Source organism: Herpailurus yagouaroundi, unplaced genomic scaffold (assembly GCF_014898765.1).
Source record: "Herpailurus yagouaroundi ecotype Mexico unplaced genomic scaffold, PumYag 100, whole genome shotgun sequence".
NCBI lineage: Eukaryota > Metazoa > Chordata > Mammalia > Carnivora > Felidae > Herpailurus > Herpailurus yagouaroundi.
This window is the reverse complement of record NW_024412391.1, coordinates 5,610,556-5,745,059: the sequence shown is the minus strand read 5'-3', so window position 1 is coordinate 5,745,059 and position 134,504 is coordinate 5,610,556. Positions and strand designations below refer to the sequence as shown.

At 45.9% G+C, this 134,504-nt stretch overlaps 5 protein-coding genes across 17 annotated transcripts in view; 2 read left to right on the top strand and 3 right to left on the bottom strand.

The window, feature by feature from the left end:
* EPHB6 (EPH receptor B6) overlaps positions 1–2,633 on the top strand; it is a 10,022-nt gene extending 7,389 nt beyond the window's left edge. Inside the window, 7 exon segments of the mRNA XM_040471739.1 lie at positions 126–291; positions 407–654; positions 920–1,093; positions 1,323–1,472; positions 1,731–1,924; positions 2,045–2,200; positions 2,309–2,633. Of these exon segments, the coding sequence (XP_040327673.1) occupies positions 126–291; positions 407–654; positions 920–1,093; positions 1,323–1,472; positions 1,731–1,924; positions 2,045–2,200; positions 2,309–2,417 (1,197 nt within the window). The 3' untranslated portion in view covers positions 2,418–2,633.
* A 178-nt stretch (positions 2,634–2,811) lies between these two features.
* Positions 2,812–17,432, bottom strand: TRPV6 (transient receptor potential cation channel subfamily V member 6). The gene is made up of 15 exons (XM_040471738.1): positions 16,872–17,432; positions 9,199–9,296; positions 8,927–9,049; positions 8,474–8,611; positions 8,078–8,176; positions 7,800–7,975; positions 7,282–7,428; positions 6,987–7,199; positions 6,586–6,672; positions 6,406–6,482; positions 6,028–6,193; positions 5,587–5,653; positions 4,946–5,214; positions 3,830–3,936; positions 2,812–3,536 (listed from the first exon to the last, which is right to left on the bottom strand). The coding sequence occupies exons 1-15, from the start codon at positions 16,997–16,999 to the stop codon at positions 3,257–3,259; spliced, it is 2,175 nt and encodes a 724-aa protein (XP_040327672.1). The 5' UTR covers positions 17,000–17,432; the 3' UTR covers positions 2,812–3,256.
* Positions 17,433–31,225: 13,793 nt separating this feature from the next.
* Positions 31,226–61,259, bottom strand: TRPV5 (transient receptor potential cation channel subfamily V member 5). The gene is made up of 15 exons (XM_040471737.1): positions 59,334–61,259; positions 56,972–57,069; positions 56,695–56,817; positions 54,024–54,161; positions 53,645–53,743; positions 53,367–53,542; positions 52,848–52,994; positions 50,797–51,009; positions 39,830–39,916; positions 39,655–39,731; positions 39,244–39,409; positions 39,018–39,084; positions 36,664–36,932; positions 33,080–33,186; positions 31,226–32,394 (listed from the first exon to the last, which is right to left on the bottom strand). The coding sequence occupies exons 1-15, from the start codon at positions 59,459–59,461 to the stop codon at positions 32,088–32,090; spliced, it is 2,202 nt and encodes a 733-aa protein (XP_040327671.1). The 5' UTR covers positions 59,462–61,259; the 3' UTR covers positions 31,226–32,087.
* Positions 61,260–63,995: 2,736 nt separating this feature from the next.
* LLCFC1 (LLLL and CFNLAS motif containing 1) lies at positions 63,996–65,794 on the top strand. Its single transcript, XM_040471736.1, has 3 exons — positions 63,996–64,376; positions 64,492–64,612; positions 65,200–65,794. The coding sequence occupies exons 1-3, from the start codon at positions 64,341–64,343 to the stop codon at positions 65,376–65,378; spliced, it is 336 nt and encodes a 111-aa protein (XP_040327670.1). The 5' UTR covers positions 63,996–64,340; the 3' UTR covers positions 65,379–65,794.
* A 169-nt stretch (positions 65,795–65,963) lies between these two features.
* Positions 65,964–87,549, bottom strand: KEL (Kell metallo-endopeptidase (Kell blood group)). 13 transcript variants are annotated; one of them, XM_040471726.1, is made up of 19 exons: positions 85,026–85,246; positions 84,590–84,752; positions 84,133–84,309; positions 82,548–82,672; positions 82,182–82,203; positions 82,057–82,105; positions 78,975–79,053; positions 78,687–78,875; positions 78,296–78,444; positions 77,066–77,195; positions 71,039–71,149; positions 69,770–69,868; positions 69,456–69,533; positions 68,917–69,017; positions 68,620–68,730; positions 68,410–68,477; positions 68,028–68,197; positions 67,582–67,677; positions 65,964–66,251 (listed from the first exon to the last, which is right to left on the bottom strand). In XM_040471726.1, the coding sequence occupies exons 1-19, from the start codon at positions 85,158–85,160 to the stop codon at positions 66,090–66,092; spliced, it is 2,214 nt and encodes a 737-aa protein (XP_040327660.1). In that variant the 5' UTR covers positions 85,161–85,246; the 3' UTR covers positions 65,964–66,089. The 13 variants fall into 13 exon arrangements, with proteins under 13 accessions (XP_040327660.1, XP_040327655.1, XP_040327658.1 ...); XM_040471721.1 differs by having other exon boundaries at positions 78,975–79,127; positions 82,057–82,203; positions 85,026–85,249; XM_040471724.1 differs by having other exon boundaries at positions 78,687–78,767; positions 78,975–79,127; positions 82,057–82,203; positions 85,026–85,245.
* Between the last annotated feature and the right edge of the window lie 46,955 nt (positions 87,550–134,504).

Sequence of the window (134,504 nt, the reverse complement as noted above, 5' to 3'; positions counted from 1 at the left end):
GGGGGGGGGGGGGGGGGTCTGAGCACAGCACGCAAGGCTAGCTTCCCCCGAGGCTGAGGGGAAGCCCTTGACCCTGCCTTTGTAGGTAAGAGGGCACGCCCCCCCCCAACACCGTGTGCGGGCAGCCTGGCCTTGCACCGCGCCCTCATGACATGCCCCATTTGCCCACAGGACTTGGGGTGAAGTATTACATCGACCCCTCCACGTACGAGGACCCCTGCCAGGCCATCCGGGAGTTTACCAGGGAGGTGGATCCCGCGTATATCAAGATCGAGGAGGTCATTGGGGCAGGTGTGCAGTGGCAGAGGAAGGGGATGGAAGGGACGGGATCCCTTCAAACTGGGGCAGGACACCGTGAGCCTGCAGTCCTTCCTCCATACTCCCCGACCTGCCCCTGTCCTCCCAGGCTCCTTTGGTGAAGTACGCAGGGGCCGCCTGCAGCCCCGGGGACGGCGGGAACAGGCTGTGGCCATCCAGGCCCTGTGGGCTGGAGGCACCGAGAGCCTCCAGATGACCTTTCTGGGCCAGGCTGCAGTCCTGGGCCAGTTCCAGCACCCCAACATCCTGCGGCTGGAGGGCGTGGTCACCAAGAGCCGGCCCCTCATGGTGCTGACGGAACTCATGGAGCTGGGTCCCCTGGACAGCTTCCTCAGGGTCAGTCCAGCCTGGGGGCCGGGAGGCGCGGCTGGGGAAGCCTGGGGTCCGGGGAGGTTTACAATTCTCAGCTGTCTCGGAGACAGGAGACAGAGCCCTGTATCTTTGCTCCCCACCCCCGCTGGTCTTCATCCTTCCTTCCCAGGCCATTTTCTGATTCCTTAATCCCCGCTCCCTCTCATGCTGATACCTGCTGGGCTGTGCAGCAGGTCAAGGCTTCCCACCCCGCTGCTGGAGGCTGAGCTCTGCCCACCCTGCCCCTCAGCAGCGGGAGGGCCAGTTCAGCAGCCTGCAGCTGGTGGCCATGCAGCGAGGAGTGGCCGCAGCCATGCAGTACCTGTCCAGCTTCGCCTTCGTGCACCGTGCCCTCTCTGCCCACAGCGTGCTGGTGAATAGCCACCTGGTGTGCAAAGTGGCTCGTCTTGGCCACAGTCCTCAGGTGAGAGCACTGCCTGGGGGGCTCAGCCTTTTCCAGAGGGTGCTGGAGACCCAGCTGGGACCCAGGGTTGAACCACCCGTGGCATATCACAGTGTCTGAAGGGATGGGGCTCACCAGGGCTCCATCCAGGAGAGAACGCCGGGCAGACATGTGAGCACATAGCAGTCGCTCAATAAATGTGGCCACTGAGATCATTATTGCTGCTGTTATTTCTAACCCCACCCCTCAGGGCCCAAGTTGTATGCTTCGGTGGGCAGCCCCAGAGGTCATCGCTCACGGAAAACATACAACGTCCAGTGACGTCTGGAGCTTTGGGATAGTGATGTGGGAAGTGATGAGTTATGGAGAGCGACCCTACTGGGATATGAGTGACCAGGAGGTGAGCTCTTGACCTAGACACTGCTGATCCCCCGCCCCCATCCTTCCAATCCACCAGCCTCACAGACTCATAGGTTCTTAGCCTCTAGTCTCTAATCCGCTCACACCGGAAGTTCTCTTGGCTTCCGTATCGTTAAGTCCCTTCCCCGCTCCAGCTTCATGCTCCGCCTGATCCCAGCCCACCCACTGACCTAACCAACAAGATACTCTTTCCACTAGCAGTAGCTTCTCCTCACCACGGTCTTCCTCCAACCCCCAGGTGCTAAATGCAATAGAACAGGAGTTCCGGCTTCCCCCACCTCCAGGCTGTCCTCCTGGACTACATCTGCTCATGCTAGACACTTGGCAGAAGGACCGTACCCAGCGGCCCCATTTTGACCAGCTGGTGACTGCGTTTGACAAGATGATCCGAAAGCCAGACACTCTACAGGCTGACGGTGGCCCTGGGGACAGGTCTGCAGATTGGGGCTGGAGCCTGGGACAACCAGGGAGGGTAGATACAAACTGAAAACAAACTGAGGCGAGGGGGCTAAGATGAAGGGGAGACTTTGACACCCACCTCCCCTCACTTAGACCTTCCCAGGCCCTTCTGAACCCTGTGGCCCTGGACTTTCCTTCTCTGGACTCACCCCAGGCCTGGCTTTTGGCCATTGGACTGGAGTGCTACCAAGAAAACTTCTCCAAGTTTGGCCTCTGCACCTTCAGTGATGTGGTCCAGCTCGGCCTGGAGTAAGCAGGGAGAGAGGTGGGGTGGGGATTCCTCTGGGCCCAGGCCAGGGGTCATGCCTGGGATCTTAGAGAAGCGGGCCCAGACTTGATCCACTCCTTCCCCACCAGAGACCTGCCTGCCCTGGGCATCACCCTGGCTGGCCACCAGAAGAAACTGCTGCACAACATCCAACTCCTTCAGCAGCACCTGACGCAGCCGGGCTCAGTGGAGGTCTGAGGCCTGGGCTCCAGCTGTGCGTGGGCGATGCCCTGGACAGCCCCGGCCGTAGGTCCCAGGAGCGATATGCGAGACCAGAGCCAGTCTCCGTCCTGGCCTCCTCGAGAGGCGCCTGCCTCACTACACCCAACCCCCTGGACGCTTCGCTCCCCAGTCCTCCTCTGCCCTCCTCCGCCCTCCCCCGCATTAAAGGGAAAGAAGAGACTTTGCAAGTTGGAAGTGTGGTGAGAGCTGAGTCTGCGAGGAAGGGCTGGGAAGGCCTCGGAGAAGGAGCGCAGGGCCATTGCCGGAAGGGGACACGGCAGAGCCGAATGCGCAAGGAAGCAGAGCAGGGAACGGCTTTATTGGCAGGTAGAAGGTGGCAAGACTCAAGCAGCTTTACCCCACCCCCGAAGCGGTTCCTGTCCCCCTCACTCCTGCTCTCCACGTGCCTCCCCCCACCCAGCTGTCTGGAGCACCCTGGGAAGGGCTGTCCCCTTCCCACCATGACCCTGGGGCAGAGGTGGCAAGCCTGTCCTTAAAGTGCTTTGCTCTGACAGTGCAGACTACTCCAGTAAGGCCGAAGAGCCCGCAGCCTCGTCCTCACTGGCACCAGCCCTGTGCTCGGGGTGAGGCGAGGGCCACCTCCCCCCTTGCTTTCTATTCGCCCCCTGAGCCCAACGAGTAGTGGGGACCTGGGGCAGCGATTCCTCAGCCGCATTCCTCAAGGGGGCGGGGCGGGGGGGGGGTGCCTTCCTCCTTCCCCCCCCACGGGGGAGGGGTGTTTGGTTTTTGTTTTTTGACCCCCCCCCCCCCACGGGGAAGTGAGAGCAGCTGCTGGGGCCAGAGGCAGAGTGGGCTCAGATCTGATACTCCCAGCCTTCCCCGTCTTCCAGACCCCTGTTGACCAAGCCCCTCAGTTCCCTCCTCAGGGTGCCTTGCCGAAGCCTCTCCCAGTTGGCGCTGCTGCGGGAGGTACTTCGGGACACCGAGGGGGTGGACGGACACAGGTGGGGGCCCGAGGGGTGGTCCAGCCGCAGTTTCTCCGAGGCTTTGTCCGAGTCCTCGGAGCCCGGGATGTGGAAGGCATGTGCATAGCGCCGCATCCGCTGCCGGTTGAGATCCTGTCTGTCTTCCACCCTGTGGAGCGCGAGGCCGTGAGAGGCAGCCGAGGACAGATGGGCTGGCCCGGACCCGCGCCCGCGTCGTGTCCTCCGCTCACCCCATCCCACCGTGACCGGCCTTTTCCCACCACTGCGGCTAGTGCGCACACGGGAGCTGCCGGCATCTCAGCGGCGGCTTTCGGGGGGCCCGAGCATCTAGCGGGGCCCGTCCCTTAACAGCGGGGATCCCTTGGGGGACCTCCGGGCAACGCGGGTCAACGGGCGCAGGGCCCCGGGAGCAGGAGGCCGTCCAGCCCGGCAGGAACTCACCGCAGGAACCAGCGGTCCCCCAGCCCATACTCGCGCCCGCAGATCCCCGAGCGAGGCCACAGGCAGCGAGGCAGCTTCCGCTCCAGCATCACCGTGGTGGCCACCACCTGCGTGTGGGGGCCGAAGGGGCCATCAGAGGTGGGGTGCTGACCGAGAAATCGACTGAGGAGGGCGGGAAGAGGAGAGGGCGTCGGGCGGAGGAAGGACAGTGTAGCAGTAGCTAGGAAACACGGGAGCTCATGGCCTCCAAGAGGGGACAACACCCCCAAGCTGGGGGGGTGCGGGGTGTCAGCTGGGCTGACCCTCTTCTGTGGGACAGAGTCCATGGGACATGAGCCCACAGCTCTTTACCCCAGGACCCGACATCCGCGCAGCTCCTGCAGGAGGTTGAGGGACCCTGCCCCAAGGAGACAGGAAAGAGGGCAAAGCAGACAGAAAGGGATCCTCAGGGCCACAGGATATTTTGACCCTACAGACATAAAGGCCACTTATAAATGCTACCACCCTACTGAGAAATCGAGTATCAGGACATGTGCATGGAAACCTATTTTCCTGAGCAAACCCCATTTAGCCAACCTAGGGCCTTTTAACTCTGTTTTCTACACAGCACAGCAAAGTGCCATTCAGTTTGGGGGGTTTGCATTTTTATTTTTGTGGAGAGAAATTATTTTCTAAGTATATTTTTAAACGGTGCTTTGACTCATTTAATGGTCTTCTGTCTCCATCGTGATGATCTGACCGAAGATAACTTCCGCTCCTCTGGGAAGTTTTTGTAGCATTTTTTTTTTTAACCTGTCCAAATTTTCTGCGTCAGGTTTTACAGACTGATTTCCTAAATGCACTTCCATCCACCATTAGTTGTATTTCTTGTTGATTCTTCTAGAAAAGCCTGAGGTTTTACTTTTTGGGAAAATGATGAATTCTTTTCAGCTGTTCAGGTATTAGTCCGTTGTATTGCAAATACTCTGCGTTATTTTGTGTCCTGCGCAGTAAAACCGTCTAAACCTACGTGGGGTCAAAATATCCTGCTTCTGTCTAAGTTCAGCTTGGTCCTTGGCTGGGGCGCGGGGGCGGGGAATGGCCTGCACTAGCCCTCCCGGCCACCAGGGGGCTCACCTGCGCCCTCCAGAGCTCATCCCGCTCGTGGGCCACCCGCCAGTGAGTGTCACCCATCATGGCGATAAGGAGGTTGAGCATGAGCAGCGTGGCGATGATGGCGAAGGCAGCGTAGGTGATGCTGTACATGAAGGGCAAATCCACGTCATAGTTGGCAGGCCCGTCGATGACGGTGAGGAACAGCTCGAAGGTGCTGAACAGCGCCATGGGGTAGTCGTAGAAATGGCCCAGCTCGTCGGGGTCCTCTGTCTGGAAGATGATATAGAAGGCTGCTCCACCCAAGGGGGTGAGAGTTACCATGGCAACCACATACCAGACTGGACCACGGCCAGCTCTTTGCTGCCCATTCCAGCCCTGTTTCCCTCTTCTCCATCCAGTGTCCCCATCCAGCCTTCCACACTCCATGCTTTGGGTTCTTATATTCCCTTATTTTCAGTATGGCTTATCCTGATCCCAAGAGGCACGTCTGGAAGCACTCCCAGTTTTGTCTCACCTCCAGGCATGTTCCGTCCTCAGACCTGACAGCCTCCTATCCCTGTCTTCCCTCCCAGCTTCCCCCACATTTATCCACAGGCATTCTGGGCTCTCCAGCCTCCTCCAGCCTCCCCTTCCCACAGCCCCTTCCCGGCCAGATGATTTACCTGAGGCAAAGCCCAGGATGACCACAGCCATCAGCCAGCAGAATCGCATCAGGTCGCCAAAAATCATCTAAAGGGAGGAGAGGAAGGAAAATACCTCCACATGGGTCCCCTGAGCAACTGCCCCTTGCGGCCTCTCACTGGACTCGCCCCGGGAAGTCCCACAGTTCTGCCCTCCAGGGGTTAGCAAGCTGTGGCTGCATGGCAAATCTCCTTGGACTGTTTGGGTATGGCCCTTGAGCTAAGAATGCTTTTCACATTTTTCAAGGATTGAGAAAACAAAAAGAAGGAGGAGGAAAAGGAATGAAAATGCAATAGAGACCCACATGTGGCTGCAAAATCTTCCATCTATTATCTGGTCTTTCAGAAAAATGTTTGCTGCAGCCCCCACTCCAGGACCTTTCTCTAGAAAGCTCGGGGCGGAGGGGGGGGGGGGGCACGGACCTTCTGGATCATGATGGTGAAAGGGCCCAACATCTGGAATCCTCGGGCGAAGTACATGACATTGCACCAGCCCAGCACCAGGGCGAAGGACATGGGCACCACCTCCCCATCGGCGTTCGTGAGCCGCATCACCATGGTCACCAGCACCATGCAGGCGTAGGTGATGCTGGGGGTGGGGAGCAGAGGGGGAATGAGAAGAGACCAGGATTGTCCTGGGGACTGCACCCACACACTCACATTTGGCCTCCCCAAGTTCAGTACACAAGGGCACACAATCATTGGAGAAGGATCTCTGGAGTTAATTTTCTCCAGTGATTGTCCAGGGGTTGGGAATCCAGGGAGTGAGTGGGGGCATTGGTGGAGAGCAAGGAGACTCACATGAGGACGTGGAATGGCCCCCCGAGGATGGTCTGTCCAAAGAAGCGAGTGACCCCCACCCTGAAGAGGTCTGGAATCTGGAGAGAGGCCAGGAAGACACAAAGGCACTTGTAGACTGGGGCTCGGGCTGGGTCCCTGGGGCCAACAGCCTCACCCTAGATAGATCCTGACCATCCTCACCTCTGCAAGCAGAATGAGCACAGCTCCGATGACGGTCACCAGCTCCCCCACCAGGCGGAGGTCATCCTGGGGGCTCACATAGGCCTCCTGAAGGGAAAACAGGGTCAGAACACTCAGGGACCCCATGCATCCTGCCCGTCTGTCCCTGGGCACGAGTCCGTGTCTCCTGTATAAAGTCACCAGCCCTGTAGGATTGTTTTTAACCTGGTAGGCTGGGCTCTCTGAAACTGCTCTTTGAGCATATGTGCGTTTCTGTGTGCCTGTACTTGGAGTTTGTGCCTACGTAATTGAGAGCTGGGTGAGGGGAGAAACGGGGGCTGGAGAGCAGGTAAGCGATGCAGGGCTGAGGAAGGACAGGGAGCTGAATCCTGCCCTGAGCTCAGCCGCCCCTAGGGCATCACCTGAAGTAGCTTCTGCTGTAGGAGCGTGTTGTCCCGGGGACCAGTGTGGTTATTGGTCCTGGGCTTGAGGGGGCGGTAGACGCAGCACACGGTGAAACAGATGATGTACAGCAGGTATATGGTGCCCAGCACGCAGAAGTACGGCCGCCCGTATTTCTTCCACTTGAGGCTCACCAGCTCTTTCACCGGGGTCTGGTCCAGGATCTGGCGAGCCTGCGGCAGAAAGTCAATAGAGCGGGCACCTCGGAGACCCTGACTTCCCTCGCCAGCTGCTTTCTGACCCTACGACCCGTACCTCCCGCTTCTTGGTGGTAACAATAAGTTCCAGGAGAGACTGCTCATCCCCTGAAGAGTCGATCTCGGTGAGGTCATAGAGAGTGGAGGTCAGCGGCCCGTAGGTCCACTGGATGTGCTTCCGCTTCTGCATCAGGTGCTGAAACATCTGAGAAGACACGGTGGTGAGTCGGAGGGTCAGTGTGAGAAGCAGGGCCGGGGGGTCTCCACCGCTGACGAGGGCTACAGCCCGCTCCTTGCGACTGATGGACAGTTAGTTGTGTGAGCCTCCTTTTTTCTGGTTGTCTTTCTTTCCCACACACCCTATAAGGATCTGAAAGAGGAGGACGGGCAAAGGGAACAGAACGCCGGGCTCCCAGAGCAGATGTCCTAAAGCGACATTCTCAAAGCCTCCCGCCCAGGGGTCCCTGAGGCTGAGCATTTAGCGACAGAGTATGGAGGAAGGGGCCCCACCCTCCGGGCAGTTGGGCACCAAGGGTCTTTGAAAGGCTGCCACGGGGCCAGGGGTGTGTCCCTCACCACGGTGTTGCCCTCCACTCCGGCCAGCTTGAAGGGGGTGAGACCCTGGTGATTGGGCATGAGGTCCAGGGACTGCAGGTGGTCCCTGCGCCCATCATAGGACAGCAGCAGGTTGTACATCTGGCAGGCAAAGGTCTTGTTGGGCTGCAGGACGAGGATGTGCAACACGGTGTTTCCTGGGGGAGGACGCGGGCGTCACGTGGCCGTTGTGCTGAAGTCCCCGCTGATGCCCTGCCCGACCTGGGGTGGCCCCTGCCCTCCCGGCCCCCAGCTCTTACCCAGGGAGTCCTGGGCCCGGATGTCAGCTCCATGCTCAATGAGCAGCCTCACCATCTCCTCACTGCCCACGCAGGCAGCAAAGGACAAGGGGTGCTCCCCTGTGGACACAGAAGGCTCGCTGCCGTGAGGGTCCGATGGGCTGGGGGATGGGCAGCGTCCCCGAGTGACTGCCTCCTTGCCCTCGCGTGGCAGCTCTGGGCTCGGGGACGCTCGTCAGCAGAAGCAGAGGCAGGGGTGGAGCACGCGTCCGGGGAGGCTTGGCTCTGGCCTGAAACCCTGGAAGGCCCTGCCGCTTCCGGCTTTTCCGGGGGCCAGAGCCCTCCTCGGCCCGCCCTCCCTTTGCTCTTGCCCACCTCCATGATGTCCCTTCCTCCCAGCCCTGGCCCCGCTCTCACCAAAGTAGATGAGGTTGCGGGGGCTGCGGCGGAATGCCGTGCCTGTGGCTCTCGCAGACACGCTGGCCCCGTGGGCAAGCAGGGCTCTCACCAAATTCACGTTCTGGTTCACGATGGCTATGTGCAGGGCGGTCTGACCTGGCCCAGAGAGAGCCTCAGTCATGGGGTGTGTCCCCAGGATCCTGCAAGGGTCCCTCCCATATCTACACCCAGTCCTCCTCACTCCCGCAGCCTGAGGTGGCAGGGGGGTGTGACGGAGCCCCCGGTCTGGCAGGGTACCCAGGGAAACCAGCTGCTGCCTCTTCTCCCCTTGCATTTTGGGGGGTTGGTGTTCTAACGGTGCGCGGTGAGGATGACAAGAACAAAAGGAGATGGGGGGAGGAACGAAGCCCTCTTTGGTCGCCCCGAGTTAATCCACTTCAGAGACTGGCTTAAAACACCCAGCACCCTCACCCTCGTACAGCTCCGATGTCATGGGCTCAAAGACCAGCTCCGGGGCAGCCTCCATCAGCACCACAGCGGCCTCCAGGTTGTCATAGAGGGCCGCTATGTGCAGTGCTGTCTCCCCCATGGCTCCTGGTGTTGACAGAAAGAAGAGTCATATGGCTTCCATGGGGCAGGGGCGTGGTGACCATAGGCATTTAGGGGCCCACCACAGAAGGTCCTGGGCTACACTGGGAGCCACATGTGTAGCTCTGACGGGTGCTGAGGGCTCTGCCCCTTACCTCTCTGGTGCACCTCACAGGCCTCATACTTGAGTAGCTTGTTGAGAGCCTGGACGTTGTTCTCCTTGGCAGCTAGAAGGAGAGGAGACTCCCAGATCCTAGAAGGGAATGGGATCAGAAAGGTGGCGATGGTGAGCGTGCCCAGTGGTGCAGTGAGGGCTGATGGCTTGGCTCCTTCATATACAGACATGTGCACCTCATGACCCTGAACTTGATCCAGGGAATTGAGGTCAGCAGCATCCCGAGGGTTGCAGGATTTTTTCTTGACCGGTTAGCTACCCCAAACCAACTCTTCCCCCTTTCAGCTTGTGTGGGAGAAGCATCAGTGACTGGTTTCCCATCCCCTGAGTGCTGGGACCAGAATATATGTGTGTGTGTGTTATCTGTGCATATCGGGTATGGAGGGGAGGAGTTTAAGTACTCATTCACCTTCTGACCTACTGACCTCTGGGGCAACCCTGTTTAGCTTCACTAAGTGCCCCGTGATTACCCCTGAGATAAGCCTTGTTTTCATGGACTAAGGGTACAAGGAATTCCTCCCTCATATTTGTGAAGAAAGTCAACATGTAGAGGCTCGATTTCCCCAGCGGCATGATGCTCGCCTTTCCAGACCTTCTCAGCAAAGCCCGTTGATCCTGGCACTTCCTTTCCAACAACAGCATCCTCAGAGCTCAATCAGAGAGCAACAGTGGATCCTTTTTGTTCTGACCCCTAAGCAGAGTATAGTTTCTTTCTACTTCCTGTCTGCTTTCCACTTGTTTTAGGCACACACACACACACACATACACACACACACAAATCATCTTCTCTGATTCACCAAACCCTTTTGAGTGTTATTCCTACAATGAACTAAAAACCTGTATTACTATAAAAACTTAGCCCAACTAAGACCCATGGGGCCCCCTTTGTTCAATTTCTCTCTTGGCCCAGAGCCATTTGGTCTTTCTATGGGATCTAAATGAAATAACGCCACTTACCCATAGATGGCCAACTATGTGAATGGAAGATCACACACTGGTGCTGGCAGGAAATCAACTCCAAGAGCCGGGACGGGAGGGTGATCGGGAGAGGAGGGAGGAGCACAAGACTCATATCCCCCAGAGTGTTGGCCCCAGCTTCCCTGCCCCCGCTTCCATGCCACCTGGATGGCCATCAGGCTTTGTCAATTCAACATTCAATCCCTACGTCCTCGTGCCTATCGACCCTCATCGTTCATGTCTTCATTCTCTATTCTGTCCCTCATTAGCAAAATATTCTAGCTAGTTTCCCGTGCCCTATTTACCCCCAATCCGCCCTTCTCCATGCTGCCAAGGTACACCCTCTAAATGGCATTGCCATCACCGTTTAGAAAAGTCTGATGGGAGCGGCGCCTGGGTGGCTCAGTCGGTTGAGCGTCCAACTTTGGCTCGGGTCATGATCTCACGGTTCATGGGTTCGAGCCTCGCGTCGGGCTCTGTGCTGACAGCTCAGAGCCTGGAGCCTGCTTCGGATTCTGTGTCTCCTTCTCTCTCTGCCCCTCCCCTACTTGTGCCCCGTCTCTCAAAAATAAATAAATGTAAAAAGAAAAGAAAAGAAAAGTCTGATGGGTCCGTAAATGCCCATGGAGAAGGAATACAGAGATCCTTTCTAGCTTCAGTGACCTTATTTTCCCCTCTTTCCTCCTCCCATTCGCTCCTTATCCCAGCTATTCTGGCCCCACCACTGCCATCCCCCGCCCCCGAACACCCCATTCTCCCGAGGCTTGTGCCATATGTAACTTCCGCCTGGAATCCAGAGCGTCTGCCTCACTCTGTTCATTTCTGTTCTGTAACCCCGATGCCTAGGGATGTGCTCTGCATACGGTAGACACTCCACCACCATCTGCAGAATGAATGAATTTGTAGCAGTAGCAGAAGGTAGTGTGGCCTCACTGCCCCTGCTTATTATCTCCATTGGCCACCCTTTAAGCCAACCTTAGGCGAACATGTAATCTAAGTAAAAAACAGTATGCTTAATATACAAACACAGCTGCAAAGCAAATTTTCCACACCCCCTTCACCACCACCACTGCCTTTCCAACAATTTGCCCAAACCCCTCCTCTATAAATATTCTAGAGCCTGCCCTATTCCCCAACACACACACACACACCCTCCCAGGAAGTTTTCCACAGTATATAGTCTGGCCCTTTATTTTTGCATCTTTCACTGTGTGTTGTGATTAGTACTGTCTTTCCTCTACACAAGGGACACTTAAGGGCGGAGGTCAGCCGCTTTCTCCTGTCTGTTTCCTTTCCCTGCTCTCTTTCAATTAGCTGCTGGCTCTATGGCCTATTTTGACTAAAGTTAATGGCAAAGTTACAAATGGACCCAAGGGAGCTTCTTGCCCAAGTGCGGGGTTCTGCTCCCTACTTCCTAAAATATGAGTGGGGAGGCTAGTTGGTGGAAGGCCCACAGACACCCCTTTGGGTCCCTACGTGTCTCTGAAGGCCACAAATGTCCCCGACAAGCCTCCATTCCTATGCACTCTTTTTCTTGCCTTGCCCACTGCCCTAGCGGGCCGGGAAACAACAAGGAGTTACTGTCCATTGGGGTTTGCCAGATTTACCACATAAAAATGCAGGATGCTCCTTTAGATTTTAATTTTAGATTTCCAACCAATACTTTTTTTAATATAACTATGTCCTATGTGACATTTGGGACATACTAACAACTTGTTAATCATTTATATGAAATTCGAATTTAACTCCATGTCCCGTATCTTATCTGGCAAAGTTTGTAGAGACCTGGTCTCTTTTGGGTGGCAAACTCCAGAATTCAGCGAAAAAGGGGGCAGTGTATGAATGGTTCGGAGGGGATCAGATAAGGCAATTACTTGCAGTGGCACCATAGGGCCACAAGGGGGCAGCAGAGAAAGCCCTCAGTCAGGATCTTGGCAGTCAGTCGGAACCCCAAAACCTGACTACCTTTGGGACCCAGAAAAAAGGCACAAGAGCAGACCCATTCAACAATTTTTGTGCCTGAGACACGAGTGGTTTCTACCAGAGCAACCCAGCACAGACGTTTAGATCTGGAGCAAAATCTACACGTCTTTACTAGGTCTCTACCAGGCACCTCCCCAAGGCAGGAAGAGGAGATACTGATAACGTACCTTCTGGTTTGAATGGTTACATTATACTCGGTCCCTTCCAGGGGGAAATTTTACTTCATTTAGTAGATTAGTTAACATCGCTACCAGAATCTCTTGTTTACAAATGGTGGTTGAGAGCTGTAGCTCTCAACCAGGGGTGAACCCCCCTCCGCCCCCCCCCCGCCCCCACCAAGGAATCTGGCAACACCTGGAGACATTTTTGGTTGTCACAACTGGGGTAGGGTGGAGAGGTGCCACTGGCATCTCGCGGGTAGAAGGCAGGGATGCTGTTCAGGAGGATCTTATGCAGGCCAGTCTCCTACAACGAAGAATTATTCTGTCCAAAATGTCCATCTGCAAGGTAGGGAATTCCTGACCTATAGCTTGAATTGTTCATAAACGATTTTTTTTTTTTAAAAAGAGGACTCTTCACATTAAAAAGAATGAGAAACTCCCTATACGTGCTTTCTTACAGATTGTTAAATATTTAAGAGAGAAACAAAAAGGTAAAGCCTTTGGAGCACTTGCTGATTAAGTAGCAAAAAGAAATTACAGACAAAATCTGAAATTATTGCAGTATGAAAGCTGTATGAAAGCTGTTTTCAGAATTTAGCATGCTTTATTTTGCTGAACAATAATTATAAAATTGAATGGTTTTGCTCAATATTAGACTGGTAAAAACCATATTACAAAACCTAGCCCATTTTTTACGTAGTAAACAAATCACTGATTTCTTCCTTAAGATTCCCTCTGGGCCAGCAGAAAGTATCTCTCACTCCCTTTCTCCCTGTTTCCTGCACTCTGTCCTCCCCTCCTCCTCCTTCTTTGTTTTTGTTTTTGTTTTACTTATTTTTGAGAGAGTGACAGAGTGAAAGTGGGGGAGGGGCAGAGAAAGAGGGAGGCACAGAATCTGAAGCAGGCTCTGAGCTGTCAGCACAGAGCCCCATGTGGGGACACGGGGCTCGAACCCATGAAATGTGAGATCGTGACCTGAGCTGAAGTCCCACACTCAACCTCTTCCTTCTTGAGAATGTGTCCATGCCTACGTGCACATGAGCAAAGTTCTGCATTTGGTTGCTGGAAACGAGACAAGATCCAGAGCGCCTTTGGAGGAGAATTCAAACCAAAATTTTAGAGCTAGAAAGTTGCTAGAAATCTAACCTATCTGTCCATGTCACAGATGGAGAAAGAAGCCTGGAGTCCCGAGGTGACTTGTCCAAACAAGTCAGAGGCAGAGCTGGGACTAGGACCTCACTGGCCATTTCCCCATCCCTCTTCTCTGTGGCTCAGGCTTTGGAGAGGGATTAGAGGCACAGGAGCCATGTCCACAGACATGGGTCCCACTGGTCTCTCTCCAAGCACCCTGTCAGACGAGCACACCATTTGGGAAAGGGAGGGCACACGCGACATGGAGCTCAGTGTAGAGGTTCCCAGGAGGATACAGCCCTGAAAGAAAGGAGGTGCCCAGCCCCTCAAACTCCTGCCAATGTTGGGTGTTGCCTTTGACTGTTGTATTTTTGGTTTTTTTCATCACAGTAATCCCATTTGTTAAATGTGCTTTTCAGCTTCCAAAAGGGTATAGAGGTCGTAAGGATATGATCATGTTTGCTCCTTACAACCCTGTGACATGGGCTGAATGAGTCTTTCATTTGTCAGAAAAGGAAACTGAGGCAGCACAACCAGATTGTTGCTAGATCACACAGAGTTAAAAGCAGAACGCTTGGCCAAGAACCTAGCCCCAGGCTCTCACCGCTAAATTATGTGGTTCTTCTAGTTTTATGGTTCTTCCTGATTTCTCTCAGGGGGAGGGGGTCAGCCCAGAGCAGTGACCACAGATGAAGGCAGTCGTGTGTGGGGAGGAAGCATGCGTGCATACGTTGGCCACTTGTGGGCTGTCTCCCTCCCGCTCAGGTTCTTGGCGAGTGGATGAGGAAGCCAAAGCTGGGAGAAAAGTGGTTATTTGCAGACTTGGAATCGGTCCGCCCTTCCAAGTCCTGCAGCTCTAGCACAAGTGCCTGCAACATGCATGTCTGCTGTGCCTCGTGAGGCAGGGAGTCCCAACACACTGGAGAGGCCCAGTTTACTTTTCACAGACCCATGGCTACACGTGTTTATACAGCTATCTAAGCAGAGGAGAACCTTCCGTGTTCACTGCCTTCCCACCATCTAGTGGGAGGGAGAAAGTGCCAACAACGGGGTCATGTGAGAGCCTCTGGGAGCTGCCCAGCATACCGACACCAGGCAGAATCAGATACCGCAGTGTCGTCCTCTCTGCTCCCATGACACGTGCTTATGCCCTTCTTAGGACGCTCACCAAGCTCACTTGTCACCCAAGTAGATGCATGCTGAGGCATTTTGACCATGAGAACGTGAGCTCCTAGAGGGCAGGGAGGTCATGTTCATTTTCTACAAGTCTGGCAGAGTGCTTTATGCTCCATAAGTGTTTAGTATGTTGAATCTCAGGAAACAAGACAAGTCAAGGTCCAGGGAGAGATGACGAAGAAGAAACGGGAAAAAGGTAATGGTTCAGCTTGGGTCCAGCATTGTGGATTTAAGCAGAGGGGGCAGTGGACCAAGACCCAAGACACATCTGCTAGAGAGAGAGGAATGCTGGGTTCCTGGTCATCCTGGGGAGACCACGGAGCCTTTCCCTCTCACTGAACTATGCTCCACTCCCTGGAATCCGCCAGCCCCACCCAGAGGCCCCTCTGAGCTGTTGGCACCAAGCTGACTTCACCACTTGCTCGCTTTGGGCCAGCCTCACTCCCAAGGGGATACCGGCACTGCCCCCCACAGGTTTGGGGTTATAGAAGACAAGATAGGTGCTCATTACATGGTCTGCTGCTTTCTGCCATCAGCCCACCTCCTCACCTGTCATATTGTCCCCACTTACATGGTCATCTCCTAGTTGCCCACTTATGGGCAAGTCTCCCCTACGGCCGGTTGACTGCAAAGCCTAGGACACTTCCCTTTCCGGTGATTTCAGTGTCCTTCCTGGAAGTGCCCACCCAGAGGGGAATCAATACTCCAGGCTCTGGGTGGGAAGGAGAGGGCTGAGAAGCTATGGAACCAGGCAGGGAGATCAGGAAAGGAGGGGATCCCTCAAAGTGACATCAGGCCCTCCTGGCCCAAGGCTGCAAGAGGAGCCCCACCGATGGTCTTCAGAAGAAATAGAGGCCGAAAAGATGAGTGGAAGCAGCCAGACTGTGGTCCCTGTCTCTGCTTTGCCCTGTTGGCACACAGAACGACTCTGCCACCCCTTCCAAGCCCCAGGCCTTTCTGTGCTCTGTGTCTGGCTCCCCCAGCCCCGGGGTCCTGAGTGGGTAGGGAAGAGTGGAACCAGTGACGGCCTATTCTCCAACAACAATGCCATTCTGTGCCTCAAGATGTCATCAGTCAAACATGCGCTCAGCCCCTACTCTCCCAGGCCTGGGGGGAGAGAAGTGGGCGGCTGGTGTGAGAGAGGGGAAGCCAAAGCTCAAAAAGGAACACACCCCCAGCCCAGAATCCTGGGGCACAGGAAGAAAAACCACAGGCGCTCCCTGGCAGGCTCAGGCAGGCCTCTGCTCTTGGAGATGGAGAAAGACCCTCAGATACAAAACCTTTGGGCTTTCCTCTGTGAAGAGACATGTGCTAACTGCCTTCTCAGGGACGCTGAGAAGGTGCTCCTTCTGGTGGGGTGCTCCACCCCACCGGAAGGACTCCCTTCTAGGGCATCAGCACCTGGGTAGGGAGACCCACAGACACTTTGGAGAGGACATCTCACGCAGGGATGTCTCCTCTCCTCTCCTCTCCCTCCTAGGGCGTGGGGACATCAGAGTTTAGGGAAGTTTTCAGGGGCTCAAACTTTAGAGCCTCTCAGGTGAGCATGGGTCCTACGCACATCTGGTATGTGGCCAAGCATCCACACCCCTCTCCCCCATAGAGGGTAAGGAAGTCCAGGGCTGGGTCCCAGCTCTGGTTCAAAATCGTCCCCGTGTCTGGCATTCAGCCTTGGTCAATGCCTGCTGGTGGCGATAATGCGTAGGAACAGCAGCCGTGATCACCTCTGGTCTTCTGTGGTCACTGATGCCTGCAGTTCCTTGTCTGCCTCATTCATTCAATCATTCATTCATCCACTCCCCGCATGTGTATGTGCCTGCGTTACGTGTTTCTGCAGGACACACTGCTCTGGGGCCAGGGAATACAGCCATCCGGCACTGCCCCGACCTACCAGCACCTCTGTGCTGGCGGTTCCATGATGCCACATCTTCCCAGGGCCCAGCAAGGTGGCCCGGGCCTTTAGGGAAGTGCGAAGGGCTTGCATAATTAGATTGGATCTTAAAGCCGGTGGTACCTGTGCCCATGCCAGCTCCCTCCCCTTCCACCTGGCCTCCAGGGGAGCTAGCCCCACTGGCTAAGACCTTTGAGACAAAATGCTCCCCAGGAGCCAGGCCTGGAAGCACAGTTTGTACAAATAGAGGTGCCAAACAAAGACTGAGAGGGGAAGGGGGAGAGGGAGAGGAAGGCGGGGCGGGGGGGGGGGCAGGGAGGGCTGGGAGGGGCGAGGGAGCAGACTGAGGCTTACCTCTTCTGTTGCTGCAGGTTCTGCTCATCTCGGCTCTGGGCCCATGACTCCCGTCTCTGGAACCAACTACAGAATTTTCTCCACAGGCAGAGAATGAACCCCTTGTCCTTGGGTATCAGCAACCCCATGGAGTGTAGGGCCGGCTCCTTGGGGGGCCGAGGCCGTGGCCAGACCCCCAGAGGACTCAGCCTTGGGGCCACATCAGCACCCCCAAGGGCCGGCCTGCCCTCGCCCTGTAGAGGTCCCGTCTCCTACCTCCCTGGTCCCTACCTCCCTGAGGAGTCTCCCCGAGGCGCCAGAGCCCGACTCCAGAGGGCTCTGAGGTTCTTACACCTGGCAGAGCTGGGACTCCCTCGGCTGGGTTCCTCCCCTGGAGCTCCTCCTGGGAGCGAGCGAGCCTGCAGACACTCCCACCCTCCTCCCAAATTACCTGAGATTTAAAGAGACAGGCCAGCCGACCTGCCTTCCATCTGCGGCCTTGGCCTTGCGTAAACTCCCTCCCTGCCCGCCTGGGTCTCTCTCCCTGCCCCCAGGCCAGTCCAGGAAGGGGAGGCCTTCAAAGAATGGAGAGGCCTCCCTTGGACTTTGGGACACCTGGTGACCTTTTATAGAAAGGCCTGGACAGGTCAGACTAGCCTGAGAGACTAGGCCTGAGGGAGGAGGGGAGGAGTCGCCGGCCTTGGCAGGGAATGAGTAGCGCCCACCTCTCTCCCAGGGTCTTTTCTGTGTCTTTCCCTCCTGGAGACTCAGCTTTTTCTCACTCTTCCACTTTAATCTCTAGCCTGGCCCCAAATAGGTATGTAAACATGAAAACCAAGTGTGGGCCGGCAAACTTTTCCCGGAAAGGGCCAGATAGTACATGTAAGCATTTTTTAAGGGTGGCAAAACCACATACAAACATGTAGCCTCCGACACCCATGTTTTGTTTTGTTCCGATAGCCCCTCAGAGATGGATAATCCATCCTGAGCTCCCAGGCCAGGGCAAAAAAGTGGGCAGCCGTGGGCAGGATTTGGCCCCCCCTGGACTGCATAGATTCCTACTCTGGAGTCCTAGAACCCATCCCCAACATACGTATTGGGTTACCAAATAAATACAGGACGCCCCATTAAATTGGAATTTCAGGTAAACAATGAAGTTTTGTTGTTGTTGTTGTTGTTGTTGTTGTTGTTTAGCGTAAACATGTCCCCAGTATTGCAAGCCTGTTCTCTGGCCACCTCTGGTAGAGGCAGCCTCTATCCACCGTGACTGCCTTCTGGGCCCACAGAAACTCACATCAAACCTGTGGGGCAGGTATTCTTGTCCACATCTTACAGATTAAAAAACAAAAACAAAGATAAGCCTCAAGGTGGCAAAGTAAATCACCCAAGATCCCATAGCCAATTGGTGGCAGTGGCCAGATTGAGACCCACTCCCACACCCCCATGGGCGGATGGAGGCCCAGGGCAGTGAGGTGGCTTGCAGCAGGGAGGATAGATGACAGAGAGCGCAGCCCATCCCTGTCGCACTGCCCAGGAGCAAGCCGGGAGCCACCGCGGGCATTTAGTTCAACCCTCTGCTGGAAAGAGACCAGAGTCCCAGCTTATGCAGAGTCCAGGGGCAAAGCAGGGACCTGATGGCCTGGGGCATGGGTGTCTGGGCACTTAGAGCCACTGGTATGTGTGGGTCACTCCCTAGCTTCAGAGTCTGTTTTTTCCTACGTGTCTCTGATTCAGCGAGGAGTGTGTGTGTGTGTGTGTGTGTGTGTGAGGTATGTGCCTGTGTGCGCGTGTGTGCATGGGTTTGTATGTGTGGGGGGGGGGGGGGGGGAAGCGTAGGCGCATGGGTGGGGTGTCTCTGTGGGCAGGGGGTAGGAGGGCCACCCTCAAATCTGAAGGGAAAGCTGCACTCCTGTCCCTACTGTCGGGCGCAAGGCCAGGCCATAGAGCCCTGAGCAAACAGCACAGTCTGATTAGCCGCCTTCCCCACCCACGCAGGGGTCAGTGGGTTCGGGTTGGGTCGGGGGGAGGCGCTAGGACCCAAACCTTCAACCAGGACCTTTGTGCCCATTAAGCCAGTGCGTCTGCCGGCGGACCCACCCACCTTCTCTTTACTGCTGGGCTCCAGGCAAAGACCCCAGTCCAGCCGCTGGTGGGAAACGGAATAAGGCAGAGGGGTGGAGGCTGCAGGAGGACACCGTCATTCCCGACTTTCTTTGCCTTCCGCCGCTTCCTCCACCTGCTACTGCCTTTCCGCATTGGGTCACCACGACTCAGGGAGAACAGACTCACAAGGGCACGCAGGGCAGGGAGACGAGGGGGCAGATGGCCGAGTGCAAGCTTCTGCCAACAGTGTTCTCTCGGTTCTTGGATGCAGCACCGTGGGCTTGGACAGTGGGGACGGTGGGCCGAGGGTTGAGTGCCGCTGCCCACGTGGGCCCACTCACATCTTGAAGCCACGCTGCCTGTTCCTCCCAAGGATTGCGGCTCTGAGGGGGCAGTGAGGTCGCGCTGGAACTCCTCCATGAGGACGTGGTTGGTTCCACAACCCAGAATCCCTGACTCAAGTGTCTGAATACCGGAGGCTATAGATGCAGGGGCTGAGGGGGTGAGAGAGAGAGAGACTAGAGCTCACAGGAGAGTGGTCACAGCCGCTGGCCTCATTTGGTGAGATTTGCCATCACATCTTCTCAAATCCTTTTGCCTAGACTCCAAATTTAGGAAGACTTTTATGACCGCAGCAAGTCATTGTCCCTTTCAATGGTCCCGTGTGAGGATGAGCATATGGACTTCCAGTCTGCCCTCAGCCTCACGGCAGTTGGTCTGCAACCTCGCCAGGGCGTTGGGGGTGGTGGCGTGGGGGGGGGGGGGGGGGTACTGAAGAGGCCAAGGCCCATGGTGGGGGGATGGGGTGGGAGAGATGAGGACAGACAGGAAGGAGGCTCCACTTGGTTTGTGACAACATGCTAAGGGTTTCCAGCCAGTTCTCCTGCTTCAGGCTGAGCTTGAACTCGAAGCCGTTAGGTCCTCAGGATTCAACAGAGGGACGGTGGTGAAGCAGGGGGACCAGCCCCCTCCGAGGGCCACACTGGCAGGGCTGGAGGTGGCCAGGGAGATGACGTGTGCTTCAGTACATGCAGGACGGGAGCAGAGCCCTGACTGGGACCGTAGCCACCGCATGCCACCGATGTGTGCATTTCAGGCATGCTTTCTCAACCTGCAAATACTGATGTGTTGGAACAAATAATTCTTTAGTGTGGGTCTGTCCCACACGTTGCAGGATGTTTAGCTGCCACTTATTGGGTGACCGTAGCATCCCCTTCCCTCAGCTGTGACAGCCAAAGTCTCTGGACATTGCTGGAATTTCCTTGGGCGGGGGGGGGGGGGGAAGAGCACTCTCCATCAAGAACCACTAATTTAGGGCCAAAAATATACATTTAATTTTTTCCGGTTTTGTCCCTCTTTTTGTTTGTTCTGCCTTCCTGTGTTTCCCTCTGCTTTTCCTCTCCTGTTGCCTCTCTTTGCAGTTGTATCTGCTCCCTTGGTCTTAGACTGTGTGCTAACATGTGTGGCATTTGTGTGCATGTGTATGTAAGGTGTCCGTGTGTGTGTGCATGTGTGTGTGGTGTATGGTGTGGGGTGTGTGTGTGTGTGACCATCTCTCTGTGGAACCATGGGTTTCTTTTCCTTCTGTCTCTTGATCTCTGCTCTTTGTTTCCTGGCCCAGCTGACTGCGTCAACCCATCCCTGCTCCCGGCGCCCTTTGGGAGGGTGTCTCCCGGGCTCTGCTGCCGTGTGCAGGGCTGGCCACAAGGGACAAACAGGCGAGAGGCTGGGGATAGAGCCAGCACAGGGCAGCGGGGTCAAAGCCGCTGCTCACTCAGCTTGGAGTTTGTTCCAGTCACTGGGTTCACAAGCCCTGTGTGCCAGCTCATAAAGCCTGCACAGAGCGACGGCAGGTCAGCAGGTGCACACGCGCGCTCGCACACACACACACACATGCGCACACACACACGCACACACAGAGGCATGCACCACAGAGCACCTCCCAGGGACTTGGGAGGGTGTGGAGGACGGGCTGTCGAGCCGCCTGCCCCGCTGGGGGCACTGGTTCTGGTGCTGGATGGGGGGCTGCCTGGGCAGCGATTTGGGCTTGAAACCCTCCAAGGTCCTTTTCAACTCAAACGTCCTGTGATTCTGCGCGAAGTGGAGTCACGTGTGGTTCTGTGGGTGCGCAGTCCCTTCAGCTTTCATAGGTCAGGAGGTCATACTTTTGCCCAAAGTGTGGCCTTCGTCCCCGGCCCCCTTCCCCCACCCCCATTGCTAAGTGGGGCCCCAACCCTTTGCCCTCGTTTCCTACACCCTCCAGCCTCGGCTGGCCTAAACGCTCACACCACGGGGGACCCTGCACAGGACCCCCAGCCTCTGTCTGCTGCTCCGAGACATCTGGTTGGAGCCCAGAGGAACACGGTCGAGGACGACAGAGCTGGCGGTAGAAAGGGGGCCCCGGGGAGAGGGCAGAGGCCAGGACCAACGGGATGGCGCCACCAGCCCCACCCCCTCAGACAGGCATTTGCACGGTATTGCACATGTAGTTCTGCACGGAATATTTATGTCACGTGAACCAATATGTCATAGCAAGATTCTAGAGCAGTCATGGTGTGTGCATATATGTTCTGACCCTCTCCTACAAGTCTGCAGGTTTTCAAATTCAAAGGCATTGATTCTCCTGGATGCTAACCCCTTTGCAGAAAGTGCCCAAAGGGCAAAGGTGGGCATATGGGCTGTGGGCTGTGGGGAAGCAGCCTCCTCACCCCCCGAGCCTGTGCCTCCATGGCCAGCCATTCTCCCCTCCCCTCCCACCCTGCCTCGAATGGAAGATTTTCTGAGCCAGCCCCGAGAGGTCTCCCTGGTTGACAGCCCCTCCCCACCCATCAGAGCATCTGGTTTCCTAACCTCCCATCTGGAAGATGAAGCTTTAAAAGGAGCCCCACCAAGCTCTGACCTGTCTCTAACTTTTTCTTGAGGCCTCTACAGGCTGGAGTCCTTTGGCCATGACCTGGGCCAGATGCTCCGGAGATAGGGCTCTGTGAAGGAGGATGTCAAAGTCCACAGCCCTCCCGCTGGCCACACTGCCCCAGCCTCCTGCTCCTTCTTCCCCAGATCCCGAGGCCTCTCCCTCCCAAGCCGGACCCCTCCGCTCAGCTACCTGCCCCGCCCTCTGTCACCCCACCTTACCTGGCCCCGGGCTCCTCCCTAGCAGGCACTAAAGACAACCATGAAAGAGGCTGAAGGGTATACAGCCCTCAAAGACCTTTCCAAATATGATGAATGTGCCATGAGGCTAGTTTCTGGAAAAGGTGAAAGAGAGCAAGACGGGTAACCAGGATGGCTGCGTTCCAACCCCACTTGGACCAGAAATCACTGTGAGACCTTGGCCAAGTCACTTACCTTTGCGTTTCCCGATGTGCAAAAAGGACTCTTAAGTTCTCAGGTTTTCCTGTTGCCTTCGACATTCTGCTCCCCCAGACAGCTCCCCTTCAGCTTCCAGGTGCAGAAAGCGTGGCGCTCAGAGCAACCTCCTATCTCTCAGGAGGAACGTGTCTGTCTTTGAATCACTAGGACAGACGCTCCACCAGGCAGAGAAGAGAGAGGAGGTCAGCAGGCAGAATGTGGGGCCACATGGCTTCTAATCACCCTCTAGCCTTACAAATGGCAGGATCCTGGGATCCCCAACGTTCTAGGTGGGGAGAGGGCCAAGCTCCCTCACCACGAGCGCTGAGAGCCAGAGAGGAGGCTGAGGTCCTCTGCCAAGGTGGGACGGGGCTGGCTCTCTCCACCACTTTGTTGCATTCTGGGTGATGTTCCCCACACTGGGCTCGGGGCGTGCTGGGGGTGGGAGAGCTGTGGGGCCACTAGGCCCAGAGTAAACAGCATCAGTTTAGGGCTCAGGAGAAAGGGTCTAGCCATTATCCCAAATCGGATCACTGTTACGAAAAGCCCAAACCCAAAGCCTGGGTTCAACCTGGAAGCCATAGCCGGTTTCTCCAGCAGCAGCCCTCAGGGGTAGCCCTTTATCAGCAATCTTCCCCCGATTTGTCCCCACCTGCACCTCTTATTCTTCTGTCCCCACCCCAACACACTCAGTGAAAAGGCAACAGGCCGTGATAAGAGCTCTTTCAAATTCTATTTATTTAGCTCCAGCGCTCACGCAGACGCCCCAGCGCCTCCGTCATAAAAACCAAGCAAAATGCCAGACTTGTTCTAAAAGTCGGGACGATTGTTGAATGCATACAGGCACATGCACACCGGGAGGGGAGCAAGCTGGCTGCTTCCTGCCTCCCGAGGGCCGAGGGCCGGTCTGAGAGCCCAGGACAGAGGACTCAAGGGGCAGCTGGGAAGGAGCAGAAATGTGCTGAGGTTTGGGGACAGGACACTGGGAGGCACACCTGGGCAGGAACTGGGGCTTCTCTTCCCAAAGCTGGGCTTGGATGGACGGCAACGGGGACAGGCGCAGGGGGAGGCCTCCCCACATGGCAAGGCAGATTCTGGGGCAGATACCTGGACAGGGTGCGGTGGGAGGCTGGGAGCAAGGTGGGGACGTGGGGGCCAGGGGCCAGCAGGTACAAGGGAGGGACTGAAGCCAAACAGAACATTCTCCAGAAGGCTGTTGGGCAATACTGGACCTGCCAGGGCACCAAGAGCCTGAGGTCACTGGCCAGCCAGCCACTACAATAAGAGAGACTGGCAAATAAAATGATCTTAGCTGTTGTGTACTCCCCCAGCCCCCACCGGGGCCCACAAGGCACAGGCTTCCCCCCACATGGTGCCCTCTGTGTGTAGGACCCTGTGCACGTGGGAGTGTGGGAGTTATTTACACGCGAGTGCGCTGGTAACTGGCACGTGTATGGGGGCACTTGGTGGAATCTCCTGATAGGGAGCTGCTCACTGGCCCAGGGGAATCAGCAAGGGATCCAGCCTCACACTGTGCCTGGGGGCCCTTCTCAGATCACTGGCTCCCCTCCCTCACCCCTCCCTCTTCTCAGGCCTGGCTGAGGTTCCCAACTCCCAAGAGCGGACTCCGATGTGTCCCCAAGCTACAGGGAAGTCCAGGAGCTATCACCCAGACAGGGCTGGGCCCCAAATCCTTACACACAGACCAGAGTGCAGGAGACGGCAGAGCACAGGGCTGCCTGTCGAGTCTATGACGAAGGTGCTGGCGTGTTCTTCAAGGTTGTGCGCACATGGTCAAGGGGGGCTAATGGAGGTACTAAAACGTTTACTGTCATAGGTATGCAAGTGCCATGAGCTAGCATCACACCCGGGTAACTCTGAGTTCTACCCTCTGAGTCAGCCCTTGCTGCAGACCGGGTGTAGAGGGTGGTGCCCCGGCCCGGCCCCCCCCCCCCCGCCCCGGGTCTGGATTTGCCCATCTCTCCATACAGGTGAGCCAGGGAGCTATCGTGAGGACAGCTCTCTCCAAAAGCCCAGAAGCCCAAGTTATTGTCCTGTTCTGCATTGGTGAGATCTGTGACCTCAATCATACAATCTCTCTGAGAATCGGCTTCCTTATCTGTAAAATGAGGATAGTAATTCTGCCCTATTTACTCTACAGGGATTGTTATTTGGGTTAGAGAAGATAATGGGCGCAAAGGACTTTATGTGCCCTACGGTGTCGCATGAATGCAAGTCATTTGCTTTATCATCTCGGCTTGGGTGGGAGCATTTGATATCAAAACTTCCAGGAAATAACTTTCCAGTAGAAAACGGTCGACTCTCTCGTTTCAGGGGCTCTGGATCTCCTAGCAGAAGGAGCATGGGACTTGAGATCAGATACGTCTGGACTCGAAGTCAGACTGCTAATTACCAGTCGGTCTTGGGTAAATTAGTCCACCCCTCTGAGCTTCGGTCTCCCGTCCACAAAGTGAGCACAGTCATACTCACGTGATCTTAGGTGAGGAGCTCACCCTCTCTGGGCCCCAGCTGCCTGTCAGTAACAAGCTGACAAGAGCTGGCATGCAGGCTCCCTGTGAGCACGGGGTGAGCCCGGTGGGGCTCCCGGCCACGGTGAATGCATGGTGATAGCCTCCGTTCCTGATCCTTCGTCCCTCTCTTCTGCTGTTTTTGTGTCAGGGAGCCCTTTCAGTCGCCAGCCTATCCTCTCGTGGGCAAATCCCCCCCCCTCCACCTGGGGCACCGGAGCAGATCCAATCTCGGGCTGTTGCCATCTGCACAGGGTGGGTTTCTGTGCTGTTCATCCCATGGGCCTCACCCCACACCCCCCCGGCCCTCCCAAAGAGATGGTTCCATGGAACTCCTTTGCTCACCGTTGAACTGAGTAGGGAGGAAACAGGGTCTGTGGCATCTCCCTTATACTAGGCCTTGTCACCGCATCAGTCCTGCCCCAGCTGGGGAAGACGCTTCCCATTAATTATCCGGCTCATAGGTTCCCGCGCATCCCTTGAAGCTCAACTCAAAATCACATTCTCTTGTCCTCTCTCTGCGCCCGTCCCCACTCTCCCAGGGCCGGTCCCACCTCCACTCCATCTCTGGTCTTCATGCCCTTGTGAAAGCATGGTGCTGCATCCACGCGGCCCCTCACCTGCCCGTCTCCCCTGTGGGAAGAGCCCACAGGAAGAGGTTAAAGCACAACGTGTCTTCTTTCTCCCCATCGGAGTACCTGGGGTAGAATATATACTGAATTGTGTCTTATGGAGAATGATCTGTGCCAAGGAAATTGCAAGCTATTTAGTGGGTACACTTCCTATCTTAGGTCCCCAAGGCAGAGGTGGGTCCGTGTGCAGAAAGGGGCCGGGGAGGTGACCAGGGAACAAGGAGAGGTGGTAGGGAACCCTGTGTGTGTATGTGTGTGTCCCGGGAGGAGGGAGGGTGTTTGTTAAACCCCAGCCCCCCCCCCACACACACACACACAAAGAGAAAATGACTTCCGCCCTTGGAAGATTCATTAGCCTGCAAAAGGTGGGGAGTCAGCAGCTGAGGTGAAGGGGAGGGTGTGGTGTGTATTGGGAAGCCCTTCCCTCCGACCCTGAGTGCCCCCTCCCGGCTGGCCTAGGACTCAGGGGGAGCCGGTGACCCCTGACCTAAGGTCTAGAGGGTGCTGGGACAGAGGCCACTGGGACCCCGGGGGGCTGTCTTCTTGCCCACCAAGCTCACACTTGGAGGGAGGGAGAAGGTGAGGAGGCAGACACTTCCTCGTCCTGCCCGCAAGGGAAGAACAATTTGCCACTGTCCTCCCTGCACCTGGTTGATGCGGAAAGAGCAGGTGCTGGAGTCTGGGAGTCCCTGGGAGGAGAGGCCCAGCCACCCATCTGGGGGTGATGCCCTCTAACCCAGGGTGGAGAGAACCTCTAAGGACCCGGCCACGGGTCACCCCATGGAGCCACAGTCACTGATTTATCTGCCTCTTTCCCTGACCTTATTTCTTAATCGGAAGGAGGTGCTCAGTTAAGGTGGAGGAACAGCAGAGGGAGCGAGAGCCTAGGAGAAGCGAACTAGGGGAAGGCAGGGATACTGCCGTGACAACCCGCGACAGCAGTAAGATCTTGGTGAGCCACGCGCTCTCCTGTGTGTGCTGATATTCCTGTCAGGGACGTGGCAGGTGGACATGGCAGAAGCCATCAGCTAATACTCCAGCAGCGGGGCGGGGAGCGGGAACTGAAATCAGGTTTCAGCTGCCCATGTCATCCCTAAAGGGCTCCACAGCCTGGTCGTGAAGCAGTTAGGGGAGCATGTCCGGCAGAAGGGCTGGAAGGGACGAAAAACTCCTGGTAGAGTGGTGCTTTGAGAGCCATCCCCACGCATGTGCACGCCCACAGACGCACGGATCCCCCCTCCAAGGAGCCCAGCAGGGCACTGACCCCAGCGGGGACCCACAGTCACTCCCTCCAGCTGCAGCCTGGCCTTGCACAAGCCTCATTCCCTGGGGCCTCATGGCCATAACTGCCGCCTCCCCAGTGCCAGGGTTAACAAAGAGGTGGCACAGACAAAGGCGGGTGTGTCCAGTCCTGCCCCAGGTGGCTCCTGTCTGGCTGCACCCCCCTGCCCCCAGCAGAGAGGGGCCACGTTACCCAGCCTCTCCTGTCGGTGTGACAGCACTCAGTGTACTGGTCAAAGTATTCCTTTCCTTGCACGTTTCTCATTTTTCCTTCATTAGCCTCTGACAATGACCGTTGACACCCCGTCCACTGAGAGGTCTCGGATGTGCCAGGGCCCATAGTGTGCCCTTCGTCCAGCTCCGTCTCTCTGCACGTCTCTGCCCAGACACCTACAGAGCCAGCGCTAACTACCCTCATCTCTCCGTTCTGCTGTCCCCTCTCCTGGGTCTCTGTCCCAGACCTTATCTTGCATTTCCCCAGCGCGGCGCGAGGGAGGGACACCGACCTCTGCCCTTCCTTCCCAAGGCTGCAGGCAGGCCAACCCTCAGGGGCTACACCACCATTCTTTACCAGAACCCAGAAACTTGTCAGAAAAACACCTTGCCAACGGCTGGGCGGGAACATAGTTTTGAAGTCCAGTGGTCCCTGGGAGCACAAAACCTCCCGTGCCTCCCTGCCTCTGGTCTGTGAGGCGCACACAGGAGCAAGAATTTTCTGCTTTCTGTCTTTTAAAGTAGCCAGCGGGGAGGAGACGGGAAGGAGAACGGTCACGGTTCGGGGGGACCCGAAGAACTCCTGAGGCAGGAACATCAGCGTTCCTTTCGCCCCGTTCCCCGTCCCTGTCTCTGGATCCCCGTAAATAAAGCTGGCATCTGCCTGGCGGCACAAAACATCCGCCAACGATTTTAACCCTTCAGCACACAGTTCTCGTGCTGCATCTGCTGGTATGGCGATGTCTGTGTGTGTTTCTTTTCCTTGCTCATCTGGACTCCGGAGGGCCGGTGTGGGATCTTGTCTGTTACCTCGAATGCTCCTTTACAGGGTACCACACACGAAAGGTTCAGGAAGATCTGTTCCAGAGCTTTGCTGCTGGGGATCTTCCCTCCTTTCTCTCTTCCTTATGATATTCCGCATCTCTTCTTCCTCCTCCTCCTCCTCCAGCCTTCTCCTCCTTCCCTCTCTCTTCTCTGTCTCTCACGCTGTCTCTCTCCCTCTCTCCCTCTCTCTCTCTCTCACGCACACACACATACACGCAAAGTATATTTAACCTGAAAAAATTTCCCAATGATCACTTACATTTGCATTGTTTTCTTTTTCCTTTTCAAAGCATTTCCATCCATATTATGTGCTTATCGTTAATTATTACAACCCCACTGAAAGGCAAGTATTTTTGTGCCACCTTTGACAGGTGAAAAAAGACTCCAGTGTGGCCAGTGAGAGAGCTTAGAATAAAAACAGGTCAATCATTCATAGATCTAGTTAATGAATATTTATTGCATACTACATTGTACTAGGAATTACACCAGACACTGGGAACACAATGATGAATAAAATAGACACCATCTTTGTCTTCGTGGCACTTACAGTCTACTAAAGAAGACAGACATTGAACAAATAAGTACAATAATGTGCAGGGTGTGTAATTAAAAAGAAAACATAGGTAGTCTGGAAACATGGAGTAGATGGACTTTAACCTTGCCCACGGATCAGCATCCCCACAATTACACACACAACCAATGTATGACCGTTAGGCTGAGACCAGCAAATGAATAGAAGTTACAAAGATGGAAGGGAGAGTGCAAGGAGGTAGAAAGCTCTAGAGACTGTGAAGGCCAAGAAGAAGAAGAACTCAGCCTTATCCAGGAACTGATAGAAATCCAGCTTGGTGAAACAGAGCCTGAGAGAAGAGAGGTGTGAGGAGGCTGGAGGGTTGCCCAAGGTTGGCTTATGGAAGGCTTCCAGAAGGACCATACTTAGGGGTAGGACTTGCATCTTACAAAGATCATTCTGGGCATAGTGTGGGTGATGGATTGAAGAAGACCGAGACTACATACAAACAGAGCCGTTAGGAACCTCCTTCTGTGCAGTAGGGTCCCGAGAGGCAGGGACAACTGGAAGGTTTTATATTGGTATGGAATAATCTTCAAATTGTATTAAGTGAAAAAAGCAAAAACTTTTTTCTAATAAACTGTGCCATTATATGTCTTTTTAAGAGGAATATGTACATACATACGCTTGGATATACAGAGTATTCTTGGAAAGATAAATACACTTTTATTAGTGAATGTCCCTGGAAAGAACAACAAAGGGGCCAGCGCAGAAGTAGGAAAGCTTTTTGTCTCTGTATTTCTTGCGTGCTCTTTGAATTTTGTGCTATGTGTTACATTATCTAACCAAAATTAATTCTTTTCGAAGCAGATGTTTTAGGGAACAGAATCCACAAGATTTGAGATTTACTGGATTTAAGAGTCAACAGAAAGGTGTTGAAGACGACACCCAGGTTCTGGCTTAGGCAACTTTGCCTATTATTTGGTCAGGAACTCTGGTGGAGGAGCAGGTTTGGTGAGGAAAAAAAGCTGTTCAGTTTTCAGTTTGGGACATGTTGAGTTTGAGGTGTCTGTAAAATATCCAGGTTCAGCTGTCTGATAGATAGGCATCCAAGCTGTTCATGCCTGGAGCTCAGGAGACAGATGTGAACCGAAGATAGGGAATGGGGAGTCATGAACATGTGCATGTTAATACAATCTACAGAAGCAGGTGAGACTGCCCAGGTGGTGAGGAAAACAGAGAGGCTTGTGGACCGAAAATATTTAAGAGATTTGTAGAAGAGAAGCAGCCAGCGTGACAAGAGTGTATGGCACTGACATGCTGAGAGATAGCGAGTGGTCGACTGTAGCCTGAAGGCTACCGACAGTTCAAGCAAGTCTGAGACTGTTCAGTGGGCTTAGCCAAAGGTAGATAACCTCCCTCATAGATGTCAGTAGCATGGAGAGGCAAGGTCAAATCACAATGGGTTGAGGACTCAGCATGAGATCAATAGACAATAAAGTCTTCTCTAAGAAGTTTGGCCCTGAATAGGGAGTAGAAAAGATAGGGCAGTAGCTGAAAGGAGGAAGGGTTGAGGGAGGGTGTTTTCCATTTCTTTGGAGATGGGAAAGAATAGAGCATCGTTATTTGCTGATCCCCGGAACTAGTGGAGAGGGAGGAGAAGAGATATACAAATGAGAAGTATAGAGAGAACAGTGATGGATATGGCTGTCTGAAGAGACAGAAAGGAAACGGAATCTGGGACTCAGATGGGAGTTTAGCTTTACACAAGAGAGGAAGTGCTTCCATTATAAGGAAAATAAGAGGAGTCATGATGACTAAGCACTTTTAGAAATCATGCCACTGGTGGTCAAGTGTGTAGGACCCTGTGCCTCAACCTTCGTGTGATTCCTCCCCGTTCCACACTCATCTATGCTTTGTATGAGTATCTGGATGAACCTGCCTGTGGTTTCACAAATCCGACTTACCTCTTTGCTATTCCAGACCACAGTCCTCTTAAAAGTTATTGTGGCTTTTGGGTGAGGGTGATATTAGGGTTGAGGTGAGGCGTAAAAGACTGGAGACAAGAGGGAGGTTGTCAAGAGCCTGGTACTGGGTGCCCTGGACACCTAGCTCCCACTTTCCTCCCTGGAGAGGGATGGCCCATCCTGCTTTGTTGCTGTCCATCCCAAAACTCAGCACAGGGGAAGAGGGAGGTGGGAGCAAAAGATGGCTGCTGCAGGAGACACAGCCACAAATCTGCTACCCCCAGGCACAAGGGTGATTAGCTGCTAATGAGCCACCTGAGGGACAGACCGGGAAGAGTCCCATAAAGAAATGATTGAGCTGTTCAAGCACAAAAGGCATAATTTACCACTTATTTAAACATACATGTAGACACAAATGAGATACAAACCTTTTAGACTCTGAGTCTCAAAAAGCAAGGATAAGACAATTCAAAAACAACAAAAAACAAACAGAATCCAAAATATAGATGAAGGATTTGATAGATATTTCTCCAAATACAAATGGCCAATAAGCATATGAAAAGATGTTCATTGTCATTAGTCATTGGGGAAATACGAATCAAAACCACAATGAGGTATCACTTCATATCCATTAGGATGGCTATTATCAAAAAGAAGGAGAAGGAGAAAACAAGAAAGAAAGAAAGAAAGAAAGAAAGAAAGAAAGAAAGAAAGAAAGAAAGACAACAAAGTGTGGCAGTTCCTCAAAAAATTAAATAATAATTGCCATAAGTCCAAGCCATTCCACAGCTAAGGATATACCCGAAGAAATCGAAAGCAAGAACTTGAAGAGAATTATATGCCAATGTTCATAGCAGTATTACTCATAATAGCCAAAAGGTGGAAACAATCCTAATACCCATCAGTGGATGAATGGATAAATAAAATGTGATATATCCATACAATGAAATATTATTTGACCCTTAAAAGGAATAAAATTCTGATGCCTGCTACAACACAGATGAATCTTGAAACTATTATGCTGAGTGAAATAAGCCAGACACAATAGGATTAATATTGAATGATTCCACCTGTATGAGGTACCTAGAGTAGTCAAATTCATAGACGTGGAGTGGAATATTGGTTATGAGGGACTGTGTGGAGGGGACAGTGGGGAGTTAATGTTTAATGAGTACCAGAGTTTTGGTTTGAGATGATGAGAGCATCCTGTGGATGAATAGTAGTTATCATTATGCAACAGTGTAAATGTACCTAATGCCACTGAATTGTATACCTACATATGGTTAAGACAGTAAATTTATGTGATGTGTATCTTCCCACAATAAAATTTCTGAAAAATAAAGCAAGGATAAAGAACCTTTATTATTGCAGTTTTCTAGTTGGGGGTTGGTTGTGGGGTGAGAGAGAGTCCTACAGGGGAAAAGGGAAGGGCCATAAACTCAGTGCCATGCCTGGATCTTCCCACATTAAGCCTTGTGGAACCAAGCAGGCTTCACAGCTCACTACTTTTTAGTGCCTGCATGAGGCAGAAAGAAAGATGATCCAGATGTTAGTCTAGCATCCCTAGTTCATGTCTTTGATGGCTAAATCCAACTTTGCTCTAAGAGACACCTTCTTTTCTCAAGATGTGGGACTTTCAGGAAACCGGAAGATATGTGGGACAACAGACGTCCATTGCCCATCTCCAGAAATGCTGATGTGAAGGATGAGACATGACCTTTGAGAATTATTCTGCCTATCCCCTCTCATGATTAACAGGCAAAACAATCAGATACTTCCCTCCATTTAGGCCCACCTGTTTTTCAGGCCTATAGAAACAGGGGTCCTCATCATAAATGATAGATATTTTCCTCTCCATCTCCCTCGCCAAGGTCCAGCCCAAGATTCACGTGTCCTAATGTGTTGCGACGCAGGATCTCCCAGCCCCGGTGGCTGCTGCTGCTGTGAGATGTGGTCCGGGATAGGGAAGGCGTTGGAGGGGCCAGAGAGGCTCTGGCTGGGGTCCCACTTTCGATCACAGAAACAGAGGGCTGTTTCTCAGAAAGCTGCTCTTGTCCATCCTCCTTGTCTGAGCCCTTGAAAGCTTCCACGTAGCGAAGCACTCGCAAAGGATTTTGATCATGGTGGTTCTCAACTCTGAGGAGGGCAAAGGGGAAGGAACTCAGGTGAGGTGAAGGACCAAGGGCCATGAGGAGAAGGAGAGGGGCAAAGAGCACTTGTAGGAAACAGGACCAAGAGGACAGGGCAAGGAAGGGACCAGAGTCCTAGGATGAAATGAAGGGAAGAGCAGTGGAATGGAGGGTAAAGTGGGATAGAGACCAAAGAGGTAAGCAATCAAGATTTGGAGGGTAGTGGTGTGTGTATGTGTGTGTGTGTGTGTGTGTGTGTGGTTGTGAATATGAAAGAGAAAACCAAGAGAGAAGAAAAGCCAAGTCAGGAGCCGAAGGTAGAGTATGGAGAAGGTTAGGTTCAAGGCAAGAATTTACTAGAAATGGGGGTCAGATAGGAACAAGACTAGAACAAGTTGGGTAGCCCATGCCCACATCTGAGCATGGACACGTATATAACCTCACACACATTACTACCCTGATGTACTCACAGCCTGGCATCAGTTATCAGCCATCTTGTCGCTCTCCCTGTTGGCTCCACCCCCCTCCCCTAAACAGGCTAATGCAGTCTTACTTTATGGAGTGATGATGTCTCCTTTGGGTCCAGTTGGAGATCTCAGGAATGGAAATATGTGTGATAAATGTGAAACTGGGCACCCTACTCCCATGGCTTCATGCTTGTTAGCAGTTTATACATATGCACAGTCACTCACCGCAGGAACCAGCGGTCCCCCAGCCCATACTGGCACCCGCAGATCCCAGAGCGAGGCCACAGGAAGCGAGGCAGCTTCCGCTCCAGCATCACTGTGGTGGCCACCACCTGGGAGGAGTGAGAGGTAGAGGAAACTCAGGAAGAGTGATGAGGTCTCAGGGAACACTAGAAGCCACCAACATAGGGAACAAAGAGGAATCTGTCAGATGGGGACACCAGAAATTGGGGAGATGACAGCCATTGGGCCATGCCCTAGCTTGTGCCAGGCATCATGCTACCTGCTTTACTCACTCATCATAAAAGGAGAGAGAATATTTTATGAGTATTTTGAATAAAACTGTGACCCCTACATTACTATTGACATTCATAGAAAATGAGTCAGTCCAAACTAATCTCATTTGCTTTTTCATAGGAAAGCCAGACTAGTTATCTTGATTTAAATAAAATGATTAAATAGAATCTCTATGATTGTGGTATGAAATGATGCTGCTAGTGTTCAGGGAATTTGCAGCACATTAAATACCCATATCCTCCAAAGAAAAAGAGTGGGTTAATGACTGCAAACTTGGCAAGGAAAATTCTAGTGGCATGTCACATGTTCTGTCCTTTGCCCAGCCCTCATTAATTACTTAAATGAAACATAGAAGACAAGCTTATCAAATATGACTGTGACACAAAACTGGGAGGGATATGTAATAATGTGAGGTGACAAAGCAGTATAAAAATGATCTCACCAGACTGGAATGCTAGTCAAATACCAATAATGTGAAATTTAAGAGAACCAAATGTAAGGTACTACATTTATGTTTAAGAACAAAGTATCTGGGTAAGTACAGGAAGTGGTAAAGGGGCTTTACTAATTAAGTTGAATAACAAAGATGCATGGGTTCTAGTAGATCATGACCTTCATAAGGGCCAGATGTAAATTTCTTTAAAGACCTGGCTCAATTTTTTTTAAGTTAGTTTCTTTCTTTCTTTCTTTCTTTCTTTCTTTCTTTCTTTCTTCCTTTCTTTCAAGAGTGGGGGAGGGGTAGGGAGGGGGTGGAGAGAATCCCAAACAGGTTCTTTACTCTCAGTGCAGAACCCAATGTGGGGCTTGAACCCACAAACCATGAGATCATGACCTGAGCTGAAGTCAAGAGTTGGACACTTATATGACTGAGCCACCCAGGTGCCCCAAGACCTGGCTCAATTTGAGGTGCTATTTCTACTACAGTGTCCAAAGCAAGGGAAGGCATGACCCCTCTTTATTTTGTATTCCTCCAATCCTATCAGGAACACTCTACTTTTGAAAGGACCATGATCTCTTAGGCATGAACAAGTGCAGAAAGCTTGGTTAGTTGAAGAAACTAGCAATTCTTAAAGTAGTCTAATTCCCCATATTTTATTTTTCTACTTGATTTCTTAGTTGGACCAAGTTCCCTCCAACATCAGGACTTTTTTTTTTTTTTTGAAAGTTTATCTTTTTTGAGAGAGAGAGAAAGAGAGCACATGAGCAGGGGAGGGACAGAGAGAGAGGAGAGAGAATCCCAAGCAGGCTTTGCACTGTCAGTGCAGAGCCCAATGCGGGGCTTGAACCCACAAACTGTGAGATTATGACCTGAGCCGAAATCAAGAGTCCAGCACTTTACCGACTGAGCCACCCAGGTGCCCCTAACCTCAGGACTTTTAATCATGTGTTCCCTTTCCCTATATAGAAGCTCTCCTTTATCTTGAAAAGGACATTTATGTGTCCTGTTGTGCCATCAGTAGGCCCCCACCTTGTTCTGGTAATAGACCCCTTTTGCTTGGACCATTGTCACTTCACCACTCTGTCCATCAGTTAGGGTAGACTGGACTGCACCCCAGCTGATTAGCTGATTCTCCCCTAAATTCCACTACCACCATCACCACTCCTTGGTCTTAACCTCAAATTCAAGGATGCACCTATAGCTCAAACCTGTTGCAGTGAGATGGAACTTAGACTGGCTTCTTGGGGGGAAAGATGCTCTTTGAGGGGTTACACCTCGCACAGTATCAGAAGGCACAGCAAATACAACAGATAGGGCCCTTGGAATTGTGCAATACAGTACAACTGCTCATTCCTTTGGGAATTTGGAGCTTCTAGAAGACATTTCACCAACGTGATGGGAGAGACTGACTTAGGAGAGCAGACTGGATAGGAGAGCAGAACAGAGAAACTGATGTAGTTACTGAAATGGAAATACACACTTTGGCCAGATATGCTTAAAGATAGTTTAGTTCTTTAAACTTTCCAGTTACAAGGACCAACACATCTTGCTTCCAATGCCATTTATTTCTTTTTCTTTTTCTTTTCTTTTCTTTTCTTTTTCTTTTCTTTCTTTCTTTCTTTCTTTTTTTTTTTTTTTTAAGTATGTTTGCATTTGGTTCTCTGTCCCTATAGCCAAGAGTCCTGTCTGATATAAATCCTAACCTCTATCCTTTTCTGTCATTCTCCTTAACTGGATAATTCTTACCCATGTTTAGGAGTTCATCTTAAATGTCACTCCATCAGGAAAGCATTCCCTAAGTTTGCAATCAGACTCCTCTGTTGTGTCCTGTTCTTAGCATCTTCTACTTCTGTGTGATAGTTTTACTACTATAGTTTTACAGACTTCCATGAAGTCCTTTATTTAATGGCAGTCTTCCCAACCAGACTGTGGGCTCCATGATATGCAGATGGCATCTGTTGCGTTCATGCTGGTGTCCCCAGCTCACAGGCATTTCCCAACACATAACAGGCTCTACATAATTATTGTTAAGTGAATGGAAAGTCTGAGTGGATAAATTATAGCTGTATTCAAATTTTTGGATGGTGTTCATACAGAAGAGTGTGTTCTGTGTATATTAAAAGACAAGACTGGGGCCAAAGAATGGAATTGTAGAAAGATAGATTTCAGCTCCATGCAACATGGACATTTCTAATAACAAAAAGTTTTGAAATATGAAAAAGCTCTCTTCTTCCCAACCACTACCCAAATCCATATGATAATAAGAAGGTCCTAATCAGCATTAAAGAAGATATTAAATGACCCTTTGACCAATTAATAACTAATCACTGAGTAAGAACTCAACTACAGGACCACTAAAGATACTTCCAACTCTAAAATTATATTATCTTCACTGATATATAGAAAAAATCATAGAGAAACAGGGAGAAGCAAATAGAAGATAAGATTAAAAATTAAAATTTAAAACTAGAATATATAGCTGATGTCTGGCTTGCTTAGTCAGTAAAGCACCCATACTGGGTACAGAGATTACTTGAAATTAAGGATCTTAAAAAAAAAAGTAAAATTACAAAAATAAAAAAAAAACCCACTAGAATATATAAGACAGTCTCTAGTTCTCACTGGGCTCGAGGTTGACGGTTGTATCTACTTTTCCCCTGTGATCAACACCTCAGCTCTTGGGTGTTAAACCACCCCTCCTTTTATCTCCTCCTCTGTCCAAATGTACCTTTGTTGAGGTGACAACACTGGATTGTTCTGTGACTCTCTTAAGAGTCGTATAGCATAACATTTTCCACTTTGATTTTTCTCTCCATTCTCTTCCCCTTAGTAAGACTAACACTAGTAAACTCACCTGGGCCCTCCAGAGCTCATCCCGCTCATGGGCCACCCGCCAGTGTGTATCACCCATCATGGCGATGAACAGGTTGAGCATGAGCAGCGTGGCAATGATGGTGAAGGCAAAGTAGACAATGCCAAACATGAAGGGCAAGTTCACTTCATAGTTGGCAGGCCCATCAATGACGGTGAGGAAAAGCTCAAAGGTGCTGAACAGTGCCATGGGATAGTCATAGAATTCCCCCAGGTTGGATGGGTCCTCTGTCTGGAAAATGACATAGAACGCTGCTCCGCCCAGGAAGGGGGCATGGAGATGGGAAAATAGGGAATTATCACAATAAGCATGGGCCCGGTTATATCTCCATACATTTACACACTTGCAGACACACATACACGCCCATAAATGTACATATATGACTGTGTACATGTAAGTCACACTTTATGTGTGGACCTGGCTAGCCTTAAGATGTCTTATGACCAAGTTCATTACTCTGGACAATGGTAACACCCAGCCATTTAGCAAAATGTGTACATAAAATGTGTGTATGTGTATTATATATATGATAGATATACACAAAATAAGTCACCTAACTGCTTTTCACATCTTAAAAAATCGAATATTTAAAAGATAATTTGTACATAAGAGACTCAAATATAGAGAACAGAGGGTTGCTGGAGGGGTTGTGGGAGGGGGGATAGGCTAAATGAGTAATGGGCATTAAGGAATCTACTCCTGAAATCATTGTTGCACTATATGCTAACTAACTTGGATGTAAATTTAAAAGTTAATTAATTAATTAATTAATTAATTAATTAAAAATAAATAAAAGGTAATTTGTTACAAGAATGCATGGAATCTCCAACAATTTTAAAGAACTGACCATATGAAATGGCCAAAAGAAAAGCACCTTTAAAAAAAAATCTCAGTGGCCCCTAGATGACCATCCATCGTTCTGAGGTTCCTGGGTGAGCTTGGATCGTCATGGAAAAGGTCTGTTCAGTGTGTAGCCTACTGGATGATACTAGGCATCCTAGAACATTAGTACAGCATTAGAACCTTTAAAAGACTTCTCTCTGTGTGGGGAACTGAAATATAAACTAAATGATCTCAAGAATGGAAATAGTATCTATGACAAAACATCACTTTTTTATATACTGATGGAAAAGGTAAGCACAACAACAAAGAAGAGACAATTTAGGAGATCCTGGGTATAGGACATCTACAGAAAACTACTCTGTCATTATGACTTCGATTGGCAGGTCATGATACTATGTACTGTATAACATACATATACTATATATAACATATGCTTACTGAGTAACTATATGCACACATGTTGTGAGCAGTAATTCATGATGTGTGCAGATGGGGTAGAGGGTGAGGAGAAAGAATATGTAAGGAATACTCCAAACAGGCAAAACTACCACAGTTTTACCCTTTCATAGCTCAGATCTTGGGGTATTTTTTTTTTTTTGGTCTGTTTGGTGGGAATTCCTGTTAAGTGGGAATTCCTAGGACAAGAATAGTGCCTTTTGTTCTAAAAGGCCATTGTCTTTTAGAGTTGAGAGGTCTTCAAATAGCGCCTAGGGCATCCCCTTGTCTTACGGATGTTTGGTTGCAGACACAGGAGACTAGATTTGAGTTGCCATATCTCACTGTTCTTCCTTCCTCTTAGTGCCTTTCCATATGAACTTTCTCCTACTTTCTCACTGCCTTCACCCTCTATCCTGGCTGTTATTTTCTCACTGTGTTCCTCTGTCTACCCTGACATTCCACGTGTGCCTTGGGCTGCGACTAAGTCCCTGCTCCCTCTTTCCCCAATCTCTCTTTACAGCTCTTTTTCTTCTGTTTTCCTCTCTCATCCTCAAACTCTCCAAAATCATTTTCTGTACTTCCTCTTTGATTTCTTTCTTTTTCTCCCAACTTTAAATGCACATAGAAAAAAAAAAGTATGCTATGTGTTATTGAATTCTCTGTGTTTCTTCTTTTGAAGTGTAGAGACAGAAGAGTTAAATATTGCACTGACTCTGTTTGCCCACATAGTTTTCTGAGATCCACAACTGGCCAGTCTTTCCTGTTTAATGGCACTGTCTCTCCAAAGCCCTTTATCTATCTCTTCTTTAAAAATCTTCCTGGGCTGTTAGTCAACATGAATGTTACTAGCCCATAAATTCAGAGCATATCATCTACCTTCTAGGTCATCTTAAGTGACCCCGATCCTATGGATATGAGTGTGCTTTTTGACTCAATATCCACTAGGGGGGAAATAAGCAAAAGAGAGTATAAATGAGAACGGAGAGCAAGAGTGAGTGAACTTTCTGGAGAACTAGATCCCATGACCTAGTAGTGTGGAGGGACAGTGCTCTTACCTGAGGCAAATCCCAGAATAACCACAGCCATCAGCCAGCAGAACCGCATTAAGTCTCCAAAAATCATCTACAGGAAAGGGAAGGGGAGGGAGGTTGGAATGACCCTTCTCTACCTGCTTCTCTGCAGCTATCCTGCTAAACTGGAGGCCACCTAGCTCCATCTCCTCCCTTTGTCTGGAAAGGACTTATTGCTGAAGCCAGAGGAATCTTTGGGGAAGGCACTGACCTTCTGTATCATGATGGTGAAGGGACCAAGCATCTGGAATCCTCGAGCGAAGTACATAACACTGCACCAACCCAGCACCAGGGCAATGGACATGGGCACCATCTCCCCGTTCATGTTGGAGAGCCGCATCACCATGGTCACCAGCACCATGCAGGCATAGGTGATGCTTGGGGGAGGGGGCAGGGAACAAGGAGTGAGAGAGGAAATATTCCAAGTCTCCTCTAGCATGGTGATGAGTTGGGTGGTACCCACTCAGGCTTAGTCCTTACACCCAAAACACACATATAAGCCCACTGGGCAAAAAATCCCTAGAAGTGAGAGTCAGCTGAAGTCTAGGTCCCAGAGAGTGAATGGGGACCTGGAACAATTCTGGCAAGGGAAGACATGGGACTGAAAGGAAGAGACACTCACATGATGACATGGAACGGTCCCCCGAGGATAGTCTGTCCAAAATAGCGAGAAGCACCAACCCTGAAGATGTCCGGGATCTGGGAAAAGGCCAGTAAAACAAAAAGACAATGTGGACTGCAGTTCAGTCTGGGGCCCCAGGTGGATGGCCTCAGCTTGGACCCTGGTTGTACTTCACCTCCAGGAGCAGGATGATCACAGCCCCCGTGATGGTCACCAGTTCCCCCACCAGACGGATCTTATCCTGCTGAGTCACATAGGCCTCCTGTGGGAGTAAATTCGGAGTAAGAAGTATTTTTTGATGGATTGAGAATCAAGTCTTTTGGGGCAGGTGGTCTAAAGCAACTAAAGTCCATCCCAGATGAAGCAAAGTTCCCCTTACCACCACCATTACCCTCCTCCCCTGCCATTGTATTTGTCAATTGTGCTTAATTCTATGACCAGGCCATTAACCTATGTATTCAAGGCTTAATATACATTCTAAATAACTTGAGCAAATCACTATAATATATATTATGAGTGGTAATTTATGATGTGTGTACCAAGGGGCTGAGATCACATTTCACAGCATCAAGTTAAGAAGACTAAACCAACAGGAAGAGGCATTATTGGCTTGGGATGGTTTTGGCTATGCTGAAAGTCCAACTTTTCCAATCTTATGTGGTCTTTGGAAGGTAGACTACTCTATAAACACCTCACAGAATTCAGATTCCAGAATAGGCCCAGAATCTGCCAGTTTTAGCAGAACCTTGAATAAGGCACTAAACCTCTCTGAGTTTGAGGTTTCTCATCTGTAAAAATGGAGACTCTAATGCTTATTCCTAGTGTTATTGTAGATATTAAATTAGAGGATGTATCTGGATGTACTTTATGAGCCATAAATCACTATAGATATATTTATGATTATATTATGATGTGGTAATATAGAAAAGGTCAGAAAAGAGGGTTAGAGACATTGAATGGATTTTAGTTTTGAGGAAGGGTCCCCATCTTATCCTGAGCAGTAGGTGTAGAAGGTACAGCCCTAAGGTCAAGACAAAAGAAGACCATCCTTCTTCTGGGCCTGTTGTTTCACAGTAAAAGGCTTACAACATTACACACATGTAGTGAAAGAATGCTGCAATACTGATCCTCAACTTTTGGAGGGTTATGGAGAATATCATTAAGACTGTGGACCCTCTTACCAGAAAACTGTGTTCATATATATGTCATCCCCACATGAAATGTACAAATAATTTCAACACATTCAGGTACACTTCAAAATTTTAGGAAATCTCTTCTCTAAGGTCACCTCTCTGAGTAGTGCACCCAAGCAAGAATGGAGTTGAGAATCCCTGAGGCCAGTGGGAAAGTTGATGATCTAAGCTAGGAAGGATGTGATCCCTCATTAGGCATAAGGAATGCTAATCATCTCTGCTCTTCTGATAAACTGGAACCTCTGAGCATCCCTCAGCAGGCTACTTGGAGTGTGTATTCACTGGTCCAGTGAGAGGCATAGTTTTGAAATAGGAAGAGATGCTATGTAGTAGGAGGTGATCTATGATATAAAGAAGGTACCCACCAGGAGCCCCACAGATATTCAGAAACTGACAGCTCAGTAGAAGACAAGGATATAACCTTTATGGAAGAGTAGAACCAGACTTACCAACAGAGGGTGAAAATGTTTCAGGTAAATCATATGGGACCAGGAGAGATCAAAAAAATAGCTGATGTCTATGTGGTTGGTGAGCAATGTGATCTAACAAACTTGGCTAGACTTCAGTTACTTTATTGTTGATGTTGCTGCTGTTGTTGCTGTTATTGTTGTTTAGAGAATTGATGTTCTCTTGACAAACTGGTCAATTTTATTTTATCATCTAATGGGAAATTTCCCTTTTGCCTTGCTTCCAAGGAAGTTCAGAGCTTGGTTTTATTTTGTTTTGTTTTGTGTTTTGTTTAAATCCTCAGCTCTAACTGAATACCCCCTCTTCTGTCCTGAAATTCACTTCACGGGCCTCCTTCTTTTTCTTTATCTTAATGTTCCTATAGCATCTCTCTTTAATTGTAAAACATTCCAACTCCTCTTGGAGAATCAGGTAGTGAGTAGTGGAATAACTGGTAAGTATATTAAATAGAGAAATAAAATAATATTAAATGTAGAAATAAAATAACCGCATATGTGTTTGTACAAAAAGTTTGAATTCTTTTTAAAACTTTGTATCTTGGTTTAGTATGTCTGAAGAACTGCCACCGACCTTTTTTTCCTTGGCTCATCTATGTAAAGGAACTGTCCGTCAATAGATGAGTGGATAAAGAAGATATGGGGGATATATATATATATACAATAAAATATTATTCAACCACAAAAAAGAAGGAAATGCTGCCATTTGTAACAACATGGATGGGCCTTGAGGGCATTATGTTAAGTAAAATAAGCCCAACAGAGAAGAGAGACACTGCATGGTACCACTTATATGTGGAATATTAAAAAAAAAAAAGAAAGAAAGAAAGAAAAGAAAGAAAGAGAAAAAAAGTCAAAATCCCAGAAACAGAATGTAGAAAAGGGACGGTGGGGTGAAAGAAATAGGGAGAAGTTGGTAAAAAGGCACAAACTCTCAGCTATAACATGAATAGGCTCCAAGAATCTAATGTAAAACATGACTGTAGTTAATTACACTGCATTATATAATTGAAATTTGCTAAGAGAATGGAACTTAATTGTTCTCATCAAAAGCAAAGAAAGAAGATAAATATGTGAGGTGATGAGTGTGTTAATGAACTAGATGGTGGGGATCCTTTCATCGTGTGTACGTATTCCAAATAACCGCAATGTATACTTTAGGAAACTTGCAATTTTCTTTGTCAATTATACATCAATAAAGATGAAAAAATAAAGGAACTAGTGGGCTTTTAAAACACTTTGTTTTTCTTTTGATTTTAAAGGAATTCTAGTGTTTCACACCATGTGTTTAACGTAGGCTCTCGGTTCGGAATAGATACTCTTTTGTTTGTAAAATCTTTCAGAAAGATTTTAGTGGTTTAAAAATGGACAGGAGTGGGGCACCTGGGTGGCTCAGTTGGTTAAGCGTCCAACTCTTGATTTCAGATCAGGTCATGATCTCATGGTTTGTGAGGTCAGGCTCTGCGCTGACAGTGTAGCGCCTGCTTGGGTTTCTCTGTTTCTCTCTCTCTCTCTCTCTCTCTCTCTCTCTCTCTCTCTCTCTCTCTCAAAATAAATAAACATTTAAAAAACAGACAGGAACATTGAATTTTATAAATGACTTACTGGTGTCTATTGAACTGATAATAAGAATTTCCTCTTAATTAACTACCTTTGTGAATTGAACCCTAAACTTAAACTGGTAAATGAGTTTTCCCTTAAATTTTGAGAATTTTACTCTCTGGAGATTGTATTCGAGATTTTCTGTCTCTGTTGAAAGGCTGATCCACAGCTTTTGGGATGTGTGGTCTTTCTGAAAGAATTTTGGAATCAAGGTCATGTTTGACAAAATAAAGTAGAAGAGGCACTCATTCTCAAGGTCCTATACATTCAGTCTCTCAATTCTCTCTCAAAGTCTTCCCCCGTCCATTCTCAAGTCACAGCACTACTCCCTTAATGCAAACCTGCAGCATCTGTCATCTGGTTTACCATGAAATCATTTCCCCTCATTCAACCCACCATCCACCATGCTTCTGGACTGGTCTTTCTAAAATGCAAATAGCATCACATGGCTGAGCTGCTCACTACCATTCCTAGTTCCCTGAAGTCTTCAGAATAGAAATGAAGGGGAGATAAGATTGGAGGGCACTCTCTAGATCTTTACCATAGCAGAAATTCCAAATATTCCAACAATAATCCCATTATATTCCAATAATGTATAGATTTAATTAATGAATAAAGATGGAAGCATATTATTCAGTAGCATGGAGACAGCAACAGGAATGAAAACTTGAAGAGGTAAAACCTGGGTTACCTCCAGGGAATAAGACATTGGGTCAGGAGAGGCCCCCACACTGCTGCTCTTCATTATACCTGCCATGTGATTTTCAAGTCATGTGCATGTGTTCTTCTAATTCTTTTGATTAGATGAGAATAAAGAACAATAAGACCCAGACTAGCAAACGTGATGTACAGAAGCCTTGCTGGTCTGGCTTCTCCTCTGTGTCCCCATATTCTGTGTGATGCTCCGGGCACATTGAACTATTGGGGTTCTCAGTTGTTAAGTCAGGTCTTTGCATGGACTGTGCCCTTTTCTTAGAATGTCTTCCTCCATGAGTTTACTGGCTCACATCTGCTTAAGCCTTAAGACTCAGGTCACAGCATTCCTCCTGGGCCTCCTTTCCTGCCCCTCCACACCCCGCTCAGGGGCTCTCCCATTGGCACATGGCACCACTCTGCTTACATACCTCACCCAGCACACTGCAATCTTTTCATAAAGACCACAAATGCCTCTCCGGTAATCTCAGAGTCCCCCGAGAGCAGGGACATACTACTGCTTTTTACCCACAATGCACCATGTAGTGGATGTTCCATTGATTGGAAAGAAAGAAGGAAGGAAAAGAGGGGATAAGAAGGCAGGTGCAAGCTGACCATGATCAGAAAGTTGCAAAGAGGAGATAAAGACAGAATCGGGAAGTGGGACTGGGAAACCTCTCTGGAGGCATATGGGGAAAAGGTCACAATGAATTAGGCCTTTTCAGGATTTCCATATTCGTAGCTCAAGGTCACCTAAGCAAGCCTGGCTAATAATGCACTGAGAAAATACTCCACCCCACTCTAAAAATAAATGTCTTTCAATAATGACTGGAATTCTTTACATCATCATATGGCTTGGAATTTTCAGAGTTGTCAACAGCCAAATCCCCTGAGGAGGCTGATCATTCATACTTCATTGTGAGCCTAATGGCCTTGCTCTGATTTACCAGCTGACTGAGCTCATTGCCTTGAAGGAAATGCCCAGAGCGGGTGGGCATAGCAGAGTCAAAGTCACCTGAACCACTCAGAGACAGGCATGGAGCATGGGCCACCCAGAGGAGGTGGGAAGACAGCAGAAACAGTGGTCAAATTCCAGTCCTAGACCTTCTCTACCTCCCCAAGACCCCAGCTTGCAAAGGAATGAAGTGCCCAGAAAGAGTCCTGCTGGCTAATAATGAGGAGTTTCAGGGATTTCTAACCAGGCTGCCCCTCACACTCCATGTCCCTTGTCTTGCAGGGACAGATCAATTGTAGCTGGACACAGGTGAGTGTGGGTAGCCCTCAAAGCCTGGGGACACGAGTTTCTCACGCAGTGGGTCCACTAAGAAAGAACACTGGTGTTCGGCACATCACTCTGGACAGAGAAATGACCTCAGTTGGTATTTAAAGGTGAAGTTCTGAGATAAAGCTGACCAAAATCCCAATTCCAGTGATGCTCTTACTAGCTGAGTGTCTTTGCCAAAGTACTTAAGCTCTCTGGCTTCAGATTCACTGTCTTTAAAGTGGTGATGATTTCTTTAATTATTAGGATATCTATATGGATTAAATGATCTAATGCTTTGTCATCCAAAATGTGGTTCATAGAATTACAACATCAGCATTCCCCCAAAGCTAGTTAGGAATCTCAGGTCTCACTGGAGCTTTATTGTCAGAATCTGCGGAAATAAAATTTATTTATAAAAAATAAATCTATTTTTTTTTACTTATTTTAATATTTATTTATTTATTTATTTATTTATTTATTTATTTATTTTTGAGAGAGAGAGAGAGAGAGAGAGAGAGACAGAGAGAGCAGGGAGGGGAAGAGAGAGGAGACAGAATCACAAGCAGGCTCCGTGCTGTCAGCCCAGATCCCAAGACAGAGCTCAAACTCACAATCTGTGAGATCACGACATGAGGTGAAATCAAGAGAGAAAGGGAGCACTCACACAAGCAGAAGAGAGGGGCAGAGGGTGAGAGAGAGAGTGCAAGTAGGGGAGAGGGGCAGAGGGAGACATGAGAGAGCATCTTAAGCAGGCTCCATGCTCGCATGGAGCCCGACACGGGGCTCCATCCCACGACCCTGAAATAATGATCTGAGCCAAATCAAGAGTTGGACACTCAACTGACTAAGCAGCCCAGGAACCTCCTAGAATCTGCATTTTAACCAGCTCCCCCAAGCACTGATAAATGCATGTAAAGTGCACAAAGCAAGCACTAAGTTTGATGCTCAGTTAGATGCTATTTTCACCTACCAGGCTCCCTACTTCTCCTCGCCTCTTTTCTTCTTTAATTTGCTGTGCTTGTCTCACAGTAAGTTGGTTAGGAACGCTGAACAAAGTTGTGTACAGCTGGAGGTCAGTTGGGTTTTTCAAATAGCTGTGGTGCTTTGGGTTTTTCAGAGCTTGTGAGGAGTAACGATGTGAAAAGATCACTCCCACTGACCATGACAAGTAGAGGACAATTTCTTTTTTTTTCACACAAAGCAAATATTTAATAAATTATTTCTGAATTATTCAATTTGTTTGCTGTCTTCTTAGTTATTCTTTCTTATAGCAGGGTTACTTTCTATTCTTCTTTTAAAACATTTTAATTCTAGTTTAGTTAATATATAGTGTTAAATCAGTTGCAGAAGTACAATATGGTGATTCAACAATTCTATACATCACCCAGGGCTCATCAAGATAGATGAACTCTTATTCCTCCATTTTACCCATCCCATCTGCTAACTATCTGTTTGTCTTCTGTAGTTAAGAGTGGTTTTTTTTCTTTTCTTTTTGGTTTATCTCTTTTTTTCTTTTGTTTTGTTTCTTAAATTCCACTTTTGGGTGACATCACAAGGTATTTGTCTTTCTCTGACTGGCTTATTTCTCTTGGCATGATACGCTCAAGCTCCATCCACGTCATTGCAAATGGCAAGATTTCATGCTTTTAAATGAACGGAAACCTATGAGTCGTTCCTGCCACAGTCTTCTCCTTTCTTCCCTGCACCAAATCCATTGTACAGTAGTGATGCCAACCCCCAGCACATCCCCAGGCCTACCCACCATTATCTCTCACTTGCCGAACTAGAACAGCCTCTTTACTAGTCTCCCCACATCCACCGGGCCCCTTCAAATCTGTTCTCCATCCTACGCAGACATTTTTCTAAACCATAAGTCCTGTCAAGTCCCTCCCCTAGTTAAAGTCCTTCTGAGGGCACCTAGGTGGCTCAGTTGGTTGGGTGACTGACTGCAGCTCGGTCATGATCTCACAGTTTGTGAGTTTGAGCCCTACATCAGGCTCTGTGCTGACAGCTCAGAGCCTGGAGCCTGCTTTGGGTTCTGTGTCTTCCTCTCTCTTCTCCTTTCCCTGCCTCTATCAAAAATAAATAAACACCAAAAAAAATTTTTAAATCCTTCTCAGCTTCCCATTACCTTTGAGATAGAGAGTAAAATCTTCAATATGGCCTACAAGGCACTTCACGATTTGAGAAGGATCCACGTGGACAATCTCATCCGGAGGCCCTCACCGCGGCTCCTGTGTTCTAGCTCTTCTTTCAGTCCTCAGATGTTGGCAAAGTTCTTCCTGCCTCAGGGCTTTTGTGTGTCCATTCTTTCTGCCTAGAACTAACTTTTCACCTCTAACTGGTATCCAGCTCTCTCAGCTTAGGTGTCTTCCTCAGGGAAACCTTCTCTGGCTTTTCAGCATGCCCAGGCGCCTGCTGTAAGCTCTCTTAGCATCCTGTCCTTTTCCTTACCAGAGGAAAAAATATTGTGAATTGTAACAATGATGGATTGTAATGAAATATCTATTCCTTTAATTAATGTACACCAGTCTGTAGACTGCAAAAGGGCAGAGAGATAGTGTGTATTCTGCTCAGACCATGTTGAATTTCTAACACCTATAACAATGTCTAGGTTCGGTAGGCAGAGGAGAGATGGAGGAAATCTTCAGGAGACAAAAAGGAAATTTGATGAGAGAGCAATGCCCTTTTGCTAAACAGCACATCAGGAATCTAAAGGACCAGAGTGATTGACTTAAGACTGGAAAGTTAGAGACGAATAGATACCCGAAATGGAAGCCAGTAGTTCTCAGCCCTGGCTGAATATTACGATCACTCAGAGAGTTCTTAAAAATACCATCAATGGACATTCTGATTTATTAGGTGTGGTGTAGCTTAGGAACCAGTGTTTTCACCAGCTTCCCTTCTTGGTGAAAAGTCACTAATCTAGTAAGAGGTAGGATCTGTGCAGGGTCAAATAACTATTTGGTTTCAAAGCCAGGACTAAAACCCAAGCCACCTGACTCCCACACTTTGAACTTTCTGCTCCCCTGGAAACCCAAGAGAACTAGGACTGCAATGCATGTCATTCTGCTAAACCAACTAGACATTGAATGGAGGTAGGAGATCAATCCAGTTAATTAATAGCATGCTTAGGAAACTCTGGAAGCACAGCTTTAATGACTGAACAATGAGGCATCTTAGAGTGAAGTAACCCCTTAAGATAGCCCCAAAACTGGACAGAGACACACTAACTCCATCCTCGTGGATGTCTGCTTTTGTGTAGTTTGTTTTGTTGCATATAAATAGATGAGTTTTTCCATTCATTTCAACTGTCCTGAGAAGGTGAGGCTGGGCAGCTCTCATGGAGCACAGTGACTTCTCTGGATCCCATGAGATCCACAGAGAAAATTCTTCTGTGACTGAGAGCCCTGTGCGTCCAATTTATTAGTATAATTGGATATTAAAGTATTCATTTGTCTAAGATAAATCCCCATGGGCCAACTAACAGTCAACAATTGCATGAATCAAGTTAAGGGGTGTCTGGGTGGCTCAGTCAGTTAAGCACAACCTTGGCTCACTCAGGTCATGATCTCATGGTTTGTGAGTTTGAGCCCCACATCAGGCTCTGCGCTGACAGTGTGGAGCCTGCTTGGGATTTTCTGTCTCCTCTCTCTCTGCCCCTCCCCCAGCTCACATACTCTCTCTCTCTCTCTCAAAATAAATAAACAAACATTTTTTTTTAATCTTGCTTGGGATTCTCTCTTTCCCTTTCTCTCCCTGCCCCTCCCCCACTCATGCTCCCATGCTCTTTCTCTCTCAAAACAAATAAATAAACTTTAAAAAATCAAACCAAGGCACACTTGGTGCATTTTCATTGCTCTAAGACTCTCAAGTAATATAAAGTAGGAAAAAAAGAGAATTTCCTATTATTTAATAAGCCCAGTACATCATGAAATCAGGATCTTTCAGATCATGGTGATCAGCTGAGAAGCCCCTGATATTATCCAGATTGATTTATTTACTGAATAAGAGGACCCAGATATTCCATAAATTCAGGACAAGGCTCAAGGGGTAACACCAAACAACAGGGACCTTCCATTGGTGGTCTTTGCTACCCGATCCTCTTATAAGACCATTTGTAACCCTTAGCCTCTCTCCCCTGACCAAGAAAAGAATATTTGAAAGTCAATAGTCTTCTATTTGGGTTAAAGTAGCTATTATCTAAGTGAAAGACAAAAGGGTAAAAGTGGTACCAGGGAAGAACGGAAGGAAAGAGGAAAGAAAAGAGAAGGATGAGGAGGTTGTCTTAGCTAAAACTATGCTTCACCTAGTCCTGAGGCAAGGGGAGGGGATCTTCCTAATATAGACTATCTGGGTCAAAAAACATGTTAGTCATGTCCTAAACAGAAAGGGGCACATAGGGAGGAGACTTAGAGTACTCAATTGCTCAGTTATCACCCAATTCTCAGGCCAGAACGTTATCTACAATCTAAATCCAGAAAATCCCTAGGTAAGCTTGAGACAAAGGGGGACTGGGAGAACAACACATCTGGGAAATAGGGCCTAGAATGTTGGAAAAGCCCAGTCACCCTCAGCTCATTCATGGGTGTGCATTTTCCCCATTTCTAGTTTCCCACCCATCTCACTTGGCCATCTTCTCAGTGTCCTTACTTCCCCCTGTGTGGGTTCCACACCAGGGCCAGCCTTTGTGCCCAATTTGAGATGCATGGAATACAACCTCCCCCCAGCACACTGGTGCCCGCTGTAACAGGGCAGCCACTCCACACTCAGGATCATTCTCTCTGGGCAGCAAACCCTCCTTTGTCAGAGACAAGCTCTGGATACACGAGCACGCTGAATATATACTGAGAGGCAGTTACAGGAGCAAGCGAGGTGGAGTGTTGTGACCAACTCTGCGGTTTAATGAGGCTCTGCCCTGTTGTTTCTCTGTGTATCCCACTCTCTCTGGCCTAACTTGACTCGGGGTTTTTGTTCCTAGACGAAGCAAGCAACTTATGTTCTCTTTCTGACCCGAACTACCCCTCTTCCTAGCTGAGGCTGCCATACCTGTGGCTGGCCCATCCTCCATGGAACATAAATCTCCAGTCACCTAGCTCTTACTCGCCTGGCAAAATCCTTCTTTTGCCTTCTGCCCACATACCTGCACCCACCTTTGGCTATTTCAGGTTCCCGGGACAAAAATTGTGGTTAGCCACGAACTGTAAACCAACCCAAAGTAGCCACACTCGTTGACTGTAGATGCTCAGGGGCTCCCATTAGAGCCTACTAATGTCGTCACCCGAGAGGAAGAGTTTGCTCCCATCAACAGCAGACTCTTACAGCTACTCTACACCTCTGCCCAGCCATCCTTACCACCCTGGGTCTCTGAACAACACTACAGAATGGCAAGCCCACAGGCATAAAAGGAGCCTCAGAAATTATTTACTTCAACCTGCTACTTAATCCAGGGACCTTGTGCAGGGGACCTGACAGGTGGTCTGACAGCTGACACAGGATTGCCAATGCCCTCATGTTGACGGTACACAGAAGAGAGGGCAGGCCAGGAGGGACGTCCATGTTGCCCTAACAGACCAGAAATGGACTCAGAAATGTACTTGGAGTATGATTTTCCTCCCTTTTGAACAATAGGGCTTGCGAATTATAAGGAAGTTCACAAATGTATGGTGTTCGTAACAGCAAGTATTCTTTCAGGGTTAGCGAGGAAAACCACAGGTCCCTGGGTAAGTGTGTTTTTTACTCATTAAGCTCCCTTTTTGGTCGGCTATCTCATGCCGAATTTCTGTCTGCGTGACCAGGAGCCTGTAGCCGCTGGAGCCCAGTGAGTAGTGCCTTTCAGGGTAGGGACTGGGTAGGTATCCTTCAGGCGCCCAGCACCAGCACCCCACGCTCCCACTCCCTTCCATCCCCTTCCAGGAAGAGTCACCTGCAGCAGTTTCTGCTGGAGGACTGTGTTGTCCCGGGGATCTGTGCGGTTGCCCAAGCGGAACTTGAGGGGGCGGTAGATGCAGCAGGCGGTGAAACAGATCATATAGAGCATGTACAAGGCACCCAGAATGTGAAAGTACCGCTGTCCGTATCTCTTCCACTTGAGGCTCACCAGCTCTTTCACTGGGGTCTGGTCCAGGATCTGGCGAGCCTACCATGGAAGCAGTGCATAGGTTGGGGGGCAGGGGGTGACTGGCACGGTGAGGAGTGCTGGATTTCCCGCCAGGTCCCAGAGGGCAGTGCAACAACAGCATCATCACCATTCATTCTGTTAAAGAAGTAAGCACGAGACGCCAGAACCCCAATGAGGCTTTGAGGGATAAGCAGTAGTTAGTAGAAAGAAGGGGGAGTTAGAGATAAGTCCACGAGCAGCAGCAGTCGCCAAGGCAGCCAGGCGAGAGAGGTGGTCATCTGCAAACAAGGTGCATCTGGGGACGTGAGAAGACCCATGGGGAGTGGCGGGCAGGAGTTGTAAGGGGTGACGTAAATAAGAGTCAGACCATCAGGTATTGGGAGCACAGTGGGGAGTTTGAATTATCTTTCCGAATGCAATAGGGAGCACAGGGGGTTCAAGCAAGGAAGTGGTCCTATTTTCTCTGCAAGTCTTAGGCACTGGAGGGGAGCAGTAGAGGCACGGAAAGTTGGATGAGGCAACCATCTAAGCCTCCGCGGCGGGCTGGAGTCTGATGGAAGTACACAGCAAGGGGTTAAGCACAAATGAGAGTGGGGGGTGGAGGGGATGAGGCATCTGAGAAAGTAAGAAAAGGCAAAAGTCAAACCATAGCTGTAGGAATGAACCATTAGCCAACAGAATACCTTTTCTGCTGATCCCAGAGGGAAGGAGATGGTGGGCAGTTTCTGATATATTTGGCAGCTCAAGGCAGGAAGTAGGAGGAACCCGATTTTTGCAGAGAGCCTCAATTTTTGCCATAATGTAGGAATCTGGGCTTCGAGGGAACTAAGGGGGGAAGGCTATGAGAGTTGTAAAAAGGGCTAGGAATTTTGAAGGAAAGGAAAAGTAGCTGACTAAGACAAGAATAAAACCTGGTGAACACCGAGAGCTCACTGAAACCGGACATCAAGGATTTATGTAGGCACAATTCACACAGCGGGATTGGCGTTCTATTTCCTAAGAAATCCTGATAGAAGTTTATCTGTTTCCAGGAATATTCTCTGAGTAAGATCACACAAAGTGACCTTTCAAGTTCTCTCTTACTAACGATTGCCTGCATTTTATGGCAGATAGGTTCTTAGGAAATTGTCAGGTTGCAGATAAACAACAGAAATTCTATCTTGCCACTATTTTGGAAGTTTCCGAGGACCCGAAGCATTTGCTCCTTGCTCCTAGAGTCTTCGACAAATTTTCCCTTCCTACCGTTCACTCAATTCAGTACTATCAGAATGTCGCACGTGTTTCCCGCTCTCTGGGGAGCTCTCTTTCCCCTCCTCTTCCTGGTGAATTTCAGCTCCCCTAGAAGACCCAGCTCAAGCCCTTCCTCTGTGACATCTTTCCTGGCCCATCCAGGACAAGTCACTTGACCTCAGTGTTGCTGCCACTGTGCATGGTGCAGACTCCTATGGTGGCATACATTGTACTCCATTGCACTTCCTGAAGACAGGGAGTGGGGTGTGAGGAAGCAGACAGGAACTATGATTGATTTATTTCTGTACTCTCAGTTCCTTATACAGCAGCTGGGACTCAGAAGGTCCTCAGTGTGCTGAATGAATGAATGAATGAATGCTACAAAGCAGCTTCCATTTGGAGAGTCCCTCAGCTAAAAGGTTAGTATGAGAAAGGTAAGCAGAAAGGGCTGGAGCTGGGCAGAGGGAGAACGCAGTCAGACTGGACTTATCTCCCAAAGGCTCCATGGTTCGGTTCTCATCTCCATTTATTATAAATCAGGGAAGTGTCTGGAGCCCAGGATGTAAGCAAATGGACAGGCTTTGCTCAGACACTTGACAGCCCCTGGTCATCTGTGGCACCCATACCTCTCGCTTCTTGGAGGAAATCACCAGCTCTAGAAAGGACATGTCCTCCCCCCAGGAGTCGATCTCGGTGAGGTCGTAGAGAGTGGAGGTCAGCGGCCCGTAGGTCCACTGGATGTGCTTCCGCTTCTGCATCAGGTGCTGAAACATCTGAGAAGACACGGTGGTAAGTCAGAGGGTCAGTGTGAGAAGCTGGGCCGGGGGGGTCTCCACCGCTGACAAAGGCTGCAGCCCGCTCTTTGCGACTGATGGACAGTTAGTTGCGTGAGCCTCCTTTTTTCTGGTTGTCTTTCTTTCCCACACACCCTATAAGGATCTGAAAGAGGAGGACGGGCAAAGGGAACAGAACGCCAGGCTCCCAGAGCAGATGTCCTAAAGCGACATTCTCAAAGCCTCCCGCCCAGGGGTCCCTGAGGCTGAGCATTTAGCGATGGAGTAGGGAGGAAGGGGCCCCACCCTCCGGGCAGTTGGGCACCAAGGGTCTTTGAAAGGCCACCATGGGGCCAGGGGAGTGTCCCTCACCACGGTGTTGCCCTCCACTCCGGCCAGCTTGAAGGGGGTGAGACCCTGGTGATTGGGCACGAGGTCCAGGGACTGCAGGTGGTCCCTGCGCCCATCATAGGACAGCAGCAGGTTGTACATCTGGCAGGCAAAGGTCTTGTTGGGCTGCAGGACGAGGATGTGCAACACGGTGTTTCCTGGGGGAGGATGCGGGCGTCACGTGGCCGTTGTGCTGAAGTCCCCGCTGATGCCCTGCCCGACCTGGGGTGGCCCCTGCCCTCCCGGCCCCCAGCTCTTACCCAGGGAGTCCTGGGCCCGGATGTCAGCTCCATGCTCAATGAGCAGCCTCACCATCTCCTCACTGCCCACGCAGGCAGCAAAGGACAAGGGGTGCTCCCCTGTGGACACAGAAGGCTCGCTGCCGTGAGGGTCCGATGGGCTGGGGGATGGGCAGTGTCCCCGAGTGACTGCCTCCTTGCCCTCGCGTGGCAGCTCTGGGCTCGGGGACACTCGTCAGCAGAAGCAGAGGCAGGGGTGGAGCACGCGGCGCGGGGAGGCTTGGCTCTGGCCTGAAACCCTGGAAGGCCCAGCTGCTTCCGGCCCTCCTCGGCCCACCCTCCCTTTGCTCTTGCCCACCTCCATGATGTCCCTTCCTCCCAGCCCCGGCCCCGCTCTCACCAAAGTAGATGAGGTTGCGGGGGCTGTGGCGGAACGCCGTGCCTGTGGCTCTCGCAGACACGCTGGCCCCGTGGGCAAGCAGGGCTCTCACCAAGTTCACGTTCTGGTTCACAATGGCTATGTGCAGGGCGGTCTGACCTGGCCCAGAGAGAGAGAGACGTCTCAGTGATGGGGCTGTCCCCAATTCTTCCAAGGACACAACATCTCACTGGCAGGCAGGAGGTCCCTGACAGGTCCTGGCATAGATTTCTGCCCTTGGCTTAGCACAGTGGCCTGAGACTCAGGGCAATTTGTCTCACAGGCTGTCCACCTCACTGTCCCCACCTCTTGACTGTTGTGGGTAGGGTGTACATGGAATCACTGTAATGTTGCTATAAGAGAAAGAAACAGAGTTTTGTCCTACAGGGAACATGAGAGGAGTTGAAAGGAAAGGAAACAGTGAATGGCTAAATAAAGTCACATATGCTTGCAATCCCAGTCTTCAAGCTGTATTACAAAGTTATAATCATTAAGACAGTATGGTACTGGTACATGAACAGACACATAGATCAATGGAACAGAATAGAGAACCCGGAAATGAACCCACAAATGTATGGCCAACTAATCTCTGACAAAGCAGGAAAGAATATCCAATGGTAAAAAGACAGTGTCTTCAGCAAATGGTGCTGGGAAAACTGGACAGCAACATGCAGAAGAATGAACCTTGACCACTTTCTTACACCATACACAAAAATAAACTCAAAACAGATGAAAGACCTAAAGATAAGACAGGAAGCCATCCAAATCCTCGTGGCGAAAACAGGCGACAACCTCTTTGACCTCAGCTGCAGCAACTTCTTACTCGACATGTCTTGGGAAGCAAGGGAAACAAAAGCAAACATGAACTATTGGGACCTCACCAAGATAAAAACCTTCTGCACAGTGAAGGAAACAATCAGCAAAACTAAAAGGTAACCAACAGAATGGGAGAAGATATTTGCAAATGCCATCTCAGATAAAGGGTTAGTATCCAAAATCTATAAAGAACTTATCAAAATCAATACCCAAAAAACAAATAATCCAGTGAAGAAAGGGGCAAAAGACATGAATAGACACTTTTTCAAAGAAGACATCCAGATGGCTAACAGACACATGAAAAAATGCTCAACCTCACTCATCATCAGGGAAATACAAATCAAAACCACAATGAGATACCACCTCACACCAGTCAGAATGGCTAACATTAACAATTTAGTTAGGCAACGACAGATGTTGGCAAGGATGGGGAGAAAGAGAAACCTTCTTTTAAAATGTTTATCCATTTCTGAGAGACAGAGCACTAGAGGTGGAGGGGCAGAGACAGAGGGAGACACAGAATGTGAAGCAGGCTCTTGGCTCTGAGCTGTAAGCACAGACCCCGATATGGGACTCAGACTCACCAGCCGCGAGATCATGACCTGAGCTGAAGTTGGACACTTAATCAACTGAACCACCCACGTGCCCCAAATAGGAATCGTTTTGCACTGCTGGTGGGATTGCAGACTGGTGCAGCCACTCTGGAAAACAGTGTGAAGGTTCTTCAAAAAATTAAAAATAGAACTACCTTATGACCCAGCAATTGCACTACTAGGTATTTATCCAAAGGATGCAGGAGCACTGATTCAAAGAGGCACATGTACCCCAATGTTTATAGCAGCACTATCAACAATAACCAAAGTATGGAAAGGACCCAAATGTCCATCGACTGATGAATGGATAAAGAAGATGTGGTACCGGGGCGCCTGGGTGGCTCAGTCGGTTAAGCGGCCGACTTCGGCTCAGGTCATGATCTCACGGTCCGTGAGTTCGAGCCCCGCGTCGGGCTCTGTGCTGACAGCTCGGAGCCTGGAGCCTGTTTCAGATTCTATGTCTCCCTCTCTCTGACCCTCCCCCGTTCATGCTCTGTCTCTCTCTGTCTCAAAAATAAAATAAACGTTAAAAAAAAATTTTTTTTTAAAGATGTGGTATATATATATATATATATATATAATGGAATATTATTCAGTGATCAAAAAGAAAGAAATCTTGCCATTTGTAACAACATGGTTGGAACTAGAGGGTATTATGCTAAGAGAAATAAGAGAAAAACAAATATCATGTGACTTCACTCATGTGGAATTTAAAATACAAAACATAAGGGATGGGAAGCAAAAATAACATAAAAACAGAGATGGAGACAAACCATAAGAAAGTCTTAAATACAGAGAACACACTGAGGGTTGCTGGTGGGGAGTTGGGTGGGGGGATGGGCTAAATGAATGATGGGCATGAAGGAGGGCATTTGTCGGAATGAGCATTGGGTGTTACGTGTAAGTGATGAATCACTAAATTCTATTCCTGAAGTCATTATTACACTATATGTTAACTAACTTGGATTTAAATTATAAATCAATCAATCAATCAATCAATCAATAAAGGGCAGCTGCGTTTGGAGCCCTCTATGAAGAGATGAATCTCAAAAAAAAAAAAAGAAAGAAAGTCACGGATGCTAAAGGCCAAGACTGGGACGTATGCATGCCTTCCAACTCAAGGGCAACCTTCCTGAACCCTCTAGCACCTCTTCCCAGGCCACCCTTCGGAGACCCGTTTTAAGAGGTGACATCAGACTCTCCCACACCTGTCTCCACCTTGAACTACTGTGTGGGCTCCTCACCTACAAATGGCTCACACAAGGTGGGCTCCTTGACCAGCTCCGGGGCAGCCTCTATCAGCACCACGGCGGCCTCGAGATTGTCATAGAGGGCCGCTATATGCAGCGCGGTCTCCCCCAAGGCTCCTGGAGGGGAGTAAGAGAGGAGTGTCAAACACCTCCAAGAGCACCTTGAGGAAGGGGCTCTGGCTCAAGGCTCTCTCCCTGCTTCCTCGCAGAAATCCTCAGCGTCCTGGGGCTAGGCAAGGCAGGTGGCCTGGCTCCATCACACCCAACCCACCTCTCTGTCGGAAATCACAGCTTCGGTCCAGCAGAAGTTTCTTGAGGGCACACAGGTCATTTTCCTTGGCTGCCTGAAGCAGTGGAGACTCTCGGATCCTGGGAGAAGATGAACATGAGTCCAGTAGAGATAGAATCACTGAGAGGCCAAAGGCAGAGAGAGGATCAGAGACCTTCTCTATGTGGAACAGATACGAGTCACACAAAGTGTGCAGTGACACATTGCAAGGAGTCGTTAACTGGACTCTAGCTGAGGGTCAGACTGGGGTGAGAGTTTCCCCCATGGTTGTGTCATTGCCAGCTCTGCCCAAGTCTGGTGGGGGGTGGTTGGCGGGGGTGGGGGGAGGCCTCAAGGTTCCAGTGGGCAGAAGACTTGTGGGGGCAGAAGGGGCCCATGCTGCAGAGCTGGTGGCCCTGATGACCCTGACAGGAGGCCATCGGGCCTAGCTGAATCCACCTAAGCTGAGTAAATGTTTTCACCCCTGCTCCCAGGCCTGCTGAGCTAGCTCTCCTTAGGCTAAGGGAGTTAGAGAGACCTTAGAGAGACCAGAGGGGCAGAGAGGCAGAGAGGGACCAGCTGTTGGAACTTAGGCGATTTACAAGCTGCCAAAATTCCAAATACCCCTCAGGGCTGCTCAGAGTCAGATCCACGCTGTGTGTGGTGGGGGTGGGGGGTGGGGGGGCGGGGTTGCGGAGGACGGATTCCTTCCGTGTTTTACCCCATTCATAACTGAGGAGGATCATAGCCTTGGGCTCCTCTGGGAACCTAGCAGCTAGGAGCAGAAGCCCTGTGGAGGTATCCGTCCTAAGGCACTTCTTGTCAGTTCATCTTTGTTTCTTCCCTGCCTGGATGAACCAAAAAGCTAAAGCTGCAGGCACAAATCAGATCCCAGGGTGAATACAAGGCAGGGGAGGGTCACGAGGGGAGAAATGAGAGGCAAACAGACTGACCAGTGCTTCCCCTGGTGTCCCCAGGTCCCCCATCCTCTCTTCCAATTGCCCTGTGAGCCAGGGGGAAGAACATTTTTATTTAAAGAAGAAGTTTTTATCTTGAGGTGGAGCTCAGGTCTGCCCATTAGAAAAGTACTCTCAGGAGGGACCAGCAGAGTAAGGGCCAGCGCCCTCCCCACCTCACCTAGACCCTCAGGGTGAATAGTCCCAGCTCAGGGTAACCAGGGCTAACCTGGCTTCACCCCCTGTGCTGGACGCACCGCACACAGCCTCAGCGCCCAGGCCTCTAGCGCACCGCCCTCTGCGGAGGGCAGGTCCAGAACCCAACTCTCTCTCCAAGACTGCCCTGGCCTCACCCTGAAGTTTCGAGGGAGGTGGGGAGGCCAAAGGTTCCCTCACAGGGCCTGGGGTGGGGGTTGGTGAGCAAGCAGAGAGCCTTTCCCAAATGAGAGCTCCGACTGCAGCCACAGCCAGCTGTACCGTTTGTGAGGCCCAGCGCGAAAGAAAAATGTAGGACTCCCTGTTCGAAAATTAAGAATTTCAACTTGACCACAGCAGCGCATTAAACCAAGTGCAGGGGTTTTCTGCAACACGGGATCCTGTGCCGCTGTAGAGGCCACCTGCCCACGAGGCCAGCCCTGGCTGGACCGCAGGCCTGCTACTGTCTGCTCACCCCATCCCCAGGCAGCTCTCAGATGGGTGACAGGTTCCCCAGATGCTCTGAGGCAGAGGCCCACCTGCAGGATATAGGTCCCCGCCCTGGCCGCTGCTTTTCCGTGAAACACATCAGCCCCACCTGACCTGCAGGCATCCCCCGGGCAGGCACAGGCCTCATTCAGTCTACCGATGATCCTCCCGACCCAGCATTCCGCTGCACAAAGTAGACACTCAATAAAAGGTAGATAAGCTGAGTTTCCCTCATCAGCTGGTCAGCTCCAGAAGTTCTACAGAACACAGCTCTCCTCCTCTTTTTCACACAAGCAATTTTCCTTCACGCTAATGGGAATGCTTCGCTCTTTCTCCAGGCAACAAGTCTTCCAAAACCTGCAGGATCTCGTGCCTTCCCCGGTAATTTGCTCCCCACCAGCCTTCACCTGCCTGTCCTCCCCCTCCCCCAATCTGCTTTCTTCTATCCTTCTTCTGTTCCCTTCCCTTTCTGTCCCCCAGCCCCCTCCTCCACCAGCCAGGCAGGTTGGAGCTGTAGTGTCACTTTGTCCCTGGCTTCGAATCTACACCGAGTCTCCTCCTGCCCACTGACAGAGACAGCTGGGGTTCGGAAGGAGTGGGCTGGGTGCACCCGACCACCTGACACTGAATGCTGGGCCGCTGCAAGCAGAGATACAGCAGCGGAGTGGATCAGAGGGTTGGGGGATCAGGGGGAGGTGGGACGTGGCACGACTGGGGCAGCCTACCTCTTCTGTTGCAGCATGTGGGCCTCGTCCAGATGCTGATCCCAGTCCTGCTCTCTGAACAGCCAGGAGGCCAGAAGTTTCTGGAGTTGGACCCTGGGCCCCTCTGCCTTAGGTGGAGGAGACCCCATATCGTCTTCTTTCAGGCACTGGCAGGTTAGGGAATGTGGTAAAAGGAGCCGGTCTAGGAGTCCACAGAGGAGGAGGCGGGGTCTGTTTGGGGTTGGGACTGAGAGTGAGTGTATCTCCAGTGTGACTTGTGGATACAGCGTGCAGTTTGTGGGTGGAGTGTGTGTGTATGCAGTGAGGTGACTGGGGGCCCTGCCAGGAGAATGTGGCTTTACCTGGAGGGGAGGAGCTCTCTCTAGAGAGCCCCCGGGCACAGAACCTGCTCTAGAGCTGGGAGGGGAGGTGGAGGAGGGAACTTCCTTCTCAGCAGTGGGCTGGGGCTGCAGGGGAGACAGGGGAAGGCTAGGAGACTGTGGGATGTAGAGGGGGAGCAAGGATGAAGCCCAGAATGTGGGCCCCACATGCAAGGTGAGCACTTACTGGGATACAGGAAAGTAGAAAAGTAAAAGCCCTCCAGCTTGACAATCAGGCAGGTCCTGGTTTGAACTCTGGCTCTTGGCCCCTTACAGATCAGTTAAGTGAGCTTCCCAGGCCTTAGTCTTCCAAACTGTAGAATGGGGCCAATAATTGTACTGTCTCATGTGTCTGTAAAGCCTGAGCATAAGAGTTCAGTGACTATTGGTTCTCCTTCCGCAGATGGGCTCCAAGCCCTGAGCGCTGCTTGTCTGTGTTGCGGTCTTTGTGGTTGTCTCTGTTCTCAACGTTGCAGCCAGCCTCCCGGAGGCTTCCAGGCCACGTCCTCAGTGAAACTTCTCTTCCTTCCCAGCTTTGTGGAGCCCCAGTCAGGGGAGACCCCAGAACTGGAACAGCAGGAGCTGAGCCGAGGTGGTGGACAGAGAAATCTGGGGACTCTCTTCGGGAATGATGAGGCAGGACTGAGGACACATCACCTTTTGTGTTATTTTCTAATAGGGTGGTTTCTATTTCTCTTCTGATTGGAAATGCTTGTTACTGAATTCGAGTCACCCGAGAGACAGATGCGGTACCTGGGAATAGGCTGAGGGCTCTCCTAATTTTCTAAAGAGAAGGGCAGAGCACAGAGAGGGAGGGTGATGGCCCACGGCTAGTAACAAAACTAGACTGGCTTTAAAGCTGGAAAATTAGCTCCAAATCATCCGCCATAACTTGCTTTTTCTTCTGAATCTTCGGTCTGTACAGATGTGAGAGACTTGGGGGGACACAGGACCTTGGGGGGTCTTCAGGAGCAGGGGACTCCCCTCTTCTTTTACTACAAGATTGAAGGATGGACAAAGTGACCTTTATAGAAGGGGAATTGAAAGGAAAACAAATAAGGAAAGGGAGAGGGGATGCCAGAGACCAGGAGGAACCATGCTCTCACCCAGGTGGTAGGGAGATGCCAGCTGGGAAAGGGGAGGGGGGTCACCTTGTAGGGCAACTTTCTGCTTTGCTGGGGGTTGGGGCTGTGTGGGATGGTAATGGCCTCTGAAGCCTTGGGACTTCCAGTCTAAGGAGATGGACTGAGTGATAAGGTTGAGGTGGGGGTTGTAGATGCTCTGATAAGCAGGGACTGGCAGAGGAAGGAGGCCCGCCTAAGAAATACTCAACCCATAAAGCTAATCCTGGAGGCGGTGGGGGCGGGGAGGGGCCGGCCCAGTCAGAGCCGCACAGAGCAGGTACAGGGGGGCTCGCCACCAAGGGCCCCGTCCTTGGGGCTGGGGTTGGGGAGAGAGGGGGGCTCAGCAACAGGTGCCCCCCTCTGGGTCTTCACCCTCTCACTGGCCCAGGCTGGCTGCACAGGTCCAATTCTAAATTTTTTTTTTTAATGTCTTTATTTATCTTTGAAGGAGAGAGAGACAGAGCATGAGTGGGGGAGGATTGGGAAGAGAGAGAGACACAGAATTTGAAGCAGGCTCTAGGCTCTAAGCCGTCAGCATAGAGCCCGATGCTCGAACTCACGAACCGTGAGATCGTGACCTGAGCTGAAGTCGGACACCCAACCAACTGAGCCACCCAGGTGCCCCATTCACAAGTGCACCTCTATGAGGATAGTTTTTGATAAATACGGTACAGTACTGTAAACACATTTTCTCTTCCATATGATTTTCTTAACAATGTATTTCCTCTAGCGTACTTTGTTATAAAAATACAATATATAATACATATAGCATACAAAATATGTGCCAGTCGATAGTTTGCTATGGGTAAGGCTTGTAGTCAACAGTAGACCATTAGTAGTTAGGTTTGGGGGAGTCAAAAATATATACTTGGACTTTTGACTGCTTGGGGGGTTAGTGCCCCTAACCTCGTGTTGTTCGAGGGTCAGCCGTACCCCTGATCTTTAAGGAGTTGCCTGCTCTCCGCTGGCTTTCTCCCCTGACTCCTTCTCCTTTGCCATAGCCCCCTCCGCCACCTTATTTCTCCCTCATCCCTTTTCATGCTCCCTCAGCCTTCAGTGGACAAGAACACCTAGGACCCCTCTCCCCCCAGGTAGCAGCTTCCCTCAGTTGTCAGGAGAGTCCCTGATGGCCGCTAGGGGACCAGGAGCCCCTCACTACACTTTCAGGTCCCAGAGCCTCTTGGTGTCAAAGCAGTCAGAACTCTTATTTGGATGTGATGTAGGGAGAGGGAAATGCATCATGCCTGGATTTTATCTTTTTAGGAAATACACTCCCACCCCACATACCCACAGCCATGTAAGGAAAGGATTTGAATACACTTTAAAACATTAATAGTGATTAGCACTGAATAGTGGAATTACTGACCCTTTTTGTTTTCCAGAGTTCTTAAATTGCTGTTGTACTAAAACAAATTAAATTCCTGCTCGAATTCTCTCTCCCAACACAGGGAACCAGCAGCAGGTGGTGAGGAAACGCAACGAACGGTGGTCAGTACAACCCAGTTCTTTTCACGCCTGCCTGTCCCACCCCCAGCGGCCCTCCCCATCCACACGCACTGAGCCTGGGTTGGCTTGTCTTTTTGCCAGGAACCAAGAAGCTCCTCCCCCAAAGTAACCAGATTAGTGACTTTTTTCCACCCAAGCATTGTTTCCTGGACATGAAGGTCAATGAGTGCACGGTAGGGGTGAACAGGGTCACCTGCTTACTTGAATCTTTCTTCCCCCACCGTCCAGTGACCTCGTGTACCACTCCCCAGTCACCTGGCCTGGGTGGGCGGGAAGTATACAAGAGGTTGCAGCTGTCCCAGGGGGGCCTCCTGGTGAGCACTCTGCTAGCAGAGGTCCAGCTGTACTCCACGTCTACAATTCCGTCTTCCAGAAAGGGTACACGTTCCTGCACATGCACTTGGTGGTTCACTCAGGCGTGGGATGCATGGGCTCCACGAGTGGTGTGAGAGGGTTGTGATAGCTCAAGTGTGCCCACAATCTCCTCCCACCTGCCCCAGCACCTGCCCTGTAGCTCCTGGCCTGCATTGCTTTCTGGTTCACCAGGGCAGGACTCTATCCTACCTCCCCAATCCCACCTGCCCCATCCCCAGCCATCTCTGCTCTGGGAAGCAGATAATTAGCCACCGCCCATTACTGCCAGCAGGTCTGTGCTCACCAGCTTCACAGGCCTGGCAGGCATTGGGGCTTTGAGGCAAGTTTCTGGAAATCTGTTATTTGGGATCCTGGCCTCACTGCCATGCTGCTGCTTCTTTAGACTCTAACTACAGGGCACCTAGGTGGCTCAGTCAGTTGAGTGTCCAACTCTTGATCCCATTCAGGTCATGATCTCACAGCTCGTGAGTTCAAGAGCCCGCGTTGGGCTCTGTGCTGACAGCGCAAGGCCTGCTTGGGATTCTCTCTCTCTCTCTCTCTCTCTCTCTCTGCCCATTCTCTTTCTGTGTCTCTCTCTGCCCCTCCCCAGCTCATATGCATGCTCTCTCTCTCTCAAAATAAATAAATAAAACTTAAAAAAAAAGACTCTGCTTCCATCAAGCAAGGAGTTTGAAGAATGAGCCTCTAACAACTTTTTCTTTGTGTCTGAGAGTATGAGGGGCTGTAAAATGAGAGAAGAGGGGTTTGTCTACCAGTTCAAGAGGCCAAAGGCTTAGGGAGAGGAAAGTCTAGGGGAGGGTGAAGAATGAGGGAATGATTTCTGCTTGGGCACAGGGTACCCCATTCTCTGTCTCTCTCTATGTACACATTCATGTGTGTGTGTGTGTGTGTGTGTTTGTGTGCACGTACACGCACACACACCGTGTACTCTTTTCTCCCCCAACACCTATGCCTCTCTACCTTCCTCTGTTTTGGTGGACCTGAGTTTCAGGTACAGCCCAGGACTTGAGGATCTGATATTTCCACATCTGCTCTGGGCCACATTCTATACAAGCCACTTACCTTAGAGAATGGCTGCATGGAAGAGAGGAAGCTGTGATGTTTGGAATCAAAAGAGGTGGTCAAGGGGCACCTGGGTGGTTCAGTCGGTTAAGTGCCTGACTCTTAATTTTGGCTCAGGTTATGATCTTGAGGTTTGAGCCCTGTGTTACACTCTGCACCGACAGCATGGAGTCTACTCGGGATTCTCTCTCCCTCCCTCTCTCTCAAAATAAATAAATATACACTAAAACAAAAAGAGGTGGTCGAGAGTCCTGCTCCGCCCTTTATTGTCTGTGTGATGTTAAGCAGAAGAGTCATTTCTTTTGTGAACCTCAGTTTCCTCATCTATATGATGGGTATGATGACACTACTACTTTGAGTCCCAGTTGCTATATCGATCTCATGATGTAATGGATGTGAAAGTACTTCACAAACTCTGAAGTCATTTTGTTGCCCTCCACAGGGTGATGCAGTAGGATCATCCTAGAAGCCTCTGCTGGCTACTCACCACTCTCTTGCCTGGCAAGGGAACTCTCTAGTGACCTGAATGAGGGGCAGGCCCATGGCTGTGATGTCACAAAGCTCATGACATCAGAGGTCCTATGGAAGGGAAGGGAAGAAAACGGTGCAGGGAAGTGGTAAGGGCTGGGACAGGGACAGGGGAGGGAGGTGGGGGGAGCCGACTGGGCATAGGGGAGTAGGGAAGACCAAAGGTGGTGGATGGGCAGGCCCATGACTTCCCTGGGCTCCCAGCTCTGCAGGGCAGCATTCCTGGCCGCCATCTTGCTGCTGCTGCGGGTCAAGGGAGCGAAGCTTCAGAAAGGCAGCCTGGATCCCAACGAGAGGAGTCAGAACGAGAAAACACCCTCCACAGGTAGGACAACAGTGTCTGGAGCTAGGGATCAGACCTCTTTGGAGTCAGCCCCCCAGTTCCTATCAGGCTGGAGTGAAACCTGAGATAGGTCGGGTTGTGGGGAGAGAAGCCCGGTCCCTTATTATTGTAGCGTGAGAGAGTCAGGTAAAGGGTTTAGAGCAGGGTTCTTAGCGGGGGACGTATTCAGAGACATACCACGGGCTGGCTAGAGCACCACACAGGTGGCTTTCGTGTGTATGGGCAGGGGTGCATTTATCTTGGAAGAGGTTGTAGTTTCCATCCCTTCCCTGGGGTGGTCCCTCCAACCCCAAGTGTTGTAATGCTTTGCAGGAGGCCGTTTGAGGTAGAAATGGGGTATGTGCGCACCTGAGTTGGGGCTGTGGTTGAATACAGACCAGAGGAGACCTCCAGATGGAGCACCGCCTCCCTGGCCAAGGATAAGGGGATGCACAATTGGGCCAAAAGCCCCAGGCCCTAACTTCTTCTCAGACTCTCTAACTTCATCACCTTTCTGGTATAGGCCAGGATCGGGGCGGGGGCAGGTTAGGATCGGCCCTTTCAGTGCCTCCCCCTCTCCACGGTTGCAGACCAGGATCAAGAGAACTTTGAAGAGCACTTTGTGGCCTCCTCCGTGGGGGAGATGTGGCAGGTTGTGGACATGGCTCAGCAAGAGGATGACGGGACATCAGACACAGCAGCCCTTCGTGACCACCTATTTAACCTAGCCTTCTGCTTCAATCTGGCCAGCATCATGGTTTTTTTATGAGGGACATTGAGGTTGAGGTGGTAGCCTGGCTCCTGGATGAGGACCTTGCTATCTACTTCTGCTTCATGATAGCTTACTGACCCCCTCTTCCCCACCGGGTTCCAGGTCACTACTCCCAAGGGGAGGCGTACACACAGTTTCCTGCCTCTCGCCAGTGGCTCATCACCTCAGGATGCAGCATCTGAGAGATCCTGGTGCTGGCCTTTCAACTGTCCATTGCCCCAGCCTGACCGCCTTGCCACGCTCTGAGCACCTTCTCCCAGGGCCGGAGACACCAGACCCACAGCCTTCTCTTTCCCACACCTCTCCCGGCTCTGCTCTGGACAGCACATTAGGGGAAAGAGGCAGCAACAATAAAAGTAATAGCAGTAAAGTCCTGAAAACATTTGGGGACAGCTTTCTGAGACTTAACCAAAGCCCTTTTGTCTCTAACTGGTCTGTTTAATCACCCAACCTTTGGCCCACTGACCTTTAGACCCATTGGTTTCTTCGCTTTTCTTGTGTCTACAGAATTCTCTTGGCATTTTCTCCTCTTATCTTCTCTGACTTCTAGGCATAGAACATATTAGGAAAGAGTCATTAATGGACAGTCAGAAGCCAAGTGCCAGCTTTTATTTTTGGAAGGGAAAGGGAAAGGAGATAGCGTCTGATTCCATGGATGGGGCAGGGAGGTGTTGTTACATCTAAGTTGGAGTCTCTGTGGTAGCCAGGTTACCAGAGCTGGCAGCGTTTGGAGGGGTTCATGAGGGCACCACGCGGACAGTGGAAGTGTCTGGCAAAGGCTTGCGTGTTGCTGAGGGGCCCATGTACTCGAAGCATGGGAGGGCTGTGAGGATCCTGGGGTTCCCAGGTGCTGGGCTCCCTACACATCACCTGTGGAGAAAGAGAGGTCCACGCAGGGTAAGGAGAAGAGCAGAATAGTAGGGTCCATCAGGGTCAGGAGGACGAGGCAGACCTGGTGCCAGTGTAGTGACTAGGGACAGCAGACAGAGATGAGAGCAGAGATAGGGCCACACATTTGTATGTAATTTATTGTTTTATAAGTTTATTTATTTATTTTGATAGAGAGAGAGAAAGAACGTGACAGGGGCAGAGAGAGAGATGGAGAGAGAGAATCCCAAGCAGGCTCCACACTGTCTAGTGCAGAACCCGATATGGGGCTCGAACTCACAAACTGCAAGATCATGACCTAAGCTGAAGTCTGATGCTTAACCAACTGAGGTACCTAGATGCCCCTGTAGGTCATTTATCTGGTAGGATGTGTGTGAGGGAGGGCATGGGCTGTGTAATCAGATCATTCGTAAGTGACTGAAAGGTGGGGAGGTGGAGTTTATTGTAAAAACTCCGTGAGGGAGTCTTTTTTATTTTTATTTTTTAGAGAGGATGAGGGGGAGAGAGAGAGAGAGAGAGAGAGAGAGAGAGAGAGAGAGAGAGAATCTTTTTTTTTTTAATTTTTTTTCAACGTTTTATTTATTTTTGGGACAGAGAGAGACAGAGCATGAACGGGGGAGGGGCAGAGAGAGAGGGAGACACAGAATCGGAAACAGGCTCCAGGCTCCGAGCCATCAGCCCAGAGCCCGACGCGGGGCTCGAACTCACGGACCGCGAGATCGTGACCTGGCTGAAGTCGGATGCTTAACCGACTGTGCCACCCAGGCGCCCCGAGAGAGAGAGAATCTTAAGCAGGCTCTGTGCTGGGTCTCAATCTCATGACCCTGGGATCATGACCAGAGCTGAAATCAAGAGTCACTCAACTGACTGAACCACCCAAGCGCCCTGAGGGGTCTTTAAGTATACTGAGGAACTGGGGACAGTGTCTGTTGAGGGAGCATGTGGTACTCATGTGAGGACCTGGAGGGGTGAGGTCTCCAACAAGGAATATGGTCTATAGACAGTCTGTCGAAGGTTCGTTTTTTAGGAGAAATGAAAGAAGAAAAAGTTGGGCTCATCTCAGAGAGGGATTTGGCAGTAGAATTTTTTTCTGTTTTTGAAGAGGGTGATGAGTTTGGTAGAAGAATTTATAGAAATATGAAAAGATGGTCCCAAGGAGCATGTATGAAAAGATGACAGCGGGGACATCTGTGGCAGAGGGTTGGGGCTGTTTGGGGGAAGGTGTTTCAGGGAGGCACCCCTCTTCAAACATTGCCAATAAGGTACTTATCTGACATGGAGCGAGCTGCGGAGGGAGGTGGCCGCTGCCTACCTGGGCATAGCTTCGGAAGAAGAGCTGTAGAGGGCTGAGGTCCAGGTTGGGCAGGATAGTCTCTCCGTAGTACCCTAACAGCCTCCTGCTGTACGCCTGGATATGGGGGTGGGATGGCAAGTAACCCTTAGACTCTAGACCCATGGCCACTTAGAAGTCTGATGCCCCACCCACAATGCCGAAAACCAGTTCATGGCCCTTTTGCCCAAGTTCCACAGACACACTGGTCTGAGCCAGGAAAAAAAAATGTACTTGTGAGATCTATAGATAACCTAGAAAAGAGGGATCTGTGGGGTCAGAGGGGGATTCCCAGACTGCCATCTGCTCAGTGAGGGTGTGAAGGGCAGGAGGCTTTACAGCTATGTTTGCACAAGGGATGGTAGAAGGAAAAACCTGTGAAGACAGAATGACTCTCAATAGATCCTGGCCCTTGGGATTGGAGTTACCTGCAGTGCAATGGCCAGCCCCCCGATGTCGGCGGCATTCTCCAGTAGTGTCCAAGAGCCATTGAAGGAGAGTCCGCTGGGTAACGGAATGGATTGGTAGTGGCGTTTCAGGCAAAGCAGCGCCCCCTGTCGGGCATGGGTGTCACAGGCTGGGCAGCCCCCAGGGAGTACTGTTGAAAATGGGGCAAGGGAAAGGAATGGTGAGATATGGAGTAAGGATGAGGACCAGGGGGTACCACAGACTGGGCTAGCCCCCCAAAGCATTGCTAAAGATTCTTAACTGTGCCACCTGGAGCCCTCCCTTTCTCTTCCTTTGGCCTCGTTTAGGGCCTTCACCTGGATTCCCAATGGTCCCACCTCCCAATGGCCCACTGTTACCCACACAGCTGGGAGAAGATGTGCAGCAGCTCATGGGCCATAATGCTGCCAGCAGCGCCAAAGTTCACGGCTCTGGGAAAACAAAGGTTTATCTTACTCCGAGAGTCCTTCAAAGTTTTTGACCCCAGTTCGCCAACCATGAATCCTATACATCATAATGTCTGTCCATCGCCCTTGGGAAATCCCCTGCCCACCCTCATAGAACGGCCCCTACCTGGGGTAGCCAGGGTGGAAGAATGGAGGTTGGAGGAGTCCGGCTGGGAAGACCACCACATGGTCAGATATTGAATAGTAAGCACTGACCCCCCAGGTGGACACCTGCCACCTATGGGAAGAGCACGTATGAACACCAGCTCTGTCACGTATGGCCCTGCCCACCAGACATATAGGAGGCCCCACCCTCCCAACTACTGTCACTGTTCCTTTTCCCTCAGGCCCCCAGCTTTGTTTCCTGCTAATCTTGAATAGGCATTTCTGGGATGCAGTGTCTATGTCTCCCTTGCTCCTATACCTGTGCTGGGGGAAAGACTGCAAGAAGTTCTGGACAATTCTAGCTCGGAGAGATCGGACACAGCTCAGGAAGGACTGCAGGTAGCTGGGTCCAAGCTGTATCTGGGAGGAGGCAGGAGGTGACTCGGATACACAGAGACAAATACGGATGCACACTGATATATGCCGATGGGTACATCTGAACACAGACAGTAAGCCCCAACATAGACATCCGCAGTACAGTAGAAAGCAGCACAATGACACCACATCGACGCAGACAGGCTTCACATGAATCAGCGCACAGATAAACACACTCGGGCAAGTCCCAAGAATGTATGCGTGCATGTGTGCACACACACTTATTGTGACCTGAAAAGGTTCCTTTCTTTTGCTGGCAAGACCCACAGTGTGGATATTCACCCATAAAACCCAGCCAACACCAGGGCAAGGAAGGGGTCAGTTAGGATAGCCCAGGGCAAACAGATTGCCTGCCATTTGGGCGAGTCAGAAGGTGAGGAGAAGCTGAGGACTAATGAGGAGCTGGCAAGGGCAGGGACCCACATCGTTGTATTCCTCCCTGGCCAGTGATGGCTTCAGGGCCCATTCTGGGCCCCCCATCTTCACCTGCAGTTGGGTGACCTGAGGAGAGACACAAAAGGTAGAAGAAACCTAGCTACCCCAAGTCTATCGAAGGGAATTTCTTGTGTTCACTGCCCCAGTCCCACCTTTTATATTGTCACCAGGATGTGTATATGGCATACTGGTGTTTACATTGCCATGTGTTCTTGTGCCTTTGCATTGTCTTTCTGTCACTGTGATCTCTGGGCCCAAAACTCAATTCCACCCTTACTTCTGTGTCTCACTCCTGGACTTACCCTATCCTGGGCCTCTTTCCGGGTCTTCTCATCCATCCAGGGAACCCTCCTGAGGCGAGTGATGAGGGTGTCCTTGATTGCAGTGAATAGTTCCATGGCCTGTGTAGGGGCCCGGATAGAGACACAGGATCAGGGTCAGCCTTGGTCTGGGTTCCTGCCCCCTGGGCCTCTAGGAAGGGCCTTGGCCCCAGGGAGCTACCAGAGAAGGGGGAAGAACTCCAAAGAGAAAGCAGAAAGTAATATTTACTAGGTGACTGGAAATCCAGGGCACAGAGATCTGTGGAGACAGAAAGGAGGTACCAAGAACATAAAGGGAAGGTGGGAGCTGGTCAGTCCTGAGGGTCGATAGGGGAGACAGTTCCTTTCTGTGGGGAGATCTCAGCCTGCCAGGGGAGGGAGATGCTGTCCTTACCCTTGGCCAACAATCCACTCAGAAAACAAAGGAAGAGGACCATCATTCCCTTCTCTGTTCTTGAGAACCCTTGTCCCCACACTCTTTTTATTAAGGCATGCATTTCCTCTCTCCATCTTTCTGGGCTCTTCAGCTTTCCAACAAGCTGAAGTTTTCCCAGCTTCACAACTGACTGTATAGTTACTGCTTTCCCAGCCATCTACCATCTTGTTTGTATCCTTTCTTGATAGAGGAAAATGGATGACAATATTTGAAGCCTGAATTCAAATCCTGACTCTACTTTTTGGTAGTTGTGTGACCTTGGACAAGTTATCTAACCTCTGTGTGCTTCAGTTCTCTCTTCTCTAACGTTAGGATAATACTAGCAATTAAAGTCGTTCATGCCAAGTGCTAACAAAAGTGTTAGCCACATAGTAGGCACGCAAAGACTACTCAGTACTCATTTACTTGCACTTCTTAAGATGATATCATTCCATTCTCATACCATTTCCTGTGTTGGTAAAAAATCATAGATAAACAGGGAGTAGCCATAGAGGCCACGGAGTTCAATTTTCTCATTTTGTGGTTGAAGAAGCATAAGAGCAGGGAAGTTGGGAAACTTACCCAAATTCGTGCATGTTGTATACACTTGTGTCTCATAGCAAAACTAGGCAAACCCTAGGGACACAGCATGGCCTAGCCTCCTTTGGCATCCCTCTCATAGTTCACTCTTTCTCTCTGTGACGGGCTGACACCCCCACCCTCCGCCACCCCCAACCATGCAGACCATCAAGAAGGGCACAGTGAATAGAACTAGGACAGAATGGTTGGGTGGGAAGGGGTAGAGAGACTTGGGCTGGGGAAGAGCCCTCACATACAGCACTTTGGGTTTTCGGACTGAAGACCTCATGAATAAACAAGGCTGCCAGGGTAGGCTCGAAGAAGGTTCCTGTCTCCTCTACGCACTTCATCCATCGAGGGCTGGTGGGCTGCAGAGATAAAACTCGAATGAATGGCTCCTGTCAAGGGTTCTTTCTCATCCATCTCTCCAGGTCAATCTTGTCTAGATCTTGACCCCCAGAGGATACTCTCTTTCCTGGTCTTTCTGGGTTTGTCCCACTTTACTTCATTTTCCCTTTTGGTGATACACGTGGGCTATTGCTGCTTGGTAAAAAGGGGTTTATGTCTTCCAGGATTAGTCTCGTGAGCCTGGATTGGGCAAATCATCCTTATTTATTGACTATTGAATTGAACGCAAGTCCTCTCTGAGGTGGTATTCTGGAGAACAGAAAGGCTCCTGGATAGGAGAGGACTACATACCAAACCTCTTACCATAGAAGGTCTGTTGGCCACTCCATCCCCACCCGCCACATGCACCACACTGGTAGCCCAGCCAAGGCAGCCACGCTTCCATGTTTCTTTATCTAAAATGGAAACTGGAGAAGGTAATTCTTCTCTTCTTTTCTGCCCCTCTCCCTGCCTCTCCAAATGGTTACCGTGGATCATATGATAGGACCTTGTCTTATAAAGAAGAAAACGGTCAGAGTGAAAATGGGTTTTAGACCCCATACTCTTTGGTAGGAGAAGGGGACAAAAGAAAAGACTAAACATGAATTCAGAGAGCTAAGAAACTTTGGATGAAATCAGGGAAAATAGTATGAGATGAGGGACATTATCAACTTCAAAGGCAGAAAGATGGTTAGACAAAAACTCAGTAGAGTCTTGGGCAACTGGGGTGTTTTTAGCACAGGGACAGAAAAAATAAGCAACATAAGAGAGAGATGCTTGGTGGAGGGAGGGGGGGGGATGTTTGTAGTGGGCTTGGATGGCTTTGAGGAGCTGACCATGAAGGGGGCCCAGAGATGACACAAGACAAACAGAGAAACATGCCCAAGGGGCTTAGGGTGAGAGCACCAGCCTGGGGGAGAGCTGAGCTGGGACTTTGAAAACACAGCTAACATGCCAGTTTGGGTTAAGTGGGATGAAGTCACAAGACTCCATTCCTGTAACTTATTTACTCTTCACAGATCTCCTCACAGGGAAGATGGTTAGGCTGCTACCATGCTTTCTGGTGCCAAAATTAGAGAGAGAGTTTGTGGGGCTTCCCACAAGAGAGGAAACAGAAATGGAAGACCAGTATTGTTGTCACAGTATTGTTGTCACTCCTGGGCCTCTGCCTGTTAGGACATTTACCATTTTGGAGGCTGCTCCAGACCTGGTTGCCCACATTTTTTGTTCTTGTCCCCTCATTGTGAGGTCTGTTAAGGACTTCTCCTCTTGTGAGGATAAGGAGTCAGATGCTTTCTATTGTGTATTAGTGGCAGTTCTAAAACACAACTGTGAAAAGCAAAGATGAAGTGAAAGGAAACATGGATCTGATGGCCATGACTGGGTCAAGGGCAGGATCTGCGGGCCACCTTCAGTGTCTGTCCATCTCCCACAGCCCTCCTGACAAAGGGCTTGGATTGGAGACTGCCTTTCACCAGGCTGTTGGTGTGGGAGGTAGGCTCTACCGCTGGAGCAGCAGCAAATGCATCAACCTTCAGCTTGGTAGTGTGATCTGCCTGCCCTTTTCACACCTCCTGGTTCTTGAGCTGTTTCCTGATCCCTTCTGCTAATGCCCACCCATTTCTCCAAAAGCTTTTGCCTCTTCCATGCCTGTGCTCATAGCTTGGGCCATAGCAGACTCTGACCTGGTTCCTGGAGAACACAGATGCCACCTCAGACTACCCATTGCTAACTCCTGTGAAACTCTGAGATTATTTTCATCACTGTTGTGCTGGGTCACATCTCCCATGAGCAGGAAAATGACTTCCAGAATCTCTAAATAAATGTCGGTCTCAGGGATGGAGGTTGACAGGTTAAATATTCATCTACTGGGGGTTATGAGTATCCACGCTGTCTCTCAAGACATGGAATGACACAGCATACCATATGTATTAAAAATATATGAGACAAAGAGAAATATAGGGAACAATCATTGCCATAATATAAAAAAATGAAAGAAATACTTCAGATCCAAGATATTGACACCCAGTAGATTAATTTTAGGGAACAAAAGAAAAGTTGCAGATATAAGCTTAGAACCATAAGTAAGAACACTTTAAGAAATAACAGAAATCAGAAAAAATTCCAGACGTCTGGAGGAAACAAAAATGTTCTTAAGTTGCCATAGAGGGAAAGAGATTTTGGAGATTACAGGCCAGCCAGGAATCCTTAATGCTAATTTCTAAAGGAAATTCTAGAATGAGTCATTGGACTGATCATTTTTGAATATTTGGAAAATAGTATGTAACTACTAAGGGATTTCTGGGGATCACTGAGGACAAATAATGCCAAAATAATAACAATTTTTTTGGTTCAAAGCTTCATCAAACCAGGATAAGCTAAGAGAGCCAGAGTCATGAACTCAGGTAGGGGCCATGTGGTGATGTAACTGAGAAGCAGCCAGCATCAGGCCCATGGGGCATGGAGGGGCCAGGGCAACGGGTACAGCACAGCCGGGCTGAAGAGAGCTGCACCACTCAGCCCCAGTCACTTGTGACCCCTGGAGAAGCCTAGTCTGGTGCTGCTCAAGCTTCCCATGTACCACACACACACACACACACACACACACACACACACACACACACAAATGCTGGAAATGTGACTATCAACACACCATCTCCTAATTTTTGACTTCTGGTGATTAACTAAAAGTTTGTAAAAAGCTTTAAGGCCAAGAAAACACATGTATTGGCCAGATTCATCCTCAAGGAGCTACCAAATACTACCTCTGAACAGAGAATTAAGCATTTACCAAATGTGGGTTATTAACTTAAACCCCTGCACTTCAGCTACTCGAACTGTCACCATGAGAGTACTACCTGTTCTACCTCCCTGGCAGCACCGCTCAGGAGATCAGGTGAAGCAACACATCAAAATCATTCTGTAAATCTTAATGTACTCCCTCACTGTGTTAGCACTGGTTTCATGGAGGCTTTTAGTAAAACCGCAAATTGAGTCCTTGTGAATTAGATGGAGAACTCTGTGTTGGAAGATAGTGTAATTTGTGTGGCTTCATAACTGGCTGAACCATAAAGAAACATTAGTGATTAATGACTCCAAGTCCGCATGAGCTTGCCTGACCCACTCGTACGCACTCCCCACCTAGCACGCCATGTCTCTGGAGTGTTTCTCCATAACACTAATCATGCCCTAATATATTTTATTCACTTAGTTTATTGTCTTTCTTCCTTCATCAGTGCATAAGTGTCTGAGGGCAGGGACCTCTGTCTTTTGTTCATGTGGTGGTCTGAGCTGATAGCTCAGAACCCAACTCAGGGCTCAAACCCACGAACCACAAGATCAAGACCTGGGCCAAAGTCAGACACTCAACTGACTGAGCCACCCAGGCACCCCACCAGAAAACCCTTTAAACTCTCTAGGCAACTGCCTCTGTCCCACCTCCTGCATGGAGATCCACCACTGCCATTCAAAACCTCCCTCATGTGTCCCTCTTGGGAACTCTGAGCATTTGTTGTGTAAGCCAGAGTCTTTGGGGAACGCAGCTACACCCATTCATTCACTCCACGTGCAGCTGCTGTTGTGCTACAAGGACAGGGCTGGGTGGTTGCAACACAGACTGTAATGGGCCACAAAACCAAAAGTATTTACTATCTTGACCTTTGTAGAAAGAATTATCAAACTCATTTTCTGTTTTCCTACCCACTCATTCCTCAATCCTGCATAGTATGTGATTAACAACATGTCCTGATGAGCAGGACTGATCTGTTTTGAAACCTGTTCCTTCACTTATGAGCTGTGTGGTCTGAGGAAAGTCACTTGCCCTTTCTGAGGACCTCGGAGTGTTTCTGGAGAATTAAATAAAATCATCCACGTTAAGTGTTCCATGCAGTGCCTGATACACAGTAACCCTCATATCAGCTGTTATTCTATTTGTTGGTAGAACTTGACTCAATTTTCAAGCCCAAGGACAACTATAAATCCTAATGGGTATAATGAGGATGGACACAATAGATATAACAGATGTATAGAAGTATACAAAAGATGGTGGCTTCAGCAATTTATAAGACTTTCTTGTCCTTTAAATGTGATTTCAATATTGGCCCATTTACGTCCTTCAAGAAGTGCCATCAGACCATGGTTCTGGGATTGACAGGAAGCTATTTGTTGACAGGGATTTTGTAGCAATGTTAACTAAGAGGAGCTGGAGCCCTGTCAGCCTCATCCGTGTCAAGAGAAAGGCTGGGCAGAAGCTTCTTGGGCACTTACCAACCTGAGAAAAGTCCCAAAAAGGAGTGTTTTACTGTTGTTTTGTTTGTTTGTTTGTTTGTTTCTTAGCCAAAGGATTAAGCACACAGACCCTGGAGCCAGACTGCCAGAATTCAAATCCTAGATCTACCAACTTACTAGGTGTAATACCTTGAGCAAGTTCCTTAGCTTTTGTGCCTCAATTTCCCTGTCATAAAACAGGAATAAAATGATGTGCCTGCCTCACAGGATTCTTCTGAGGATTAATTCAGTTCATATCTATCTAAAGGGTTTAGAAAAATGTCTCACTCCTGGAGCGTCTGGATGGCTTAGTCGGTTAAGCATCTGACTCTGGATTTTGTCTCTGGTCATGATCTCATGGGTCGTGAGTTCGAGCCCCAGTGAGTTCAAGCCCCATGTCAGGCTCTTCACTGACAGCAAGGAGCCTGCTTGGAATTCTCACTCTCCCTCTCTCTTTGTCCCTCCCCCCCCCAAATAAATAAACATTAAAAAAAGAACTTTGGGGTGCCTGGGTCGGTTAAGTTTCCCATTCTTGGTTTTGGCTCAGGTCATGATCTCATGGTTCATGAGTTCAAGCCCTGTGTCAGGCTCTGTGCTGGCAGTGCAGAGCTTGCTTGGGTTTCTCTCTCCCTTCCTCCCTCCCTCACTCTCTGCCCCTCCCCTCCTCATGTTCTCTCTTTATCTCTCTCAAAATAAATAAATAAAATTTTAAATCATTAAAAAATTTGATTTAATTTAATTTGAAAAGGAACCTATTAAAAAAAAAGAAAAGTGTCTCACTCCCGATACTTAATAACTACATGCCAGTCCCTGTGCACCCATTTACCCTCTTTGAATTCCAAGGGTATTTCAAGTTGTCAAAGCAGTGAGTTTCTCCAAGACACAGAAATGGTCCACAAATTATGAAGGAAAAAAAAACCGTGCTTTTCAAGACTACACTGAGGTTAGTACTCAGGTTGGAGCATATCTAACGTTCTAGATACCTTCACTTGCATCTGGATGTGTCCGACCTAGGATTTCAAAGTTCTTGGTAAAGGAGTGTCTCCACATCTTATGCAACACAAGAGACTTTGGTTAGTGTGTTTGGCACAGAACTACCACCTCAGATATATCAGGCTCTGCACTGTGAAGCCCATGCTATGACCCCACAGATCCCACTGGATGTCAGAGATGAACTCTTTGGGAAGCACCCTTGAACATCAAACACTGGAAGCACCTAAACAGAGGAGAGGCCACTTGCTGGTCATGTCTTGCATCCCAACAAATCCCAAGCTTTAAGTCCACGTCCTTAAATCACAGAGTTCTGGATAACTAACTAGGCAAATAGTTTAAAGGTCATTGAAAGGAAAAGCAATTGCTGATAATTTTAAAGTTTTATATTTAAACTTTAATATTCAGCAAAAGGCTGTAAAAGTAGCCAGATGTATGCCAAAAGTTCTGGTACCTGGCATCTCAGTTCTCAACATAACCACTGTATGCACAGCCTGTCTGCTTCTATGGAAAATCCAGACATTGAATGGCATCTGCCCCCATGCCCTCTCCATGGGAGAGATACACCAACAATTATCCCTCAAAATGACAGATGCTCCAATAGCCCCCAATCTGGGAAAATTCCTCCCTTCTCTCCTCACCATGGGTGGTCGTTGGGTCAGCTCCCGCAGTTTCTGGATCAGTGATCTGCGTGCCTCCTGGAACTTACTGTCCAGGGCTGGAGAGAGGGTCCCCACCAGCCCCAAGATCATGTGGCTCTGCAGAAAGTCTCTGTGGAGGGAAAAGAGACCCACACATACACTCAGGGCTCTCGAGGTGCCTCAAGAACAGCCTGCCCTTGTGTAGTCACCTGGATATTCCTGAAGGAAGCCCCTTCTCTTCTGTATCTATAGAAAATAGTGGCTTGACCTTTGAACAAGTCAAGAAGAGCTTTTCTTGGTGTGAGTTGGAAAATGGTCATAGAAGGAACTAGATGCAGAAGTGACTTCTCAAATTGCAGGGAGTGAAGCGTCTGGGCTAGATGAAGACTAGACTTAAAAAATGTAACAAAACAGATTCAGCTACTTCCCCAACCAAGAAATCTCAGCTCACCTTAAGATGTATCTTCTAAGCACAGCAAAGCTGGGACCTGAGACCTTCCTCTGCCCTGCTGTCAACTCTCACCAGGTCTGATTTATAGCTTTATATAAACCTGCTCACACCCACAAGAATGGTCCTTCACTTCCTTAAAAAGAATCTCTAGATGCTGCCGCCACTGAGGTACTATGAAGAAGGGCCCTGAGCCCAAGTCCCTGGAAGGAAGCCCCTGTCTTCAGGAAGTGGCCATGTAGTTACTGGGGATGGCAGACAGCCCAACAGAGTCTCACATGCAAGGGTCTCTGGATCCTCTCACGGCTGAGAAATGGCCTCTCCCCCAGCCCTCCCCCAAGAGAACCCCCAGCCTTCACCTCCTCCATCCACTGGCCCCATGGGCCTGCACCTCCTACCCCTACCTCCTAGCTGCTGACAAGATATGCATGCCTGAGCTGTCCCTAGTGACTGGCCTTCCAGCATCTCCTATAGCTTAGAGGCTCTTCAAAGACTGGGTTCTACTCCCAGCAAACCCAGGTGCTGGGCACATGAATGCCTCATTTCATGTGTATTTTCCCTTCCCTGTGCCCCTCAAGCCTCCCATGCTTCCTGTTGCCTCCATTTTCTCTTGGGCCATTCACCCCAACACTTCTCTGCCCTCACATACCCGTGGATCCCTTCCATCTTCCTGGGAAGACCTTACCAGCATGCAGTTTCCACAATCTCCTTTGTCCCTGAGGCCTCCAGGTCCTCGGACTCTTCATCGCCCTCATACTCCCCCAGTCCCACCTGAGGCAAACCTGTATTTCAACAGCTGCTCTTCCACCAGCTGAGACATGTTTTTCAAATACTCCAGGTCATGGACTACGAGGAGCTGGGAGGGTCTCAGGGACATTGGCGTGAATGTCGCTTGCAAGCAGGACAACCAGTCGATGGCAGGGGCCATTTCCTTAGAGGAGGGACACAAGACTGAGGGGGACAGAAAAGGAGGAGAGGAGGCAGGAGAGGGGGGTCCTCTCCCTCAGGGTTTGAGAGGGGGTGGGGAAGGGGATGGTTGGGGAAAGGGATGGGCCTGGGAAAGTTAGGGATGGAAAGGAATTAAGGAATGAGGAGAAAGGATTTCAGGAGATCCAGAAAGTTTAGGAGAGAAACCCTCCTGCCCATCCTCCTCCAGTCCCTGGTTCAAGGCACCTGCAGTTGGTCAATAGTGACCAGCTGAAAGAGCTTCTCCTGTGCCTGCTGCTGCTCCAGGGGCTTCAGAAACTGAAACAGCTGTGAGGTAATGGAGATGGACAGGAAGGCATGTTGTTGCACCTTGTCTGGGTCTCCTCCTAGCAAGGCTCCCAGCCGACTCAGATAAGCCAGGTATTCCCGCACAATCTGGGGGAGGGGCAACATCAGTCACAGCCACCAGAGGCCCCAGCCTTTCTCCGAGCATCAGAGGTCAGGGTCTGACCTTTGTCCATGGAGGCATCTTACCTGAGCATAGATCTTCTGTTCCTGCTCTTGCTTGAGGGGAAGATCAAACTCTGGCTGGTCTATCTGGACACAAGAGATACTGGAGAGAAGTAGGGAGCGTGGAGGGAGGAGAGGACAGGTGTGGGAGGATGGGGAAGGTGCTACAGGAGACAGCTTCAGGACACAGAGAAGGTGTGAGAGAAGACAGCAAAAGAGGGAGGGATTGGGGTCGGGGGCAAGGGGGGAAAGGATACTCTTTATATTATACAGACATGGAAAATGTGAGGACCACTTTTGGGGTGCTTGTCAAGGGAGAAGCCCACTAATCCGTGTCCTGAAGGGGGCCAGCCCCTGTGCTGGGTCCAAGTCCAGGGTTAAGGGAGGGGGAAACCATCTCAGGTGCAAAATTTAAGAGGTACTGAAAACAGTAATGAAGATCAATGTCTTAACCGAAATTTTTCAAATAAAAATCAAAGCTAAAATCCATGCTGACTAAAATAGCAAAACTTTGTTCATCACAGATTTTTTTTCTGAAAATCTAGACTGTATCTTTTATCCATTTTGAAGAAAAATTATAGATTTTTTTTAAGTCTGCAATAAAATTTTGGTCCATTTTATGGGGAAAGGACCTCTTTTCCAAAAAATCCACAATTAGCAAAAATTTGATATTTTTTGATCATCACAGGTTTTTGCATTGGCTTTAAAAAATTTTTTTATTATGAAATTTATTGTCAAATTGGTTTCCATACAACACCCAGTGCTCATCCCAACAGGTGCCCTCCTCAATACCCATCACCCACCCACCCCTCCCTCCCACCCCCCATAAACCCTCAGTTTGTTCTCAGTTTTTAGGAGTCTCTTATGTTTTGGCTCCCTCCCTCTCTAACCTTTTTTTTTTTTAATTTTTAAAAATATTTATTTTGGTTACTGTTTTTGGTAGCCTCTTTGATTTTGTACATAGGTGAGTGGCTCACTTACCTCACCTGCCTGCCCCACCTTAGTCCTGGCATGTCCTTGATTCTGTTCTGATCTTTGCTCCCAAACTATGCCTTTTTCTACTCCAACTTCAATATCCCGCCCGCTCCTCGGACTGTATACTTTCCCCATCTTCAAAAATCTTTCGCTTGGCTCCTTTGTCACATTTTATGTCCACACTTTGAAGAACTAAAAGTCATCCATGACCCTTTCTTGCTCCAACTTTCTTGCCTTCCTCTTAAACGCTGTACAATCTGTCCATTTCCAAAATGTTTTCAATACTCTCTTCTAGAAGGTTCTCAATGGTATTACCATTTATTTTCTGAGATCAGAAATCTCTGGAATCCATGATGATCCTTCCCTGCTGAATCACTCCTCCCTTGTCCTCTGTGGCACAGCCATGCTGGTCTCATACCCCCTCCCTCCCCCCAGGCCCCTTGGTGGGGTACTCCCTCTGAAGTCCATCCTCAGAGTCCATCCAGTCTCCAGTTGATGGTAACTGCCCTCTTCCTACTCACACCACATCAAAACTGTGGAAAACTAATTTTCCAACTTTTCCATTTTCTGCATTTACATTCAACCAGTTGCCTAGTCCTTTAGAAGCACCACGGACCATTACCACTGAGATGAAGCTGCCTAAATCTTCATTCCTGGCCTTTCCTTTCAAGTTCTACCACAATCATCTTAAACTGCTCCAAATTGCTCACCTAGATTCCTCAATCACTCCAGGTTGACCTACAAAATCGCTCCTTCTGCTTACACTCAATGCATAGCCATATTTTTTCCCCCAAAGTCAGAAGCAATCACCTCCATCTGACTTCTTAGGCCAGGAATAATCAGGCCCAACCTCATGTCTTCAGCCTTACTCTTCTCTTATCTCCCACTGCACCTCACCCCTACCCCAAAGCCTCTGTTCAATAAACCAGCCTTCTCATTGACCCCACAGAAGAGTCATACCATCCCAGCCTTAGCTCAGGACTTTCCCGAAGTCCTTTTCATGCCCTTAACTTCACCTTCACCTGCGTGATTCACCATGTTTCAAGGCTCAGCTCACGTTCTCCCCTCTCTGAGCCATTCCTTAACTATTTCAGATCTTAGGTACTCCCTAAATACCACATCAGAAGCTCCTGAACATACCCTTTAGAGCTGAATTTTAGAGTGTCTCATACTGATTAACACCTTTTCTTGTATATTCATCCCCATATAATTTTGTGGAATTTTTGAGGGCAGGGGCCAAATAGATGGCATTGCATTATCTACAACAATACCGATGCCTTCAACATTTTTATTTATTTACTTGCTCAACAAACATCTTCCATGGGCCTCTAGATGCCTGGCCCTGTGCTAGGTCCTGAGGAACAGAGGTGAGTAAGGTATGGTCCTGTTCTTAAGGGGCTCACAGTCTTTAACACGGTCTTCAGTGATGAGAGCTTGGGAAGCTGGGAGGACAGAGGGGTCTACCTAACACATATCTAGGGTGTCAGTGAAGAATTCCTGGAAGAGATAATAATCAAACCCCAAATTTGAAAGACATGTAAGAGTTTTCCAGGCTGAGTGTGGGAATAGCGTTGGGGAGTAGTGTTGCAAGCAAAGAGAAACGTGGATGAAAAGCACTGAGGAAAATTCTTGAAGCTAGAAGTGACAGAGCATGGCTTGAGGTTTAAGGGGGACAAGGGATGTGGCAGGAGATAAAACTGGAGACTGGGGGGTTAAGAGCTAGATCCTGATGACCTGGACCTGGCGAAGCCACTGGAGGCATTTAGACAGAGACAATAGCATAATTAGCTCTTGGTTTAGAAAGGTCCCTCCAGCAAAACTCAAGAGTAGATAAGAGGAGGACAATACTGGAGATGAGGGGGCTAATTAAAAGGCTGTTGGGGGGGGTGATCCAGATAAGCAGTCAGGAAGATAGGAACTAGTTCAATCTTCACAGGACTGGCTCTCCTGCTCCCTTCTCTGATCTCACCTAGTATCCCTGACTGTCACATTGATAATTTTCCCTCAAGATAAATATCTTATCTATGTTGCCCATTTGTCCTATCTGTCCAGCCCGCAACGTTCCTCTAGGAGATGCTAGGCTAGAAGTCGAGGCAGGCCCGGTCCTGCTGTGTGCTGGTGCGCCCCTCACCTGAATGACTGGCGTGTGTGGAAGGGTAGGATGAGGTCGCAGGTAGGCTCTGAAGAATGGGAAATAACCATACTGACTCATCAGAAGGCTCAGGGTTCGGTTAAAGTCTAAGGAAGTCCAATTACCGGAGATTCGCCAGCCTCCAAGCTGGGAAGCAGAGAGACAGGGCTCAGCAGTGGGGGATGGCCTGGGAGACCTGTCCCGCCCACCCCTCCCCTTCCTGAGCCAGCTGCTACTTCCTGACTGCCACTCTGGGTGCTTGGAGCCCTCCAGGGCTGGCTCCATCTCTATCCTTCTTTCTCTGCCCTCTCCCAGGGTCCTCATGCTTCCAGAGGGTACTGCCATTTCTATCTCCCTCCTGGAACTTGGAGATGCCTAGGAAAGAGACACCCCCCTCCCTTTCTAAAAAAAAAGGGGGGGGAAGGGCAGCCCTGAGCATGCATGGGTCCCACGTGTTATGTATCTAGAAACCTTACTGCCCTGGGTCTCACCTCCTCAATGACTTGTCTGAGGGGGGCAGCCCCTTCGGCTTCGATGGCACCTGTGTCCACACAGGAGCTGTAGAACTGGAAAGCTTTGTCCTCCCCAGTGCCCAGGTGCCGGGAACCTGGCTTTTCTAGAAAGGAAGCATAGGAGAATTAGAGGAGAAAAGCCAAGCAGGGAAGGTGGGACAGAAGGGGAAGACTCCCAGGAAAATGGAAAGAAGGGGGGAAATACGGGGTTAAGGACAGGTCAGAAGGTGGGAGGGCTGGGTCAGCTCGATGGGAGAGTGAGGGCAGGGAGGAAGACAGAGGGGAACAAAGGAGACACGAAAGAGAAATGGGGAGGACAAGACACAGGAGAAAAGGAAGAGATGGGAACACCTAGCAACACCTATGGGTCCAAATGGAAGGCAGGACGGAGATGAGTAAAGAAATTAGAAACATTTGGCAAACCAGAGAACTTTGGGGGACCGGAGACAGGAAAACTCATCCAGACAGGTTTAGCAAGAAGAAACAAGGTCCAGACCCTGGCTGGTGACCCAGGAAACACACACACACACACACACACACACACACACACACGGCAGTAACCCTCATGCCTGTGCATTGCAATCACCTACCCTGTGGCACCTCCCACCCACTCAGTCACCATACCTTTCACTCTGTAGTGAGCAACAGTTTTTATCCTAAACATACATTTTCTTTTCATATCTTGGCCTTAACTGGAAGCATGGCCCCTCCAGAGAATGCTTGCCTGCAGTTCTTTTGTCCATCAAAAAGAGGGCAGAGGGACACATTCACTCCTCCCAAATTCCAGTGAATCCCATCACATGTCCTGGGCTCCCTTACACTGGAAATGTGTGCCTATCATACCTGTTCTTGTTCCCTTTCCTCACACCCTCACACCATCCTCCAACTTCCTGGGGCCCACTTCCAACCTCCCAGATGGCCTCGGTTGCTCCCTCAGAGATGAACTCAATTCTTCAGTCTTCTCCACAGTCACTGCCTACAGGCGACTTCTGCGCCCCCAGGGCTTTAGGTTGGCCCTCTCCTCTTCTGGCAAGCCCTCTGTGGCTGGATCCATTCCCTGGCACACAGCCAGATGCCTCCCCTTCTCGCTGCATGGCCACGTCCTCCCAGCCAGCCCCAGCACCCCACTTCTTCCCCTAGAGCTTGCACACCAGCGTCTGAGGGAGGCAGTGGGGAAGTGACTGCAGGGAAAGGCTAACAGTGACCCCAGCGATAGCAGGCACGCGGGGCTGGGGGCAACCGACACACCTGGACTTTAGTGCAGCAGGTGCTGAGTGCCATTGGCATGGGAGGTCCCAGGCTCAGGAGAGAAATGGAAGATTTAGGCGCAGCAACAGAGAAGGGGCAGATCGGTGAAATGTGGGGAGCTTGAAGAGAGGACAGTAGTCATGGGCAAGTGGCAAAGGAAAGATGAAGACAGGAACAGAGAGGAGAAGGGAGGAGGTACTGAGACGGAGCAGCAAACCAGCAGCTGTGCCACAAACCACACAGGTTTGGGACAGCAAGATAGTTCTAGGCTCAGAGCCACCCACTTGCAGAGACGCTTCCACCCAGTGAGCCTCACCCAGTATTTTCCGAAGTCTCCTCTTGTTCTCCTCTGCAAGAGCCTGAAAAGAGCTCTTGGTGCCTTGGGCGTCTCCACAGGCAAAGCTGAAGAAGTCGGTGCAGGGGGCCACACTGGTGTTCCCAGAGGCCAGGTAACGAGCCTGAAGATCATGACACTCGGGCGTCCTGCAGGGCCCTGCCAGGTGGTGGGGGCGGGGGGAGCTCAGAGCTGGGAGAGGGAGAGAGAAAGGGCCAGGGGTCCCCCGAGGTGCTGGGCAAAGGACAGCCTGGTGGGGAAAAGGGAAGGGCCCCCCAGGAGAAGGACAGGGCCTGACTGAGCCCAGCGGGGCCAGATTGGGAGGGAGAGGGCGAGAGGGTGAGGCAGGAGGGGAGGTGAACGAGTCAGTGGGCACAAAGCCACAGAGGCCCTGATGAGGAGGGCTGGCTCGGTTGGGGGATTCCAGGATCGTGCTCACTAGGGCCACAGCTCCGGAAGATGTAGACCAAAAGCACAGAAGAACCAAGGAGCAGACTGAAAAGCAGGCCAGCCGCTAGCACCCGCCGGACCATGAACCCCGCCGTTATGTGGCGTTCCTGTGGCCACTCTACTTGAGATACTGGAGATCGCTGTGCAGGGAACTAGGAAGTGGAAAGCCACAAGAGAGAGGGGGTTGGCAGAGAGGGGTGGGGGAGAGAGGGAGAGAGGGGAAAGAAAGAGAAAGTTAGTGCCAGGGCCCCCTCATAGAGAGATGATTCTCCTCATTCTCCCTAAACCCAACCCGTTTTGGACCCCTGGGAGATGCACAAACATGCTAAGGACCAGGCAGACTGTGAGGGGTGAGAGTCTGTGGGATGTTAGAGCTGGAAGGGAGGTCACACGTCTGCCCCGCAAAGGTCAGGGACCGCACTTACCTCCTGCCTTAAGAAAGGCCCCCTTCCCCATGCCCGGCTCATTCCCCCCGGCCGGGTTCTTCCCCACTCTGGTCTCCACCCTCTTGAACTGAGGAGGAGAGAAGGGAGAGAAGCTGGGTCAGGAAGGGGGTGCATTAAAGAGAGTTATATCAGGTCTATCAGGTGGTTTTGACGCTTCCCTTCACGCGCCCGCTATCATCCCAGGGCAGTGTTCCTAGACCGGCTTCAGAACGGCCCCTCCCCTGGATGCACCCCGACTTTTCTCCCCCTCCTGACACCTCCCTTTCCTTTCCCGTTTCTGCTCTCCAAGCCTCACATTTCCTCCTCTCCCATGGGGCAGGGCACTCACACACAGTGGCCATCCACCCCCACCCTAGGCACCTGACCCCAGAGGGGAACAGTTTTCTCTAGGGGACTTGCCGTCTGTCAGTCCTCTCTGGCTCCCAGAATCCTTCCTGGTTCTGCTCTAGGTGCTGAATCTGAGAAGTGGGGTTCAGGAAATGGCCTCCCTCCTACCGCCCCCCCCCAGTTCCTCTGTACTGGAGAAGGGGAACTTCTGCCACTTGACCCTCCTGTCCCCATATACCCATGCTATTGGCCTCTGGGTGGAGTCTGTTTATCAGTCCAGAGACACCCAGACCTCTCCTCCTCCTTTATCGCAGACTCTCAGGGGAGGCAAAGGGAGGGAGTCTTCACTTCTCAAGTAATTTTGCCCTTGGGTGGCTCTTCTTGTCCTGCTTTGTGCCTTTGCTCATGGAGTTTCTTTATTTATGGAATATTCTTTCTTCCCTTCTTTCTTCTCTGATTGAAATCTTCCGGATCCTTTGATTCTCAGGTAAATGCCGCCTTCCCCCAGGAACTCTCACAGCTCGGAGTCCATTCCCCCTGCTCCTGGGAATGCTCGATGGCTCTCAGGGTGTCATAACCCTGCTGTTTGCAGGCAGAGCAGAGCAGTGCAAAGAAAATCCAACAAACCAGGAGACCCAGATGAGCTAATTATTAGCCCTGTGATAATAAATAAGCCATTTAAACTCTCAGGCAGGTAAGAAAGTTTCATCATCTAGAAAATGAGTCTAATGTTTGCCTTGCCCCTGCCCTGGGGTCTGATACCTTCTACAAAAGAAGGAGGCATTACCATGCCTTTTATTCAGCACTCTCTTCCATAGGAGGTTCTTCTTCACCTCCCTAGTGATGGCAAATCTTTAGTGGCCGGGACAGTGTCCCTTTTTCTTTCATGTCCACTTGAGATGCTTTGTAAATATTTGTAGGAATGACTTGCGTTCCAAGCCAGAAATTCTCCTTCCCACACCACACTGAGGTCTCACCTGGGGTCCCAGTGAGCACGTTTCTGAGAGAAGGCATTTCACGTCTGTCCCTTGTCTTCCTGTCCCAGGTAAAATAGGACAGTCACACTCAAGACCTCTCAGCAGTGTTTCCTGACACTGTGCTATGGTGGCTTTGTTGGGATGGAGACAAGGACGGGTCCATGGTTGGTGAAGAAGAACAAAGGTCACATGCCTATGGAGGCCATACTATGGGGTATCATGAAAGTCATGAAGAAAAGTCAGGGCTCTTCAAAAGGAGGAACTGAAGTCTTCTGAGGAGGAGTTTCACATGATGAACCTAGTAGCTGTGAAAAGCTGGTGTGGTACTGGATCTGGATTGCTTAGATGAAAAACAAGAGACACAGTGGTACTTTGGTGGTGCAGGGGTGATGAGGGAAGGCTTGGTCCAATGTAAATACTTGGAAGGAAAAATCTTATGGGAGGAAATAAAGTCATGGAAACTGATAGAGTCAGGGAGGAGACAGCGAGTGTAAGTAACAGTCACAGATGAGCTGCGTAGTTTATTTCTGGATGACAAGGAGCACGGTGATGGCGGCGGCAGAAAGTGGGACCTTGGTTAAGGGTGGCTGTAGGAATCACCTTGACACCAAAATGATGATTCGGGATTTTAGAGGTTTTCGGTCTGTTTGCATACAAATCAACTGTGCCTTGTCTGTTACCTCCCCTTCCCCCAGATACTCAGCCTTGAACTTCTAGCTCCCTTCCCACTCCTTTTGTACCAGTGGAGCCCTCTGGGATGATGTTTCTCTAGGAAAATGGTAATGGGGGCAATTCAGGTTAGATAAGAGCTGGTTAAGGCACAGGTGTGCTGTGTTACATCAGTGACTGCGAACATCCACTGAGGCCTGGACTTAGTGTCTCTCTGTCCTGGAGAAGCTGAGTCAGTCATGGACCTGCGGCAACACGGGTGCTGTCCGCCCTGCCCGCCCTGCAGCCTCTGTTCTGGGAGCTGCCTCAGAAGCACAACCCCTTTATCTCCCTCGTCCCACTGTGCAGGGAGTCATTACCACCGCCACCACCGCCGGCCCGGAGCCCCACACACCAGTGCAGCCATCATCATTAGCCGTAAGCACCGAGAGAGCCCCAGCTAGCAACCACAGGCTCGCACGGCAGCCAGACACTGCCTCCTGGTCTCTTTCACTGTTCCATCCGGTCTACTTGAATTCCAGGATCTTTTGTTTGATACCAGAATAATATTAACTAGTAATAACAGTAGCAATAGTATCTTAATCTTTACTGAGCACTTCCTATGTGCCGGGACTCCAATAAAAATGCTTTGCTTATGTACATATTTTCCATTCAGTCTTCAATTCTATGAGGGCGATGAGAACTGTTCTCCCCATTCTACAGATGAGAAGACAGATGCATGAAGTGCAGTACACTTGCCCCAAGTTATAAAGTCAGCGATCATCAGAGCTGAGAACTGAAGGAAAGCCTTCTGAGACCCTCAGTCATTAAGTTTCTCAGACTACTGAGACCCTCAGTCATTAAGTTTCTATTTTTCGAAGTCTCTTCCTTGGCAGAATCTTTTGTCTAAACTCTTTCAACTACCCTTTACTATGATCTTGTTATGACTGCCTTGGGGGCTGTTACTCCCCAGACTCTCAAACATCCATTTCATGTTTTGAAGATCATGTCTTTATTGTTGTCCATAACCAGCCAACATGGACAGTGCTTAAAGCATCAAAATTAAGGACGGGACATTTATCTACACTCTCAAGGATGTAGGTCAGTGACAGTTTACCTCTCAGATCACTTGATTTCAGTGATAACAACGAAGAAGCTTCTTCCTAAGGAGCAATAAATCCCATCCTGGATGACCCAGAGTAAGCTTCTATGTCATAGACCATGCTGAGGAGACTGACCAGAGGAAGAAAAACCAGATCACTGGTCAATTGGGGGCATTCTAATTGCTTTTTCAAAGGAAGCCATATTGAAAGTTGCAGATTACCTCTGGGAAGAAAAACTTATGTTTTTGAAACACTTTAAGTGACAAGTCTAGATGGAATGCTTTTAATATTTCAATTTCCATATATACTTTTTCTTTTATAGATACAAGACTAGAATACATAAGGCCTGTTTAATTAAATTAGCAAATTAATGGGGGCACCTAGGTGGCTCAGTCGGTTAAGCCTCCAACTTTGGCTCAGGTCATGATCTCGCAGTTCGGGACTTGGAGTCCCACATCAGGCTCTGTGCTGACAGTGCAGAGCCTGCTTGGGATTCTCTCTCTCTCCCTTTCTCCTTCTCTCTGCTCCTCCCTCATCTATAAGTGTATGCCTGCATGTGTGCTCTCTCTCTCGAAAGAAAAATAAAAACTTTTTTTTAAATTAGCAAATTAATAAAAAATATGGATTGGTGGTGAACATGGCAAAAACTTGAAAGTAATGCCCCGAAGACTGAAGTTTGAAATGTGTACATGTCAACAATGTCTCAAAAGGAAGATCCTTGTCCTTAATTTTTTAGTATTCTTTCATGCCACCTTCTCTTCTCTCTATATGTGTAGTAAATCATCACCTTAAACTTACACAATGCTGTATGTCAATTATATCCCAAGAGCATCCTTACCAAGAATGGTCATCCTTACCATGGTGGGTAAACACCATCAAATGTGCCACATGCCCAAATAGAACAAAAAGGTAGAGGAAGGACAAATTTTCTGCTTTTGCTTGATCTGGGATATCTGGGATATCCTGCCCTTGGACACTGCTGTTCCTGCTTCACAGGTCTTTGGACCAAAAGCACAGTCTGTAAAAGGAAGAAATAACAAGTTGGACTTCATCAAAATTAATAGTTTTTGCTGTGCAGGGCATCTGGGTGGCTCAGTCAGTTGGGCATCCGACTTCGGCTCAGGTCATGATCTCAGGGTTTGTGAATTCGAGCCCCACTTTGGGCTCTGTGCTGACAGCTCAGAACCTGGAGCATGCTTCAGATTCTGGGTCTCCTTCGCTCTCTGCCCCTCCCCCATTTGCTCTCTGTCTCTGTCTCTTTCTCTCTCTCAAAAATAAACATTAAAAGAATTTTTGTAAATGTTTGCTGTTCGAAAAATCATGTTAAGAGGATGAAAAGACAGACTAAGACTGGGAAAAAATACTTGCAAACTACATATCCAACAAAAGACTAGTATCTGGAACATACATTTTTAAAAACCTCTCAAAACTCCACATTTAAAAGACAAACAATCCACTTAGAATGTGGGCAGCAGACATTAAGAGGTATTTCTCCAAAATGGATATAAAGACAGCAAATAAGCACCTTGAAAGATGTTCAACATCATTAGCCATTAGAGAAACGCAAATTAAAATTTTAATGAGATACCACTAGTATGTATCAGAATGGGTAAAATAAATATTGGCAACCAAGTGCTAGGGCATACACAGAGAAACCAGATCACTCATCCAGTGCTCATGGGGATGTAAAATGGTACAGCCATTCTGGAAAACAAGTTGAAAGTTTCTTAAAAACTAAATAAGCTGCTACTATTTTACACATTAACTATACTCCGAGCGTGAGTCCCAAAGAAAAGTCATGTTCACATAAAACCTGTACACAAATGTCTGTAGCAGATTTATTCATAGTAAACTTGAAACAACTCAGATGTCCTTCAGTGGGTAGACAGTTAAACAAACCATGGTAACCCATACCCTGGAATACTACTCAGCAATAAAAAGGAACAAAGTAACAATACCTGGATGAATCAAACCCTGAGTGAAAAAAGTCAATCCCTCAAAATTACATACTTACCGATTCTATTTATATAACAAAGTTTACATGCCAAAATTATAGTAATGGAGAACAAATTAGTGGTTGCCAGTGGTCAGGAAAAGGTAGAGATGGGATAGAAGTAGGCATGGGTATAAAAAGGGAACACGAAGTATCCTTGGTGGTGAAGGAAATATTCTTGATTCTATCAATGCCATATCAATATTCTATCAATGTCTGGTTGTGAAATTGTACTACAGTTTTGCAAGATTTTACCATTGGGGGAAACTGAGTAAAGGGTACATGGGTCTCTCATGTCATTCCTTACAACTGCCTGTGAATCTTCAAGTATCTCAAAAAAAATTTTTTTAAATGATAGTTAAGTTGCAAGATAGGTTCTATAATTGTCCCATAGAATTAATTGGACAATGTATCAGTCTGATTCTTTTTTTATTGTTAAACATTTTTTTTTAATTTTTTTAACGTTTATTTATTTTTGGGAAAGAGAGAGACAGAGCATGAACGGGGGAGGGGCAGAGAGAGAGGGAGACACAGAATCGGAAGCAGGCTCCAGGCTCTGAGCCATCAGCCCAGAGCCCAACGCGGGGCTCGAACTCACAGGCCGCGAGATTGTGACCTGAGCTGAAGTCGGACGCTCAACCGACTGAGCCACCCAGGCGCCCCTTATTGTTAAACATTTAAAAAAATTTTTTTACATTTATTTATTTTTGAGAAACAGAGTGAGACAAAGCATGAGCGGGTGAGGGGCAGAGAGAGAAGGAGACGCAGAATCTGAAGCAGGTTCCAGGCTCTGAGCAAGATGATGCGAGGCTCGAACCCACAAACTGTGAGATCATGACTGAGCTGAAGTCGGACGCTCAACCAACTGAGCCACCCAGGCGCCCCTCAATCTGATTCTTTATTGCAAGTAACAGAATCTATTCTGGATAATTTAGTCAGTAAGAGAATCTATTCAATGATATTCGGAATTTCACAAATTCCAGTCGGTTGGGCAGAGAGACAGAATCGAAGGCTATGCAGCAAAAAACAAAACAAAACAAAACAAAAACCCAAAACCCAGAATCACACCATGCTCTGTCCATATACCTCTCCTGCAGGCCGCTGCTGCCCAGGCCCTGTGGTTCCCATCAGTGAACAGACAGCAAAATCTCTGGCACCACATTTGCCCCAGGATGACCCACATCATGTACTCTTTCTCCTATTTTTCACTTTGCAAATGATGTCCAGTACAGGTGTCTCTGGTTGCTAAAACCTAGATCATTGCCTCTGCCTGACTACAAGAGAGTCTGAGAGAGCACGGCCTGGCTTCTATCCTGGAGAAGTGGGATTTATAAAATGGGAAGTTCCCCAGTTCTAGAAAGTTTTCCAAAAGACACTTGTCAGTCACAAACATGACAAATGTCCACCATAAGTATAATAACATGTTTTACAATCAAGAGATGATTTACTTTTTGAAAATTTAAAGAAATATTTCAAATTCGGATGAATACGGTAGATAAAGGAAGTATGCCTCTTTGATAACTTACCCATTTCCCCCTTCAGTTCTTGTGAGTTTCTATTTTTTAGTCCAATTATGATATATTGTATTTTATTAAAAAGTCATACATTTGGGGCACCTGGATGGCTCAGTTGGTTAAGCATCTGGCTCTTGGTTTTGGCTCAGGTCATGATCTCACGGTTCTTGAGTTTGAACCCCGCATCGGGCTCTGCGCTGATAGCGCGGAGCCTGCTCAAGACTCTGTCTCCCTCTCTCTCTGCCCCTCCCCTGCTTGCTCTCTATCTCTCTTTCTCAAAATAAATAAACATTAAAAATTTTTTTTGAAAAATTCATACATTTCACTTGTCTTTTTGATTTTACTGTGCCTAACATTTTAAAATTAGTTTTAACATTTTCTCCATTGTTATATATTCTTTCTGTTTCTAATCTTATTTTATTTTGTATTGCATTCTCTTTTTTTATTACAAAATACATGTTCTTTATAGCAAATTTGAAAATCAACCCCGCCCCCGGGCGCCGGCGAGGTGGGAACCAACACAAAAAAGAAAACAAAAATCATTTGAAATCCAGGATCTGGTAATAACTCCAATGGATCTCTCCAACAGTCATTCCATTCATATGCCACTGGAAATGCAGTTTAGGTGGGTTGACTCCACCACCATACTTGGGGATGGGTCCCATTTGACCTAAAGCAATCAGAGTCATTTCACACACACACACCCACTGCCTCACCAATGCAAATAGCTCAGTTATAATTAATCAGTGCCTGGCATCCTACCGGCCACAGTGATTGGTTCAAGCGTGGGCACATGACCTATGTCAGTCCGATTTAAAAACATCCAAGGCTCCTACCTGTTAGGAGAAGAGAATCTCCCACCCCCACCCCAATTCAGGTAAGACTAGCATAAAGGAGGAAGCTCTAGCCCCAGAGCTGCTGGGAACCTGTGCGGAAGTAGAGCTTCTATTCAAGAGTTGGAGTTAACAATAGAGAGGGAGAAACCATATCCTCATCCCATCATTTGGTTCCTAAAATCAGATTCTCCTAAGTCTAGTCCCCGGCTTTTTTCTCTTCTTAATTGAACAAGATGAGATTGCCAGATTTAGGAAAATGTGTATTTTGCCTCTATCCCAGCTCTAGATCTATTTGTGTGGTTGTCTTGGTAAGGGGCCTCCAGGACAATTCTCTTTCGGGGCCTGGAGTTTCCCAAGCAAACCCTATTTCGAATTGAAATTTTCTTACTGTGCCTTCCAGATTGTCTTGTACATTTTCTAAAGCCTGTGGTCCATAAATATAGAGCTGGAGGATGCCACTTGATTTTAGTATAGCAGTTCGAGTTTTGATGCCAATGCTGTGTATGAAACGTAAGGATGTTATGGGAATTGTACTATCTATGTTTAAAAGACTGGTGGGTCATTTGAGCCTGAAATGCCTAATCACTCTTGAGAAGGGTCAGAACCACACTTTGTGGTTCTCCAAAAAAAAGGTGTTGTAGACGCTGGCTGACTGTGAATGTCTGCAACTATAAGACACACACACCTGTCTGAGCTACTACTCCTGAGCTTACTGAAACCCACGTGCAAGTGCTGTTCCTCCACTGACTGAACCTGGGAGCAACACATTTCCTTGAGGGCTCACAGACTGTCAAGAGACCCTCCCGCCCCCAACTTTTCTCACAGCACTTCCATACTCACTGTACTTGGAGTAGTGAGAAGCAATAATATAACTCTTTAATCCTTTCTTTGATTTAAGATTCTTCTGAGAGGTGGATGAAAGCTAGTGTGCTTTGTTTATATCTTGAGACTCACTTAAAAAATAAAGAATCCATTCTGGTTCCACCCCAGAATCCCCATTCTCCTATTTATTGATGCCAGGTAGTACTTTCAGGCCTTGTCTACATTTCTAGCAGGCATGAATCAATACAGCTAGTCTCTACTGAGGTCATAGCTTCTCCATTTTGTGTGAAAACTCTAATTCCTAGCATGCATTGAAACTACTGTGTTCATTGTAGTTGCCTCTGACCATGACACATGGGAGCTTCCACAGCCTCAGAGAATGCACTACCTTCTCCAAGCCTCCCATCCATCTTCTTGCTTAGATATTTTTGGGAATTGCTGATTCTGAATAGATCTAAAAAAAAACAAAACAAAAACAAAAGGAAGTAATAGAGGTGGAGCAGAGCAAATCTATATGAAGTATTCTGGCATTCAGGGAGAGAGATAAGCAAACAAAACAATTATATACAAATAAATACTACAATTTTAGGTAGTGAGAAAAAATAAAGCAGAAACAGGGGTAGAGAGAGATGAAGGATAGTGGTAATGTAGCACCATTTTTGATAATGTGATCTGTCATTTGTGCCAAAGGAGTGATGGAGTCAACCAAGTGAGCTGAGGGAAGACTTTGAACTTTCCTTTATGTGTGATGGGAATTCATGGGGCAGTTTTTAAAGGATCAGCCAGCCTCCTGGGAAGGTGTTTTTGAAAAGCAGAAAGGCTGGTTAGGAGGCTGTTGGAATCATTGCAAAATCCAGGTAAGAGATGAACATATGAATTAAAGCAATAGCAATGGAGGTGGTAAGAAGCAGCTGAATTCTAGATTTATTCAAAGACAGTGCCAGTAAGACACTAGTTGATGGGTTTCATATGAGATAAGATGAGATGAGATGAGAGAGATATAGCAAGCAAGCATAATGCCTAGATTTTAGCCATTTCCTATGGGAAAGAAAATTGAGAGAGGATGAGTGGATGTGCATAGAGAGTTCTGTTTAGGTATTTAAATCAAAGGATACTTTTTAGACACCGAAGGAGAAATGCTGTGTAGGTAATTAAATATAAACATCTAGAGATCAACAGAAAGGTCAAGAATAGATATAATAAATTGGACATTTGAATTTAAGTAGATTATCTTCAAAGCCAAGGGACCAGAAGAGATCATGTATGGATGAGTCTAAGAGATTGGAACACAGGCCATTCTAACATTTGATGGTCAGAAAGAGAAGAAGCCAGAAAAAAAGATTAATTTGGGGAATGTTAGGATTGTGTGTGTGTGTGTGTGTGTGTGTGTGTGTGTGTGTGTGTGTGTTGATGTTATTTCACTAATAGATGTTGCAGATATCCAAGAGATATATAGATGCGTGGGTATCCATTCAGATCTCTTTATGCACTGGAAGTATTCTGTGTCTTTTAAATTATATTTAACAGAGATTTATCAGTTTTCTTCTCTTCAAATAACCAGCTCTTAATTTTATGTTTGATTTATACCAGTTATTTTCCATGTTATTGATTTATGCTTTTATATTATTTTCCTATTTTGCTTTAGATTAATACTTTGCTCTATTTTAGAAATTTACAGTATAATAGTTTTTTCATTAATATCCTTTTTAAATTTCTTCTTATTAAAGACTTTTAAATGAGTACATTTTCTTCTAAACACTGTTTTGGCTACATTTCAACACATTTTGCTATACAGACTTGTGTTTGTTATTACTTTAAAATAGATTTTTTATTGAATTATTAATTTTTCCTAAGCTAATTTTTACTTTAAAAAAGTGTTTTTTAAAATCACAAGAAATTAAGCAATTTGTTAATATTTTCATTATTTATTTCTTCTTTAAATGTGTTATGATTAGAGGCTGTGCTGGGCAGAATTCTTTCTATTAGGTTGGTGGTTGGTATTTTTAAAATACTTTTATGGCCTATTTATGATTTTTTTTTTTTGGTGACAGCTATACACAGGAATGTTCTTAAATTCTCTCATTAAAGTTCCCAATAATTTGTTAAAATTGTCGAATAAAGCCCAAGACAGCCCTAGACTGACCAACGAACACCACAAGGACCAAACACTGCCCACAAGAGGAAAAGAGAGCCACTTGCAGATGACTGGACTGAAGTAAAAAGTGGCTCAGCCACAATAGCAGGGTTAAAGCAGAGAGAGAGAAAACAGTTATACACAAGGGAAGCCCCATGAGGCTATCAGCTGATTTTTTCAGCAGAAACTTTGCAGGCCCAAAGGGAGCGGCATGATATATTCAAAGTGCTAAAAGGAAAAAATCTACAGCCAAGAGTACTCTATCCAGCAAGACTATCATTCAGGATAGAAGCAGAGGTAAAGTTTCCCAGACAAACAAAAGTTAAAGGAATTCATGACAACTAAACCAGCCCTACAAGAAATGGGTTTTTTAATGTTTTTTAATGTTTATTTATTTTTGAGAGAGACAGAGACAGACTGCAAGTGGTTAGGGGCAGAGAGAGAGGGAGACACAGAATCAGAAGCAGGCTCCAGGCTCCGAACTGTCAGCACAGAGCCCGACAAGGGGCTTGAACTCACAGACAGTGAGATCATGACCTGAACTGAAGTCAGACACTCAACTGACTGAGCCACCCAAGTGCCCCATGAAATGTTAAAGGGGACTCTTTGAATGGAAAGGAAAGACCAAAATCTAAAGTAAGAAAAGCAGGAAGCACAAGAGCTGTAAAAATAAATGTATTTGTAAAACTCAGTCAAGGGGCTTAGAAAATAAACGGATATAAAGTATGACATTATATACCTAAAACACTGGAGAGGAGAGAAGTAAAGAATGGGTTCAAACTTAAGCAACCATGAACTTAATACAGACAGCTTTATGTAGAAGATGCTATATACAAACCTAATGGTTACCTAAAGGTAACCACAAATCAAAAGCCAGTAATAAATACACAAAAAATAAGGAGAAATGTATTAAAGTATATCACCAAAGAAAGCCAACTAATCTTGAGAGAAGAGAGCAAAGATAGAAAGGAACAGAGATGAACTACAAGAACGATCATAAAACAAGTAACAAAATGGCAATAAGTACATACCTATTAATAATTACTTTGAATGTAAATGGACTATATGCTCCAATAAAAAAGCTATAGGGTGAGAGAATGGATAAATAATAAGAACTGCATGCCAGAGACTCACTTCAGACATAAAGACACATGCAAAAAAAAACAAAACAAAAAAACAAAAAAACAAAAAAAACCTGAAAGTGAAGGGGTGGAGAAGCATTTATCATACAAATGGAAGTGAAAAGAAAGTCAGGGTAGCAATACTTATATCAGACAAAATAGACATTGAAACAAAGACTGTGAAGAGAGACAAAGAAGGACACTATATAATCATAAACAGAACAACCCAATAAGAAGATATAAATTGTAAATATTTATGCTTCTAATATGGGAGCACCCAAATACATAAAGCAGCTATTAACAAACATACAGGATGTGATCAATAGTAATACAATAATAGTAAGGAACCTTAACACCCCACTTACATCAGTGGATTGATCATCCAAACAGAAAATTGACAAGAAAAGAATGGCTTTGAATGATATTGGACCAGATGGATCTAACAGATATATTCAGAACATTCCATCCTAAAACAGCAGAATACACATTCTTCTCAAGTGCATATGAAACATTCTCCCAAACAGATCACTTATTAGACCACAAAACAAGTCTCAACAAATTTAAAAATACCAAGTCACACCATGCATCTTTTCCAACCCAATGCTATGAAACTAGAAATCAAACACATAAGGAAAAAAAATCTGGAAAGACCACAAACACATGGAAGTTAATAAAATGCTACCAAACAATGAAAGGGTCAACCAAGAAAACAAAGAGGAAATCAAAAAATACACGGAGACAAACAAAAATGAAAACACAATAGTTCAAAAATCTTTGGGATGCAGTAAACGCTGTTCTAAGAGGGAAGTTACTAGCAATACAAGTCTACCTCAAAAGCAAGAAAAATCTCAAATAAACAACTTAACCTTACACCTAAAGGAGCTAGAAAAAGGACGTACAAAACCCAAAAACAGTAAAAGGAAGGAAATAATAAAGACTGGAGCAGAAATAAATGAAATAGAAACTTAAAAAACAAAAGCAAAACAAAACAAAATAACAAAGCAAAGCAAGAAAAAAAAAACACAATAGAACATATCAATGAAATCAAGAGCTGGTTCTTTAAAAAGACCAACAAAATTGATAAATTTTTATCCAGATTTACCAAAAGAGAGAGAGAGAGAGAGGGAAAGAGAGAGAGGGGGAGAGAGGATTCAAATAAACAAAATGAGAAATGAAAGAGGAGAAATGACAATCAACACCATAAAAATACAAGGGATTGTAAGAGAATATTATGAAAAATTATATGCCAACAAACTGGACAACTGAGAGGAAATGGATAAATACCTAGGGTCTTATAATTTCCCAAAACTGAATCAGGAAGAAATAGAAAATTTGAACAGACAAATTAACAGCAATGAAATTGAATGAGAAATCAAAAACTCCCAAGAAACAAAAGTCTAGGACCATATGGCTTCACAGGTGAATTCTATCACTTAAAGAAAAGTTAATACCTGTTCCTTTCAAACTATTCTGAAAAGTAGAAGAGGATGTAAAACTTCCAAATTCATTCTATGAGGCCAGCATTACCCTGATACTCAAACCAGATAAAGATGAGAGAGGGAGAGGGAGGGAGGGAGAGAGATAGGAGAGAGAGAGAGAGAAAAAGAGAGAGAGAGAGAGAGAGAGAGAGAGAGAGAGAGAGAGAGAGATACAGGCCAATATTTCTAGCGAACATAGATACAAAAATCCTCAAAAAAAAAAATCAGCAAACTTAATCCAACAATACATTAAAAAAATCATCCACCACAATCAAGTGCAATTTATTCCCAGGATGCAAGAGTGGTTCAATATTCACAAATCAGTCAATGTGATACATCACATCAATAACAGAAAGAATAAAAACTATATGATCATTTCAATAGATGCAGAAAAAGCATTTGACAAAATACAACATAACTATTCATGATAAAAACCCTCAACAAAGTAGGTATGGAGGGAAGACACCTCAACATAATAAAGGCCATATATGAAAAATCCACAGATAACATCATACTCTATGGTGAAAAACTAAGAACTTTTCCCCTGTGATCAGGAACAAGACAAGGATGTCAATTCTTAATTAGTTTTATTCAACATAGTTCTACAAGTTCTAACCACAGCAATCAGAGAAGAAAATGGAATAAAAGGCATCCAAATTGGCAAGGAAGAAGTCAAACTTTCACTATTTGCAGATAATATGATACTATATGTAGAAAACTCTGAAGATTCCACCAAAAAACTACTAGAACTGATAAATTAATTCAGTAAAGTTTCAGGATACAAAATCAATGTACAGAAAATTGTTGTGTCTCTGTACACTAAAAATGAAGCAGTAGAAGGAGAAATTAAGAAAACAATCCCATTTTCAATTGCACCAAAAAGAATAAAACACCTACCAGTAAATTTAACCAAGGAGGTGAAAGACCTATACTCTGAAAATTATAAAGCACTGATGAAAGAAATTGAAGACAACAAAAATAAATGGAAGGATATTCCATGCTCATGGATTGAGAGAACAAATATTGTTAAAATGTCCATACTACCCAAAGCAATCTACATATTAACGCAATCTCTATCAAAATACCAACAGCAGTTTTCACAGAACGAGAACAAACAATTCTAAAATTTGTATGGAACCACAAAGACCCCCAATAGCCAAAGAAATATTCATAAAGAAAAACAAAGCTAGAGGTATCACAGTTCCAGATATCAAGTTATATTACAAAGCTGTAGTAACCCAAACAATAATTAAAAAAAATAGATGCATAGATCAGTGGAAATTCTTAGAAAGCCCAGAAATAAACTCATGACTATATGGTTAATTAATCTTCAACAAAGGAAGCAAGAATATGCAATGGGAAAAAGACAGTCTCTTCAACAAATGGTGTTGGGAAAACTGGACAGCTACATGCAAAAGAGTGACACTGGGCCACTCTCTTATACCACACACAGGAAAAAAAAAAAAAACCTCAAAAGGTAAGACTTAAATGTGAGATGGGAAACCATAATAATCCTAGAAAACAGGCAATAATTTCTGTAATATGGGCCATAACAACATTTTCTTTTAATTCTTTTTTAAAAATTAATTTATTGCCACATTAGCTAACATACAGTGTATACAGTGTACTCTTGGCTTTGGGAGTAGATTCCCATGACTCATCACTTACAAACAACATCCAGTGCTCATCCCAACAAGTGCCCCCCTCAATGCCTATCTCCTATTTTCCTCGCCCCCCTCCCAAACCCCAACCCTATCAACCCTCAGTTTGTTTTCTGTATTTAGGAGTCTTTTATAGTTTGCCTCCCTCTTGTTGATAACTTATTTTTCCTTCCCTTCCCTTATGGTCTTCTGTTAAGTTTCTCAAATTCCACATATGAGTGAAAACATGATGTCTGTCTTTTTCAGACTATCTAATTTCACTTAGCATAATACCCTCCAGTTCCACCCATATTGTTCCAAAAGGCAAGAGTGCATTATTTTTCATTGCTGAGTAGTATTCCATTGTGTGTGTGAGTGTACATACCTATATCTATCTATAATCTATCTATCTATCTATATCTATATCTATATCTATATCTATACCTATATCTATCTATCTATCTATCTATCTATCTATCTATCTATCTACCACGTCTTCTTTATCCATTCATCAGTTGATGGACATTTGGTCTCTTTCCATAATTTGGCTATCACTAACAGCACTGCTATAAACATTGGGGTACATGTGACCCTATGAATCAGCACTCCTGTATCCTTTGGGTAAATTCCTAGTAGTGTTATTGCTCGGTCATAGGGTAGTTCTATTTTTAATTTTTTGAGAAAACTCCACACTGTTTTTGAGTGGCTGCACCAGCTTTCATTCCCACCAACAGTGTAAGAGGGGACCCCTTTCTCCACATCCTTGCTAACCTCTGTTGTTGCCTGAGCTGTTAATTTTAACCACTCTGACCAGCGTGAAGTTGTATTTCAATGTGGTTTTGATTTGTATTTCCCTGATAATGAGTAATGTTGAGCATTTTTTCGTGTGTCTGTTAGCCAACCGGATGTCTTTTTTGGAGAAGTGTATATTCATGTCTTCTGCCCATTTCTTCACTAGATTATTTGTTTTCCAGGTGTTGAGTTTGGTAAATTCTTTATAAATTTTGGATACTAACTCTTCATCAGACTTTTAGTCTTTTAGTTGACTTTTAGTTTTGTTGATTGTTTCCTCTGCTGTACAGAAGCTTTTTATCTTGATGAGGACCCAACAGTTCATTTTTCCTTTTATTCCCCTTGCCTCCAGAGACATGTCAAATAAGAAGTTGCTGCAGCCGAAGTCAAAGAGGTTGTTGCCTGTTTCCTCCTCTAGAATTTATGGTTTCCTGTCTCACATTTAGGTCTTTCTTCCATTTTGAATTTATTTTTGTGTATGGTGTAAGAAAGTGGTCCAGTTTCATTCTTCTGCATGTCGCTGTCCACTTCTCCCAGCACCATTTGCTAAAGAGACTGTCTTTTTTCCATTTGGATACTCTTTCCTGCTTTGTTGAAGATTAGTTGGCCATACATTTGTGGGTCCATTTATGAGTTCTCTGTTCTACTCCATTGGTCTATGTGTCTGTTTTTGTGCCAATACCATACTGTCTTGATGATTACAGCTTTGTAGTACAGGCTAAAGTCCAGGATTGTGATGCCTCCAGCTTTGCTTTTCTTTTTCAACATTACTTTGGCTATTCAGGGTCTCTTGTGATCCCATACAAATTTTAGGATTCTTTGTTCTAGCTCTGAAAAGAATGCTGGTGCTATTTTGATTGGGATTGCATTGAATGTGTATATTGCTGTGGGTAGTATCGACATTTTAATGATATTTGTTCTTCCTATCCAGGAGCATGGAATGTTTTTCCATTTCTTTGTGTCTTCTTCAATTACTTTCATACTTTTCTATAGTTTTCAGCATACATACCTTTTACCTCTTTGGTTAGGTTTATTCCTAGGTATTTTATGGTTCTTGGTGCAATTGTAAATGGGATTGATTCCTTGATATCTCTTTCTGTTGCTTCATTATTGGTGTATAGAAATGCAACTGATTCCTGTACATTGATTTTGTATCCAGTGACTTTGCTGAATTCATGTATCAGTTATAGCAGTTTTTTGGTGGAGTATTTAGGTTTTCCATGTAGAGTATCATGTCATCTGTGAAAAGTGAAAGTTTGACTTCTTCTTTGACAATTTGGATGTCTTTTATTACATTTTGTTGTCTGCTGAAGCTAGGACTTCCAACATTCTGTTAAACAATAGTGGTGAGAGTGGACATCCCTGTGGTGTTCCTGATCTCAGTGGGAAAACTCTCAGCTTTTCCCCATTGAGGATGATATTAGCTGTGGATCTTTCATATATGGCTTTTATGATGTTAAGGTATATTCCTTCTTCCCCAACTTTCTTGAGGGTTTTTATTAAGAAACAACGCTGTATTTTGTCAAATGCATTTTCTGCATCTATTGACAGGATCATATGATTCTTATCCTTTCTTCAATTAATATGATGTATCACACTGATTGATTTGTGGATATTGAACCAGCCCTGAGGCCCAGGAATGAATCCCACTTGACCATGGTGAATAATCCTTTTAATATGTTGTTTAATTCGGTTTGCCAGTATATTGTTGAGAATTTTTGCATTCATGTTCATCAGGGATATTGGCCTGTAATTCTCCTTTTTAGTGGGGTCTTTGGTTTGGGTATCATGGTAATGCTGGCTTCACGGAATGAGTCTGGAAGCTCTCCTTCCATTTCTATTTTTTGGAACAGCTTGAGAAAAATAGGTATTAACTCTGCTTTAAATGTCTAGAATTCCCCTGGGAATCCATCTGGCCAAAGACTCCTATTTGTTGGGAGATTTTGGATAACTGATTCAATTTCTTAGCTGGTTATGGGTCTGTTCAAATTTTCTATTTCTTCTCATTTGAGTTTTGATAGTGTGTGGGTGTCTAGGAATTTGTCCATTTCTTCTAGATTGTCCAGTTTGTTGGCATATAATTTTTCATAGTATTCTCTAATAATTGTTTCTATTTCTGTGTTGTTGGTTGTTATCTCTCCTCTTTCATTCATGATTTTATCTGTTTGGGTCCTCTCTCTCTTCTTTTTGAGAAATCTGGCTAGGGGGTTATCAATTTTGTTTATTCCTTCAAAAACCAGCTCTTAGATTCATTGATCTGAACTACGGTTTTTGGATTCTATATTGTTTATTTTCGCTCTCATCTTTATTATTTCTCTTCTTCTGTTGGCTTTGGGCTTTCGTTGCTGCTCTCTTTCTAGTTCCTCTAGGCATGAGGTTAGGTTCTGTATTTGGGATCTTTCTTGCTTCTTGAGATAAGCCTGGGTTGCAATCTATTTTCCTCTTAGGACTGCCTTTGCTGTATCCCAAAGGGTTTGGACTCTCATATTTTCATTTTCATTTGTTTCCATATATTTTTTAATTTCTTATTTAATTTCCTAGTTGGCCCATTCATTCTTTTTTTTTTAATGTTTTTATTTATTTTTGAGACAGAGACAGAGCATGAGCAGGGGAGGGGCAGAGAGAGAGGGAGACACAGAATCCAAAGCAGGCTCCAGGCTCTGTCAGCACAGAGCCTGACACGGGGCTCAAACTCACGGACTGTGAGATCATGACCTGAGCTGAAGTCGGATGCTTAACCGACTGAGCCACCCAGGCGCGCCTACCCATTCATTCTTTAGTAGGATGTTCTTTAACTTCCATGTATTTAGAGGCTTTCCAGTTTTTTCTTGTGGCTGATTTAAAGTTTGATAGCATTGTGATCTGGACATATGCATGGTATGATCTCAATCCTTTTATATTTGTTGAAGGCTGTTTTGTGACCCAGTATGTGATCTATTTTAGAGAATATTCCATGTGCACTCAAGAATGTGTGTTCTGCAGCTTTTGGATGAAAAGTTCTGAATATATCTGTTAAGTCCTTCTGGTCTAGTTTATCATTCAAGGCCATTGCTTCCTTATTGATTTTCTGTCTAGATGATCTGTGCAATGATATAAGTGGAGTATTAAGTCATCTATAATTACAGTATTATTATCAATAAGTTTGTGATTAATTGATTCATATATTTGGGTGCTCTCATGTTGGGGGCATAAACATTTACAATTGTTAGCTGTTCTTGATGGATAGAACCCTTAATTATTATATAATGCCCTTTTTCATGTCTTCTTACAGTCTTTGGCTTAAAATTTAATTTGTCTGATATAAGTATGGCTACTCCAGCTTTCTTTTGACATCCAGTGGCATGATAGATGGTTCTCCATTCCCTCACTTTCAATCTGAAGGTGTCCTCAGGTCTAAAATGAGTCTCTTGTAGGCAGCATATAGATGGATCTTGTTTTCTATCTATTCTGATACCCCATGTCTTTTGATTGGGGCATTTAGTCCATTTACATTCAGAGTGATTATTGAACGATATGGATTTAGTGTCATTGTGTTACCTGTAGGTTTCATGCTTGTGGTGATGTCTCTGGTCCTTTGTAGTCTTTGCTGCTTTTTACTCACGAATCCCCTTAGGATCTCCTGTAGGGCTGGTTTAGTGGTCATGAACTCCTTTAGCTTTTGTTTGTCTGGGAAAGCCTTTATCTCTCCTATTCTATCCAGCTTTGCTGGATAAAGGATTCTTGGATGCATATTTTTCCTATTCAGCACATTGAATATGTCCTGCCACTCCCTGCTGACCTGCCAAGTTTCAGTGGACAGGTCTGCTACTACCCTTGTGTGTCTACCCTTGTAGGTTAAGGCCCAATTGTCCCAGCTGCTTTCAGAATTCTCTCTTTTTGTATTTTGCCAGTTTCACTATGATATTTTGTGGTGTTGATCTGTTTTTGTTGATTTTGAAGGAAGTTCTCTGTGCCTCCTGGAGTTGGATGCCTTCTTCCTTCCCCAGATTAGGGAAGTTCTCAGCTATAATTTGTTCAAATAAACCTTCTGTCCCTTTCTCCCTCTCTTCTTCTTCTGGAACTTCTATGATATAGACATTATTATGTTTCATTGAATCACTTAGGTCTCTTATTCTCCCCTCATGATCTAGTAATTTCCTATCCCTCTTTTTCTCAGCTTCATCATTTTCCATACATTTATCTTCGATTTCACCTGTTCTCCCCTCTGCTTCTCCCATCCTTGCCGTCACTGCATCTAGTTTATTCTGCATCTCATTACAACATATCTTTTTTAAAAGATTTTTTAAATGTTTATTTATTTTTGAGAGAGAGAGAGAAAGAGAGCAGGAGAATGGGAGGGGCAGAGAGAGAGGGAAACACAGAACCCAAAGCTGGCTCCAGGCTCTGAGCTGTCAGCACAAAGACTGATGCAGGCCTTGAATTTACCAAACATCAGATCATGACCTGAGCTGAAGTCAGACACTTAACCAACTAAGCCACCCAGGCACCCCTCATTTACAACACTTATTTTTTTTTTAATTTTTTAAATGTTTATTTATTTTTGAGAGAGAGGGAGACAGAGCATGAGTGGGGGGGGGGTGGGAGAATCCAAAACAGGCTCCAGGCTCTGAGCTGTCAGTACAGAGCCTGATGTGGGGCTCAAACTCATGGACCATGAGATCATGACCTGAGCCAAAGTCGGATGCTTAAGTGACTGAGCCATCCAAGTTCACCTCATTTACAGCATTTCTTAATTCATTGTAAGTATTTCTTAGGTCCTTGATCTCTGCAGCAATATATTCTCTGCTGTCTTCTATGCTTTTTTCAAGCCCAGCTACTAGTCTTATGACTATTATTCTAAATTCATGTTCATATATATTGTTTATGTCTCTTTTGAGCAATTCTCTGGCTGTCATTTCTTCCTGAAATTTCTTTTGAGGAGAATTCTTCCATTTTGTCATTTTGGCTAGTTTTCTGTATTTTACATACTTTAATAGCTTGTTATGGGTCCTGTACCTGCAAGTATTACTATATTAACAAGGGATCATACATTGCCCAGGGCCTGGCACCTCAGGAAATGTTTTTGGAGTGTGTTGCGTGCACTCTGTTGTTGTGTCTCTGGTTGCTTTATCTCCCTACTCATAGGGGTGGTTTGGACCTTCGACCAGGTGTGCTGTGATGTGTTCATTGAAGTAACCCTGGAAAAAGTGAAAAATGGGGAGGTGGAAGAAGCCTTATCTCATACAAACAGAGAAATGACTAGGGCAGGAAAAAAAAGACTAGGCAGAGAATCAAAGAAACTGTAAGGCTTAATCTAGAGAGAGTGGGAGGAAAATAAAACAAAGGGAGATACAGAAAAGGTGTAAAAAGAATAGAGTAAAAATGCCTGATTAAACAAACAACCAGAACAGAGAAAGAAAGAAGGAGAGAAAGAAAGAAAGAAAGAAAGAAAGAAAGAAAGAAAGAAAGAAATATATATATATATATATATATATATATATATATATATATATATATAAGAATTAACCAAAACTCAAATCAGAAAATGCAAAACCACAGGGCAGTTGTCTGTTGGTGCCTGGGACCAGTGACTGTGCTGGTCTGGAGGAGAGGCCATCTGATTCGGTCAGTGTCAATCTCACTCTGGTAGATAAACAGTTACTAGGGTGGGGATAAGCAGATGGGCGGGGTTTGGTATAAGCAGGTCTTGCCTCCACTGTGGGCTGCTGTCCTGTTCCCTGAAGTCCCACTGTGTGCTTGATAGGGAGAAAAATGGTGACATCCCAATATCTCCTCCTTGGACCAGGTGTCTCAAGCCATGCTGTCCAGGCAGACCTCACAGAGCAGGGATGGCAGGCTGGCTTTTCCTGCTCATAGTCTCCCACACCTCCTAGGCGCTGGGCTGGGATTCAAAACCCAGTGTCTTAAAGGATCCTACTCCCCACAGACCTGGTTCTGGAATAGCGCCACTTGGCCCAAAGGGCCTCTGGCTGGCACCTGCAGGGTCTTTTGTCCTTGTATGGGCAATATACCCTCTTCCCACAGTACTGAAGGGAGGGAACTGCTTGCTCCCAGTGTGCCCCCAAGATCACTACCAAGCCCTGGAGCTGGCTCCCCTCTCCCAAGGCGCACACACACTGCCGGCTCCAGTCCAGAGAAAGTCATGCAACCCTGAAAACTCTCATCTTCACTCCTAAGGTTGTTTGCAAGGTAGAAACTGGTTCTGTCTGTATTTTTCATTCCCCAGACCATGGTCTGGAGAGATTTTTCTCTTGTCTAAATACAATCCCACACTTCCACAGCCTCTTTTTCTTCCATTTGTCTCCCCACTGAAGGGATCCTCTCCCCTCTGTGCCTACATCACCCATTTTATCTCTCCTAATTCACAAACACACACCTCAGTCCCACCAAGCTGTCTCCGTACACCCATGGAGATGTTTCTGTCACTCTGTAGCCTGGACACCTGGAAATCCAAGTGCTTTGATCTCAATACTGCTGTATTTGAGGGATGAGGAAAATTCTGGTTCCCCTACTTCTCTGCCATCTTGACTCTCTTACCACAACATTTTTCTAGATATGTCTCCTGAGGCAAGGGAAACAAAAATAAAAATAAACTATTAGGATTACATCAAAATAAATTCCTCTGCAACAGCAAAGGAAACTATCAAACAAACCTAAAAGACAAGCTACTGAATGGGAAATGATATTTGCAAATGATGTGTCTGATAAGGGGTTATTTTAAAAAAAATGTTTTTTAATGTTTATTTTTTGTGACAGAGAGAGACAGAGTGCGAGTAGGGTGGGGGCAGAAAGGGGGAGACAGAATCCAAAAACAGGCTCCAGGCTCTGAGCTGTCAGCACAGACCCCAACTCAGGGCTCAAATTCATGAACCGTGAGATCATGACCTGAGCTGAAGTCGGACACTTAACCGACTGAGCCACCCAGGCGTCCCAATAAGGAGTTATTTTTAAGGAACTTCTACAACCCAACACACACACACACACACACACACACACACACACACACATAAAAATAGGCAGAATATATGAAGAGACATTTCTCCAAAGAAGACCTACAGATGGCCAATGGACACATGAACAAGATGCTCAACATCACTCATCAACAGGGAAATGTAAATCAAAATTACAATGAGATACCACCTCACACCTATCAAAATGGATAGAATCAAAAACACAAGAAACAAGTGTTGGTGAGGATATGAAGAAACAGGAACTACCATATGAGTCAGTAATTGCACTACTATTTACCCAAAGAATACAAGAACATTAATTTGAAAAGATATACGCATCCTTATGTTCATTGCAGCATTATTTACAATAGCCAATTATGGAAACAGCTCAAGTGTCCATCGATAGATGAATGGATAAAAAAAGATGTAATATGGGGCACCTGGGTGGCTCAGTCGGTTAAGCGTCTAACTCTTGATCTCATCTCAGGTCATGATCTCATGGTTTGTGAGATCAAGCCCTGCATAAGGCTCCACACTAAGTAGAGCCTGTCGTGCCTCTCTCTCTCCCTCTTCCCCCCCCCCACCTTTCTCTCAAAACAAATAAACACGAAGAAGAAGAAGAAGAAGAAGAAGAAGAAGAAGAAGAAGAAGAAGAGAAAGAAAGACAAAGGAAAGGAAAGGAAAGGAAAGGAAAGGAAAGGAAAGGAAAGGAAAGGAAAGGAAAAGAAAATGCTAGAGAGATAATATGGGAAAGGAACCGAGAAGGCTGGGAGAGTCATCAGGTACAATGCAAGTCTGATCCTCAGTGGAAGAAAGGGGGAGAGAAGGTGGGCAGAAGCATTTTAGACTGATGCATGGTCTCAGGATGCTTGGAAAATCATCGAGGAGTCCCTATGCTGAAGTTTCAGTGAGAGGAATTCCTTATCTCCAGGAATGAGTGTGCTCATGGGAGCTGCCCATGGGTGCCAGAGCCTCCCACAGCCCAGTAGCTGGAGCTTCTCTCAATGTACTGGGCAGAGTTCTGATGGCTGCCATATTCTCCTTCATTACAAATAACTTTTCATTAATATATACAAGTGCCACATTGTTGGATTGAATGTAAAATTGTTAAATAGGTCTTTTTCCACACGAAAAGATGCACAATGTCACTCATCATCAGGGAAATACAAATCAAAACCACACTGAGATATCACCTCACACAGGTCAGAGTGGCTTAAATTAACACTCAGGAAACAACAGATGCTGGCGAGGATGTGAAGAAAAGGGAACCCTTATGCACTGCTGGTGGGATTGCAAACTGGTGCGGCTTCTCTGGAAAACAGTGTGGAGGTTCCTCAAAAAATTAAAAATAGAACCACCCTATGACCCAGCAATAGCACTGCTAGGAATTTATCCAAGGGATACAGGAGTGCTGATTCATAGGGGCACATGTACCCCAATGTTTATAGCAGTGCTTTCAACAACAGCCAAGTTATGGACAGAGCCTAAATGTCCCATCAACTGATGAATGGATAAAGAAGATGTGGTTTACATATGCAATGGAATACTACTTGGCAATGAGAAAGAATGAAATCATGCCATTTGCAGCAACATGGATGGAACTGGAAGGCATTATGCTAAGTGAAATATGTCAGCCAGAGAAAGACAGATATCATTATGTTTTCAGTCATATGTGGATCTTGAGAAACTTTACAGAAGACCATGGGAGAAGGGAAGGGAGAAAAAAAAATAGTTACAAACAGAGAGAGAGGGAGACAAACCATAAGAGACTCTTAAATACAAAGAACAAACTGAGGATTGATGGGGGGGTGGGAGAGAGGGGAAAATGGGTGATGGGCATTGAGGAGGGCACTTGTTGGGTTGAGCCTGGGTGTTGTATGTAAGCAATGAACCATGGGAATCTACCCCAAAAACCAAGAGCACATTTTACACACTGTATGTTAGCTAATTTGACAATAAATTACATTAAAAAATAATAAATAAAATGGTCTTTCTCATTGTGCCCTATCATTATCTTATGCAGTGTCTATTATAATTAATAACTTACACATTGTCTTCTATTATATTTACTATCATTTATACTTCCTCTATAATTTAGTAGTATCTTAGCTCTTATTTAAACTATAAGTTGGTTTTTGCTTTTAAGTATAGAATGAGACCTTTTTTTTTGGGGGGGGGAGGTGAATTTTGTCTTTTTGAGAATCTCTGAAATCGACTCTAGTGAATTTTCTCCCTCCTGTACTTGTTATTCTGTTTTTCTTTGACAACTATGCCTTTTTATATGCAGACTGCATTTACATGTACTATTTTTCTTTTTTTTTTAATTTTTTTTAACGTTTATTTATTTTTGAGACAGAGAGAGACAGAGCATGAACAGGGGAGGGGCAGAGAGAGAGGGAAACAGAATCTGAAACAGGCTCCAGGCTCTGAGCAGTCAGCACAGAGCCCGACGCGGGGCTCAAACTCACGGAGGGTGAGATCATGACCTGAGCCGAAGTCGGACGCTTAACCGACCAAGCCACCCAGGCGCCCCATACTATTTTTCTAAAATGGGTTGAAGATAGCTTTATTGAACTCAATTCTACAAGTTTAACTAACATTCTTGTCTCTATTTACATTGAACATCGAGAATAGAAACTTTGGACTCCTTTCTCTGACATTAAGTTTTGCACAAATTGTTCATGTCTGAGTATGTGTTTTGTTCATTCTCTTTCTTGATTTCATATATGGTTTTGAATCCAGCATTATATTGATCATGAGGATCATGAATTTTCAATTAAATCTTTTCAGCATCATCTTCCCACACAGTAAGCTGCCAAAAATGACTTTTAAATGATAGAGATGAGATGTGGGGTCAAAAAAAAAAATCTCTCTATGGACTTTGAACTTGTAAAATATCATTCTACTTTTTTTCCCCCAAAATGATTGGTCACTCAACCAGAAAAAAAATGGTTTTGGGAGAATAGATATTCTTTAAGAACTTATAAATACTTCCCTCTTCCAGGATTTTATTATTTAGCTTCTAATAGTTGTAGCCATCCTAATCTGTAATCTTTTCAATATTATTGGTTCCTTTTTAGGTTCATGTATCATCATTGCACTGCCACTGAAATGAAGGTGGAAGCAAATAAATGTGTTAGCTTGCTCATCCCTTTTTTCTGTTATTAGCCCATGTGTTTTGGATTGTAAAGGACAGAAGCCCAACCTGAACTTGGTCAGAAAAGGAGACTTGTTTCTCCATGTAGCCCCAAGAAGGGAAGCAGGGCAGGAGTACAACTGTGGTAATTTCCTCTCCATCTCTCATGACAGCTTCTAATATTGACTCCATGATCTCCAGCAAACTAGCTTCCTCCACATGGGTGGTGACAACTCTGGGGATGCATGTTCCTTAATTCTCACCACTGAAGAAGGAATGACTCTCCTTCTCCTCAAAGTCCAGTGTGAAAAATGCCAAGAAAGGGCTGTGATTGGTCTTGCCTGGGTCAGGGAGATACCTATATCATCAGTTACAACTGGGGTGAGGTGGTGGTCTTTAAATGATTAGGTCAGGTGGGTGGGGTAGGTAATCGCATTTAGGCCTATTATTTGTGGTCAAGAGCATAGAGTTGAAAGAGTTGAAAAAAAGGTCTCATTCTATATTTAAAAGGAAAACCAACTTATAGTTTAAAAGCAGAATAAGAGCTAAGATACTACTAAATTATAGAGGAAGTATAAATGATAGTAAATATAATAGAAGACAAGTTCTGAGCTTAATATTCTTTAAGCCAAATGTTTGCAAAAGGGAAAGAAGCATTTCCCAAGAGGAGAGGGTGCTGCTGCAGAGAAGGGAGGGAGGAATTTTAGGCAAACAAAACAATGCCTATTCATTACAGTAACTTTTGCTGATTTGAAACCACCTATATTCTCTATAGGAATTCCTATAAAGGAATTAAACCCAAGGCAGGTTATTGTACACCATTCTCAAGTTCAGTCATTTTTGTTACTTTATTTTAGTCCAATTACAGTTTGACTATACAGGGTTTCATTTCCTAGTGTATCCCATCAACTGGGCTTTTCAGGGTTAACAATAGTCTTCTTTTTAAACATTAAAAAATAATTCTTAACACATCAAATAAAATAGGTAGGGTCAAGTAAATTGTGAATTTCTGGCCTAAGCCCATTCCCCCAAATTCATGGTCAACTGATACAACAGTTCATGTTTGTCTTTCTAACCCTCTCTCCATCCATATCCTAACACATACACACATGCATGTGTGCCCCCACAACACACAGAAATTCCTTGAAGCAAAATATATAATGATGTTTTGCAATTTGCTTTTTTATTTATTTCAAAGTACTCAACTTTTTATATCAGTATATATAATATTCCCTCCTATTTAATGACTACATAATATTCCATCTTGTGGATATACGTACTTGGCTTAATCATTCCCTTTTTAGTGGGTATTTAAGTTGCTTTAAGTTGCTTCTGGCTTTGTTATTTCTAGTTGCTTCTAGCTTTCTTATTTGATATATACGTCTCCCACAAGGTTATACATGTTCTTGCATATATATCTCTGTATCCTGGTGTGGGTATATCTAGAGAACGATTCCTAGAAATGGATAGCTGGGTCAAAGAGTATGCCAGCAACATTCTTAATTACTCTATTGGTTAATCATTAAGTTACTGTCTCTTTCATTCCAACCCGTCCTAGATTAATAACTGCTATGATTCCTCTCATTTCTTTGCTAATAAATATTTTCCATCCTTTAAATTTGAATAATGATTTTTGAAGTCATTCTATTACAAAGAAATTAGAAATTTCTTCTGGGCTCTTATGAGATTCTGTTCTTGTGCTAGAATATTTTTCTTGCCTCATATTTTCCATTTCTACTGTCAGTGTTAGATACTGATGTTTTCATTTGTTGAGGCTTTGTGCAGGAATTTTACTGTGCTCATTAGACAAAGGAATCATTGACCAGTTATTCTGCCATTTTTGATGATGTCTCCAGTTAAGTGTTTTTAAAAATATACTCTAAAACACCACCTATCTGAAATATATAATTTTATTTTCCAGAAAGCCTACGACTCTTTATTATGAAAAGTTTTTCTATTTCATTTAAACATCAGGGATAAAAATTAGTCTCAACATATCCTACTGAGCATACCTGAATGTGATTTTGGTTCCTCAAGAGCACTGTTACGATGTCGTGGCCATAGGGAATAATCTTTAAGAAGGTTTGTGCCTGCACTAATGAACTCAGATCTTGCTGTCTTCAGGTCTTGGATGGTCTTCATGTGCTTCTTTTCTCCAACATGCTTCTCAGGTTGTGAACCAACACTGCTCAGTGCTTTCAGTCGGCCTTGTCCTGCCCCCTATACTTTCTATGAGTTAACCACTTTATCAAGCTTAATATAATTGCCTCCAATAAATAAATTAAATAATTAGATTAAAGGAAGTCTGATGGATTTCCGGTGAGAAAAATGCCTAGGCTTTATTTTGTACATGGACTTTGGGACATCTCTTTTGCCTGCTTGATGGCTTATTTTGCTATTTCCTGATCCTAGTCAGATTCTGGATAGATGAAAAGATTCTATAGTTGAATTTTGGATGAACAAGATCTTACTGTATATATTAATTAGCATACCTAGAGTTAGGATTATAAAGTATACCAAACACAGACTTTTTTTTTAAATGCCAGACTATCAAAGGAAGATATAACCATACTCAAATATTAAAGCATGAAAACATAATATACACACATGGTTCAAAATTTTTAAAATACTTTAAAACATTTTTCTTCCCATCTGTTCCCCAGCCACCTGACTACCCCTCCCCAAAGACAACCAATGTTATCAATGTTCTAGTGTAAGTTTATAGAGGTATTTTAACCATGTGTATGCAAATTCACACAAATACATTTTTCTTTTTTTGGGCAAATGGCAGTGTATTAAACACATGTCCTACACCTGGCAAAATATCTTGCAGATCATTATAAATCCATACATAAGGAATCACGCTTTTTGCTTTTCCTTTTTCAGTGGCTCCAGATTATTCTACCATATGGATGTCCCATTGTTTATTTTACTGTTTCCCCACTGATCAATATTTAAGTTGTTTTCAATCTGTTGCTTTTACAACCAATGATGCATTTTAATAACTAAACACATACATTATATCCCTGTGCCAGAATATCTAAATGATAATTCCTAGAAGAGGAATTGCTAAGACAAAGGATATAAGCACTTGTATCTTTGATAGATATTATGACACTGCCCTTTATGCAGGTTATTTCATTTTATGCCACCTGTTTTCTCACAGTGTGTTATAAAACTTCTTGATATTTGTCAATTTAATAAGTGGAAATGGTATCTTAATGTTGTTTTAATTTGCATTGATCTCCTTATGAGTGAAGATGATGATATTCTCATATGTTCTTATCTTTTACCCATCTTTTCTGTTGGGTTATTATACTTTTTTTATTGATTTGTAGAAGCTCTATATACACTAGGCAAATCAATCTTTCATGATATGTGTCCCAGATATGTTTCTCAGTTCGGCATTTGTCTATTTACTTTGTTTCAGGTGATATCAACCACACCGTTTTTTTTTTAATTCTTAATAAAATCAAACTTGTTAATCTTTTCTTTTTTGACTTTGTGTTTATGTCATATTTAAAAAGGTCTTATCTATTCCTATATACATTCTTTTATTTTCTTTTTAAATTTATGGTTTAATTTTTACAATTAAACTTTTGGCCCACTTAAAATTTATCCTGGTGTGAAACATGCAGGAATGGACTCAACTTAATTTTTTCCCTAGATGGTCACCTCGTTGTCTCCCTACGTGTTGAATAATCCACCTTTCCCAAATGATAATACTTGAGCATTTTAACTATAGCTATATAATTTGTTTTACAGAGATAGTTTCTCCTTGCTCTTCTCTTTCAGAATGTCTTTGGCTATCTTTTCTTGCTTATTTTCCATATACAAATTTTAATCAGCTTTCTAGCAAAAGAAAGGTTGATATCTTACAGTGGAATTGTATATAGTTTTTATGGATAAACTTAGGAGAGAATTGATATCCTTGTACCTTTGAGTCCACCTTTGCATTTGTTTACTTTTCTTTTGTGTTTCTCAGGAGTATTTTGAAGTTTTCTTTATGTAAATCATGAACTTCTTGGGTTTATTCCTAGTAATATGTTATATTTCTTTGTTGTAGCTTCTGTAAATGGGGTCCTTTTCCTCCATTACTTTTTTTAATCGGATCTTTTTGTATGTGTGAAGATTCTGATTTCTGAGTATATATTTTATACCCAGCCACATTACCAAGTTGCCTTACTGTATTTTAGTTGAATATTTTCTTGAGTCTTCCAGATATACAATCAATTTAGTTGAAATTAAGGTTAATTTTGTCTTCTCCTCTTTTCTAATATTTTACCCCTGTATTTTTTCTCTTGTCTAATTGCATTGGCTAACATGCCAGAAGTTTTAATTCATTTATTCAGACTTAGAGGGGAAGTATATACATTTAAACTGAAGATCTGTCATTTCATGAAACACATAACCCAATCCATCCCTTCACCAGGAACACAGAGAAGGCTAATCTCTAGGAAGAAGGTCTGAGAAAAAGGAAAATCTGGATGGAAGAACCCCTGTATAAATCTGGCCCAGCCCGAGGCAAAAATCCCTTCCTAACCAACCACCTTTCCTCTAGGGAGGGCAGACTGATACTAATGCCTTTGCTGACCTCTTCTGGCAAGTATGAAATCAGTCAGAAGATGGCAGTTTTGATTATTTTTCCTAAGGGTTTTCCTAGACTCTCTGTCTGAAAAGATTTTTCAATATCCCAAAAGCTAGTTTAAAATCCTATACTTTTCTTTAATTTCCCTGCCTCTTTCATTTCTTCATCTCTTTTATAAAACTTCCAAATTTTTAGCTCCTCTTTTCCTCCCTCAGATTTGTGGGTGTTTCCACATCCCTGTATCCACAAGTATTATCCCTCATTAACTATTTCTGAACTCCAAACTCACTCAGTCCTTCAAATAGGGTAATTGGGAAGTCCATGGTCATCTTGGTTGGAGCAGTTTCACTGGGCAATGGGGAGGAGAACCCACCTTGCTGTGGGTGAAGAAATGAATGGACAATATGGAAATAGTAACAGTGGGTGTATAATTCTATTTCAGGAAATTTGGCGAGAAAGGTAAGATTGAATGGTAACTCAATGGCTAAGAAAGAAGAAAAGGATATTCATTCATTTATTTATTTGCTCATTCATTCATTGTCTAGGGTGTGAAGCGACCATGCAAAGGTACCTCTAGTATCTCTAATGGCAGGACTGTAACTGACAGGCAGCTCCAGATGCTGTGCTTTGAAATGCTTCCCTGTCTGCCATGCCTCCCATGGCTACCCCCTGCTGATGATTGTGGGTGGCAGGGGCACCAAAGCAGGTCTGTTCCTGGAACGACAATCAGGACAGTTCAGATGGGTGACTTAGGCTCAAGAACAACTTGATAGCCTTGTTGAACTGTATTATGACTGTGCTACAGTGTCAGGCTCTGTCACCCAACCTTATAATCTGTCCTCTCTCCTTCACAACACTTATACCTGAATGACAATCTGATGGATCTCCCTGACTTCCCAACTCCAGGATTCCTCCCTTCTTCTTCATGGGCATTTTCCCTAAGAAATTTCTTGGACTTCTGATCCTGCTTGGTGTCTACTTCTTGAAGAACCGAGTCTAACACAGAGTGGAATAACCTTGAGTGGGTTTGAAGGATAAGAGCAGAAACAGAAGAATACTTGATTTCCTATCTTCTTTCCTGCAGATTCCTTTCCAGACTTTCTAGTATTTGTCTGCCTGCCAGCCACATGCCCTGCTATCTTATCAAGCTTTACTCTCAATGCCTTCATTCTCCCTGTGGGATCCCTCACCTTGTTCCAACTCTGAACTTCCCATCTAGCTTTCAACCTAAGTAAACCAACGTCATCTAAGTAAACTTGGTGGACTCCAAGATGGGCAGCATCACACCCTCCCATGGCTCTGCTTCTATTGAGGAAATGTTGGTCATTTTCTGATTGCCTATATACTGACATATTGAAATGTCCCTTTTCATCATCATAGAATTTCAAAGGCCAAAGTTCAGAAAATAGGTATCAAGTACCACAAATTCTAAAGGAGAAGTACCAGGCACAACTCTGCAAGCCTTACTAAAAATGGAGTGACCTTCATTCTATCACCCAGCCAGTCTATAAAAACAAAAGACAACAGTTACTAGTGGGAAGAAGTTCAAAGGAGTAGAGTTCTGTAGTCCCTGCTCCAACTGCCCCCACACACTGTAGGCAGGTAAAGGCAGTCTCCAAAATGAAATTGCCAAAGAGTTTAGAAGTGCAGGAGTAGTCTGCTACTTATCCCACTGCTTGGTTGGATGCAAAACCCTACAGACCCACTCTGGTGCCACTAAAGAAGCAGCATGGTGACAAAGTTCTAGGAAGAAATAAGTACCCATCCTCAGAGTTTGAGAAGGCTGGGAGAGCTTTGCCTCATCACAGGTGAGGATTATAGCAAGACTGCCCTCCTATTACTGATAAGGCAAAAGGAGCCAAGTAGATAACAGAGAAGGTAAGAGCCATCTGAAGGTTCCTGATCCAAGAGGGCTACCTCCTTGTATGGGAGGAGACCCTGGCACTGAGAGGCTCTAAGTTGGAGGAGGAGTCACTAAGCAATTTGAAATGTGCATGTTCTTTCAGGATATCTAAAGAATGCACAAATGTGTCCAATGAGAACCCCTGTCCCACAAAGAGCATCAGCTGGAAAGGAAAGGATGAATGGCTCCAGGCAAGTATAAGGACTTCAGTCCCTTTACCCTAACCTCTTCTTCCTTGTCAGTACCCAAGAAGACTCAGGGCAGAGATGGAGAATTGGAATAGATCAACAAGGATGAGAGAAAGAGCAAACCATTCCTGCTTTCCATCTGCAGGTCTCCAAGATGCAGTTTGGACATGACCAGGGGAGAAGAAAACCTTTAAGTGAGATGAAACATTGAAGTTCTAATATAGACTAGCATGCGTGGTTTAGGACCTGATAACAGGTCTTCGTGAACAATATGAGGCTGTTTTTGTAAGAAAAGTGACTGGAAAATTGTGGGATATACCCTAAATGTCACACAGAGGGAGGGAAGGGATATCTGATGGAGCACGTAGAAAGCAAAGGTTCAAAGGAAAACAAAGCCACTTATTTCTATCCTATTAAGCTCATTTAATAAGTTAGTTACACACACTTGGAAATGTCCTTATACAAAAAATCATGGATTAAAAGGATCAGCTTAACCAAGTTAATTGAAGCGTAGTTGGGGCCTTTCAAGGGATCCCTATATCTTATCCCTAAGTCATAGAATTCTTCTTTAGGGACAAGGATCTTCTAGTACCTGGGCTTCCTCCAATTTTGTGGACAGTTTAATTGTGTGACCCTCACAGATCACTGTAGTTTCTAAGACCACCTACAGGGCTCGTACATAGGAACAAGCAGATTCCCTGTCCTTTTAATCTCAAGAAGCATTCCTTGTGATTTGTTTTTGATGCTCCCAAACCAGCCATATTCATTGTGATCTGGTCAAAGTTGTGTATATTCAGGAATATGAAATGCATACTGTTCTGTTTAATTATCAAGTATAGTTTTAAATATTAGCTAGGTACAGTAAATTAATGGTTGCTTGGCAACCAAAGAGCTGAGATTTTGAAAGGAAGTACTCCATTACTGTTCAAATCAGAATGGCAAGATTTGTTGAAACATTCTGAGTTCTGTTAAATTCCTTATGATGGAACCAAATCCAGGGACAGACAAAGGGGAAAACAAGGGAACACTCACATTTTATAGCTTAGTTAATTTTAGGAGAGTAGAGAGGAAGTAAATTGCATCTCATCTCCTAGCTTGGGTTAGAACTGCCCAATTTGAGAACAAGTACTAATTAGCTGAAAGTAAAGCTCAGCTGTGACTTGGCTAAAAATGGGATCTCTTGCAAAAATGTACTGTAAAACTGAGTGCAGTGAATCTGATTCACTTTGCATGTGAAAACTGAACTCATACTGACAAAACAACATGTGGGAAAAGAGTTTTAGAGCATTTTCAAAACTTCAAGGCATTTGGTTGGAGAAATGACCAGCTAGCTTGCCCATAATATATCCAGAAATAAAATCCAGACTGGCATTTTTGGCTCAGACTCTTTTGATGAGGGTGTCTCCAGCCAACATTAACTTGATTGACTAAGGATTGCTCTAATAACCAAGAAAAGGATCTGGGAATAAGAACAACACTTTTTTTAATAAAAGAAAAAGAAGAGGAAAAACCTCTGGATAATTTGGAAGCTTCTCAAGAGGGTTTTGGGAATCCATGCAAGCTCTGGAGAAAATTTAAGAAATCGTTTTAAAGCCTTCCATTAGTAGTCACTCAAAACTATTCAAATGATTGAATGATGAATTAACACATATTTTATTTTGAAAATCCTCTATACTTAACTCTTGACTGAACTGCAAATTCTATTGGAGCAAGCAAGGTAATTTTGATTATGATATTTAAATTAATTTACCTCTTGTGATTTTCTGCATTCGCCATACAAATAAAATTTCCTATTATGTTGGAGGCTCAATAAATTGCTGTTAACATGTGGTCTTCATGCATGTGGATAATATACTCTGGAAAGATATAGAAGATTCTGGCAAGAGAGGGATGCCTTCAGGAGGGGGACTGGATGGCTAGGGTGGGAAGAAGATTGCTTTTCACTTGCTCATTTTGTTTTCATTTGATTTTCACTTGCTCTTACAATTTTGTGCTTTTTGAACTTTATACCACACAAACTTATTAATAATTCAACAAATAAATACAATTTAAAGTAAACATTAAAATTAAAAATTTAATGCATGTACTTCTAAGAAAAGTAATATGATGTAGTGGAAAGAACAGGACCTGGAATTATAGTCCTGAATTTGAATCCCATCTTAACCTGTGAGTTCTTAGGACAGTATGGGAAAGTTATTCAGCATCTCTGTATCTCCATTTTCCTCATCCTTAACCTGGGGTAGAACACTTCTTTTACATGGTGATGGTGAAGATGAGGCAGCAAAATCCCCATGACAGACCTGTGACATGGTGTGGGCTTCACAGACGGTGGCTACATTATTAATAGCACTCAATAGCATCATAAAAACGTTCATGTGTACCACCCATAATCCCCAGAGACAGTAAACCCAGTTAAATATGTGTCTGAGAACTTGATCTTCTCAGACATAGCATTCTGGGTTTTATAGCTCAAACTGTGGGCCCAACATTTGTCCCCAGGTCCTCAGCTGTCTTGGAGGGAATCAACATAATATTGAATCCCCTTCACTATGCTACTTTCTTCAGGCCATTGTTCGATCCAGCTCTTAACAATCAGTTCAATTCTGTTTTCCTATCCTTGGAAATGAACTCTGTTAATTATTCTAGGTAGTGAGCGTCTCTCTATTCATGGATCTCCCTCAATCTCTGAAAATCTAATTTGTTTCAGAATGTTTTACTATTTGGGGGGTACTTGGGGGGGCTCAGTCAGTTAGGCATCTGACTCTTTATTTTGGCTCAGGTCATGATCTCACGGGCTCTGTGCTGGGCGTGGAACCTGTTTTGGATTCTCTTTCTGCTCCTCCTACACCCATTCTCTCTCTCTCTCTCTCTCTCTCTCTCTCTCTCTCTCTCTCAAAATAAATAAATGAACATCTAAAAAAAGAAATGTCTACTACTTTCAAGTTTTAAAAACAAAGTTCCCTAACTTTTTCTTTTCATTTTTCTCATTTCTATTTCTCCTCCCTCCCTCCCTCCCTCCCTTCTTTCCCTCCTCCCTTCTTTTCTCTATCTTTCTTTCTTCCTTTCTTCCTCCCTCATCCTTATTTCTTTTCTTTTTCCTTTCTTTCTTTCTTTCTTTCTTTCTTTCTTTCTTTCTTTCTTTCTCTTCTTCCTTCCTCACTCAGGAAAAATGAGCATATGCTCTGGTTCTCACTTTTCCTTATGACATCATCCCTGGAATACGCAGTTTGTTGCCTGACAGCTCCCAGGTATCACAGCTGAATTCTTCAGAGCCGCCACTAGGTGGAGGTGTAGACACATTTCTGAGAAGGTGCACACCTGTGAGACTTGGGAATTGTGATCTCCCAAGGTTCTGGCTCTCGATTTTGAAGGGTAGGGGGTAACAGTAGTTGTTTAAGAATGTTAATTAACTTGAAAAAAAAATGAGATAAATATAATGAAGATACGTATAATCAAGCAGAAACCATCTTAAGCAAAAGGCTTCTCCTATCACCTCTGGTCTCTAATTAACAGCATTCAAATTCTACTTAAGTGTCTTAGACTCAAAGCATTTACCTTTCCTTCTCATTCATTTCATGACGTGTCTCTCTATGCACTTCATATTCACACATCTGTATAAAGTACACAGTGCCTTTTTGCACACCGTGAAGAACTTCAGGGTACATACTTTGTGCGTGTTATTGGCCTGCAGGACACATACAACCTGGGCCAACGTGATGCAGGATGGGGCCAGCTTGAGACAGCATGGAGCCTTTCAGTTGCAGGACTCTCTTTTAAGTGGTAACAAATTATGAAACCCCTCCCCTTGACACTACGGTTATAAAATGGATAGTTTTAATATTCCTTAGTTGAGAAAATTCACACAAAACTGCAAAATCAGCAATGTTTTTTAACAGATGGACATTTCATTTATCAGAGCAGCAGCTACTACATTTACACTGGCCCTATTATTTATTCAGTGTATTGGCAATGCTTGGTGTGCACACGTATTTGCAAGTATCTTGCAATAACCCTGGTTGGGAAGGAAGCACCAGGGTGGTGCTTTGGCATCAGCTAGACTCGAGTTCAAATACAACTTCTGTCACTTTCTTTTTTTTTTAATTTGTAAATGTTTATTTATTTTTGAGAGGAGGGGAGAGGGGCAGATAGAGACGGAGAGAGGATCTGAAGCAGGCCCTGTGTTGACAGCAGTGAGCCCAATGTGAGGCTCGCACTCATGAACTGTGAGATCGTGACTTGAGCCAAAGTTGGACGCTTAACCAACTGAGCCACCCAGGCGCCCCACAATTTCTGTCACTTTCAAGCTGTGTTTCTTAACCTCTGTGGGTCTCCTACTCCTCATCTGTAAAGTGGAGATAATAACCTTTTCTTGGCAAGGTCATTGTGAGGATTCCAAATAATGTATACAGGGTCATCAACATGAGGTCTGTAGGTGTGTTCCCAGCAATGGTGGTAATTGTTGCTAAAAGTTAATTTCACTCTTAAGCAGTTTTGCTGTATCTCTGATATTTAGAGACAATATTTACCCTTTCCTATTGGACCCCAGGTTTTCTATCCAATTGTCAGCCAACTGATCTAGTTGTCCCAGGATTTTGCCTCCCCCACTGCACCGGCCCAACCTCTGCCTCCATGTATCTTCTCTTGGCTTCTACATGGAGTCATCCTTTCAAACAAGGAGTACTTTCCTCTGTATCCAGTCAAGTCCCCTGCTACCTGTGTCTTTCCTTTTACATGTTTATGACCTTATTTTGATATCTATTTACCATATAGTCTTCTTCATCTCTCCAATTTCCTATTCAAAATTACATCAAAGCATTATACTTTTAACGCAAGGGGAAAGAATCACCATTATAACCCACATGTAAGTAAGAGATTGGCCAATTTATCATATCACTAAATGTGATCAACCTTTTCCTAATTCTTTTTTGTTTTTTAATCTCCCGAAATTTCTAACACCTTGCTTGTGCACACCGACTCCTTTCAACGCACCTACTTGGATAATTCACCTCCTAGTTCAGCGAGGTCTACCAGACAGCTTACCCTCTCCTTCCTCTGTCACATACAATATTCTAGAGTCATCGTTTCATCAGCACCTCCCTCTCTTTTTTTTTTTTTTAATTTTTTTTTCAACGTTTTTATTTATTTTTGGGACAGAGAGAGACAGAGCATGAACAGGGGAGGGGCAGAGAGAGAGGGAGACACAGAATCGGAAACAGGCTCCAGGCTCTGAGCCATCAGCCCAGAGCCCGACGCGGGGCTCGAACTCCCGGACCGCGAGATCGTGACCTGGCTGAAGTCGGACGCTCAACCGACTGCGCCACCCAGGCGCGCCAGCACCTCCCTCTCTTAAGATGCCCCAGATCACCACATAACATTTTGGTCTAGTCCCCTTTTTCCTTAATGTGGCTTGGCCCTCAAGGTGTTCCTCTTATAAAGACACAGATCTCTCACTTAAAAAGAACAGAACGACCATCACTAGGCTTGTCAGGTAGACGTCATCACTGTGCTGTGGACTCCAGCCTCCCCAGCCTCCTGAGCCCATCACATCTGGTCTGCACTCTGAGAGAGGTCTTAGCCTACTTTGAGTGTGGAGTCCTGCCTATAGATTAATTTACAGACCCCTTAATCTACCAACATTCAGCCGTTTATTTTTTCTTTCATATTTTACCTACATTTCTGCTCCCTGGCAAATTCTTTTTAGGATTCGACCGTGAATCTTTCCTGATTTCCTCTGATTCCTAAGTGACCTAAGCAATTTGCAGTGTTTGTTACCATGAACCTGCCCATTCAGTACATACTCTCTCTTGGACTTTTGGCTCTTAAGTCCACCATCTTCCTTTTAATTTAGCAGATCCAAGTTTAATTTCTAGCATGGGCACTGATTATGTGAATTTAGACAATGATTTATGTAAAAAGAAAAGTGTAGATAATTTCAGACAGCTGTTCCACCTTTGGCATTGGTTGAGGACCTGCTCCTTTAAATATCATATTTTTAATTCTCTGCAACTTCCTTAGAGGTTGACCCTGTAATTCTCAGGGAGGTTGGATATCTGACCTGGGGTCACACAACTCAGAAACAGTAGAGCAGAGCCTTGAGCCTAAGCCTGGTTGTAAATTTCATGTTTCTCTATTAATCATCTTCCAAAGGCAAGAGAGAGTTCAGAGAAAGAATCTGGGCTCCTGGGGAAGCTTCTCCTCTGCATGTATAGCTTCTCTAACTGGAACAGTTTTCTACTTACATCTTGGAGTATTCCAGGTTGCTCCAGGTTGCTCTCTCTGTGAGAGAGAAATAATATAATCTGGCAAAAGCCAGTTTTTTTCTAGAATCCAAACTCCTGAGGGCGAAGTGCCTGCTTACAAGATGGCTTTCTGAATGTTCTTATGGTTGACTGAACACCAGCTGTGTCTTCTCTGAAACGTCTATTTAACATGACTAGGAATACATGCCAAGAGATTAACCTTGAAGGAAGTCAGGTCCAGTTGAAAATGAGCATAAGAACGCAGGGGATTTCCCATTTTCTGCCTGATAATGCTCACTTTTCTTTCAAACATGAAGTGAAACATGATTGATTTTGAGAATAATTTCCTTACTTTACTCCTTCCTAGCTGAGTTGGAGGCTCCCCCTCTATGCTGACACACGCCCCTATGCATGACTCTGAGAGGGATCCTATCACAATGTGCTGTTCTCTGACTTGCGACTCTCCCTGCTTGCACTGTGAGCTCTTTGATGGAAGAGTCTGGATCTCATCTTTGAATTCTCAGTACTTAGCATAGGGCCTGATGCAGAATGAATATTTGCAGTTTGTGTTTATAAAGGAGGGAGAGTGAGGGGGGGATGGAGGGACAGAGAGAGATTGGAATTTAGAGGGGTAGAAGAGGAGAAGAAAGGAGAAGAGAGAAAGAGGGAAAATGGAGAAGAAAACAGGAAGAAAAAGAGTTAAAAATAGATGAATCCAGTGAAACTACTATGAGATATTTGGATCCAAACTCCATTAACTACCTGGCTCCCACATGTTTCTCTAGTAAGGGAGCATTGCTGTTGCCTCATATCCCTGAATATAAGCTTCAATTCCTACTATATCCCACAGCTCTTAAAATATCTGAGTATTCCCCCTTTCTCTAGTGATGGTTATCCAAGTAAATGGTTGTGGGCTTTAGGGGCAAGGCTGGGGAAATCACATTGAATATACTTGTTCTGGTATTATAGGGTCCTACTTCTGGTGCTTCACACTCTTTTATTTGATGATACTTGAGCTGAGAGATGGTTCAAATCTAGAGATTGCGCAAAGGGATCATGACTCCATTGGAGTAGCTGATCTGAGCCTTCTCATTCATTCTTTCATTGTGTACACTAAGCAATACTCTTGTTGGTTGCCCATATATCTTGCCCCATGAACACCATGTTCTATTTTCTATATCCAAAGATGCAGTTCTCGCCCCTCCTGTTTGCCATTTTGACCTTGCTGTCTAATAGAGAAAGTATGTGCACTTTGCATCTGACAGTTAAGTGTTGCCATGTGGCCTCTGTTATTCTGGTCACCTGTATGCTCTTGCCATTAGGAAGCCCAGTTCTGTAACACTATCTCCTAACAACAGCCTCAGCTGATGTCCTCCCTAACCATACATTTTTATCACCTTCTTGGTCCTCCCTCCCAAGCAACATGGCAAACTGAAGGGTTTCTCAGTCTTATATAATAGCCCCATTATACATTTCTACTTTTCTAAGCCTTTTTATTCCTTCCTTCCAAGTCTTCCAAGGCAATTTTTGGCATTTTTACTTAATTTAATGAAGGCTCTCACCTTTTTCAAAATTCTATGAGTCAGAAAATTGCATACATTAGACCTTATCCCCAGGACCCTTGCCAAGGTTTTAATCCTGCATGATGGGGGAGTGGCTCCATATCAGCAGACTCTCTCTTATTCAGTTTTAAGTTCCAACCATCCTTTGATCCCACACCCTCTAAACTCACTCCTGGGCAGGCTCTTCCAGTGCCTGCTAGTGCATGCTAGTCAGTTCTTGCAGAAACTTTGATGTGTATCTCTCTTCTGCTGGCAGATTTAGCTCTTCCCTAGTTTATGTGGAGATTAAACTTAATTTATGAATCTTGTAGAAGGAGAAGAGATGGATGAAGATCCTGAGGAAGTTGGCATTGTCTTATAAGGCCTGTGCCTTATGTGACTTCTTTTAGTCCTAAAGGAAAGGAGGGGGCATGTCTTCCAAAAGGGGAATGCGTCATTACTGCAGATCAAGAGAGTTTAGAGGAATCTGGGGGTTCAAAGCTCTCATTTGTATCTACCCAGAAATCATCATACTGACACTGAGAGTCCCACTCATTTCCTATGAGGGCCCTGTCTTTGGAACAAGGAGAATTGGCAAGGTTGAATGAGCCTTCTTTGAAATTACATTACTTTTATAATTAAATTCTGTGTCTGTTTTTCACTCTGTCAGTCCTCTGACTATACAGAATGAGTGTCTTTAATGTTGCCAAAGAGGGCCCTGAAAGTCTCACACTTAGCTTTAAATAGAGCGGAGCCTGCCATTTTCTTTCCTCAATAATGGCACTTCACGATATCTACCAAATTCCATTTTCCTTACAGTTACTATTTTCCTTGAACCTCTCAGATACTAGTCTACCAGAGTAAAAAATCTTAACAATTGCATTTGATATATCCTTATAATCATTCTAGGGTCTATCCAAGCTGTCAGTTATTGACATCTGACCAACAAGTGATCCACCTCCAGAGTCTCCTCATCTGTGTCTGCTTTTAAGACCACTTCTAATACCAACTGTTTTAGATTGGGTTCCTTAGAAATGGCCTAAGACAAGGATTTCTGAGGAAGTGACTTATGGTGGGAGTGCTCTCTGGAAAGGAAGAGTGAGGGAAGCAGAATAGGACAAGGAAAGAAAGCTACTCAAAGACGTGGTCTCAACTGAGGACTGGTTTAGCCTGGTCCCATAGGACTTTTGACAAAAGAATTGTTCCATAGAGTTGTTCGCATGTTGAGACAAATGGAATGGTTTTCTGTCTCTCTCAGTCAGTCAGTCTTTCTCTGGAGAAGGGTAGGTTATAAACGTTCTGCATGAGGGGGCTCCTGTCCAGTCAAGGGCAGTTGTCTGAAGAAGGAGCCGTTGGCTGAAGCCAACCCTCACAGTAGCTGGGGGATTGGTGCAGTGAGTTGGTAGAGGACATGCTGAGTAGGGGATGCCAACAATCCCATTTCCACAACAACTTCCAAAAAATCACCTCAGAAAAGACATACTTTTTTTGATCTAGTGAGAGACAGATCTCATATAAGAATGGAATTGTCTCAAGTAACTAGAGAAAATTCCAACGACAAGTGAATTTCAAGGGAGTTATAGATAAATTATGTAATGTTTGTGTGTGTAATGTTAGAACCTGGATTGCTCTTTATAAAATTAGAACAGTTTTTGTTGGCTTCAGTACAGTTGTTAAGATCCTGTTCTCAAAAAATGAATAGAAGGTAAAACTAAAAGTTTTTAAAAAAGAGAATTCTAGAAAAGTCTTTATTTAGTGGTGAAGAAGAGAAAATAGATTTAAAACCTGGTCAATTTTCAAAGAATGGTGCTTAGTGCTAACCCTATGGAAGAAATGCTGGAAGTCTAGGGAAATAGATCATTTGTATACATGAGTGATTTGGTTAAAACTGTAGCTTAAGCCATGCACATTTGTGGCCTTGAGATTAATAGAAAATAAGTTTGGGAGAAAGGGCAGTGAAAAAAATGTTTCACCAAGAGTAGACTATCTGAGCATACTGAGAACAATGGCCACAAGATAGGGGATTATCCCTCATACAAACATATCTATGGGTAGAGCAAGGAAAGGTCGACAGTGTCAAAAACAGTTGTAATAGCACTATGAAGATTTAAAAACATTTCACAACTATAAAGTATCAAGGTGATTATTGTTTTCTGTTAAATCCAATAATGCATATACCCGGTCTAGATACTTTAAGACCAAGGCACAGCAGCCTACCACTAAAGGAATTTGAAGCATCTGGTTCACTAAAGGCAACAAAATACCCCCAATCCAGCTCGACTTCCTCATCATATTAACTGAACTCCTCAAACTTACAACTGAACCCAAGAAGAGGTCTGCCTATTTCGAGGCACAAATACTATTTACCTCAGACTCAACTGTTCTACAGATAGTGTACAGATTTTAATTTAATTTTTTTTAACTTTAAAAAAAATCTTTACTTATTTTTGAAAGAGAGAGAAAGAGAGACAGAGCACAAGCAGGGGAGGGGATGAGAGACAGGAAGACACAGAATCTGAAGCAGTCAGCACAGAGACTGATGCAGGGCTTGAGCTCACCAACCGCAAGATCATGACCTGAGCCAAAGTCGGACGCTTAACCGACTGAGCCACCTAGGCGCCCCAAGAATTTAATTTTAAAACATATGAGACATACACACACACACATACACACACATGAAAAACAACCCAGTTTTAGTAGAAAAAGTAATGTAACTAAACTCAGCAGATCCAGATATTGGAACTATCAGTGAGAGACTTTAAAACAACTATTTAAAAATAATTGAAGTCTCTGGAAATTGTACAAAAGGCATATAGCAAATGAAGAAACATTAATTCAAGAGAATATGCCAAGAACAGCAAGAGTCTGTGGCACTTTAACCATGACCCAACACCTTCCTCCCCCTTCCCAATTCAGTATGGGAAGGAAAGTCCACTTCAGGCAGATATAGCCAAGAACAGTGGGCTCCCTTAGCCCCAGCTCCAAGCCAAGGGCTACAGTATCTTCCCAAAAGGGGCAGGGGTCTGCACTTCTTCCTCTTCCTCCCTCACAACTACATGTTGCAAAAGCTAATTGCCAGGAGAATGCAGACAACAGGTTTGGGACTTCCTGCTCCTGCTCAGTCTTCATTCATAGAGCAGAGGTTCTACCTCAGGAACAGCACATTGAGAATATGAGGGCCTCAATCACCCTCCCTTGCAGAAAGGCAAGCCAAGAAGTTCAAAAATAATTGCAACTGCCCCATCACCCTGAAACTGAAGCAGGGGTATCACTTGGAAAAAACTGCACCACTGTCCTCAATCCCAGCTACAGAGTCATGTCCCAGATATTTTTCCCAGGGGACAGCCAGCTCTGAAGGAACTGACTATGTGAAACAGTGTGGGGATGTTCAAGCTTTAGAGTACTTTCAAAAACAATAAAGGTTTTGGTGGTGAGCAAAGGAGGAGTGTGGTAACTTCATAAAGGGATACAAAGAAAAGTATAGAGCAGCTAGTTTAACAGAAACGGAGAAAGAGACAGCTAAGAAATGCCTCCCTGGGGTCAGAATAAATGTCAAACTCTGACCTCAAAAATTACCTCTGTAAAGGAATCTTAAGTTAGTTGAATCCAACTATGGAGCAATTTATGCCTCAGGACATTGTCAAAAACAGTAGAAGAATTAGCCAGCAATCAGTACAGCCTAACAACTAGGTGTGATAAGGGAAAGAGACAGTCAAAGAGAGTCCTGTTAAAACCACTGTTACATTAGGGAGATTGTGCATATGGTGAAGACTGTGACCTCTAAGGAGTGACCCCAGAGTGTACACACTGCCAGAGAAATGGACTAAAGTAGTCCAGCCAGGATACTAAACAAACCAACAAGTAAAGTGTATCAACAAGCCCCTGAGGTGGGATACCAGCATCCAGAGTGTTTTCATATAATATCTAAAATGTCTAGATTTCAATGAAAAATTACAAGACATGCAAAGAAACAAAGTACGACATACACACAATACAAAAGGCACACAACAGAAGCTGCTTGTTGAGGGCCCAGATATCACATTTTATAGTCAAAAGACTTCAAAGTAGCCATTATAAATACAAAAGTAGCCATAAAAATATGTTCAAACAACCAAAGGGAAAAAATGCTTAAGGAAAATATGTTGCTAAAGCTTCTCCACATACAGAATATCTACAAAGAGATCAAAATTAAAAAAGAAAATCAAGTGGAAATTCAAGACTTGAAAAGCATAAGTGAAATTAAAAATTCAGTGGAAGAGAAGATGGGGCGCTTAAGTGACTCAGCTGGTTAAGCGTCAGGTCACAATTTCATGGTTTGTGAGAACAAGCCCCACGTCAGGCTCTGTGCTGACAGTGTGGAGCCTGCTTAGGATTCTCCCTCTCCCTCTCTGTCTCTCTCTGCCCTCCCCTGTGCTCTCACTCTCTTTCTCTCTCTCTCTCAAAATTCAGTAGAAGAGCTCAATAGTAGATTTTTAACTTATAGAAAAATAAATTAATAAATTGAAGACAAATAAATAGGAATTATGCAACAAAAAGAACAGAAAGAAAAAAATAATGAAGAAAAAAGGAACAGAGCCTCAGAGAAATATGGGACTCCATTAAGGTCACCAACATATATGCAATGGGAGCACTAGAAGCATAGAAGAGACACAAAGGATAGTAAAAAATATTTAAGGAAATGATAGTTATTTTCTAAATTTTAATACCATTAATATACACATCCACAAAGGTTCAATGAAATCCAAGTAAAATAAATTCAATGAAATCCACAAACTAAAACACAATAGTGCATTTTCTAAAAGGCATAGAAAAAAATTCAAACCAGTAAAAGAAAGACATCTCAGGGAAAAGAGGACCCCAATAAGGTTAAATGCTTGACTTCTCATTGAAACATTTAAGACCAGAAGGCAATGGGATGATATAGTCAGAGTGCTGAAAGAAGAAAGTATGGCCAATAACTATGTTGTACACCTGAAATTAATATAACATTGTGTGCAAGCCATACTTAAATAAAAATAAATAAATAAATGAATAGTCAACCAAGAATCTTATATCCAGAAAAACTATCTTTCAAAAATTAAAGTCAAAAAGAGACATTGCCAGATAAACTAAAACAGACCCCTCTTATAAGAAATACTGAAGGAATCCCTTCCAACTAAAAGCAAATGACCCCAGGAAGTAATTAGAATCCATATACATGCAAAGAAACAGCATTGGTAAGGGTAATTCTGTAATGATGTAAGACAGTATAAATGTATATTTCTTCCCCTGCCTTCTATTAACTGATTTATTTTAATATAATTTATTGTCAAGTTGGCTAACATACAGTATATAGAGTGTGCTGTTGGTTTTGGGGGTAGGTTCCCATGATTCCTCACTTACATACAACACCCAGTGCTCATCTCAACAAGTGCCTTCCTCAATGCCCACCATCCATCTTCCCCTACCGCTCCCCCCCCATCAACCCTCAGTTTGTTCTCTGTCTTTAAGAGTCTCTTATGGTTTGCCTCCCTCTGTCTCTGTTTGTAACTATTTTCCCCCTTCCCTTCTCCCATGGTCTTCTATTAAGTTTCTCAAGTTCCACATATGAGTGAAAAATATGATATCTGTCTTTCTCTGACTATTAACTAATTTAAAAAGCAATTGTATTAAAAAATAAGTAAATAGTTGTATTGTTGAATGGATAACATAAACAAATGTAATATATTTGCCAATAATAGCACAAAGGAGGCGGATAGAGGCAGAGCTGTTCTGGAGAAAGAAAATGACACCAAATAGCACCTTGAATCTGAAGAAAAAGGTAAGAGTACCAGAAAAGGTAAATTAGGATAATACAACAACTGCTATAAATATATACTTGCTCTTCTTTCTTCTTCCATGTTCTTTAAAAAATATATAAAGTAAAAAAGGTTTTAAATAAAAAAATATAAAGTAATAATTGTAACAATGTATTGCTAAGCTTGCAACTATATAGACACTGTAAGAACAGTAAGAAAAGAAGGGGAGAGAGCTACATAGGAGTAATGTTTCCCTAGCTAACTGGCATTGTTAGTATACATCTGAAATGAATTCTAAATTAAGATGTACATGGCAAGTCATAGAGCATCATAAAAAAAAATTGAACTTTTAAAAGTTTTAAACTTTAAAATGAAAATAATCAAAGATATCAAAATAAAAAGACTTTAAAGACAAATATCATATGACTTCACTCATATGAGGACTTTAAGATACAAAACAGATGGACATAAGGGAAGGGAAGCAAAAATAATATAAAAACAGGGAGGGATACAAAACATAAAAGACTCTTAAATATAGAGAACAAACAGAGAGTTGCTGGAGGGGTTGAGGGAGGGGGGATGGGCTAAATGGGTAAGAGGCATTAAGGAATCTACTCTTGAAATCATTGTTACACTATATGCTAACTAACTTGGATGTAAATTAAAAAATAAATAATTTTTTAAATAAAAAATTTAATTAAAAAATATAAATAAATAAATAAATAAATAAATAAGAAAGCTTTTGCACAGTGAAGAAAACCACCAAGAAAATGTAAAGGCAACCCACTGAATGAGAGAAGATAGTTGCAAATGATATATTGATAAGAGTTATGATCTAAAATTAAAATTATTATTAAATTATTATTTAAAAACAATACAACTGAATACCAAAAAAAACCACCCACAAATAATCCAGTTTAAAAATAGGGAAAGGTCCTGAATAGACATTTTTCCAAAGAAGACTTACAGATAGCAAATAGACACATGAAATGATGCTCCATATCATTCATCATCAGGGAAATGCAAATCAAAACTACAATGAGATATCACCTCATGCCTGTCAAAATGGCTAAAGTTAAAAAATATGAGAAATAACAAGTGTTGGCAAAGATGTGAAGAAAAAGAAATCCTTGTGCACAATCGGTGGGAATGTAAATTGGTGCACCCCCTGTAGAAAACAGTATGGAGTTTTCTCAAAAAAAAATAAAAATAGAAATACCATATGATACAGTAATTCTACTACTGGATATTTACCCAAAGAAAATGAAAACACTATTTAGAAAAGATACATGCACTCTTATGTTTATTACATCATTATTTACAATAGCCAAGATATGAATGCAACCTAAGTGTCTACTAATAATTGAATGGATAAATGTATATATGGGTGTGTGTGTGTGTGTGTGTGTGTGTGTGTGTGTGTGTGTGTGTAAAATGGAATGGTACTCATTCATTAAAAAATAAGCTCTTGCCCTTTGAGACAGTATTGACGGACCTAGAAAGTAATATATACTAAGTGAAGTAAGTCAGACATCGAAGGACAAATACCATATGATTTTACTTATATGTGGAGTCTTAAAAAGCATAACAAATGAACAAAACAAAACAAACAAGCCAAAAAAACTCAGTACAGAACAAATTGGTATTTGCCAGAGGGAGGCGGGTTGGGAGATGGGTGTAATAGATAAACAGGATTAAAAAGTACAAACTTTCAGTTATGAAGTAAGCACCAAGATGAAAAGCACAGCATAGGGAATAGTCAATCATATTGTAGCAATGTTGTATGCTGACTACACTTATTGTGGTAAACACTGAGTAATGTATAGAATAGTTGAAACAATACACCATACATCTGTAACTAGTGTAACGTTGTATGTTAATTGCACTTCAATTTAAAAATAAAGAGTAATACAATCCAAATAAATAAATAAATAAAATATTATACTAGCAAATACTGACTTCCGTAAAAGTAATGTAACTAGGATTAATATGTAAAATGATGTAGTGGAAAAGGTGACCAACATGCGTAAACAAGAAGGGTTTTCAGTAGAGAAATAAAAACTGTAAGAAAGAATCAAAGGAAGATATTATAAACTAAAAAATACTGCATGAGGGGAAAAGAACTCCTTTCATAAGCTCATCAGTAGACTCAATAAAGCTGAAAAAAGAATCAACAGATTTGAGAATAGGCAATATTATATATGTACAGCATATGTTTACTAAGTTTCCTACTGTCTAATTACTTGGACCAAAATATTTTATATTCCCACCAAAAATATATAAAATTTCCTATTCTTGTGCTATGAAAGCCCTTTGTACAAATTAGAAAAGGCATCCTTTCTGCATTACTGAAGGAGAAAAAACTGACAGACCTCAGAAAATGAATGTGGATGTGGGTGAATACCTTTGTGACAACCTTCAGCCCTTTCTCTAGCCAATGAAGTCCCATTACAACCCACTGGTTGGCTAGCAGAACATGGGTTGGATTAAGGCCCCACTCAACACCTCATCTAGTGCCCATATGAGGTGAAATCAACTAGGTCATATGTGGTGGTCTTCCTTGTCCTCATCAAATGGAAGGCATCCCCACACAGCACTCTTTGCAAACCTATGGAACACCATCATCCACTGCTGGGTGTCTCAATATATCCACCCAGTTCAGGTGCTGAGTGTTATCATTTAATCAACACCTTCCATCAAATCCCTTCCTCAAACATTATGAATATCCTACAACTGCATTGCTAAATAGCCATGCCCTGGAATTCCTGAAGGACTGTGAGTTAAGAGGGTAGCTTCTCATTCCTTTGATGCTCCCCACAGAGAAGATCTATGGAAGGGTACTAATACACATGGATTTGGGAGACAAAGAAATAAAGGCATCATGAAACCTGAAGTCTGCGTCTGGGAGCAGTCTCACTAGAAATAGTTGATTTAAGCAGCTGTAAAATGCTAATTCTCTGTAGAATTAGTCATTTAATTCTTTTTTGTCTCAATTCCCAAACATCCCAAAATATTTCATATATTTACTTCACAAAGATTTACTGAAAAAAAAAAGTATTCCAATCCCCATCTCACCAATCTAGGTTGCTTCTGTGGCAAAAAAATGTATATAACATTTTATTTACTTTGCAGTAGAATGGGACCAGAATAAACCGCACGATAAACCACAAGAGTAAGAGAGAAACACAATATTTAAAATACATGTGGCGATCTTGTCAAGAAATTGGACAAAATATAGAAAAAGTCTACAACATTTAACAATGGTGACAACAACAACAAAAGTGAGCTTCTCTTCCTTGGTACTCTAATTATTCCAGACCTGCACCCTTAGCCTTCTCCCATATCTTTCCTCCATCAGGATACATATTTTGAGAAAGGGATTATTAGCGAATTAACTGAGCTATAGATTGCTACAAAAATATATGTGTTTCTTTTCTCTACTTCCTCCCACTTCCTAAAGATATGCTTCCATAGTTCAATAGTGGAAGCAGCAGGAATTGATGAATGAGATTCTAGTGAGCACAGATGGGTTTCATTTTCATCTTCTTTGTCTTCTTCCATGGCCTGACTGGAAACTGTACATACCATTTGCTTCTGAAAGGATGATAATGATAAGAGAGGAATTAGGGTTTTCTAGGTTACTTAATAATCCCCAATGATTACTGTGTTTCCAAACAAAATTGACATAGAAGAATCAATCCTTGACCAGTCGACAGCAGCGTTTCATACCATCCCGAAGGGCCTCTTTGAC

Bases quoted from the DNA above. Each gene is read 5' to 3' on its own strand.
- TRPV6 (XM_040471738.1), bottom strand. From the start codon at position 16,999: ATGGGGTTGCTGATACCCAAGGACAAGGGGTTCATTCTCTGCCTGTGG. The intron at 6,483-6,585 runs GTGAGGATGGTC...GCCTCTCTCCAG, and splicing joins TGCTCATTCTGCTTGCAGAG to ATTCCAGACCTCTTCAGGGT. The intron at 3,537-3,829 runs GTGAGTTCCTGC...CGCGCTCCACAG, and splicing joins GGGGACCGCTGGTTCCTGCG to GGTGGAAGACAGACAGGATC.
- TRPV5 (XM_040471737.1), bottom strand. From the start codon at position 59,461: ATGGGGTCTCCTCCACCTAAGGCAGAGGGGCCCAGGGTCCAACTCCAG. The intron at 39,410-39,654 runs GTGAGTGTCTCT...CCCTCCCCCAAG, and splicing joins GGACCGTTCCATGTCATCAT to CATCACCTATGCCTGCATGG. The intron at 36,933-39,017 runs GTAAGAGCACTG...TGGGCGGAGCAG, and splicing joins TATTCTGGGATTTGCCTCAG to CGTTCTATGTCATTTTCCAG.
- LLCFC1 (XM_040471736.1), top strand. From the start codon at position 64,341: ATGGAAGGGAAGGGAAGAAAACGGTGCAGGGAAGTG. The intron at 64,377-64,491 runs GTAAGGGCTGGG...CTGGGCTCCCAG, and splicing joins GAAAACGGTGCAGGGAAGTG to CTCTGCAGGGCAGCATTCCT. The intron at 64,613-65,199 runs GTAGGACAACAG...CCACGGTTGCAG, and splicing joins CGAGAAAACACCCTCCACAG to ACCAGGATCAAGAGAACTTT.
- KEL (XM_040471721.1), bottom strand. From the start codon at position 85,160: ATGCACCCCCTTCCTGACCCAGCTTCTCTCCCTTCTCTCCTCCTCAGT. The intron at 82,673-84,132 runs GTGAGGCTCACT...CTTCCTTTCTAG, and splicing joins GAGACTTCGGAAAATACTGG to AAAAGCCAGGTTCCCGGCAC. The intron at 66,252-67,581 runs GTAGGCAGCGGC...CTTTCTCCACAG, and splicing joins TCTTCCGAAGCTATGCCCAG to GTGATGTGTAGGGAGCCCAG.